Source organism: Lactuca virosa, chromosome 1 (genome assembly GCF_052849685.1).
Source record: "Lactuca virosa cultivar CGN04683 chromosome 1, Lactuca_virosa_CGN04683_v6, whole genome shotgun sequence".
Classification (NCBI taxonomy): domain Eukaryota; kingdom Viridiplantae; phylum Streptophyta; class Magnoliopsida; order Asterales; family Asteraceae; genus Lactuca; species Lactuca virosa.
Genome location: NC_136426.1, coordinates 174,571,051 through 174,715,229, shown reverse-complemented (window position 1 = coordinate 174,715,229; position 144,179 = coordinate 174,571,051). Strand labels below are relative to the sequence as shown.

The following is a 144,179-nucleotide window of genomic DNA, read 5'->3' as shown; positions in this document are numbered from 1 at the left end:
TTAAAGAAATATATTTTCATTATATAACAAAACTCGGGATGTCATGTTTCGATACAGACCAAAAACATAAACAAGACATTATAAGTCTTACAACAGTTATTTACAACTATTGGCCTATAATCCAAAAATCTCTCATCATCCTCCGACTATGCTCAGGGTCCACTACCTGTAACATAAAAAGCTGAGTGGGTCGGGCTTGGGAGCCTGGTGAGCATATAGGGTTTTCAACCCACAATAATAATAAACTTATTAAGTTCATCAATCAACAATAACCCTGATTACCCATTCCCGTTATCCTCACTTTACGTCCCTAAACACCTATCACAAGGGACCTAGCCTAAGGATTTTCATCGGGGCGACAACACTGCTTTGGGGGTTTCCCAGCAATTTATGTCAAATAAGGCAACCATGTGGGGGATGGAGTACAGCAAATGAACAACCAAGCTCATTAACACCTACAGGTTGCGAGCCTGCCAGCGTTCCACTGGACTGTCTAGAAAAGTCTGTGGTCGTCATCCATACTCCGCTAGATGACTGGATCACAATAACATCGAGGCCTCTCATCATTTTATTTCATCACACATCAACTATCTACCCATGTTTTACCCAACATATTTGTAGATAAAAATACATATACAGTTTAATTTATTTAAAAATCTGTATATATCATTCATTTATCATCCATCTCAAATAAATAAACAATATATATTCACATAGCATGTATTTTATATAAAATACTTCATATCTATGTGTAAGATGAAAGTGACTATACACTCACTTGATGATAATCGGGCAGCACTTCGTTTCCTAAAACGATCGTTTCTAATAAAACCGGGGGCTTTAATGAAAAATCGGGCCCTGTGAGGGTGGAGCTTCAAATCCGAAAAGATAAATTTTTCCGGGTCTTCGGGCACTTCGGGACGTGTTTCGGGTGTTGAAAATGATACCGGGGCTTCCGGGAAAGTCAAAATGATAAAAATATTGTTTAAGGGGTAAAAAGTGGCAATTTTCCAAATCTAGTCGGGAGATCTCGCAACCCCCCTATTTATAGGGTGCGAGACCGAAGTTTAGTGGCTAAGAAGACTCCATGCGGCAGCTGCGAGGCTCGGAGGTGGCTCGGATGCGAAGGCGTGTCGGAAGCTTGTAGGCGAGACGTGGCTCGCTTCGGACACCTCCACGGATGCGACACGCGCCTGATTTCGGTTGGACCTCCCTTCGGTCGTATCAGCAGCTGACACGAGGCGGACACGCGTCAGTCTTGGACTGGGCCACGCTTCGGACTCGTCATCAGCATCGGACACGGGTCAGCAGGCGAGGCGAGGGTGACGTGGCCGAACACCAGCCATGCGAAATTCCTCGGATTTCGGACTTTTCTTGATTTTTGTGCCTCGAACTTCTAAAGTCCATAACTTTTGCATACGGGCTCCGTTTTTGACGTTCTTTATATGCACGCGTAGGTAAAATTACGCTCTACAAGTTTCGTTTAGACTTCGTCGGCTAGTTTTGATTTTAATTTTTATATTATTATTTTTAACAGACCGGGACAGGAAATCCGTTAAAAATTCATAACTTCTTCATCCGACGTCCGTTTTCGTCTGTCTTTTTACCGTTGTACTACTATTTACGAGACCTTCGATTCTCGTTTAGGTTGTGTCGGCTAAGAATCACTCAATTTAAAATTCTAGTTTTTAGCTGTCTACTGCTAAGCTGAAACTTAGAAAAATCATAACTTCCTCATACGAAGTCAGATTTGGGCGTTCTTTTTATACACACTCTCGGTTTAATGAACACTACGACTTTCATTTATATTAATAAGACTAAAAAGTAGTTTATCAAAAACTCACTTTTCACGACATTCGGCACCGTGCCGGTTTTGTCGCGAAACTTCGACAGGTCATAACTTCTTCGTTATAACTCGGATTTCGGTATTCTTTATATATCCGTAATCCTTGTCACGCCCACTACAAGTTTTTTTTAATAGATATCGGCTTTATCTAATATTTATTTTCGACGCTCATTTTTATTCTTAATTAATTAAATCTTAGTAATTAAGCATAAAACACAAAATACACATAATATTCACATAATTCCTTTTCATTTCTTCAAAATGAGTTACAAAGGTTAACCTAGACTATTACATCAATATTAATGCCTAGCCTAGAAACACGGGCGTTACAATTCTCTCCCCCTTAGGATGATTCCGTCCCCGGAATTACACATCAGCAAACAAATGCGGGTAGCGACTCATCATGTCACTCTTCGTTTCCCAGGTGAGATTTGGCCCATTCGTATGTTTCCAACGCACAAGCACTAAATCGACCATCTTGCGTCACAACTTCTTAGTCTCACGGTCAACGATTGCCTCAGGTTCTTCAATCAACCTCTTGTTTTCATCCAACCTTAATTCAGAAATGGGAATTATGTCGGGCACATCTCCCGTGAACTTTCTCAAATAACACACATGAAAGGTATTATGAATACCCTCCAGTTCTTCCGGTAATTCTAGCTTGTAAGCTTGATTCCCGATCCTCTAAAGAACTTTAAATGGTCCAATAAACCTTGGACTCAACTTTCCCCTTTTACCAAATCTTATAAGTCCCTTCCACGACGAGACTTTAAGTAAAACCGAATCTCCAACTTCGAAGGATATCGGTTGTCTTTTCTTGTCAGCATAACTCTTTTGTCGATCTTGAGCTGCCAACATCCTTTCTCTAATCACTTTCAACTTTTCAGCAGTCTGATGGACTATTTCAGGTCCCACAAACTGCTTTTCCCCAGCTTCCAGCCAACATGACGGCGTTCGACACTTTTCTCCATACAAAGCGTGATAAGGTGCCATCTTGATGCTTGAGTGGAAACTATTATTATATGAAAATTCTACTAGAGGTAAGTGTTCATCCCAGTTACCTTGGAATTCTAGGGTACATGCTCTCAGCATATCCTCCAATGTTTGAATTGTTCGTTCGCTCTGACCATCGGTTTGCGGATGGTAAGCTGTACTCAAACACAACTTGGTACCCAATTCCTCTTGTAGACTTCTCCAAAATCTTGAGGTAAAACGGCTGTCACGATCGGATACAATCGTTAACGGAACACCGTGAAGCCTCACAATTTCCTTCACATAAGAATTCGCAAGTTTATCCATAGACCATTTCTCGTTGGCTGCTATGAAATGCACACTCTTAGTGAAGCGATCAACGACCACCCAAATCATGTCATGACCGTTCCTTGTTCTGGGCAGTTTAGTCACAAAATCCATAGTGATGTCTTCCCATTTACCCATGGGTACAGGTAAAGGTTCTAAACTCCCATACGGTTTCTGATGGTGTGCCTTAACCCTAGCACAAGTTACACACTCGGCCACATACTTAGCAACATCGAGCTTCATCGTCGACCACCAGTAATAGGGTTTTAGATCCCTATACATTTTTGTACTGCCGGGATGAATCGAGTACATGGTCTTGTGAGCTTATTCCATCAGAAGATCTCTTACTCCTCCCGTATTAGGTACCCAAATCCTATCTTTGAATACCTTCAGTCCTTGATCGTTTGTATCAAACACCAACGTTTTGCCCAAACGTTCTTCCTTTCGGTCATTTTTCCCTAAAGCTTCCTCTTGAGCTTTCTTTATACTTTCCACAATTGTCGAGAAAACTTCAATTCTCAACGCTCTTGGCCTTTTCTTTTCAAGATTCACCTTCCGACTGAGAGCATCAGCAACAACATTTGTTTTACCAGGGTGATAAAGTATCTCACAGTCGTAGTCCTTGAGTAATTCTAGCCAGCGTCGTTGCCTCATGTTCAATTCCTTCTGATTAAAGAGATATTGAAGACTCTTATGATCAGTGAAAAGTTTGCATTTAGTACCATAAAGATAGTGTCTCCATATCTTTAAAGCGAATACTACCACTGCCAACTCCAGATTATGAGTGGGGTAGTTCTTTTCATGCTCTTTCAATTGCCTCGATGCATACGCTATCACTTTATCCCTTTGGGTCAGAACACATCCTAACCCAACTCCAGAGGCATCACTATAGACTGCGAAGTCCTCAACTCCTTCAGGTGACGAAAGAATTGGTGCTTCACACAGTCTCTTCTTTAACTTTTCAAAGGCCTCCTTATGCTTTTCATTCCAAGAATAAGTAGCTCCTTTGTGGGTCAAAGCTGTTAATGGAGTAGCAATCGAAGAAAAGCCTTGGATAAATCGGCGATAATATCCAGCTAATCCTAAAAAGCTTCGGATCTCCGTAGGACATTTTGGTTGTTCCCACTTCATCACAGCTTCAATCTTTGCTGGGTCAACCATTATTCCTTCTTGGTTAACCACATGACCTAAAAATTGGACTTCTTGAATCCAAAATTCACATTTGGAGAACTTTGCATACAACTTCTCCTTTCTCAGAACTTCTAGCACTTCACGCAGATGCTTGTCATGCTCCTGCTTGCTTTTTGAATAAATCAAGATATCATCTATGAATACTATCACAGATTTATCAAGGTATGGTTTACAAACCATGTTCATCAAATCCATGAAAGCTGCTATGGCATTGGTTAGTCCGAACGACATAACCAAAAATTCATAGTGTCCATATCTTGTTCTGAATGCAGTCTTTTCGATATCCTGCTCTCTCACCTTTAGTTGATGGTATCCTGACCTAAGATCGATCTTCGAGAAATAGCTCGAACCTTGCAACTGATCGAACATGTCATCGATCCTCGGCAACGGGTACTTGTTCTTTATCGTTGCTTTATTCAGCTCCCTGTAATCGATTCACATTCTCATGCTCTCGTCTTTCTTCTTTACAAATAACACCGGGGCTCCCCAGGGTGATGAACTAGGTCGAATAAAACCTTTGTCCAATAACTCCTGAAGTTGTGTCATAAGTTCTTTCATCTCTGTGGGTGCTAATCGATACGGTGCTTTTGCTATCGGCGCCGTTCCTAGTAACAAGTCGATACGGAATTCTACTTGTCGATCAGGGGCAATCCGGGAAGATCTTCAGGAAAGACTTCCGGATAATCACACACCACCGGAATATTCTGCACCTCCTTCTTTTCCTTCTTAGCATCGATCACGAACGCTAGGTATGATGTACGTCCCTTGGCCAAACACTTTCTGGCTTTCATTAGGGAAATGATTCCAGAGTTTACTCTGCGTTTGTCTCCATACACCATAAACGACTCTTTCCCTGGCAGGTTTACTTTTACTATCTTCTTCCTACACAATATTTCGGCATCATTGGCGCTAAGCCAATCCATTCCTAAAACTATGTCGAAACCATTTAACTTGATAGGTAATAATTCCTCGTGGAACTTATTCCCATTCAAGTCAATGAGGATGTTTTTCATACGATAGCTAACAAGTACAAACTTGCCACTAGGAATCTCGACTAATAAAGCATTAACTAGTCTATCAACAGGCAAAGCTAGTTTTCTACCAAATTCATGCGAAATAAAGGAGTAGTTGGCTCCAGAATCAAACAAAATTTGTGCAGGCAATTCGTTTACGAGAAAGGTACCTGAAGCGACATCGGTTTCTTCTTTCGCAGCTTCAAGTGTCATTTGAAAGGCTCTCGCCTTCGGCTTTGGTGGAAGATTGGGCTTTGCTGCATCCTTCTTCTTCGGACAGTCTTTCAAAACGTGACCTTCTTCGTTACATCCAAAGCATACCCTCTTGTTGGATGGACACTCGTTGGCAAAATGCCCAGTCTTTCCATATTTGTAGCAAGTCACTCCCTCACTACATTTCCCAGAGTGCTTTTTCTTGCACTTCTCACACCATTTCACTTCGCCTCCTCCTCCTCCAAACTTCTTAGGCTTTGAAAATTTGCTTTTTTTGTTGGAACCTGAAGTTCCTTCAAACTTTCTCTTTTTGCCAACTTCTGCCCTCTCCAGACCCTTCTCTCTTATCTGAATCTCAACGTTCTTAGCAGCCCAGATGGCGGCTTTCAAAGTGGTTGCTTGCTTGACCATCGGACCAAAGTCCACTAGTAATCCGAGGGGAAACTTGTTGACCTTGGAGAGTTCAGTTGGAACTAGATAAGGAACAAGCTTCATCTTTTCCGTAAAACTAGCAGCGTATTCAGTAACGCTCATCTTTCCCTTCTTCAAATTCTGGAACTCGTTATTGATTTCCAGAATATCTTGCTCAGAGCAGTATTGCAATTTCAGTTGTACCACAAAGTCTTCCCAAGACATCTTGCTAGCTTCTCCCTTGGGTATCGAATCAGCTAGTAACTTCCACCAGCTCAATACACCAGATTTTAACAGAGGAATTACAAGTGTGGTCTTCTGTTTGTTGCTGCACTCACAACTTTCAAACATCGTCTCCATTTCGGAGATCCAATTCATGACTTCCACCGGTGTCGGACTTCCAGATAGACACGGTGGTTTAAATGCCATGAAGTCTTTGTAGTTGCATCCGCGTCCATCAACTCCTCCATCCTGGTTGTTTTGTCTAACTATCGGTGGGTTGGCTTGACCAAGAGTCCCACTGTAGTTCCCTCCTACTGATTGCCCTTCATTCAATTCGGGCTGTTCAACAGGTATCGTAGTTTCTTCCCTATTCTGTTTTAGTAATCGCCTTGTCTCCTCCATTTGGCGATCCAACATCATCTGTATCATTGCTTGTACCCCAGCCATCGTCATTGGCTCAGGTGCAGCTCCTACAACAGGTACTTGCTCAACTACTTGGGGTTGAGGTTGTTGATTCCTGTTTCCGTTTGTATTTGCAACTCCACTGCGAGTTCTTGCCATTATAATCTATATACAGAATAAGGCGAATTTAGGTCTTTATCCTCGATAGGTGTTTAAATTCCCTTATCACTCCGAAACGTTTACATGTTAGTTCTAATATCGTAATCGTACGCTTAGAATCCTACACACATAAGGTTTCCAGATCCGGTCGGCAACAGACCATAGATCCTAACAAATAATGGTATATATGTCAAACATATAACATTTAGCACATAAAAGCATTTTAGGCATTTTTCCTAAAATAAACTGGTGCTCGTGTCTAAAATATGGTAGACACTCATCTCACAATTATCACTTAACATTCTAAGTTGAAGTATAGAAATCCTACAATTTCTTAGTACGCTTAAACTAATGCTCTGATACCGACTGTGACATCCCCAAATTCACGGCCAGAAAAGACCGGTTTTAATTTATGCTTTTAAAATAATTTCAGAGTAATCCTTTGATTAAAAGAGTTGCGGAATTTGTTCCCAAAACGAAATATGATAAAATAAGATTTACCAAAGCATTTCTTAAAGAAATGTATTTTCATTATATAACAAAACTCGGGATGTCATGTTCCGATACAGACCAAAAGCATAAACAAGACATTATAAGTCTTACAACAGTTATTTACAACTACTGGCCTATAATCCAAAAATCTCTCATCATCCTCCGACTATGCTCGGGGTCCACTACCTGTAACATAAAAAGCTGAGTGGGTCGGGCTTGGGAGCCTGGTGAGCATATAGGGTTTTCAACCCACAATAATAATAAACTTATTAAGTTCATCAATCAACAATAACCCTGATTACCCATTCCCGTTATCCTCACTTTACGTCCCTAAACACCTATCACAAGGGACCTAGCCTAAGGATTTTCATCGGGGCGACAACACTGCTTTGGGGGTTTCCCAGCAATTTATGTCAAATAAGGCAACCATGTGGGGGATGGAGTACAGCAAATGAACAACCAAGCTCATTAACACCTACAGGTTGCGAGCCTGCCAGCGTTCCACTGGACTGTCTAGAAAAGTCTGTGGTCGTCATCCATACTCCGCTAGATGACTGGATCACAATAACATCGAGGCCTCTCATCATTTTATTTCATCACACATCAACTATCTACCCATGTTTTACCCAACATATTTGTAGATAAAAATACATATACAGTTTAATTTATTTAAAAATCTGTATATATCATTCATTCATCATCCATCTCAAATAAATAAACAATATATATTCACATAGCATGTATTTTATATAAAATACTTCATATCTATGTGTAAGATGAAAGTGACTATACACTCACTTGATGATAATCGGGCAACACTTCGTTTCCTAAAACGATCGTTTCTAATAAAACCGGGGGCTTTAATGAAAAACCGGGCCCTGTGAGGGTGGAGCTTCAAATCCAAAAGATAAATTTTTCCGGGTCTTCGGGGAAAGTCAAAATGATAAAAATATTGTTTAAGGGGTAAAAAGTGGCAATTTTCCAAATCTAGCCGGGAGATCTCGCAACCCCCTATTTATAGGGTGCGAAACCGAAGTTCAGTGGATAAGAAGACTCCACGCGGCAGCTGCGAGGCTCGGTGGTGGCTCGGATGCGAAGGCGCGTCAGAAGCTTGTAGGCGAGACGTGGCTCGCTTCGGACACCTCCACGGATGCGACACGCGCCTGATTTCGGTTGGACCTCCCTTCGGTCGTATCAGCAGCTGACACGAGGCGGACACGCGTCAGTCTCGGACTGGGCCACGCTTCAGACTCGTCATCAGCATCGGACACGGGTCAGCAGGCGAGGCGAGGGTGACGTGGCCGAACACCAGCCATGCGAAATTCCTCGGATTTCGGACTTTTCTTGATTTTTGTGCCCCGAACTTCTAAAGTCCATAACTTTTGCATACGGGCTCCGTTTTTGACGTTCTTTATATGCACGCGTAGGTAAAATTACGCTCTACAACTTTCGTTTAGACTTCGTCGGCTAGTTTTGACTTTAAGTTTTATATTATTATTTTTAACAGACCGGGACAGGAAATCCGTTAAAAATTCATAACTTCTTCATCCGCCGTCCGTTTTCGTCTGTCTTTTTACCGTTGTACTACTATTTACGAGACCTTCGATTCTCGTTTAGGTTGTGTCGGCTAAGAATCACTCAATTTAAAATTCGAGTTTTTAGCTGTCTACTGCTAAGCTGAAACTTAGAAAAATCATAACTTCCTCATACGAAGTCAGATTTGGGCGTTCTTTTTATACATACTCTCGGTTTAATGAACACTACGACTTTCGTTTATATTACTAAGGCTAAAAAGTAGTTTATCAAAAACTCACTTTTTACGACATTCGGCACGGTGGTGCCGGTTTTGTCGCGAAACTTCGACATGTCATAACTTCTTCGTTATAACTCGGATTTCGGTATTCTTTATATATCCGTAATCCTTGTCACGCCCACTACAAGTTTCTTAATAGATATCGGCTTTATCTAATATTTATTTTCGACGCTCATTTTTATTCTTAATTAATTAAATCCTACTAATTAAGCATAAAACACATAATACACATAATATTCACATAATTCCTTTTCATTTCTTCAAAATGAGTTACAAAGGTTAACCTAGACTATTACATCAATATTAATGTCTAGCCTAGAAACACAGGCGTTACAAGCTGGAAGCCTTGAAACCTAAGAACATGAGAGGCGAAGCCTGAAGGGGAATGGAAAAGAACTTGGAAATCAAGGGTGACAGAGTTCGTTATTTCATGAATCGAATCTGGACACCAAAGTTTGGTGGATTCATAGAAGTTGTCATGAACGAAGCATACAAGACTCGATACTTTGTTCATCCCGGTTCAGACAAGATGCATCTGGACCTTAAGAAATTGTATTGGTGGCCGAACATGAAAGCATAAATTGCTACCTATGTGGGCAAGTATCTAACTTGCGCCAAAGTAAAGGTAGAATACCAAAAGCCCTCAAGTTTATTACAACAACCAGAAATACCTGAGTGGAAGTGGGAGCGGATTACAATGGATTCCATAACCAAATTACCCAAGACAACGGGTGATCTTGACTCAATCTAGGTAATCATCGACCGGTTAACCAAGTCCGCACACTTCCTACCAATCAAAGAAACAGACAAGACGGAAAAACTGACCAGAACATACATTAGGGAAATAGTACGATTACATGGAGTACCAATATCTATTATCCCTGACAGAGATAGTCGATTTACCTCTCGATTCTGACAGTCACTTCAAAAATCCTTGGGAACTAGGTTGGACATGAGTACAGCCTACCACCCACAAACAGACGGGCAAAGTGATAGAACTATCGAGACACTAGAAGACATGCTGAGAGCTTGTGTGATCAACTTTGGTAAAGCATGGGATACCCATTTACCACTTGTCGAGTTCTCATATAACAACAACTATCACACCAACATCAAGACTGCTCCATTCGAAGCCCTCTATGGCCGCAAATGCAGATCACCTCTGTGTTGGGCGGAAGTGGGTGATACACAGTTAGCTAAAGGACAAGTTCCTGACAGCACTCTCACTGGTCCAGAGATCATCAGGGAAACGACCGAGAAGATTGTTCAAATTCGTAAACGTTTAAAAGCCTCTCAAGATCGAAAAAAGAGCTACGCAGACAAGAGACGAAAACCCTTGGAATTTCAGGTTGGCGACCGTGTTCTGTTAAAGGTCTCACCCTGGAAGGGCATGATACGCTTCGGAAAACGTGGAAAACTAAATCCAAGGTACATCGGACCATTTGAAATCCTCGCAAGAATTGGTCCTGTAGCTTATAAACTCCAACTACCCCGAGAACTTAATAACGTACACCCTATCTTCCACGTATCTAATCTAAATAAGTGCCTATCTGACGAGACTCTTGTGATTCCACTTGATGAAATCGAGTTGAACGAGAGCCTACATTTCATGGAAGAACCAGTAGAAATCATGGATAGGGAAGTTAAACGAACAAAACAAAGCCGTATACCAATATTGAAGGTTCGTTGAAATGCCAAGCGGGGACCTGAGTTCACTTGGGAACGGGAAGATCAGATGAAACAAAAGTATCCACACCTTTTTCCCTAGTCCATGAGTATCACTTTAGAAACAATTTCGGGACGAAATTCCCTCTAACGGGGGGATAATGTAACAACCCGATATTTCAAGTTAATGTAATAGTCTAGGTCAACCATTGTAACTAGTTTTAAAGTATTAAAGAGAAATTATTTGAATATTATGTGCATTTAATTATTTATAAAGATGTAATAAAAATGATCGTCAAAATAAAATGTTAGATAAACTCGATATCTATGACGAAACTTGTAGTGGTCGTGACAAGGATTCCGGAGATATAAAGAACGCTGAATACCGAGTTATAACGAAGAAGTTATGACCTATCGAAGTTTCGCGACGGAACCGGCACGACGCTGTGTGACGTAAAAAGTGAATTTACGATAAAATGCTTTTTAGCCTTAACAATCTAAATAAAAGTTGTAGTATACGATAAACCGAGAGTGTGCATAAAAAGAACATCAAATCTGACTTCGTATGAGGAAGTTATGATTTTTCTAAGAATCGGCATAGAAGTGTACAACCCGAAATTTGAATCCTAGATCGAGCGATTTCTAGCCGACACAACCTAAACGAGAATCGAAGATCTCGTCAATAGTAGTTCAACGGTAAAAAGACAGACGAAAACGGATGTCGAACGAAGAAGTTATGAATTTTTAACGAATTTTTCCTATCCCGACCCGTTAAAAATATAACTTTAAAAATAAATTCGAAATTAGCTAACGGAGTCTAAAAGAAAGTTGTAGAGCACAGTCTCACCTACGCATGGATATAAGGAACGTCAAAAACGGAGCTTGTATGCGAAAGTTACGAATTATTGAAGTTTGAAAAATAAATTCTCGAAGGAGTACGCCCTGCGTACTCGGACTAGCTTCGATGCGTGTTAGTAGCCTTGACACGTCTGAAGCCCGAAAACCGAATAGAAGTTACGTAGCCACTACGCCCGGCGTACTCGGACTAGCTTCGACGCGTATCAGTAGCCTTGCTACGTCCGGAGCTCAGAAACCGATCAGAGGCCACATATCTACGCGCAGCGTACGAAGGTCCTCTGTGCATACCGAAGTACGCCCAGCGTAATGCGAGGCCTCAGACTCCTATAAATAGCATGCGAAGCCTCTCGGATTAGTTTACTAATTCCGTTTCTCCTTTCACTTTAAACACCCCTTTAAGCCACTTTTAACCCCCCGAATCTTAGGGAAACCCCCCTAACACCCGAAGAAAGCCCGGAGCCCCGAAGTCCCCGAGAAAATAATCTTTTTCAGTCGAAACTCTGCCCACGTAAAGCCTGATTTTCATCAAAAACTAGCGGTTTCGTCAAGAAAAATCATTTCTAGTAACGAAGTGCTGCCCAAATCATCACTTATCAAGTGAGTTCATACCCCTACACTTTTTATAGCTTTTTCTATGTTTTAAAGGGGGGAATACAAGTAAAACACTAGGAAACTTGTGTTAAAATACAAACCATTGTTTATGTTTTCTTACAGTTTGTATAACTATTACATGAAAACATATGCATACAGAACATCTTATGATACAACAGTTATCAGTTCAAATGAAACATATATTGTAAACTATAATAAATATAGTTTGGGTTACATTCTCATTATTTTACCCCTTTCAGGGCAAAGAAACGAATATATAAAAATACAATTATTTTTATATTATAAACATGATGAATTGGGTAACAGTTTCATGCATGAATATTTTCAAATAACAAAACACGTATCTCGTTGGAATTTTGTGAGTCATACGTCTTCATTGTACCTACCCAATGTATACATGGAAGTCCTGTTTTATAACCAGAATCTCCACCAGGAGAGCGTGATACTTGTGTATAGATCTATACGGGATTGATGACCCCGCACCATGGCTGTTAGCTACAGCACGACCGACAGGTTATGGGTGACAAATATCAAATATAACGACGCTTGAAGAACGTCGCGACAGGCAATTCATTTGTTAGCACGGTTATGAAAACTCACATGATAAACGGAAATACGTTATTTTTACGTGAAATTAATATTATATTTATTTTACGTAATTACTCAGCGCATCAAATAGTTTTATTTTCGAATAAAACTACAAGTTACAAAACTAAGTTTGGCATATATACTTATACTTTTCAGTCTTGGAATATATAAGACTACAGTTCAGTTTTATGGAAAATATAGGATTTTCCAGGATAGATACGATTACTTACAAACAAGCAGCTTACAACTCAGTTTTATAGAAAATATCGGATTTTATGGAAACAAAAGTGATTTCATCTCATTGAATGGCATATATTTTCATATAAATGCTTATGAACTCAACATCTTAAATGTTGACACTTTTTCTCAAATAACTTGTATTCTCAGTAAACCGGTAAAACAGGTACATCCACGAGTTTTTGAGAAGACGGAGCATTATAGACTCATGTCTTTTAACTTTTGTTATACATTTTGGTGTCAATATACAATGTTTTGAACACATATGTAAAAACTTATACTTTATCAATGCATGGTTCTTGTACTTTGATTACTATTATGCAATTGTTGTGATACTGTACATGACGTCGTCGGCCCCCGAATGTTTCCGCCATTCAGGTTTGTGGGTGTGACATTCGAGATTTATATATTTATGGTTTTTATGTTTTATTTGTCTATCCTAATTCAGATGTTGTATTGGTTCAGTCAAGACTAAACATAGTTGATCAGGCTATGCTTAGGAATGACTCAACTTTTACACACCAAATTTCCTGGATATTTATCTTTATGTGTTGTGTTTCAGTATATGTTTATTTGTGATTGGCGGTTCATTATTTTTTTATACTTCTAGATTATGTATGGACCGGCCAGGTAGGAAAAGTTAGTGGGCATGACCAATTTGGCATATAGCTGTTCTGAAATCCAACAACCCAACGCGACCGTTCCAGCCTAGTCACCTCGATAATACATAATCTATTAGTAGGAAATCTTATGGTATAAAATTTTTAGTTATAGGTTTAAAGAAAAACCCAATCAGAGTATTTGACCTAAGCTATATCCGTAATTCCTAAAGAAATACGAAGTCACTATTCTTAAGGAAATACTAATTCGCTATAGCTAAACTTATGCTCTGATACCATCTCTATTACACTCCATGCCCGGCCTTTGACGGAAACACCGAGCAGTGTGATGGTATAAAGAGCGCCAATCCTATTAACCTGAGAATACATGAATTTTGAAAGTCAACATAATGTTGGTGAGTGCACGAGTTTTTATATTTTTGTAATTTTTGAATCCCTTTTTAAGAATGCTTTTCTTTAGTGAAAACCTTTCTTAATTATTTATCTAGTCTTTTATCTTTTAAGATATCTTTTATTGATCTTAAATGACTATCTTTTCAGGATATATCTAACGATCCTAACGTATTTTAATTAGGATTGTCTTTTGTTAATCCAAATTTACTATATTTCAAGGATTTCTAACGATCCTAACGTATTTTAATTACCATACCAGGCATCCCTAATGGTAATCTAAGCTCTAAGACAATTTTTAATATATTAACGTGAGCCCCTATAATCTACGCTGCGACCATAAATGTACCCCTAATCACGACGCTTCATCGGATGTCGAATAGTAACTTATATGGAAGGTATCCTACCGGGATTGTAGCTAGCAATCGCAGGTAGGGTTGTCATGGCCCCATATAGATATATACATAACTTTCTAGTTCTCGCAAGATTAACATTTATATATATTGGGGATATGGCGATTTTAATCAAGGTTTTTGGATGAATAACCAACTCACTAACCATAGACTTTTATCTTTTATCTTTTAATCTTTTATTTTTATCATAATTACCCCTACACACACACTCACACACACAAACACACACACACATATATATATATATATATATATATATATATATATATATATATATATATATATATTAATATATGTATATATATACATCACACTATCTTTGTATATACTTCTTTTGGGTATATATCATCAAATGATCTTTGTATATATAGTTAATATCATATATATATATATATATATATATATATATATATATTAATATATGTATATATACATCACACTATCTTTGTATATACTTCTTTTGGGTATATATCATCAAATGATCTTTGTATATACTTCTTTCGGGTATATATCATCAAATGATCTTTGTATATATGGTTAATATCATATATATATATATATATATATATATATATATATATATATATATATATGTATGTATGTATGTATTTGATAATTATATTTATGATCTCATAATTATCTGATATATATAAATTGTCATATATATACTCTAATTATGGTTATTTTAACAAGCTATTTTGGCAGCGTAACAACTAAATATAGTGCATATCCTAAATCTTGTCTAGCATAACTCCTAGGTACTTAAAGTTTCCTAGGGATTTGGCCATTATAACATCTAGGTAATACCTACTCCTAGATTATCGGGCATCATATCCTTTAGACAAAGAACATAACTTTAATCTAGGCATAGTATCTACAATTATACTATCCTAAGGCATTTTGCTTATAATAAAATGACTTTATATTTGTAAAGTAAATAATTTGATAAAATAGGGGTCGTAAACTCACTCTAATAGCGTATCGTGAAGCGCCCGGACTATTGCAACCGGAGGTTCTTGTCAACGAGAGAGTATTGAAGTGTATATATATATATATAGAGAGAGAGAGAGAGAAAGAGAGAGAGAGAGAGAGAAAGAGAGAGAGAGAGAGAGAGAGAGAGAGAGAGTTTGGAGGTTGGTTTTGAGATGAGAAACCACGAAGCAAGCACCTATATTTATAATGCTAGTTCGCGTCGGGCATTCTCCTGCGCGGTGTGCACAAGCTTCGTGGCCCATCCAAATCTTGGCACGTGACACCCTTCTGGTGGTCCACGTTTCCAAATCTCCGACGAATCTGTGGGTCAGATGTGCGTGACGGGCATGGCGCGCACATTGATGCGCATCCTTAAATTCTTTTTAAAAATTCATATTTTCTTCATATGAACTTTGTTTCTTACCCTCTTTATATATTTGTGTAGCTCTTTCCTAGAACTACAACTTTCCTTTTGGTTCCATCTTCTAATTTTAACTTTCATTTTTAACCTACATTTTTATACTTTATAAAAATCGTCTCTCCTTCATACGACTTCTATTTTTGCCCTTCTTTCTTCCCAAGTTCTTATCTCATGTTTTACTATAAATTTCCTTTTTGTAGTGTTAGCCAAAACTCAACCGTTTTCTTTTGCTATTTTTGACGCCAATAGCGTTTATTAACGTGGTTGGTTTCTATTCGTCGTAAATCATAACTCTTCCAATCATAGTTAGATTTTCTCGACGTTTATATTTTTGGAATCATTAGGTCGCGTATTTTCCAAATACACTAACCATTTTAACTTTTTGATTACTTTATTTTCGACTCAACTTTCCATATTATCCTTCAATATGGGAAGTTTTTGTTATTATGAGTCGAACCTAACTCTTAGTAACAATCAATGACGGAAAATTCTCAATTGTTACATCTTGTGTCAAATACATGTAAAACTAAAATAATAGTAAAATGGGGGGTTTTAATCTTTTGGTTGCTTTAAGAAATTAAAAATTAAACTAAGACTTAGAAATCACAATTCAACAAAATCAAAGGTTTGATGAAAACCAATGAGAGAAATATGGTTGACATGGGTTTCATCACTTGAACATTTGGTAAATAAATCATTAGAAGTCAAGGTGAAATACTTGTCATGAATCTCTAATTTGGCTATAGCAATCCAAGAAACTTGAGATTACCTAGTCTTTTCTTAGTTACTAAAGTAGCAAGAGAAGCTCATAACATATTTCCTTAGTTGTTGCGGCCAAAAAAATAAATACCCTAAATATTGCACACAAAGTAGTGTATAATGGTAAAAGGGATCTTATCCATAGAAATTGGTTCAATTTGTAGCCCTATGAAAAAATCTTTTGTACAAATACTTGTAAAACTAAAATAAAAGTAAAATGGGGGTTTTAATCTTTTGGTTGTTTTAAGAAATTAAAATTATACTAAGACTTAGAAATCATAATTCAACAAAAGTAAAGGTTTGATGAAAATTAATGAGAGAAATATGGTCGAAACGGGTTTCATCACTTGAACATTTGCTAAATAAATCATTACAAATCAAGGTAAAATACTTGTCACGAGTCTCTAATTTTGCTATAGCAATCCAAGAAGCTTGAGATTACCTAGACTTTTCTTAGTTAGCAAAATAGCTAGAGAAGCTCATAACATATTTCCTTAGTTCAAGTCACAATTTCCGTTAAACATGTAATTAATGAAAGTTAGCTAGCATTAAGAACCAAAAAGTCTCCAAATCCAAGAGGATTCAAATGCTTACACTACTATGTTGGAGAAAATGTTTTTATGATCCATTACATAATTTTAATATCCATTACATAATCAAGAAAATAGGCAACTAATCACTACATATACATCTGAACTCATGAATATAGACATATAAGTAGAAAGTAGATGTTAAAATAAAAACCATTTTCATAAAGATTCAAGAACAAGTTCATGAAGTTCTTCAAGATTAACCAAACATTCAAGGAATTCCACCAGAGGAAATCAAAAGAATTTTAACCTAGCATGGCTAAACTTACGAAAACACAACAAGAGTAAATTGTACCAAACATTCCAAGTGAAAATGAGAGAAAAATGATAATCTTCAACGTGTTCTTCGTGTTCTTCAAGAGCTTCAAAATGCAAAGAAAATACTTATCTTTCTGGGTCCAAACGTTGTCAAAAATAATCCACCAACTTTCCCAATATAGAATCCAAGTTTCAAATCCCTGATTTGCCCCTGCAAAATCGTGCAGACCATTTAGCATACTCTCGCGGACCACATGAGTGCTCATGTAATGAAAATCTGACCTGTTTAAATAGTCTTCAGCCTCCTCTCCTGTTTACCTCTAGGTCTATCCCACTTGTAAGCATTCTTAGCCTAATTGTTGTCTTCAAGACACTTCCAAGTTAGCCCATATCTCCTTTAGTCATCCATAGCCCAAAATCATCACATCGTCTTCCAATCTTCATTCAAGATCAAGCTTAATTTAATTCCAACTTCTTTTTGCTAGCAAGCCCAAATTGTATTCACCAAGTAATCCCAAAATACACCGCAAGCTTCATGTTTTAAGACTCCGCACTCTCGCAATTGCTCTTCATTGCATAGTCTTTCATAAATCTACAATTAAGCTCAAAAGACTAGAAAGTACCCAATAAAGATATAAAAGCCTAAAAGAGAAAATATGCATGAGGATTAACTAAAGTGAGATGAAATATGCTAAAATAAACTAGAAAAAGAAGTAAATAAAACGAAACCAACACATCTCTCTCTCTCTCTCTCTCTCTCCACCTACCTTCACCCTCATCTTCTCCTCTTTCTTTCTCTCTTAAAAATACACATGCACACACATAATCTAAAGAACACACACTTTATCAAGAACACCCATACACTTTCTGAAAAACACCTACACCCATATGAAATAACATACACTTCAATTTCTTCTTGCCACCACTCGCGACCTCTATCTCTGCCAAAAAACATTCCATGTCTCCCTCCGCCTCCACCGTCCACTACCACCACTGTCATATCTAATGTCGAAACCCTAAACCCTAAAAGAACCCATATCTTGTTTCACCACCATCTACCCCCGCCTCTGTCCACTGTCAACTTTCATCATCGCCTCCACACGCACTTTCACATTCTAGATTATAAACCCCCATCTTGCTAATGATACCTCACTTATCATATACTTTAAAAAAACTCCACATCGTACAAATGAAAAGCCTAATCACCATGATCGGATCACTTGGAATAGCGAGAAAGGGTGGTCAAAATCTTGTATTCTTTCAAATAACCAATGCCATTGTATCCTTGAAAATCGATCTTATTTCTAATGTTCCTCTTTAATTGATAGAGTATCATCATACCATAATCCTCTTTCTCAGTTTATGAACAAGAAACGTAACAAAAATTTGGTTGGATTGCAGTTATTTATCCGCCAGTGGTTTTACAGAAATGACGTCTTCCATATCTTTACTCCTTCCATAATCATTTTTGTTATATGATATACTGATAATAGTAAGTTTCACATCAGATTTTGCAAGAGGAGTTGCAAAATTCCAAGTTTCACATATGATATATATATATATATATATATATATATATATATACAAAAAAAATTGATTATAGAAAAAGGAGAGATATGGAAGGTGCCATTTCTGTAAAACCATATATATATATATATATATATATATATATATATATATATATATATGCACACACACACACAAATTGATTATAGAAGAAGGAGAGATATGGAAGGTGTCGTTTCGGTAAAACCACAGGCAGATATGTAACTACAACTCACCCAATTTCTTACGACTGTCTCTTCTCACCCCTCCAAGTGAGTCGATCATGGTGATTGGGCTTTTTAATGATATGTTGTGGAGGGATTTTTTGACAAGCATATGATAAGTGAGGGATCCATAACAAGATTAGGGGGTATCATCTATAATTTGAAAGATGGTGTAAAGGAGATGATATAGTGTCACACCCCCAAACCAGACGGCAGAAACGTCTGGGGGTGGAGGACTTCATTTGTAGTATCACAACACATGCATTATAGTAATCAAAGTACAAACAACCATTGTATTTAAAAAGTATAAATATTTACATCTGTTTCAACATTGTATACAGTAACTAAATAGTTGTACAAAAGAAGAAAACAAGACATAAATATCTCCATCTTCTCAAAAGCTCGGGGTGTACCTGTCTACTGGTTCCCTGAGAATACAAGTAATTTGAAAAGAGAGTATCAACATAAAGTTGAGTGAGTGCATAAGTATTTATGTTTTGAAAGAATGTTTTCTGTTTCTTGAATATGTAAGTTGTTTCCAGAAAATCCTATATTTTCTACTGTATGTGAAAAGTAGTTTTGGTTGCATTAAACTGTTCTATTTGTAAATCAATGTTCTGTATTCGTAATCCTTTTGTAAACGAGTATCTGAGAGTATATCTGAATTCATCAACTGTTATTGTAAACTGTGATGTAATATTGTAAACTGTATCTTGTGAACTAGTACTTTGGAATAGTACATAAGTTTAGTTAATTATACACTAACGTATTGTTAATATCTTTTAATGAGTTATTATAACCATACTGACTAGATGGCCTGACCCAGCGCTATGAGTGCACTGAAAAACATGTTGATAACAATTTGTCACTCACAGGCGTGTATGTCTGACTGTAGCTAGCAGTCCGAGTGCGGGGTTGTCAATCCCAATATAGATCTATACACACATTGTTTCGTTCCCCGGCTGGAGATTCTGGTTATAATGTCAGGACTTTACTATATTGTTTAAAATGAATTAAACAACCTGTACTACTTGACTCATAAAAGCATATAAATGTTACATGTATATTAGTTATAAAAACCCAATTATTCAGAAATAAATGATTGATAGTATGCTTTTGAATTAGTAATCTTAACATGTATCTGAAAGAATGTATATCCCTGAATAGTTTTGAATCAATCTTTGTTCTTGTAAATTAATGTAATCTAGTATACTTGAATCGTGAATTAATGTTCTTTGAATCATAAATTATACCTATTATAATTTATATGTACTTTCTGATTTGATAAGAAGTATTCATGAATGTAACCCTTTGCTCAACATGTTACAAAGGGTGATTGAAACTAAATGAATAAACTTTTATACTTGTATACATATATAAATATATAAGTAAAATTTAAATGATACTCGGATAAACAACTTATACTTGTAATCCCACATCCAAACAAGGAAAAGGAATTAAAGTGAGTTATTAGTCCTAAATCTTTTAAATTCTATTTATATAAATATATGCATACTAGTATGATTTTTGGGGAAAAATATAAGTTTATAAAACATTTAAAAGAAGTTTGATATTTTGAAATTCGTTTTGGTGACTTGATGTCATTTTGAAACAATCCTTGAAAACCATTTGATTTAATGATAACTGAAATCCATTTTTATAAGATATTTGAAATCACTTGTTTATAACACAAAAACTTTGTGTTAGACTTGTATTCCCCCCCTTAAAACAGTAAAAACTATGAAAATGCGGGGGTATGAACTCACCTGTAATAAGTTATTCAAATGTACGACTGGTGTAGGATGCTAAGTGTCAAGTAAACTCTTGAACACAAACGAATCCTAATAGCATATAATCACACATATATGAACATAATTAGTGTTTACACATCTAAATATGTTAAGAAACCATCTTAGGGACTAGGAATCACTAGAACTATGTTTTAGAATCACATGTAATTCATCTAAGGGGAGTGTATGGTCACAATGAGGAGTGTGCGGCCGCACACTCCTAGGAAAAATGGTCTAAAAGTGTTTTCCTTAGTTATATCTTGTATCCCCTAAGTGTCTTTGATCATGTGATAGCTTATAACTTGGGTTTGAGGTCCTTAATCACCAAAGAAAGGGGTGTACGGCCACATGAGTGTGTGTGGCCGCACACTCATGTTAACAAGTGTACAAATGTGTTTTCTAATGTTAGGGATGCTTGTAGGACAATTGCTCATCAAGTATTGAAGCTTGAAATGCATTTTGGAGGCCCTTTAGGGGTGTTTTGAAGGGTGTACGGCCACACATGAGTGTACGGCCGTACACTCCTTATGTTCTTGAGTTCTAGATGTTTTTAGTGTGTTAGTCTAGTGTTCTTATCAAGTATTAAGTCTATGGTAAGAGTACTTACGATCTGGAAGCTCAAAAAGTTCACAATCACTAAGAACTAGTGTATGTTCTTGGTGTTCTTGATGAAGGATGAAGATCTAATCAAAATAGAAGATTTCATGGATGAAAAAATAGATCCTCAGTTGATAAGGCCATGTATCAATACATAATTGAAAGGAATACTTACATCTATGAAGATTAAGGTGAAGAACTTGATGAATTTTGAGAGAAAATCGACTTTCCTTGAGGTGTATGTGTGTGAAATGAAAGAACATGAAGGAAAATCATAGATGTACGTTTGGGTTTGCTGCCACACTTGGGTGTACGGCCGTACACCCATGTGTACAGTTGTACACTCATGTGTACGGTTGTACACATGTGTACGGCCGTACACTCCCAAAGTTGGAGTGTTTGGCCCGAATCTTGTACGATGGCTTAAGTTACCTCATTCCTAAACTTATATCTTGAATGTACTTGACTTAGAACATTCAAATAGACCCCGAACAATGCCAAAAGTTAGCAAGAATGAGTCTAATTGTGATTGAATTTGAAAGACTGAACAAAGAAAAATTTTGAGTTGTCACATATAGGATGACGAAGGAGGGTGTAGATGTAGATAGTGGTAGAACAAGATCTATATTTTTTTAAAGGCTAGTATTTTGTCAGTAGATATGGTGGTGGTGGTAGAGGAGACTCGGAACGATTTTTGGAAATCATCTAGAATTTTAAAGATGGTGTGAAGGAGATGATATAGGATGAAGAAGGAGGGGGCAGATGTAAATGGCAGTGGAACAAGATCTACATTTTTTTAAAGGCTAGGATTTTATCAGTAGATATGGTGGTGATGGTAGAGGAGACTCGAAATGATTTTTGGAAAAAATAAAGATGGTATAAGATATTTGGGTAGAGATAAGTGTGGTTGAAGGTGGTGGTGGCAGATTGTGGGAACAAACAATGGTGGGGGCAGGCGAAGATGGATGTGTGTATTCATACATGTAGGTGTTATGAAGAAAATGTGTATATTCTTGAGAGAGTGTGCTTATGTATGTGTTTTGAATAGAAAAAGTAAGAGAAGAAGCTAAGAGCAATTGACACATACACACATGAAGAGAGAGAGAGAGAGAGAGAGAGAGAGAGAAGAGAGAATGAAAAAGATGCCTTGTTAACTATAAAGCATTAAAATAAAAGGAAAAAAAATAAATAAGAGTATAATGGTAATTTTACAATCACTTAACCCTTTTTAACTAAGGGTGTTAGTAAAAAATGTGTGCATTGCATAGTCTTTCATAAATCTGTAATTAAGTTCAAAAGACTAGAAAGTACCCGATAAAGATATAAATAACAAAAAAAGAAAATATGCATGACGATTAACTAAAATGAGAATATATATATGCTAAAAATAAACTAGAAAAAGAAATAAATAAAATGAAAATATCACATCTATCTATCTATCTATCTCTCTCTCTCTCTCTCTCTCTCCACCTACCTTCACCCTAATCTTGTCCTCTTTCTTTTTGTCTTCAAAACACACATACACATATAATCTAAGGAACACAAACTTTATCAAGAACGCCCACACACTTTCTGTAGAACACCTACAATCACATGAAATAACACATGCTTCAATTTCTTCATCCCACCACCCGCCACCTCTATCCTTGCCAAAAAAACCATTCCATATCACCTCCACCTCCACTGTCCCCTAGCACCACCATCTACTACTACTACTATCATATATATTTTCAAAACCCCAACCCCTATAAGAACCCATATCTTGGTTCACCATCATCTGCCCCCGCCTCCGAACACCGTTAACCTCCATCATCCCCTCCACACCCGCTTTCAAATTCTAAATTATAAAACCCCCATCTTGTTATGGATCCTTTACTTATCATATGCTTTTTCAAAAAACATCTCTCCACATCGTACCAAGGAAAAGACTAATCACCATGATCAGATCACCTGGAAGAGTGAGAAAGGGTTGTCAAAATCTTGTATTCATTCAAATAACGAATGCCATTGTATCCTTGCAAATCGATTTAAGTTTTGAAAATCCTTTTCACCACCTTGTTTCTAATGTTCCTCTTTAATTGATAGAGTATCATCTTACCATAACCCTCTTTCTCAGTTTAAAAACAAGAAAAATATCAACAATTTGGTTGGATTGCAGTTATTTATCCGCCAGTGGTTTTTACAGAAATGACGTCTTCCATATCTTTGCTCCTTCCATAATCATTTTTTTAATACGATATACCGATAATAGTAAGTTTGACATTAGGTTTTGCAAGAGGAGTTGCAAAATTCCAAGTTGAATGCCAATGAAGACGCTTATCTATATCTTATTACAAAAATTGATTATAGAAGGAGGAGAGATATGGAAGGTGTCGTTTTAGTAAAACCACTGGCGGATATGTAACTACAACTCACCCAATTTCTTGCTACTTTTCTTGTTCTTTAACTAAAAAAGAGGGTTTTAATATGATACTCCATTAATTGATGAGGAACACTGGAAACAAGGTGATGAAAATGATTTTGAAAACTTATATTAATTTGAAAGAATACAATCTCATTGGCTATTTGAAAAGATAAAGGCTTCCGACTACCTCTCCTCCAAGTGAGTCGGTTATGGTGATTGGGCTTTTTGATGATATGTTGTGGAGGGATTTTTTTGACAAACATATGATAAGTGAAGGATCCATAACAATATTGTGTGTGTGTTTGGGGGGGGGGGGTATCATCTAAATTTGAAAGATGGTGTGAAGGAGATGATATAGGATGACGAAGGAAGGGAACATATGTAGATGGTGGTGGAACAAGATCTACGTTTTTTTAAAGGCTAGGATTTTGTCAGTAGATATGTTGGTGGTGGTAGAGGAGACTCGGAACGATTTCTGACAAAAATAAAGATGGTATAAGAGATTTGGGCAGAGACGGAGGTGGTTGAAGGTGGTGGCGGCAGATTGTGGGAACAAACAGTGGTGGGGGCAGGAGAAGATGGATGTGTGTATGTGTTCATGCATGTAGGTGTTATGAAGAAAGTGTGTATATTCTTGAGAGAGTGTTTATGCATGTGTTTTGAATAGACAAAGTAAGACACTCACTTAGGGGTGTGAGAAGCCTACAAATGGGTAAAGAAAAGTGTTTTGGTTAAGTCTAAAAATATCAGAAAATAGATACTTTTAAAACCTTTTAGCTATAGAGGTGTGAGTAAATATATGATAGAATGACATCTATTAGATATAAAATAACAAGTTCTATAACTTTTTCTTTATTAAAAAACTATAATGGACCAAATTTCCAAATATGACATAAAAAAAGGTAAAATGAAAGATGTTTTGAAATATAAACATTAGTATGAACCTATGAAGAGTTCATACGTTGAAAGATACTAGACGTTCTTAAACAAAATAAAAATACATTTCTTGAAAATAATACACTGATACGAGTCAAATGTATGTATATTTGTTTAATTATTATGAGATTCAAAGAAATTTTCTAAAAATAAAGTAATTTAATAAAAATAAAGTAAGTTGATAAAATACGAATAGGAGAGGTAAATGATATATGGTATTTAACAAGCTACATGTATTGATTAGTTTATGTTATATAGTGAGACTAAACTACATGAAATGAAATTAATGAATTATTATTTCCTTTTAAGAAATTAGATTGCGTAAATGTCAAAAGTAGCCTTATGTGATGGTTAAAATATAATAAATGATTAGGTACGAAACAAGATTTGGATTGTAAGGAGAAGTGGAGTAGAGATTAGATGCTAAATGATTATGTTTATGAAACTCTTTTCAAGAGTAACTAGTATATTTACCATCTGTTTATAGAAGTTAAAGCATCCTAAATGTTTTATGTTTATGAAATCTTTTCAATAGTAGCCAATATGTTTTAAATAGTTTATGAAAGTTAAAACATGCAAAATGTTTATGTTTATTAACTAAAGAGTAACTATTATGTTTTAAATGGTTTATAGAAGATAAAGCATATTAATGTCTTTCAAGTTAGATATAATTTATAATTAAGAATACTTATATCATGACAATTGAATGTGAGTAACTCGTCAAAAATAAACCTTAAAATCCTTTTATTAATTATCCAAGTGTATTCTTTAAATCTCTTATCTCTATTCTAATAAATGAATAGATTTATTTTCCTATTGACAAGTGTCATTATATTAGACATCCTCATTAATACTATATGTTCCATATTATGTCACTTGCTAACATATTAACTATCCTTTCAATTTTTAAATTTTAAATTTCCCACCGTAATTAAATTAAATTTTTAAATTTTTCACTTTAATTATATTAAATTAATAACATTAGATTAAAAAATAAAATAAATTTTATACAGATTATAAAGTGATATTACTTCACGTATTTATTTAAATCAACGATTAATTTTATATAAAAAAATATCTTTTAAGTACTAATTTATTTAAAATAATTGATTAATAATTTTAATTTTTTAATATGAAAGTTTAATTAAATTTATAACCGTGGTTTTCACGGGTTATAAACTAGTTAACACTAATATAATACATTCACTATCAAATAAAGAACGGACATGCAAGAAAGTGGCGTGCATGATAGGACAATTCGGTATATAACTTTTTGAAAACCCAACAATCAAGTCAACATATGACTATTCTAAGCATCGTCCTCGAACAAGAATTACTAGTATTATTATTGGAGCTAAAATTAATTTAGGTTATGCAAATGAGAAATTTACAAGCGGTAATTAAGGGTCGAATCAAGGGAGCTTATCGGTAACAATTTACTTCTATATAACTGAGAGAATGAAATTAAATAGTAGTAATTGCTTTGTAAGAAATAATAAAATAAACAATATAAAAAAGCTTGAATTCAATAATTGAAAAAATGATCATTAGTGGTTTCAGCCCTAAATACAGTTAAGTAGAGTTTTGTTTAATTATAGGTTTTCTGTTTGTCCATGATACATAGAGATAACTGTATTAATTGTTCCTAAATCTAGATACGAATTAAGCATTCTGCAATCCTCGTCCTCCACACCGTTGTGGATGTTTTGGTAAGGTAGGGATGATTGCAAAAAAAAAAAAAAAAGTCTACTTAAACCTAAAAGACAACTAATTTAATAGAAACATGTAACAAAATAAATATCAAACTATTAATAAACACAACTTAATTACAAATAAATATAAAACAATTCATAAACAAAAACTAATACAAAAAAAGAGAACCTGTTCCTGGTCAATCGGTCATGATACACACGTTGCCTAGCCAACTATCGTTTTCGTTGATGAACGTTGAGGGATGAAAGGATGAATAGAAAATGGTGGATCAATGGAGTATTTATAGGTTGAACAGAGGTATTCGGTTTAGGTTTGTGGCAATGTGGGATGAAGTAATTAAGGTTTTGTAACTAATTAGGAATGTGTATGGTTTGTGTGGGGAACAAGCAAACGTTGTGATGATATGAATTAAGGTGAAAGCCGGTTATTTTTGTAGGTGCATAACAAATATGGTTTTGCATGGATTTATATTTATGAAAGTTGTTTTTTTGCTATATATGGTTTTAATGGTGAATGGTGGTGGGTTTTTAAGATAAATGCCGTGAAGTGGAAGAGTTAGGAAGCTTAGGCGTGGGGTCCAAGAAAAAATACATGGGTGAGGTGTGTGTTTGTGAGAGTTCAGTGGTCTTGAGAAATTAAATATTCTCAAAAGCTAATGTTTTGTGTATTAGCCGCATGGTCGGTCTTGAGAAATTAAATATTCTCAAAAGCTTAGGACGAACAAAAAAGGGTCCTTATCGTTATTATAATTTTTTATTTTTAATTAAATTATATATTGAAAAAAAATTGGATCATGTGCAGCTGCCCATTTTACCCCCCCCCCCCCCTTCTTCCCCACTCAACGCCCCCCATGGTGTTAGGCTATCAGGAGTGGGGGAAATAAAGGACACGTGATGCTGACTTGGATAGCCAAGTCACGCGTGAAGACCGTCTGGGTGTCTGATGGCTTGGCTGAGACGTGGCTGGTAAGACGCATGAAGACAACCAATCAAGAAGAAGAAGGGGCTGGCAATGGATTTTTGACTATTTTCTTTGTTTCTTTTTCTTTTTCTACTGTGGACCCAAAAAATAAAAATAAAAATTATTTCATTTTCAATTTAAATTACATATACTACAACTATAAATAATACTTATTTTACATACATTTTACACTACAAAAACACATAATCTCTTCCCATTTTCTTTATTTTTTTCAACCTGTAGATCCAAATCAAAATACCCTACCCACTACAAACACCCAAAACACTCCAAATGATCCATTTGCAAATATTAGTTACATGTAATTAAATCTCGACTCGAACAATTTAAGCACATTTTTAAAAATTCAACAACAAGTTCTCGAAAAATATTGCAATTAGATTCTATGTTTTTTTTTTGGAAAGGGAACTTCCCTAACGAGGGTTTCCGAGCCAGCTTTCGCGCACCGACTAATCCCCTGCTGCAAACATGAGGCTTTGTCTCATGCCCTGGAGTCATTACAGGCGAACCTCCATGGCCACAAGGGCTGAGTGGTGCCAGGATTTGAACATGAGTCAATATGTTATCCATCATATCTTCCACATGTCTTACCAAGTCACCACAACCCAAGTGGTTAGATTCTATGTTTTTAGGGTTTAGGGTTTATGTTTTTTTTAGTAATTTAGGTTTAATTTTCTATGTTTTTATGTTATTTTAATAAATTAGGTTTAATTTTCTATATTTTTTATGTTTTTTTAGTAAGTTAGCTTTAGATTTCTATTTTTTTAGTTTTAAGTTTCTATGTTTTTTAATTAATGTAATGTGGTTTCAATTAATGTAAAATATTTTATTATGTTTTAAACTATGTTTTATTTAATTTAATCATAAAAAAATAAGAAATAAAAAAAAATTGTTGAGTGGTAACCATTTCCAATGTCTAGTGGGTTGGTGTTGGGTTGGTGGTGAAGCTGACGTGGCGCAGAGGTGGCAACACTTTTTCGGTGGGTTGGTGGTGACCATTCCTTATAGCCTTAGAACTAGTCATGGAATATATTTATTTATCCAAGCCATGTGGGAATTTGAGGTTTTTGCATGGTTTTTAGGTATAGAGATTAGGAGAGTGTTTATGTTTAGATGTGGGATGAGTATTGGTGTTTCAAGTGGGTTAACGGTTTTTTTTTTCGTTTGTAGAAACATAAGACAATATTAAGTAGGTTGTCAAAATTGTATTACGAAAAACCAACCAACATGTTATCAACCGAACCAAAAAAGTTGGTAGGCAATATATTTGGTAACAAACATGTTTGGATGGTAGTGTCGTACCAATTGAGCAATCTTGGTATGGTAATGATACAAAAATTTTAATACCTTGGTAATACCGTACCAACCAATTCATTCATATATATATATATATATATATATATATATATATATATATATATATATATACATAAACGAAATCGTATAAGTCAGTTGTTAATTCTGTTTAGTGTTTACAGTGTTAAGAACATTATATAAGTTATTTGGTCTTATTAGTCAATAGTTTTACCATGTTAAATCATAAAATTAAAACGTTACTTTAGCGTTACTTCAATAGATTTTTTTTGAAAATTAAAAGAATTGTGTAACTAAGTTCTTTACTAAACATCAAAATTACCCAATTTATTTGCTTATTTTAAAATATTACAATAGAAAATTAAAGTAAGTCGGTATATACCATTATCAATTTGTATCAACCAAACTTTTTGGTAGCCAAATATATTATACGGTACCGTGGTACCGGTAGCAAATTTTTTGTACAAATTATAGTTGTTACCATATACTCCCTCCGTCCCAATATTATTGTCCACAGACAAAATGCTTAGTTGGTTAAGTAATAATGAGGGGTATTTTGGTAAAAATGTTATTTATTTTTAGAAGTTGACTATTATTTTGGGACAAACCAAAAAAGAAAGATGGACTATAATTTTGGGACAGGGGGAGTATAATTTAAGAAAAAACAAATTTGTACCTTACGAGTTTCACCTTTAATTTTAGGGAAAATGACTTATCAAGGTAATTAACTTTTCGGTATTTTCACATCTGGGTAACTATCTTTTTTTTGTACACATCTAGGTAACAAACTTGTTGGAAGTGTTCACATATGACCATTATGACCTGCTGTAGCAGGTTAAATCCTAGATGTGAACACTTTCAACAAGTTCGTTACCTAGATGTGTACAAAAAAAGTAGTTACCCAAATATGAACAAAACGAAAAGTAATAGTAAATTACACGAATGGTCCCTGTGGTTTGGGGGAATTTGTGTTTTTGGTCCCTAACTTATTTTTTTAACTCGGATGGTCCCTAATGTTTATTTTTGTTGCACGTTTGGTCCTTGTCTTACCTAACTTATTTTTTTAACTCGTAGGGTCTATTAATTTTTTTAAATATATAAAGAATAAATACATAAATAAGAAAATTAATTAAAAAAATTAATTAATAAGGGCACAATAGTCTTTTTAGGTAAGACAAAGACCAAACACATAACAAAAATAAACAGTAGGGATCATCCGAGTTAAAAAATAAATTAATTAAAAAATAAACAGTAGGGATCATCCGAGGAGATACAGATATATGAGGTCTATTAATTTTTTTAAATATATAAAAAATAAATACATAAATAAGAAAACTAATTAAAAAATAAATTAATAAGGGCAGAATAGTCTTTTTAGGTAAGATAGGGACCAAACGCACAATAAAAGTAAATAGTAGGGACCATCCGACTTAAAAAAATAAGTTACGGACCAAAAACACAAATCCCTCCAAACCACAGGGACCATTCGTGTAATTTACTCTTACTTTTCGTTTTGTTCATATTTGGGTAACTATTTTTTTTTGTACATATCTAGGTAACGAACTTATCAAAAGTGTTCACATCTAGGATGTAACCTGCTACAACAGGTCATAATGGTCATATGTGAACACTTCCAACAAGTTTGTTACCTGAATGTGTACAAAAAAAATATAGTTACCCAGATGTGAATATACCGAAAAGTTAATTACATTGATAAGTTATTTTCCCTTAATTTTACGGGTGGAACCACTAACTCTCTTTTTGAGATATTTTAGTTCAAAGTTAACTTTCAACCATTCAACCTATATATTTAATCTTTTTAAATCTTTAAATATCAAAATATTATTTTTCTTTCTTAATTATATTATTGTGTATAAACTTATTTATTAAAAACAAATATTCGAAATTTATAAATTATTTTTAATAAATTTTATCAACAAAATATCTATTAAATACTTATTTATGTTTTTTTTTATATAAATATTTATCGATCAAAATATTATTTTTCTATCATAATTAAATTATTATGTATTAACTTATCTATGGAAAAAAGCAGTGTTGTAAAACTCGCCGAGCTGGTCGATTACTCGTCCGAGTACTCCCTACCCGGCCCCTTACCCAGATGAGTTACAAAATCCGAGTACTCCCCGATCGACCCCTTACTGAAGCGAGCAGTGTTGTAAAACTCGGCCAACTCGATGATTAATATGTATAATATATTTAATGATTTGTTATTTAACACACACACACACATATGATTATTACTACATATATATCTTAAATCTTTAGTAATTATTCACGAAGTGAGACCATTGTGTGTTTTTCAGTTATTGTGTATTCACATGTATCTAATTTTGTTATATATTTCAATCAACTTATGATTTTAACTTATGATTTTGACATATATAATTTCCCTAAAAATATTTCGACATTAATTACCGAATCCGAGTACTCCCCGAGTACTCGCTACTCGGTAGTCGGCCGAACAGGTACCGAGTAGCGAGTTCTACAACCAAGGAAAAAAGTAAAAGTTTATATATCATTATTAATAATTTTTATCATTAAAATATCTATTAAATATATTAAATCAATGTCAATACAATAATGTTAGAGAAATTAAATTGTTTTTTATTTTTTATGCCTACAAATGTTCCTACCCAATAAAATTATGACAAGTGTCATTATTCTATATTTATATTAACTCATTAAGGCTATATTAGGAATATATCAAATAAAATTAAATTGAATGGTGATTTGTCATAACTTCAGTGGGTAGGAATAAAATGTAAGAGGTAATTTAATTTCTCATAATGTTATCATTGATTTTTTTTTTCGTAACCTAACACATATAGATTTTAGTTGGTTTGTTAAAGTTCATGTTTCTTTGCCACAAATATATAGTTAGACGAAAATTTTGAATTTAAAAGATTATTTCTTACGAGGACGTGTAGACACGAAATTTCAAGTTAAAATTATATTTTTAACCTTTTATAAATTAATTTGATTAATTTCTATTTTTAAGGACGATTTCAAAATATTTTTAAACTAGAAAACTACAAATTTACGATATGATATATTTATTCTAAATTCTGATGTTTGTTTAAACTTTAAATTTAATGTTTACCTCTTAATTTGTTTTTGTTTTTTTGCATGATGATGATTGTTTAAACTTTAAATTTAGAATTTCTTTTTTTTCGTTCTTAACCTTAAAAAATAAAAGCATTGGTTAATTGAAAACTGGTTAATTGATTTTTTTTTCTTTAGGTTTAGGTGCAAGAAATTATCGTATTGATAGTCACGCTTAACCTCTCCAAACACGATTTCAAATAAGTTAAGTATCCATAAACGCCTCCAATCATTGCTTTTAAATCAATTCGAATAACTGATATACAATAAGTTTCATATAACCGATACATATAAAGTTTCGAGTAACAACTTTTTACACTTTACTATAATTCAAATATAATATATTTGTAATTTCTTGATTGATCTTAATCTTCCAACCAATTTTCTATATATATGCATCAATGTACTATGAATACGAAAAGCTATAACGTCTCAAAAATACTAATTAATTTTTTCTTTAAGTCAATCCAAAACAACTATTCATTCATTCCAAATCTGAAATCAAACACATGAAAATGTATCAAATAGTTATCAGAGTACAAAACAAATAAATGAGATGCGGATCATTGGTGGATGCGATGCAATCATGTTGAGCTCTTCCCATTGGAACCAGATGTACCTGAAAACATAAACATAAAATCATAAGCACAAAGCTTAGTGAGTTCGCCCTAAAATATCATATATCAAACAAGAACGGGCCCAACCCAACATATATGCTTCGGGCCCAGCCGACACATTCGGGCCCAGCCGACGCATTTGGGCCCAGCCCTATCATTCGGGCCCAACCCATAACATACATAATCGGGCCCAACCCATATAAAACATACAAACACATGCAAGTGTTGGGTTTTTATTCAAAAACTAGTTTCAAAACATGATATTTAGCAACAGAAGACTTGATCATTTTTTAATAACATAAACAAGTTAAATCCACCAATGATCATCTTATAAAGTTTGGAAAGAAAAAAACAAACATCAACCAAAGAAGAAGATGAAGAAAAAAGACAACCTTTTTAGTTCTTTGGATCCTCTTGGGAGGTTTGGAAGTTAATGAAGAATGATAAACTTTAGAGACACCAACAAAATCCAACTTGATGTAGATGCTAGTCTAAAACTTTTAACTCTTAAGCTTGAAGTTCATAACCAAAGTATGAACTTCAAGAAAGTGTAAAATGCAAGTAAACTCTAAGTATTCTACCAAAACTATAGAGAGTAAGAGAGGTGGTGATGGATTTGGCCATTGTGCAAAAAAATTAGGGAATCCAAGATGAAAGTCTTTCCTTTAAAGCTTAATCTTTATCCAAGGGACTTAACACTTTAAGTCAATCATGCACCTAAGACGTAATTGTCCCCCTATGCTTTAAGCCATACCATACTTTTGATTAAACTAACCAAAAGCCCATGCCTTCTTTTGTCGTCTACATATTTCGAAAATAATGACAAAAAGGAAGACAAGATTATATATTTTATAAACTAGTTTATAAAATATAAACTTTCACTTTTTGGTAAAAGGAAAAAGAATTTATCTAGTCCAAAATGTTGTGCATGAATTATTAATTCATACCATATAAATTATGTAATATTACTTGCTAATGGAAATTATTATTTCCTAGAAATACATAATCTCCAATTTAATTATAAGAGTTTATTGAATATTTATTAAAATCAATTTCTAATAAAAATCAATTGTATCAAGTTGTTGTTAGTGTGACCCATTAGTATCATATGTTAATTAGCAATATCATTTTAATATGATTCTTGAGCATATAAGATCTTTCAATCTCCCATTTGCACAAGATTCATATTAGACGGATATAAACAGTGGTGGACGTTTAGCAACATTTCATTGTCCCTATCAACATACAACTTTGTGCCATTCTATCAATGCCCAATTCCCAAAAAGCTCCAAGCTACAATTGGTGTATAAGGTAAGTTTATCAGATATCCCTTTGTCACAGATATCATGTTAAACATGAGATACGGATCGCAATCAATCTCATTTGGTGTTCAACTTTTGGTAAGGTGCCTTAGATGTCTAACTCTCAATACATAAGAGGAACAAATCTAATCATGACTACATAAGCCTCTTCCATAGTTCATACCATACCTGAAATAGCTTTTATAATTGCCCGATTAAGGACCAGTGTTTGACCATATCTAAGCATAGTACTCCCTACACTTAAGTCCCACTATGCATCTCAGGTGTTAAGGATACAAATATAGTACCTTTGAATCAAGTATCATTCATGATAGTGGTCCATGAGATGATCTTGATGTGGGTCAGTTCAATACTAGTTCTATGACAAGTACCTATGAAACTTGGTTACAACACATTACCTACCTTCAGCTGGTGAAAGTCAACCAATCCAATTCATATTAGTCTTACTTTATAATTGCTCCCACAATTATAACCAACTATGAACCTTTAGAATAATAAGATTATTCATGGATTAAACATGTTAATATATAACACAACAAGTATTGATGTTATGATCATATCCCAATATATCAAAACACTATATATTAGTTGTTGTTACAATATTCTAATATCTAAATATTAATCAAAATACCATTTATAGAATAATAAAGTCTTATAGCTAAAATGTGAGCATTCATACTTAGCTTTAGAAGAAAGGCTTAATTAATGAGTTCGACTAAGATTAATTTGTGTGAATTCTGTGAATACTATCATCTCCATATTTGACTTTACTCTAGGCATAGTTAAATATATTGGAGTATATGATTGGTGTTCTTTTGTGACATAGAGTCTCTTAGCTCGATTAAGTATACTCTTGAAGTCACTAAGATTTATGTGTGATCCTTGAATGGCATAGATCAACATAGCTTTTCAATGAACTCATTCATCCAATCATATTAGATTTCAACTTCTAAAGTAGTGTATTCTTATTTTGTAGTATATTGTGTCATGTTGTTTTGCTTGGACCTCATTCCAACTAAACTTACTCTTCATCCTTCAATGAAGTCATAATCCAATTATAATTCATAATTATATATACATTTGTTTAGAATCAGAATGTTATGTAGCTCTTTACATAAAAAAATTTATTCTAAACTAATTGTCTCATATACATTCTCTTAGTTCTTCCAAAGTACTCTTAGAATGTTCTTATAGTAATCTAGTGACTAAGCCATGTATTCAATTGGTGTATTATGATATGCTCCTAGCATGATCATATACTAGGTCTTATGCATAATATGGCATAAATAATGGATCCATTTGCCAAGAAAATCGAATATAAATCATTTCATCTAGTTCAAACCTATGATCTAGGTCCTTTTGAGGCTGACTCAAACTTAATGTCATGCGACAATGCTAAGGTTCCTGCAAACGAATCTTCTATCTTGATCTCTTTCAAGATATCATCACTATATGCATAAGTATATAAAAATTTTAACATTTATTTTATCCATCCATATAGATTTTACATTCCAAGAATGTATCTTGTGTTGGATTAGGTGTATAAGCCCATAACTATAATTGGTATGTACTTGACCCGATACAGCATGGTCCATTTGGCTTGTAACACTCTGGAACAATTTGATAGGATGGATATTTGAGAAAGAGGTTATTGTGATTTATTAATATATTATAAATATAGTATATTAATTGAGAAATCATATTATTTAATTGGTATTGATCAAGAATTAATTTGGAATTAATTTAGTGATCAAAAGAGACTAATTAAATTAACGGGGACTGATTGTGTAAATCAGTGATACATATGGTTTGGGCTATTGATCCATGATGGACTAAGCTTATGTGAAAGTCCATGAAATATTAGTCCATATGAATTATGGATCATAAGCCTAAGTGTAAGAATTAGGGTTTGCTTATGACTCTTGGAATTCTACACTATATATGAATTCCCCAAAAGCCAAAATCGTGTACCTAAGTGTTCTTAGAAGCCATAAACTATTTTGTGTCTCCAAACCTCTCTCTCAAGTTCTTCCTCTTGTTCTTGGTTTGTCATAAGACATTTGAGGCATCACACTTGAGGTGTTAGGCTCTTGAAAGACCAATTCCTACAAGCTACAACAAAGAGGTAATCTTCTAACTTACTTTTATGATTCATATGTCAAATTGTATGCTAGTTGTAGGTTTCAAGCTTTGGAAATTTTGTTGCATGTATAACTAGAAAAAAACTTAGATCCAAAGCTATTAGGGTTGTATGTGCACCATAGAAGTGTTATAGTACACAAAACCCATCATCTTGGTCTTCCTATGTCTTTCATTTTAGAAACACATTCCAAGTCAAGGTGAAAAAGTTTGGCATGGTCAGAATGTAATTTCTTATAATTAAGTATGTCTCACTCATACAAGATTAGGAATGTCACTATGCTCCCACTAGTTCTTAGTAAACACACATGTTCTATTCATTTTGATATAAAAGCATACCTTGTAGTTTTATATTTAAATGATGATTGCAACATTGAGATGTTTGCTTTATATCCACAAGTGGATCTCAAGCGCTACACATTTTGTTAGGGTAACATGGATTAAGAAAATCTCCAAGCTAATCTATATAGATACCTTCTAGTATATGTCTATTAAGAAATTGGTATTTCTTAAAATCTATTTGCTATATCTCATATTGAGAATATGAATTTATAGTAAACAATATCCTTGTTGATCTTAATCATAGTTACTTGTGAATTTTTTTTTATCATAGTCAATTTCATGAGTATGATAAGGACCATAGTCAATTACATGAGTATAAGAAAAACTTTTATAACAAGTCTTGCTTTACATGTGTATGATTATCCATGTAATGTATTCTTTCTATAAGAATAACTTACTTCTTCTAGCCTTGCTATAGAGAAAAAGTTTAATCAAGACCACACTTGATTATCATACATGGATTATATCTCATGTTCATGACTCTAAGTCATTAATCAGATTCAAAATCTGACATAGCATCTTGGTATTTGATGGATTTGCTAGAAATCATCAATGAAAACTCATCAATGAGAGATTCCACATTTCTCATGTCATAGATGATTTATACCACTAAAGTGAACAATTTGTGTTTGTGAATAGCTATTATTCAAGTTTAACAGTTCTTGTTAAAACCAGTGCCAATTGTAACTACATCAGGTCATTGTTCTTGAACTGCTTCACGTTCCATGTACCTCCCAATCGATTTGTCATTAGAAGCTTTCCTTTCTACTAACTTCAAGTTCCATGTACCTCCCACTTAATTTGCCACATTTAGAGTATTATACAAATATGTATCTAGTAGATTTTTGGTTTAAAAGCTTTAGTCCAACATAGGCTTTAAAGCCACAAAAAATTTGCATAAGATAGGGATGTAGCCTTTCCATACAAAATCTTATGAATAAAATGTTATTACTACTAGTTAGTTGGTGTTTGTACTCAAGATACAATTGATAGTGTCCTAGGTGTTGTCCCAAGGAAATAAAAGGAGGACATTTTTACAAATTAGAAAGTAAATCATATCAAGTAAGATTTAATTCATCATTTATTATCATTAAGGCCTTAGATAGCTCTTACCGGTTTGTATCACAACTTTATATTTGAATACCTAAACAAAAGATTTTACAATTATTTTTAACATGTAAAATATAATTTACAACTACTATAGCTGTAAATAAAGTTGATTTGGTATCTTGTGCTAAATCTTGGACGTTCATTAGAAAGGAAGTCACCATAGTGTATAGTTCCTTAATAATTATTTTCTTTACTACTCAGTGAAAATATCATTAGGAATCTTTTATATATAAATAAGATTTACATATGTCAAATAAACTACATTATTTTCCTTCAAATATCCCTTTCTTGAAGTTGGAATATGTGAATTTCATTTATATAATAAAGATAACAATGTCAAAAATGAGTTTGATTTAAAACAAGTATAAGTCAAAAGTATTTTGCAGATAGAACTTGTTATTTATAAAACAATGATATTTACTTTATAATTCTCATTAAGATATCTAGTCTCATAAAAAGAATTCTAATCATTTCCGAATATGAAGGTGATCGTTATGAAAAAATGATTTAAGTAAATAGTCAATCATTCATAAATTAAATCCAGACACATATTTAAGCAAGCTAAATTAAAACATACATTGTTTTATATTACAAGTACATTATGTTCTTAGCATAATTAATAAACTAAAATCCAAGAGTGTAGTTCCAACTTGATTGTGGTCCACTGATTACTCTTCAGTAAATATCTGCAAGCCATTCACAAATATTAGATTAACATTTAAGTACCAAGTACCTAAGTGTTATATGAAAAGTATAAGTTCTATCTAGTAGATACCTGAAGTACTAGTCTCTTCCAGACTTTCTTTCCAGATAAAAGGAGAAAATCCTCTTCCAGCATCCAGTTTCTCCACAAAAGAAACAAGATCTATTTATGTGGGCCTGACCTTCAGACGACAATTGAAGAATTTGGGAGAATTGCTTCTTGTTTAATCTCTTATTCTTTTTTGATTCCATCTGGAATGTTATTGTAACACCCGGATTCGAATCGCTTCATTATTTCGGGGCTACGGCCCGATCATCAGTTATCATAAGGCTTGGGAGCTTGGGGAAGAAAGGTTTTGGCCCTTTCTGGAATGAGGTTGTTGAATTCTAAGTGATCCGAGTGGTCGATTGTGTTTCGGAGCCTAAGGGCCATAATTGTAATTTGTTACCTTGGTCCTTTATGAATTTTGGGCTTGGTTCGAGAAACTTCAAGGTTTTGATGGGTTACTAGAAGTGTAGGTCTTCTCGCCACCTTTCCGTGGATATAAAGTTCGTCGGAAACGAACTTAGAATGAAGAACTTATGGCCTTTGGAAGAATTTAGGGTTTTGGGAAAAACCCTGGTATGCAGGGAGTACATGGGTGGTACGCAGGGCGTACTCATGCGAGGGCATTTACGCGGTGCGTACTTTGGCGTACGCTTAGCGTAGTCAGCAGTCTTGGTCGCGAAGGTTCGGCCTCGTACGTCGAGCGTACGAGGAGTACGTTGGGCGTACGAGGGGTGTCTAAACCCTAATTTTTAATCATGTGTACCCTATTTAAACATCCTTATTTCTTAGGGTTGGCCTCCTTATTAGCCTCTAAAGCCCCAGAAACCCTAAAATCGAGTTTTAGCCTCCATTGTTGGGTGTTTGAACCTTGGGTGAGGATTTGGTGTTCATTGGTGAATTAAGAAGATGAAGGAGGAGCTTGAAGACTCATTGTTTGAAGGAAAGCTTTGAGACCCAACAATTTCACCTCCTTTTGGTAGCTTGGGAGGTATAAAGTCCCAACCTTTCCTTTTCATTTCATAGATCTCCTTCTTGGTTCATTTTTGGTCATTTTGACCCCTCTTGGTTGATGATTGGGAGTTTTAGTCGTTTGTGAAGCTTGTAATTGTAGATTTGGTTGTTTCAGGGGTCTCTTGGGCATAAAGGTGCAAACTTTATGGTGGTTATGAGTCTGTGCATGTTTTAAGTCAGTTATTAAGCTCTTTTGAGCTCTAGAGCCCCATTTAGCCATGCATGCACATAAAGTTGACAATTTTATGTAATTAACCACCTGTGGGAAATCAGATCTGTGTGTTGACCCAAGTCTTAACGGATTAAGTGCATATTTGGAGGTTGGATTTGGGCTGGTGAGTACGTTGGGCGTACAAGCATGTACACTGCGCGTCAAGCCTCCCAAGCAGTACGCTAAGCGTACAGTCTGAGTACGCCCCACGTACTCAGCAGACTTGGGCCTTTATGCATTTTGGGTTGGGCTGTGTTGGGCCATGTTGGGCCATTTGGAATTCATTGTTGGGCTGTTATATATTGTTGGGCCTTCTTGGGAAAAGGCCCATGAAAGGAATTAGGCCCAATTTGGAAAATTGGGCCATATTTGGGCCTTAGATGTTTATTTCGGATTTTTGGGCTTTTGGATCAAAGATTTGGACTTGGGTCTTGGCCCAAATCGGGAAAGGGTAAAATGGATATTTGTCCTAAGTATGGATCATTAGTCAAGGATGGTAATCCAATTGATTAATTACATGTTTGTTTTGTTGTGATAGTTTGGGATTCTTCGTGAGCCAGCAGTCGGAGGTTTTCAGTGTGGTTCGGCATTATGAGGAGAGTTCTACTCACTGTATTTTCGGGTCGAAGGCACCAATGTCGGCCCTTTGTATTGTTATCCTGGTTTATTGTATGATTGAGTACTATGGTATTCTGTTAGATCTGTATCCTGGTAGATAGGATGATGATATGCTTAGGGATATGTTAGATATGCCTGTTATATGTTCTGGCTATATGTTTACCAATCGCATGTGTTGATGTAGTGTGGTTGGGTTGAGATTGTACTGCTTTGGGCAGCCAGTCAAGAAACCCGGTGATATTCATATCGATATGTTATATGTATGCTTATCTGTTATGCATATGTCGACATGGTTTGTGTGTATGGTTGGGTTGAGGCGGTCCTGCTTAGTGCTGAAGGCCAACAGACCCAGGGCGGCCCGGATAGACTGAAGGCCTGTGAGGCGGACCAGTCAGTCCGAAGGCCCGGAGAACGGTCCAGACAGGCTGAAGGTCCGGTAAGGCGGTCCAGACATGCTGAAGGTTCTATGAGCGGTCCAAAGAGGCTGAAGGCCCAGTGAGGCGGTCCAAACATGTTGAAGGCTTTGTATGTATGTTGTTTGTTGTAAATGTTATCTGTGGTGTGTTGGTATGTGGGGGAAACTCACTAAGCTTTGTGCTTACAGTTTTGGTTTATGGTTTCAGGTGCTTCTGTGGATCGTGTCAAGGTGAAGGCGTGACCGTACACATCCTCACGTTTTGCACTTATGATTTCTGGGAAACTCTGATAATGTGAAAGTTTTGAGAACTATGTTGAAAGCGACTCTGATTTTTAAAGTAATGTTTTGGAAACAAGGGTTTTGTAAATACTTCTTTATAAAAAGGGTTGTTTTGAAAAAGTTTAAATTTTATGAAATTTTAGGGATGCTACAAGTTGGTATCAGAGCCTTGGTTTGAGTGAATTGGAGAGGAACACTCGTGTGAATCCAGTCTCAAACTATGGAAAAATATTTTCAAAATGATTTTCAATTGGTTTTCAAAATACTTAAAGAGGATGCGATGTGTACGATCAGCCGGAGCCAGTAAGTAGACCCCAAAATACCATACTGTTATTTGATATTGTGATATGTTAGAACAACATGCTAGTAATAAGCTAGGGATCTTCAGGAATTGCATGATAGAATTTCCTGATTATGTGATGCCTTAGTTCCTATAGAGTTTCCTTTTTTGGCGGTTGTGTGACTCTTTCGTGTGTGAATTGTCTATTGAGTGGATACGCTAAGTCACATGCTACATGGTTTAAAGGATCTTCGGCTGAGGGGTTTGGTACTGCTTCGCAGCTCTTGTCTGAGTCCAACCGTTGTGGGATTGAATCTTTTAGCCTAAGATTGTTTAAACTGTGGGGCATGTGACTATATTCATCCGATAGTCGTCTGGCACCAATGGAGAGTCGTGTGGCAATTAGTGGTATGGTGAGTCGTATGGGGGCAGTCGGCCAGTCGCGTTGTTGGATGAGGAGGCGATGGTTTCCTTAGAATGGGCTCAATTCTTAGCGGGTCAGCACGAGGAATGATCGGCCACTCTTGATAGAGTGGGGGTAGGGCGAAGATGCTCTCGAGAAGCTGGGGGTTTGAGATCAAGGATTTCATAGGAGGATCTATCAGATTTTATTGCATTTTAGTGTCAGTCGGCTACTCTGCATGAATGTTGCTTGCTTTGTGCTTTGTGGAACTCATGAGTGATGTGAGTTAGCCATTAATTGAATATGTCAAGTCACATGTGAAAAAGGTTGGATAATCTCAGAGTGATGGATTTGACCCTGCTGTGCAGCTCTTGTTTGAGTCCAACCGTTGTGGGGATGAGTCTGTTACTTGAAGGATTATCTGAGCTATTTTGCATGTGATTGTATTCATGGAATGACTAATTGACATTGTAAGGAGTTCTTCAATAACTGATGGCAGAGAAGTGTGGAACCCTAGGATAGCCTAAGGAGTCCTTTAGTGCAGTTGTTTCGCTGTTGAGCATGTTTCAGGAATATTTTATGACTAGGTCGTAGAGGACCCGAGATAATTCTTGAGGAAAGTATAGATAGGCGTGGATGGTAGTATTGGGCCCGTACTACTGAAAGCACAGGATCCATACTCTATTCAAGGAAGATTTCGGGGAATCTAAGGACTGGTTAGGGAAGATAGCATGGTTCGAGGCAGTGGTTTCGTATCTATCGATCTTTTGGCTTGGGCTGCTCAGGCGAGGATGGGTTTTGTGTTTGTTCAGGCCTTGTGGCGAAATTGATGTGGGTTGAGTGGTTCAGACCCAGATGAGTATGTTGGTTAAAAGTCTCGAGGGTTTTGTTAGAGGTCGTGCCTCGGGCCTCGAGACACGAGGAGGAAGCGGTTGATATGATTGGCTTGGAATCACATCTGGGATTTAAGTGGCGGATTGTCGCATTGGGTTGTCGTTATATGTGGAAAGGATGTTGCTCTTCTGTTTTTTTCGAGTTAGAAGGATTCGGCAGGCTTGTAACCTCCCGAGTTAGATTAGATTCTCAGCTTGTGGTTTTTTGGTCGCAGTAGTTGGCGACAGTGCGTCAGTGCCGGTGTGCGCAGATGGATTGACGTGGCATGAGTACATTAGCGATGCGAGCAAGGGACCGTATTCTTGGGGGATGGGGAAGCCATGTGTCGGATTGTAGTTGGATTGCAAGCAAGGAAGGTATGTATGGATCGTAAATCGGTAGTTGCTTATGCCTTGTGAGTGGTTATAATTGGGAAATTCAGAGGTCTTCATATGTAATTTAGGTTTTTATTGGGGTTCGTTTGATCCGTATTTGGAGGTCTATTCTACGTATGTCATTCATTCCATGCTCAAGTGTGGTTGTACCTGGTTGGTCCGGTTGGGTTATGTTTTGGGTTTCACCAGCAGTGAGCAGTGGTTCGAGTTCTAAGTGGGGGAGAACTGGGATTCTCAAGTTGAGTGTCAGTCATTGAGGGTTTTGTCAGTTCACTGTTCGGATTGCTGCTTTCATATTTGTTGGACAGAGGTTGATCAGCGAACCCCTTTCCAGAAGCGGGTATGTTCAGTTCCACATAGATCTTGATTCTCTGGTTTGAGTGTTAGTGTGTCCTTGACCACTGGCCATGGGATTCATCATTCAGCGGAGGTTCCCTGGAAAGTTTAGTTGTGTCAGCCGGGATTCAGTGATCGGACCAATTTTTCGTCAAGTTCAATATATTTTATGTTCCTCCGGTCTTTTTTGGTATGTTTACCCTCAATGGTAGAGTGGGAACTTAGTTCATAGCAGACTCTGGTTTTTGGTAACGTATAGGATCATCTTGGAGGTTTTCTCGAGCCAGTGGTGTAGTGATGGAATCCATTCAGTCTCAATCCTGTATGGGGTCTTATTTTGACCGATCATGAAGATGTTTTCTGTTTTGATTAAGGTGGCATTTCGATTATCTCTGGTGTTTCTTTTCTCTTTGGATGAGATTATGGGTTTCTTAAGTATGTGTACGGGGGTGTTCCATGTGAGCTGGGCAAGATGGCATTGGGGCTTTTGGTTCGAATTATGTGCATGGTTCTTTTGGGATTAACTTCCGGTTGGGACTAAGAGTGCAACCGTTATCCTATCCGCGGGTCGTGCACGACCTTGTTTTCGTAAGGTTTTGCTTTGGTAGCAGCTATGTTGTGCTTGTTTGGCGCTATGAGAGTGTCGACAAGGTCATTGTATTATCGGGAGCATTCCAGTCATAGGCTGTAGGCCTAGTGATCATGGTGGTTCACTTCTTCTGCTTGTAGTACTTTCGGTGTTGGCATGTTGATGGGGGTCGGGCAAGTCACAAATCTATTGGTTAGATAGGGGGGAGTAGAAAGGGTTGAGGGGAGTATCAGTTGGGTATCATCAAGAGCATTGATTTCTAGAAGTCTAGTTGATTTCTGGATACATGTCAAAGCTAGCGGGAGCATAAATGTTATGCAGATAGAAGCACAATTGTTATGCTAGTGGGAGCATAATTGTTATGCTTAGTATTGCAAGTTGGCAATACTATTTATAGGAAACAAAGTTTTCAATTTGCAAGTTGTAATGTTTGGGAATTGTTTCGCTATAGTAAGATTTAAATGAGAGGGGCACTCATACTTAGTTTCAAATCTAAAAGTTTAGATTAAAGGTTTTAATAGAACTTGGTATTGGACATATATGAATATCGTGTTGAAATGATTCAACATAGGAAATTCTATATATGGAAATATTGTAGCAAGAGACAGACGAGATGTCAGGTCTTTATGCAAGACATAATGAATCGATTCTCGTATGCTTCGGATATAGGATTGATTACATATGCTATAATATTCACTTATTATGATTTTTCCAAATGCCTTGGGTATTGAGAGGGAAAAGGACTAGAACTTTGTGTGACTAAAGTTCTGGAACAACTGTCAAGAATATTTTGAGGGTTACCGAAAGATTGGTTGCTTGTAGACAGTTGGAAGTATGGTATTGTTTGGAAGGACCATAGTGACATGTTTTGGATTGGGATGATTCTTGATCAAAATTGATGGTCATATGGGAATATGGAAATGTTTCCATAATGGGAGTTGATTACTGAAATTTGCATGTGAGTTAGGAACTTTAATGCAAGGAAGGTGTTCAAGGGGTGTATCTAGAATTTGAGACTTTGTTATCATGGAATTGTTTTAAGTAACAAAGTTTCAATGGAACATTTTGTAACATCGTTGGCAAAGTCTCTGTGACTTTGAGGCCTCGATCTCACAAAAGGAAATTGCATGTAAAGATGAAATTCTAACACTTTTAGAAGTAACTGAAGGGTTTTGAGCATTCTAACACTCCTATGGTGTACATGCAACCCTAGATACCTTGGATCTATGTTTTCTCTATTATACATGCAAACTTTCAATTTTCCAAGGCATCATCCTAACTAGCATACTATGGAGTATATACACTACAAAAATCTAGTTAGATGACTTACCTTTGTTGTAGCTTTGAAACCTTAAGCCTTTAAGAGCCTAGCACCCCAAGTGTGATGCCTCAAATGCTTCACACAACACCACCAACAATGGAGGACTTGAGAAAAGATTGTCTTGCACACACAAAATTCGGCTAGCCCTCTTGTATCTCACTTAAGTGCCGATTTTGGTAGCCATGAGGTTTCTTATATAGTGTGACACAACTAGGGTTACACCATGTAAACCCTAATGTGCATGACTTTCCACATTCCTTAGACTCCATGGGTTTTAACCTTCATGGAGTATCCATGGGTTACCACATGGGTTTAGCCCAACATAAAGAACTATGGATCATAAGCCCACTTTATAAGAATGAATGATTTACACAATCAATCCCCATATATTTAATTAGTCTCTTTTGATCATAAAATTAATTCCAAATTAATTCTTGATCAATACTAATTAAATAATATGATTTATGTTGGGTCAAAAATATGGTTTATACTTTGCTTTTATAAGCATTTATTATTTTTAGTCTTGGGCCGAAAATAATATTTAGTTTATTTGTAGCTTGGACCGAAAACCCATGTGTTTTCGGTCTAGCATTGGGTTTGGGCCTTGGGTTTGCGGTCCATATATATATAGAAGTAAGGGGTGAGGAGTGGGTGTAGGCCTTGAGAGGAGCAATCATTCATAATCATATTGTAGAGAGAGAAAGTTAGAGAGAAGAAGAGAGTGTGTGTGTGTGTGTGTGAATCTTGTGTTGGAGCATCAATCTTATCATCAATACATCATATATTCATATTATTATTATTCTTCTTCTTCTCCATTCTATCTTGCATCATCCACTTGATTGGGATTCCGCACCATCAAGTGGATCTGATTGATACTCAAGCTAATTTTTGGGACTAACGTTTGGTATCAGAGCTTGGATTGTATCAATCTTTTTGGCAAGATCTGGAGCGTTTTTGAACTTTTTCTTGAAGGATTTTGCGTTTTTGGATAGTTTTTGACAAAATATTGGGGGTTTGTTATTCGATTTTTTTCATAAAAACGACTTTTTGAACGAGTTTTGGGATTAAAAAGGTGAAAAACACTATTTTTGGTCGTAATCTGCGAAGAAGCGTTTACAGCCGACGAAGCGTTTACATCCGAACCGAAGAAGCGTTTACAGCCGAAGTGTTTACAGTCGCAAACGGTTTGCGGTCAGCAGTTCCAACACGTGTTCGGTCCGAGGTCTCGCAAGTTCACGGCCCAGCGACGTTTTCGGCTTCGTACATTGTCCTCGTGTTCGGTCCTATTGCGTGTAGTCCTCGCATTCTCGTTCAGCATCAACGAATATTCAAAAATTCGGGGCCGTGGAAGGATTCGAACCTGGGTCTCTCCCATGCACACAACCCACGCCTTACCAGTTGATCTAGCAAGCCAGATGTTTAACATCTCCCCCTTTTGAATCATATAGCTTCGCTATTTCGGTTTTATTTTCGGATTTTTGACAATTTTAGCCGAAAAATTAATTTTACAAATTTTAAAATTCCATTTTCTACCCAAAACTTGGACTTTTAATTTTTTACTTCCTAAATTGACTTTTGACCTTAAAATTTTGACTTTGACTTTCAAGTTTGACCTTTGACTTTAAATTTTGAATGTCTCGTTTAACCTTCAAATTTTGACTTTTAGCTTTTCGGTTTGAATTCTAAGTTTGACTTTTAAGTTTAACTTTTTAAGCTTGACTTTTAAGGTTGAATTTTGAGGTTTTAAGTCAAAGGGAATTTTTTTAAAAAAACAATGAGTTCCTCAAACATTCCGGTCAATGAAGTTTCATGTTCTAAATATTGTGAAGCTACAATTAAATTTCTTCGTGAACAAAATGATTTACTAAAAAGGGAAAATGAGGACCTTAAATATGAAGGATATACTCTTAGGAAGGCTCAAAAACCCTTAAAAGCTCAACTAGAGGCCAAAATGAAGGATTTTAGAACACTTCAAGAGGAATACAACAACAAATGTGAAAATTATACATATGTTAAAGAAAAGCTTGCTAACTTGACTACCGAACTTGATGAATTAAAAGCTTAATATAAAGATGCTGAATTCAACCTTAAGAAATTTGATGTGTCGAGTGAGGTAGCTGCATCGATGATAGAAAAACAACTAAAATTTAAAGATAATCAAAACAAGGGTCTAGGGTATCGTAGTGTTCCACCTCCTTTAAACGACAACTATACCACACCCCTTGAGACCAACGAGGAAGAAATACATGCTAAGTATGGCCAACCCCCTGTGCCAGCTTCAGTTAAGACTGAACAGTCTGGGCCAACTAAGGGTGTTGAGATGAAAGATTCTAATGATTCTTCTTCATGTGCAGGTAAAGCAGTGGAAGTTGAGAACAAGGAGAACATAATTAATTCTAGTTCTGTTGATTCTGTTAACTGTCAAACCAATGACTCCTTGAACTCTGAATCTATTGCTTCTAACTCAGTTACTACTAATCAACCTGCTGTTGGTAAATACAGGCCACCAATTCAAGCTAAACAGAGTGTCTGTTGCAAGTGTGCTTGTGGGAACAATCAGATACAAGGCAATGGCACGCCACAAGGGGTAGGAAGAAACAAAGCCTACGTGAAGAAACAGACATGTTTTCACAGTGGAACACCTGGATACATTGTCAGAAATTGTCCTAATCGCGCATACGTTCCCTACTATGCACAAGGATGGCAAAATGTGCCAAGTGGGAGATTCTCCAAAAGAAACCCTTCCAGGTCACACTCGCGCAATGGTGACTGGAACGCGAAGAAGGCCAAGAATCAAAATCCCAAGGACAAGAAGGGAATGTCGGCCAAGAAGCCAAGCTCAAGAGATGCTTCTGTGAAATCAAGACCGGTTAGGTCAAAGTCATCTCGGCGGCCGACTTCAAGTTCAAAAGCAAGTATTGAGGCACCCATCCAATCGAACAAAAATGGGTTAAACCCAACTACAGATGGGTACCAAAGGTCCACTCTCCCAAATCTTCTAATGACTCTAACATTTCTTCATTTATGTTTATGATAAGCAGGATATGTCATGGGAGAGAGTACCTTGCAAGGATGACAAAGGTCGACCCAGTTTCAAAATGGACTGGGTTCCAAAGACCAACTGATCCCGCTCTGTGTCGAAACAGCTATGAAGGCATATCATCAGACTTCGGTTTGTTGATAGTGGCTGTTCCAGGCACATGATAGGAGGCATCTCTCAACTGTATAACACTCAGAACTTTATGTGAGAGTATGTTTCCTTTTCGGGAAAGAAAGGAAGTAAGGAGAGGATCATACACGGGTGTTTGTGCTTAACGATGTGAAGAATTTTCGGATCTGTTCTGAGATTGAAATATGTATGCTGTTCTCAGACCTTCTGGATGCAAATTCAATTGATGACTTACGGTTTGAGTTTTCTTCTCGATACTCCTGAGTTTTTCTTACAATGATTCGTTTTGAAGATAACCTTTTATTTTCTTATAGTCTTTCGTTAGTAGGTATTGTTTGGGAAGTGATATGAAGTATAGTGCTAAAGGGCAATTTATGATGCGTGTAATGCACTAAAGCCGAATTGTCTAGACTCTGTGTTCAATGTGCTGGTAGGCACAAAGGATTTAAATGGACTAGACTAGGCATAGATGGATTGTGAAAAGACTTGACAATTATTGACTTAGATAGTTCCGTTTGGTCTGACAATACGACGCTCGGGTAGATTGAGCAGTGAGATAAACATGGGAACCTGCGAGATACACTAAAAGTTAATTATCTAGAACTGTGGCTCAACATTTCCTTGATAAACATGGGAACCTGCGAGATACACTAAAAGGTAAGCCTAACAGACGAAGAGAAGAGGACAACGGAGGCCCACTAACTTTGTATATTATTACAGGTTGTCGAGTATGCTACGGAGACGTTATAGCCCATTAAGCATATTATGAAGGTTTAGGGTTTTATTAGCAATGCAAATGGACCATTAAGGCCCAATAACATGATAAAGCTGATAAAGGCCCATTGGGTATGTAATTGGGTCACCGGAAGCCCAATAGCATGTGTGAATATATTAGGCCCAAAAATCATGATATTGGGCCACAAAGGCCCAATAGCACGAGTAGAAGATATTTGAGCCCAACCATTGAATTACGTATAATTTATTGATCTTACCTACTAGTATGCAACTTGGAGTGATTTTTGGATGTAACCTTCTTGAAATGCTAGTAAGTCTCGAAACTTTTTGATGAAAGAGGAAGGATGTTCTTGAATGTTATACTTAGAGAGAGTTTGAAATGGTTTGTGTGTGTGTTCTTTCCTTCGGCAGAGAATAAGAGAGGAGGGAAAGAGAAGATGTGATGGTTACCTAGGTGCATGAGATTTGGGATTACATAGTGGTTAAGTTGCATGGAAGTCCATCATGTAATGGTGATGTGTCTCCTGTTGGATAATGCTTTATTTTTCATTTTTTTTTATTTTGGCTGAGAATGGGCCTAGGAAAGAAGAAGTGAATTTATTTGGGTCCATTCTTGGTCATGCTCGAATACATGTAGTCCATTAGGGAGGTTTTTGGCCCATTGGGCTTCTTTGGATGGTTCACGACCCATTTAACATAATAGAATAGGTTTGTGGCCCATTAGGGCTAATTAGATTAGTCATGGCCCAATAAGGCTTATTGGAGTAGTTTATTCCATTTTAGGCCCAATATGGCCCAAAATGTTAAATCTCATGAAGGTGGGTTGAATTAGAGCCCAATTAAGAGTTCTAAGCCCAAACTAGTCAAATTGGAGACTTATTGGTCCATTAGGCCCAATAAGAAAATCCTAGTCCATATTGGACGTAAACCGGGATTTTCAGGGTTTCCAATCCTTTGTTGACTATTTGAAGTGTTTGTATAGAGTGTTTGATGGAATTTTGTTGTCATTGAATAAAAATCATGCATACTTTCAAGTTTTTGTTACAAATGTTATCATTTTTAATGTTTACAAAAGCATAGAATTCCTAGTTGTGACATCATCCCCCCGTTAGAGGGAATTTCGTCTCGAAATTCTTTTTGAAGCTAGATTTGGGAATGCGAGAATAGGTGAGGTTACTTTTGCTTCATCTGGTCTTCGCGTTCCCATGTGAATTCCGTTCCACACTTTGCGTTCCATCGAACTTTCACAATCGGAATGCGACTTTGCTTAGTACGCTTCACTTCCCTGTCCATGATTTCAACTGGTTCCTCGATGAACAGGATATTCTCGTTGATTTCGATTTCTTCCAATGGGATGACAAGAGTTTCGTCGCATAAGCACTTCTTCAAATTGGAAACATGGAACATAGGGTGTACACTGCTGAGCTCAACAGGTAGCTGCAGCCTATAGGCCACTGGACCGATTCGGGCAAGAATCTTGAATGACCCAATGTATCGTGGGTTTAGTTTTTCCCATTTCCCGAAACGAATCACCATTTTCCAGGGAGAGATCTTTAACAACACCCGATCCCCGACTTGTAATTCCAAGGGTTTTCGTCGTTTATCAGCATAGCTCTTCTGTCAGTCTCGTGATGCTTGAAGTCAAGCTCTGATTTGAACTATCTTATATGTCGTCTCACGTATGATTTCTGGCCCTGTTAATGCATTGTTAGGTGTTTGTCCTCTTGCTAGCTGAGTGTCACCTACCTCAGCCCAACACAACGGTGATCTACATTTACGCCCATATAATGCTTCAAAAGGAGCAACTTTGATGCTTGTGTGATAACTGTTATTGTACAAAACTCAAATAAAGGCAAGTGGATATCCCACGACCTTACAAAGTCTATCACACATGCTCGAAGCATATCTTCAAGCGTTTGAATGGTTCGCTCACTTTGACCATCCGTTTGTGGGTGGTAAGCAGTGCTCATGTCGAGTTGTGTTCCCATAGCTTTCTGAAGTGATTGCGAAAAGCGTGAAGTGAATCTACTATCCCGATCTGAGATTATAGATATTGGCACTCCATGGAGTCTCACAATTTCCTTGATGTAGAGTCTTGTCAATCGCTCCATCTTGTACGTCTCCTTTATTGGCAGGAAATGGGCGGATTTCGTCAACCTATCGACTATTACCCATATGGCATCCAATGCATCAGTTGTCTTGGGTAATTTGGTCACAAAGTCCATGGTAATCCTTTCCCATTTCCACTCGGGTATTACCGGTTGTTGTAATAGTCCCGAGGGCTTTTGATATTCTACTTTCACTTTAGTGCAAGTGAGGCACTTGCCCACATAAGTGGCAATTTCTGCCTTCATGTTAGGCCACCAATAATGTTGCTTGATATCCAGGTACATTTTATCTGAACCCGGATGGATGGAGTATCGTGTCTTATGGGCCTCATTCATGACTACCTCTCTGAATCCCCCAAGTTTAGGGACCCAAATTCGGTTCATGAAATAATATGTTTCATCCTCCTTGATCTCGAAGTTCTTTTCCATTCCCCGTAATGCTTCGCTTGTTCTGTTTTCTGTCTTCATGGCATCAAACTGGGCTTCTTTGATTTGCGAGAACAGATGGGCTTGAATGGTTATTGAAAGAGTTTTCACACGACGATTTGAGTATTCTTTTCGACTCAAGGCATCAGCTACCACGTTAGCCTTGCCTGGGTGGTACTTGATTTCACACTCATAATCGTTTAGCAGCTCAACCCATCTTCGCTGCCTCATGTTTAACTCCTTTTGATTTAAAATGTGTTGGAGGATCTTGTGGTCAGTGAAAATGGTGCACTTTGTACCATAAAGGTAGTGCCTCCAAATCTTCAAAGCAAAGACCACAGCTCCCAATTCGAGATCATGGGTGGTATAATTCGCCTCATGTGTCTTTAGTTGTCGGGATGCATAAGCTATCACCTTCCCACGCTGCATGAGTACACAGCCTAATCCCTGATTCGAAGCATCGCAGTAAACTATGAAGTCCTCAGTTCCCTCTGGTAATTATAGTACTGGAGCACTACAAAGAGCTCGTTTCAGAGTTCGGAAGGCAACCTCCTGCTTTTCTGTCCATTCAAATGGTACGCCCTTTTGTGTAAGCATGGTAAGTGGCTTGGCTGTTCTGGAGAAGTTCTGGATGAATCTTCTGTAATAGCCTGCGAGACCCAGAAATTGACGAATTTCTGTGGGTGTCGTTGGGACTGCCCATCCTTCAATAGCTTTGATCTTAGAAGGGTCCACATGTATTCCTTCTTGGCTGACAACATGACCTAAAAAGTTTACGCTACGGAGCCAGGACTCACACTTAGAGAGTTTTGCATATAGCTTTTCGGCTCGCAGGGTTTCCAAGATTTGTCGGAGATATCGACCATGTTCCTGTTCGCTTCGAGAATAGACCAGGATATCGTCGATGAAAACGATGACAAAGTTGTCAAGGAATGGTCAGCAAACTCGATTCATCAGGTCCATAAATGCAGCAGGGGCGTTCGTTAGACCGAAGGGTATTACAACAAATTCATAATGTCCATAGCGAGTTCCGAAAGCGGTCTTGGGGATATCCTCTTCCCGGACCTTGAGTTGATGGTAGCCGGATCGCAGATCTATTTTAGAGAAGTAATTTGCTCCTTGAAGCTGGTCGAATAGATCGTCGATTCGTGGAAGTGGGTAGCGATTCTTGATAGTGAGCTTATTCAACTCTCTATAATCGATGCACATCCTAAAGGATCCGTCCTTCTTCTTAACAAAAAGGACCGGAGCTCCCCAAGGTGAGAAGCTGGGTCGGATGAATCCTTTGTTCAAGAGTTCTCTGAGTTGGCTTGACAATTATTGCATCTCCGCAGGAGCCAACCTATAGGGCGATTTGGCGATGGGTGTAGCTTCTGGCGCAAGGTCGATTCGGAACTCGACTTGTCTTTCTGGGGGTATCCCCGGAAGATCTTCAGGAAAGATGTCAGGGAAAACGCAAGCCACTGGGATGTCTCGAATACTAACCTCTTCCTTGGATTTATCCACGATGTGAGCCAGAAACGCGAAGTCCTTCTTTTGTAGACACTTCTGTGCCTTAATACATGAGATAAGACGAAGGCTCGTACTGGGTTTGTCTCCGTATATGATTAGGGTTTCGTGGTTAGGGAGATGAAGGCGAACGACCTTCTCGCGACACATAATTTCGGCATGATGGGGGCTCAACCAATCCATGCCGATAATCACATCAAAACTCCTAATAGTTACAGGCATCAAGTTTATTTGAAATGCGTGGTGATTTAAGGTTAGGGTACATCCTACGTTGATTTCCCCAGTTGATTCTATTTTCCCATTAGCCATTTCCACCGTAAAGGTTTCATTAAGCTTCTGGGGTTGTTGTTTTAGCAAATGTTTGAATTTATTACTCACAAAACTCCGCTCTGCCCCGGTATCAAACAGGATGCATGCATATGTGTTGTTAAGGAGAAACGTACCAGTGACAACAATAGGATCCTGAACCGCTTCTCCTTGACCCATGGTTAGCAGTCTCCCTGCTCCTCCATTCCCTTGGTTGTTGACATTGGGGCACTTTTGACGGAAATGCCCAGTCCTTCCACATCCATAACAGGTGTGGCTAGCCCCAACGTTGTTGTCGTTGTTGTTGTTGGTGTTGTTGTTGTTGGGGTTTTTGTTGTTGTTGTTGTTGTTGTTGTTGTTGTTGTTGTTGTTGTTGTTGCTGAGGTTGTTGTTGTTGTTTCCTTGTTGCTGGTACTGGGGAGGATAGGTCCTACAATATTTTGCCGTGTGGCCCTTTCGATTGCAACTGGTACAATGCATCTCCCTGCATTCACCATTGTGATGGAGATTGCACTTGTTGCACTTCGGGAGATTTCCGGAATACTGTTTAGGGGCACTTGGGGTGGATGAGGCTGGAGCATGTGGTGTGGAGGGAACTTGGGTGGTTGCAGCATGACGACTCTATGAGTAGTGTAATCACTTAAACATGGAGTCGGTAGTACATAATATGGTAAGCATAAGAGAACATAGCACTAGTAGGGGGGTCTACTGATTCTAAACACACAAGGAGGCGCCCAACGGTGGTAGCGAAATCATATTACGAAATGTTGTGCCAACATCTGGGCCATCTCTGTCATCTCCCCGATGACCTCATCCCTTTCCAGTTCAGCCTGCACTGCTCGTGCCTCCATGGAAAATAGTTGTTGCCGTAGTGCAGCAGCCTCTGCTTCCAGAGAACGATCCTCTCCCACGGGATTTCCTGGTGGGGCAGGGTGGTCCTATGTGTCTCGTCGATAGGTGGTTTGACGGGGGCTTCGTCTGTGTCTCTTTCCTCCTCCATGTCGTCATCGGTCCCCTCAAACTCGTAGTCCGTATCAGTGTACTCGTCGGGCCCAATGTCGTGTGCTGCCCCTTGTCCTTCCTCGAGGTCGTCTTCAATCATTTCGTGGGCCACCAAGGCCTGGTGAAACTGAATGCCTTAATGCTCCTCTTCCATGGTGACTGTGATGAGGAACACGTAAGGAGGGTATATAAATAAACTATTATTATCCCTAAGATATTTTAGTTGTTATTGAAATTGGTTTGATGTTCTCTTCTTGGTTAACAAAAGGGGTATGCCTCAGGTTTACTGACCATTGTGATCGCCCCAGGGCATGTGATAGTTGTATTCTGAAGGAAATGTAGTTGATCAGGCTACATTCATCCCTAATACAACTGTGAACAGTCCTGTCTTAACCGAGATGTCAGGATTTTTCAATCATCTTATTTGAATTGTTATTATGTTTATTTTTCTAAGTCGCACAAGTAAGAGTGTTTATTGTTATATTTTATTTGTTTTGTTCAGAGTTATTTAGTCCCTCTTTGGGTTTATAGTTGCATATCAATGTGTCGTTAGATATGCCAGTTCACTATAAACAGAGCTCTGATACCAACCTGTCACACCCCCGAACCAGACGGCGGAAACGTCCGAGGGCTCGTGTGACTTAAATTGAAATATCATCACAATGAATATACATGAAACATAACATAAACATCACCATGCATTAATATATTACAACCGTCATTGTTCACATCAAGTACATTGTTTACATTACATAATCCAAAAGATAAATTGTTTATCGTTCACACAAAAGACGTTCAGAAACACACTTGATAATTCTTCATTCTAACGGTTACCTGAGAACACAAGTTATTTTGAAAACGGTCAACATATATAATGTTGGTGAGTTCATAAGCAGGTTTGATGTGTAAATGTTTTGTATTGTTTATAAAACCCAGAAAATCCGATATTTTCTGTAACAGAAATTGTTTACGAAAAAGGTGTGATGATCCATAAGTATACGTATGAATGATTTCAAAACATGTAAAAGTGAAATGCCTTTCATAATAGTTTATTGTATTATAGTTGTTGTAAGTAAAAGGGAATAATGTTGTTCCCCCGGAAAACCCGACGTTTTCCGATATAAATAGTATGATAGTTTTGTTTTATTATATCGTCACAGCGTATGAATATGATTTCCCATGATTACTTAGGTGGTAATGGATCTCTATGTGAGTTGTTATAACCATGCATAATAATAATGACTAATTCACCTGTCTTGGCATTTTATCGAATGCTGGTGTTGAATTAAGATTTTGTCACCCTAGACTGGCCGAGTCTAACTGTAGCGAACAACTTAGGTGTGGGGGAGTTACCCCTGTATAGATCTATACACAAACTCTCGCTCTCCCTCCATGAGACTTTGATTATAACTACAGACTACGACCGACACTTATTGGTGTCACCCGTTATTTCTCACTAATCCAATTGAAATTGAATAACATTGTTTTACAACCCGATTTATGTTTACTTGAATAAAAGGTAAGCCTAACAGACGAAGAGAAGAGGACAACGGAGGCCCACTAACTTTGTATGTTATTACAGGCTGTCGAGTATGCTACGGACACGTTATAGCCCATTAAGCATATTATGAAGGTTTAGGGTTTTATTAGCAATGCAAATGGACCATTAAGGCCCAATAACATGATAAAGCTGATAAAGGCCCATTGGGTATGTAATTGGGTCACCGGAAGCCCAATAACATGTGTGAATATATTGGGCCCAAAAATCATGATATTGGGCCTTTGTGGCCCAATAGCACGAGTAGAAGATATTTGAGCCCAACCATTGAATTTCGTATAATTTATTGATCTTAAGTTCGTAATGTAGGTATTTGTTGTAAACTAAATGTTTATTCGAAGTGTTAAAATACTTTGACATTTAATTTATAACGAAGCTTTGGTCATATATATATATATATATATATATATATATATATATATATATATATATATATATATATATATGTATATATATATATATATATATATATATATATATATATATATATATAAACTATGCGTTATAAACTTGATATTTTTAACCCAATAATTTAATATTTGCCAATTTGGCCCAAAACATTTAGTTTGACCATTGCAGCCCCTTTATCTATAAAAATGGCACTTTTAGTCCCTTTTTATGAAAATTGACATTTTTGGTCCTTAAACCATTTTTCTTGACATTTTCGACCCAAACTTTATTTAAATAATAATTTCAGCCCAAAACTATTGTATTTGTCATTTCCAGCCTTTATTTGTAAAAAGTTTATATTTTTGGCTCAAATTCCATAAATTTTACAATTTTGACCCCAAAATCAAAAACTTTGCATTTTTAGTCCAATTTTGCATCAAGTCATTTTCAGCCCCTAAAAATAGTTTATTCACGTTTTAGACTCATAGTTTGTTAAGTTTTCCATTTCAGTCCCTCTACACTTTATTTTTTTCGCAACTTTGGGCCCAAAAACTCGTGAGGCCCAAATTAAAGCCCAATAAGCTAAAATTTATGTTTTTGACCCCTAGAAAAGTGTTATTTTCATAAAAGTCAGATTTTTATGTGAATAATACCATTTTATCCTTATAGAACCGAAAATGTTATGTTTTACCCAAATCTTTGTTATTTCTACAGAAATGACACATATAAGGATTTTGACTTTGTTTTCACTTCTTGAGCCTAAAGACCCTTAGATCTTTGAAGTAAGTTGTTTATTATGTTATTTGTTTATGTATTCTTCACACTTTGCCATAGATTTCAAGATTTAGCAAATAATATCATATTTTCACAACATAAACCAAAGAAATCACATATAACAAGCATACACACATAGATCAACACATAGTACTTGTATTCTCCCCCAAAAACAAGCAAAAACCAAAAACAAGGGGGTATGAACTCACATTGCTTAGTTGTTCTCGGTTTTGAAGTAGAAATGGAAGAAGTTGATGTGTTTTTGGCTCTAGCAAACTCCTTGAGAGGATTTTCGAACTTAAAGAGGTTCTAAGAAGTATAATCACGAAAATAAGGAGTGAGAGAAGTGAATAAGTTTCAAAAGAAAGTAGGTTGCTTAGATTTTGTGAGATCTTACCTACTAGTATGCAACTTGGAGTGATTTTTGGATGTAACCTTCTTGAAATGCTAGTAAGTCTCCAAACTTTTTGATGAAAGAGGAGGGATGTTCTTGAATGTTATACTTAGAGAGAGTTTGAAATGGTTTGTGTGTGTGTTCTTTCCTTCGGCCGAGAATAAGAGAGGAGAGAAAGAGAAGATGTGATGGTTACCTAGGTGCATGAGATTTGGGATTACATAGTGGAAGTCCATCATGTAATGGTGATGTGTCTCTTGTTGGATAATGCTTCATTTTTCATTTTTATATTTTGGCCGAGAATGGGCATAGGAAAGAAGAAGTGAATTTATTTGGGTCCATTCTTGGTCATGCTCGAAGACATGTAGTCCATTAGGGAGGTTTTTGGCCCATTGGGCTTCTTTGGATGGTTCACGGCCTATTTAGCATAATAGAATAGGTTTGTGGCCCATTAGGGCTAATTAGATAAGTCATGGCCCAATAAGGCTTATTGGAGTAGTTTATTCCATTTTAGGCCCAATATGGCCCAAAATGTTAAATCTCATGAAGGTGGGTTGAATTAGAGCCCAATTAAGAGTTCTAAGCCCAAACTAGTCAAATTGGAGACTTATTGGTCCATTAGGCCCAATAAGAAAATCCTAGTCCATATTGGACGTAAACCGGGATTTTCAGGGTTTCCAATCCTTTGTTGACTATTTGAAGTGTTTGTATAGAGTGTTTGATGGAATTTTGTTGTCATTGAATAAACATCATGCATACTTTCAAGTTTTTGTTACAAATGTTATCATTGTTAATGTTTACAAAAGCATAGAATTCCTAGTTGTGACACCCCTCGATGATTTGACGTTGACATCTAAAGTGCTTGGCCAAGCCTGGACTGAATTGATGTGTTCAATTGGTAGTCTGTTTACAGTCTGTTTACAGTCGTCATAATCGATGTCTCAGGTCTGTATGATATCTTGTAGAGCGGAGGAATATTTGATCACTTATCTTAGGACACGTAACTGACTGGGTCAGAGTTTGACAACAATTTTTGGAAGCTACAATTTGCTAGTCAATTTGGAAGTTATACTGGCAATTATAGTTATTAGGCTTATTAAAGTGGGAGACTGTTGGATTAGATGTCTAAGCCCATAACTATAGTTGTATATACTTGAATTGATTGTAGCACAGTCCTTTTGGGTTGCCCTCAAACCTAACAATTGAATATGATAGCTTTTAGAGAGAGAGAGACTGATTTATTAATTTATTACTTGGTTAATAAATTAATTAGAAATCAAATGAATGATTTGTTAATATATTATGAGAATAATATATTAATTAGAAATAGTAATATTTAATTTAGAATTAATCAGAAATTAATTGGAATTAATTTTGGGATTAATTGGATTAATTAAAAGTACAGGGGTTAAAGTGTAACTGTTCAATAGTTGAGCAAGAGGCATTCTAGAACTTTCAAAAAGTACTTGGACGTTTTTATGTGGTTCTAGATGTTCTAGAATATCTATAATTATCCTTGGAGGATAATTAGGAAACCATATAAATACCAAAAGTAAGATAATGTTATTTTATTGTTTTGGGACTTATCTAGGGTTTCTTGGTACACTAGATAAAGACCCCTACGCCTCATATTTTCGTTCAAGAATTCTTAGAGAATCTAGGGCTGAAATTCTACCTCTCTCATCTCTCTCTTCAAGCTCCTTGGTCGTTAGGGTTTGGGTGTGAACCATTAGAGGCGCGACACTTGTGGCGCTTGCTTCCAAGAGTCTTTCAAGAAGGTTTTGATTAGTTATTTACTATAATAACTAAAAGGTATGTAAATCCTACTTTTATATTGTGATTTTCGAAATTAGTCTAGGGTTTCATGTTTTGTTGTTTAATAGATTATTACTTCAATAGAATTATGACATAGATCCTTAGGTTGCATGTACCCTTAAGTTGTTAAGGATTTATCCGTGTTACTACATGTAAAACCCATCAGTTACAAGTTTGTATAAGATCCTTGGTTTGAGGGAACTGGAGGAACACTCGTGTAAATCCAGTCTCAAACTAAGGAAAAAGATTTTTAAAATATTTTCAAATGGTTTTCAAAATAATTGAGGAGGATGCAAGGTGTACGATCAGCCGGAGCCAATAAGTAGACCCCAAATTACCACACAATTATTTTATATTATGCTTTGATATGTTAGAACATCATGCTAGTATAAGGATAGGGATCTTCAGGAACTGTATGATAAATCTGCCTGATTTATGATGCCTTATCTTTTATAGAATCCTTGATTGATTGTTGTATGACTCTTTCGCGTGCGAACTGGCTATTGAGTGAATATGCTAAGTAACATGCTACATGGGTTTAGTGATCTTAGGATAAGGGATTTGGTCCTGCTGCACAACTCTTGTCTGAGTCCAACCGTTGTAGGATTGAATCTTTTAGCCTAAGATTGTTTAAACTATATTCTTGCGATAGGTATCTGGCACCAATGGAGGGTCGTGTGGCAGTTAATGGTAGGATGAGTTATGTGGGGTTAGCCGACCAGTCTGGAGATGTAGCTATCCTTTAGGGTGTGAGGATTTCGTTTGTGCGTATGCTAGTATGTCTTGTTAGGTTTGTTGTGATGATCCTTGAGACAAATACGGGTAGGTGTGGAAGGTAGTATGGGCCAGTACTACTGAAAGCACATGACCCGTACGCGTAACAAGGAAGTCACAACCCCTAGGGCTTTGTTGGGAATTGGTTCCCCTGTTGATATGTGTGTTATCTGATATCTCCCTGGTATATTTTCAGTATGGTGACAACGAGATGATCTGAGGATGGATCCGGGTCAGGATCGGGAGCTGGCAGTCAGGGTGGGCGAGCAGTGTCAGAGGACCGTATCAGAGAGATTATCCATGAGGAGGTTGTGTCGATTGTCCGGGGCAGATACCAGAGCTTTTTGGGTCTATCAAGACCGCGATGATGGAGTTCTTTGATGACATATATGTTGCTCTGTCTGAGGTGGCTGCTACTGCATCCACCGCAGCCGTCGCGGCTGTTGGGATTAGTGTTGGGCATTTTTTTCAGTATAGGGACTTCGACAATACGAAGCCCCCGACTTTTGATGGAGTTCAGGACCCGATCATAGCCATGAGGTGGTTATATGATGTTGAAGGATGCTTTTTCACCTTCTCTTGCCCAGCTGACCAGAAGGTTAGGTGTGCTCTGAACCTCCTGAGGTCCATAGCGAAGGATTGGTGGAGACTTGTTATGGGATCGTATTCTTGAAGAGAAATTGGTGTTGTTTTGCTCATTCTTGAAGAAACTAGAAGAATATGGAAGTTCATAGCTTGGTTGGGAAACTTGAGATCCAGGGTCATTCATCAGTTTGCAAGCTTCTAAAGGTATCAAGTTCGAATCTTGACTTGTTAATGCTTAGATCTCTTTATGGGTTGATTTTTCACACTTTTGGTCCCTTTTGAGTTGATTGATGGATTGGGACGTTTGAAGGGATCATTTCTCTAGAACTGAGATTGTTAGAGGCTTCCTAAGCATAAAGGTGCCAACTTTATGGGGTATTGGTTCTCATGCATGCATTAAGCCACTTATTAAGTTATTTCTAAGCTTAAGAGCTTCATTTAGCCATGTATTAACGTATAGTTAACGACTTTACGTGTTATTCCAGCTCAAGGGAATCAGATCTACATTTTGGAGCTTTATCTTAATGGATTGAGGGCTTAATGTGAAGAGTGGCTGAACAGGAGGAGTACGCTTGGCGTACAAGCCAGTACGCACAACGTATAAGCCTCAATGCGAGTACGCTTAATATACAGCTGAGTACGCCCCGTGTACTCAGTCTGTTGGGCTTAGCGGTTTTGGGCTTCAAGTTTGGGCCATCTTTTGGGCCCAGATGCTTGGGACCTTATTGGGCCAACTAAGTACATGTATTTTGGGCTAAGTGGAAGGGTGGGCCTTAGGATAAGGCCCAAGTAGGAGTTTGAGCCCAATTTGGTAAATTGGGCCAAATATGGGCCTTGAGTGATTATTTGGTTTAGGCTTGGGCCTTGACCCAAACTAGGAAAAGGGTAGAGTGGCCTTTTACCATAACGTTTGGACTAATAGCTAAGGAATGGAATCCAATTATTAATTAGATGATTATTTTGTTTGTGATAGCGCATGGATTTAGTGGGCCAGCAACCGGAGACTTTCAGTGTGATTCAGCAGTGTAAGGTGAGTTTTCCTCACTGTACTTACGGGTCGAAGGCACCAAGGCCGGCCCTTTGGATTGTTATCCTAGTTTGTCGTATGATTGAGTACTATGGTGATCTGTTAGATCTATATCCTGGTTGATAGGATAATGCTATGCTTAGTGATCTGTAAGATCTGTCTGTTTGTTATTGGCTGATTATTAGTATGCTTGTCCGTTATATATATATATATATATATATATATATATATATATATATATATATATGTGTGTGTGTGTGTGTGTGTGTGTGTCGACACAGTGTATGTGTGGTTGGGTTGAGGCGATCCTGCTTTGTGCTGAAGGCCAATAGACCCAGGGCGACCCGGATAGACAGAAGGCCAGTGGGGCGTACCAGTCAGGCCGAAGCCCGAAGAACGGTCCAAATAGGCTGAAGGCCCGGTGTGGCGTACCAGTCATACTGGAGGTTCTGTGAGCGTACCAGGTAGATTGTAGACCGGTGGGGGCGTTCCAGTCAGACTGAAGGCTCTATATGCATGTTGTTTGCTGTTATTATTATGGTTATGTAATATGTTGGTATTTTGGGGCAACTCACTAAGATTCGGGCTTACAGTTTTGGGTTATGTTTTAGGTACCTTAGATGATCGCGGGAAGGCAAAGGCGTGATCGTGCACCTCCTCGTGTTTTGTTTTATGATTTTGGGAAAACTTTGATATTAAACATGTTTTGAAAACTAATTTTGTAAACAATGATGATTTGTAGTTTGGTTTTAAAAGTTTAAAATTTTCATGAATTTTATGGATGTTACATTGTGTTTGTTGGATACCACAATCCTAGAGTCGGAGTTCGATTTAGACATCGAAAAATATTCTTAACGGCTGTGAGATGTGGTTCTTATAGATTCGTTTGGTACTTGTCATAATTACAAACCAAAAACATAATATCAGGTCGACTTGTAGTAAAATACAATAACGAACCGATCATGCGTTGATATGTCTTTTAATCAACATCTGTCTTATCTAACAAAGGAATTAAGCGAGTGTCGACTGCCATGGGAACCTTCGCGTCCGAACAATTGGTCATTCCAAAATGGTCAAGTAAGTTTTGCGTATAACTTTCTTTATTAATAAAGATTCCTTATCTTCGTTGGCGAATGTTTAGTCCCAAGAAGTGATTGATCTTCCCTATCATACTCCTTTCAAATTGACTCTTCATTAAGTCTTCAAATTCCTTTGACAACGAAGGGCCATCTGAAAAAAAAATGATATCATCGACATAAATTTGAACAAGCATAAACCTTAAAGGCATGAATTCTATGTTATCTCTATGTTACTTTCTTTCTAGGGAAAACTGCAAAAAAAAGTCCTTACATATTGGCATCATAATCGATTTAGTCCTTATATATTCTTTATTCAATTTAAATCCCAAAAACCGGTAATCGTATTCTATTTGACCATTTTACCCAGTCAACAGGTCATTCAACCCTCTAAAATTACACTTCTGGCCAAGATTTCAATTTTTTTTTACAAATTTGGTCCAAAATTTATACTTTTGGTCCAGATTTTAAATTTTATTATAAATTTGGTCCAAAATTTACCCTTTTGGCCCAAATTTCAGAATTTTGCTATGAATTCATCATAACTTTAGTTTTTTTTACAACATTGTTTCTCAAAAAAAAAAAAAAATTTGAATATATTTTTTCTTTATAAAATCATATTTCTATATAAATTTTTTTTAAAAAACTTTTCTGTATACGAAATACCTATTTATAAAATTATGTATTTATTAAGTCCATAAGTATATACAAATCCATTTTTATAAAAAAAAAATATATACAAACACGTATTTTACAAGAAAAAATGTATACAAACATCTATTTTATTATAAACACATTTTGTAAAAACATATTTATATGCACCTAAATAAGTGTTTGTATACATTTCTTTTGTAAAAACATATTTAAATATTTTTATAAACACCTATTTTATAATAAACACATTTGTATTCAAACACGTTTATATATAAAATGTATACAAACACGTATTTTATAAATATATTCAAACATGTTTTTATAAACAAATGTATACAAACATGTTTCTACAAAAAAATATATATACAAACATGTTTTTGATAAAAAAACATCATTTGAGAAGTAAATTATCGACAATTAATTTATCATTTTAAATGAATACTCTAAATAATAGTTATATTAGAATTAATACTATAAAAACGAATTTGTATATATTTATGTACTTAATATATACCTATTTTTAAAAATAGATATTTCGTATACGAAAAAAGTATAAAAAAAAGTTTTTATATAGAAAATATAAGATTTTTTATGTGAGAATATGTTTTTTTTGTATAAATATGATTTTTTTAAAGAAAAAAACATATTCGAATTTTTTGTTTTTTTTGAGAAAAAACGTTGTAAAAAAACTAAAGTTAGGATGAATTCATAACAAAATTCTAAAATCTAGGCCAAAAGGGTAAATTTTTTTTATCAAATTGTTAATAAAACTTAAAATCTGGGCCAAAAGTGTAAATTTTGGATCAAATTTGTAATAAAATTTGAAATCTGGGCCAAAAGTGTAATTTTTGAAAGTTGAATTACTTGTTGACCGTGTAAAAAGGTTAATTTGAATACGATTATCGGTTTTTAGGACTTAATTTAATAAAAAAATATAAAATCCAAAATCGATTATGAGGCCAATATGTAAGAACTTTTTTGCATTTTTCCCTTCTTTCTATATGTGTTAAGTGTTTATCAGGATTTCATTTTCATGTAATTTGTGACCTTTCAATGGTGTTCTTGACTTGTTAATTTTATTGGTACCACATAGAATACGATTATTTAAAGATGACAGTTTTATATTGTTGATTAAATGTCTAACTAAGCAACTGATTTCGAGTGATTTAGTTTTGTGGAAATGGATTTTTCCAATATTTTTAACCCTTTATCATAAAGGATTTTGGTTCTCACTTTCGGTGAGATTTTGCATTTCTTCATCAAATTGTTCTTTTTATGGATGTCTCTCATTTATTCAACAATGCTTTAATACTATATAATTATCACTTGATGAGCTTTTGAAACACGAGGTTTTAGGTGGCATATAGTAACAAGCTGGTTGCATAGTGGTTAACAGTCGTGACTATCGATAGTTTGAGGTCGGAGGAGAGTCACTGAAATATGTTATGGCAGGAGTCGCTGGTATTGTGTGGATGAGAAAGAGACAGAGAAAGAAAGGTTGGGTAAGTGTGGAAAATTTCTTTATTTATGAATAACTAAACCGTCATCACTCCCTTTCACATACTTAGGGTAACCGGTGGGAGCTAACATGTCCCTTACTAAAAATTGGAAGTCGGTACTTGAGTGGTTACAATCGAGGTTATCCGTTTGGAAAGGAAAAACGTTTTTGTTTGGTGGTCGAATTAACCTTATAAACGCGGTTCTAAGTAGCCTACCTCTTTACTTCTTCTCAATATTTAAAGCTCCACTAAAAGTAATTGGGGATCTTAAAGGAATGAGACAAAACTTTCTTTGGTGTTGAAAAAGGCTGTCAAGTTGGAAGTATCTATGAGGGTAAGTCGAACTGGAAGTGGTGCTGGAAAAGGCAGTCAAGCTAAGTCGAATGAACTTTCCATGGTGTATGGCAGCTTTAAAGAGGCTTGTGCTTCCATATGATGGGGTATAAATGAGTTTGAACCGCCTATACCTCTGGTTCCTTTTCATTGAGTTCTGCGCAAGCTTTGGGAGTCAAAAGTCTTTGCTCACGTCCCCTACAAGCACTTTTGGAGTAATTGGAACCTATCAAAATCATTATTTTTCAGGTGGAGGGCGGGTCAAAACCGGATACTTTCCAAGTTGGAACCCTCTAAAAGAGGGGTAGTTGTGGATTTTAGTATTTTTAATTCTTGTAATCTTGTACATGGATCTACAAAGAACCTGTTGGTGACTTGTGTTTGGGCTCGAGAGGTTGGAAAGCTTATTGGATCTTGGTGTGATATAAATTTGTCCCTCGTCATAGATTTGGAACACTTTCTCTCGACTATGCACCGAAGCTCTCAACCACCATTGCAACGCAAATTGGCCCATGGTGTGTTGGTGGCTTCTCTTTAGTTCATATAGAAAACTAGGAAAGACAATGTATTCAATAATGTTTCCTTGTGGCCCTCCATACGGGGGAAGAAATCAATGCCATATCCTTTTTTAATGGATTAAGAATAGAAGTGGAAAGTGATTTCTTTGTCAATATCTTTCAATCGACATATTTGGTGTAATTTTCCTTTTGCATTTTGTTAACTTTTTCAATAAAATATTACACGGTTCAAACAAAAAAACATAAAGAACAAAAAATATATTCCTACATTTTATATTTAACAAATTAACAATATTATTAATCATACTTTTAGTTTGTTTTATGTTAGGAGTCCAGATGTAATTTTTGGATTTACTAGTTTGTAAAAAGGATCATCTTCTGTTCATTCTTGTCGTCATTAGCTTTTGATATTGCACATGGCCATGGATGCCTGAGCCTCCTCTTCTCTCATTTGTTTAAAACCCACTGCAAAATCCTGCCACCCTCCGCTGTCGAAGCCGGCCTCGCAATTCGACACCTGCCCCAAATGTCGATGTCACTTTGAGATTCGTTTCCCACCCTTCGCTCTCTTCCCTAGATAATAACAAATCTCTCTTCCACATCCACACTCCATCTCTCTCCCATTTTGCCATGGTGTCCTCGATTCTCTCATTTTCATGGCGTCTCTTACACCTGGGGTTCTATCCAAGCTCCTCCAAAACCTAGACAACCCCACCGCCAAAGTCGCCGGAGACCACCGCTCTCCTCTCCTCCAAGTCATCGGGATTGTTCCTAAGGATGACGTTTTCGATTTCGATAGGAAAAACAAAGGGTTTTATCTGAGAGTCTCGGATTCCATTCACTCAGCTTACGTTTCTGTAGCGGAAGCTGATGTTGATTTGATTCTGGGAGATAAGATCCAACTAGGTCAGTTCATACATGTCACTCGCCTCGATTTTGGCTCCCCTGTTCCGGTTCTTCGCGGCCTTAAACCGGTTCCTAAACGACGGCCATGCGTCGGCGACCCGAAGGACCTGATCTCGAGTGATTCGTTAGTGATTCGGAGTAACAGTCGGGTTGATTTCTCTAAGAAGAAGAAAGAGGGTAAAGTGAAGGAGAGTAATACTAATACATCCAGAAGGCTTTCATTGGTAAATGTGAAGACTCGTGATGAGCCGGAAACCAGAAGGTTGAGTTTGGATTACTCGTCGAGGAAGTCTTGGGACCGGAGTCCGGCGCCGGCGAGTAAACACCGCCGGTCTGGTTCAGATTCAAATGGCGGGTTGGGTACAAAATTCACAGAGCCTTTGTCTCCACTCTGTTCTACTCCGGTATATCTCAACTTTCTTTCACCATTATCATTACACTCAAATCCTGCATTAAATACTTGTACATTGTATAGGAAACTGCTTTGCAACTTGTACATTTCATGATGCCTTCGGATTAATGACTATATCATTAGCCTATTAAATGACCATTGCAATAAAGTTTTGAACAGTGAACCTTAATTTCTTGAAATAGCCATTAATGTCGACTTTTCTTGGTTTACTTTATTTGCCCTTTGATGTTGAGATTCATGTGGTTTTCTTATCTATTTTTAGATGCTTTTCAGCAACATTAAATTTTGTAACTTATGTTGTTTGATTTTTAGATATGTGTAAAGCAATACGAAAAGAAAGAGAACATCACATGAAAGCATGAAAAGGAAATTTGTTTAATCTTACAAATTTGCAATATACATTAGCAAAATGACATTGTATAAATTTACAAATGATAATCAAGTAAAGAACTTGCGTTTTCGGTTATGTTTTTATTTATTTGGTTTTTATATTTGGGGTTTTCTGTGAAATCCTACGTAGTTACAATATAACCCATTTTTGTTTATTTAACTTTTAGTGACAAATATTTTTCAAAAAACAATTATGATTTTAATTAAATTAGATTTTTATTTTCTAAATATGACTCGATAATCTTTCTATCTTATTTTAGTTCAAATGAGTTTTTATTATATTTAACCTTTTATTTTTATAAAAAATAGAATTTAAAGACCATACATTGTACTGTTGTAAGGTTAATCTTATTAAAAAAAAACTTATATTTCCTATTTTTTCCGGATTAAAACCTTTAACTTTATTTTTTTCCCTTGGAAGTATTTTTCAAAATTTCCAAAAAAAAACCCATCAACTTTATCTTTTTTATTTTTTTCGAAAAAAGCCCTCAACCTTCTAACTGTTTTTGAAGAAACCGTCAACTTTTTTACTTTCTTCCAAAAAAAACCCTCACTTTACAATTTTTTTCGGAAAAAAATGACTAAAAGGGCCGGAAAAACCCTCACATTTTACAATTTTTTTCGAAAAAAAAAAACGATTAAAAAGGCCGGATCGAAAAAATGAAAAAATACAGGGTCTTTTTTAGAAAAAATAAAATTGAAGTTTAATCCGAAAAAACATTCAAAATATAAGGTCTTTTATATATTGTTTGTTACATACCAACTTTAAAATTACTTAATTTGATTCAAAATTCATTTTATATATTCAACGGGTTCTTACATACCAACTTTAAAATTACTTAATTTGATTCAAAATTCAAAATGCACACATCATTTTTTAAAACATATATTAAAAATGGATTAATTAATTTTTGAGCTACAATATATTTTTTTTCAGGTACGTTCGGGTAAGAAAGCTTCTTCGGTGAAGGATTTACCTCTAAAACCACCAAATTTAAATCTCCCACCTCTTAGAAACAAAAACATAATAGTCTCCGAAAAATTAATAAACAAACCAATTAAAAAAGACTTGAAAACATCATTCGATTCCATTCCAACACCAATCCATCTCACCAAAATCCCAATCAATGCTAAAACGGCGTCGGATTCAAAAATTTCATGGGATTCCGTTTCTCCTACAATCCGTGAACTCGGAAAGGTGTTTAATTACTTAATTTTTTATTATTGATTTTTTTTTCTAGCTTTTTCGTGATTTTGATGTGCTAATATTTATTTGAAACGTGACATTTCTTAGGATCTTATTGGACGTAGGAATTTGGGATTTTCGTATGCGGTAAATGCGTTAGAAGAAGCTTCGGTCATAGAGAACATCCTTCAATGCATGAGGTACAAGTTTCGCAAATATAAAATTTTGATATGATTAATTATTTTTTTTATTGTATAAAATAAACAAAATTATAATTTAACTAAAATGATAAGATTTTTTTTTTAATATGTCGTGGATATAAGAATTTGACATAAATAAACATAAGGTTGTATTGCAATTTTATATTACATTCAACGAAGGAATGAAAAAAAAAACACTAGGAATGAACATTCCTTTAATTCGTTACCTAACAATTAATTTGTTATTTATTTATTTTTATTTTATTCAGTGAATTTGCAGAAATATGTGAACTTGCTGAGACCTCTACAAATCCCCTCGAACAATTCTTAAACTTCTATCAGAAGCTTCAAACATCAACCGCCATAGTCAACGCCTTAATTGACTCAAAGTCAACACTCCACAAACCAAAAAGTCAAGCAACATTGTGGGTACAAGCTGCTTTACAAACCAACCTTGCAAAGTTTACTTTGTTCACAATGGAAGAAAATCAAAAGATTCCACAAACCGAGCGAAATTACCATCTTGTCCTTGACACTGAGAAAATTCAAGTGGAGAACCGGTTACCCGAAAACAAGAAAAGCCCGAAAACAAATGGACTGGTTGCTTCTAGAACACGGTGTGTTGGCCCTACCGTGAAAAAAGAAAGGGTAGAATGGTCAAATGGAAGTAGTGGCTTAAAGGAAACGGCTAACTTAGGTGAAAAACTACTTTTGGCATCGAGGAAATGGTTTTTGAATTACTTGGAAGTTTCTTTAAACAAGGGGTTTAAATTGACGAAAGGAGAAGAGTCGGGGGTTGCGATTTGTCTTTTGGGACAACTCAAGAGGGTTAATCAATGGCTAGATGATTCGGTTATTGGGGACGAAAAGGTGGAAAATTTGAGGAAGAAATTATATACTTTTTTGCTTGAGCATGTTCGGAAGTAGATACTGTCAGTATCATGAGAGATGTAAATCAGATCATGAGAGATGTAAATCAGATGTCTATCTGGTAGTTTAGGTCAAATACAAATGACTAATGACTAAAGATGTGAAAAAGTATATAATTTCTTCCTCAAATTTTCCTCAAATCAGATGTCTAACTAAAACTAATGGAAGGTGGAGAAAGATATGTAGGAGAAATTAATTAAGGTAGCTTTTAATTTTATTTTGAGCAAAATGTATGACATAACTTGCTACTACTTTAATTTGACCACTAGAATGGTGAAGAAAATGATGCATTTAGTTTGGTTTAGAGGTTTTTGGTGTTTATGTATGATTCAAGCTTTTGGTTGAATACCCGTTATTTGGTGGCGATTTCTTTGTGGAAAGTTCAAATGGTCAATTCTATAGGGTTGGATTGAAGAAATAGCAATGTACTTTTGTTGAGGTATTTATTGTAACAATGTACTTTGAAAATCCTTTCTAATTATAGTAATGTATTATATTTGCAAAACAGTCGTCACAGTTTTAATAGGGTGGATATTATAATCTGCCAGGAAAAAAGAAAAATATTTAATGTAACCTTGTATTTGATATATTTTTAAAAGCAGAAGACCTTAATTTTTCTTATAAGGATATTCATTTTGGACCAATTTATCAATAACTTATATTTTTTGTTGAATCGGTGTAGCTAATTATATTTTACAAACCAAAATATTGTCATAAAATTTTCCAATTAGTTGTTGACCCTTCTTGGCTTCCTGATACGCTTTTTTAAAATTTGATGGATGGAATGGAACCAATCCATCTACACCTGCAAATTTGCGGTCTCGGATCGGTCTTGGGTCGCTCTCGAAACGGTCCGGTCTTTTTTTCGGACCGGTCTCTTTTGATCCGATCTTTTTTGGTCCGGTCTCGCAATCTTTCCGTGCAGCTTTTTCGGTTCGGTTTTTTGGTTTTTCGGGTTTTTTCAGCCCGGTTTTAGTATTTGTTGTTTTTTTTTTTTAGTTTCGGTTTCAAGTTTTTCCCTTATCAAATATGTGATTAACAACAAAGTGATAGATTAAATTTTATTTAAAATGATAAATTTTAATAAAAGAAAAAAAGAAATGAAGTTAGATAGTGTATGATTAAAAATTATGTAATTAAGACAAAAATGATACATTTATAAATTTTGGCTTCCGGTCTTTTTTCGAGATCGATTTCAGATCGGTCTCCGGTCAGTATCGGACTGGTTTTGTGGCAATCTCGGAACGATACGATCTTTTTCGGCACTGGTCTCAAAACAGTTCGAGTCGGACCGGTCTTGGATGGTCTCGAGCTAGTCTTTTTCGGTCCAACCTTTTTTATGACCGGTCTTTTTCAGTCCGGTCTCGGTCTTTTTTCGGGTTCGATCCGAGATCCGGTCCTTTTGTACATGTCCTACTTCCATCACACTTACATCATAATCAACTTTTCTCTTCTTTCTCTTCTATCTTTTTTTGAACAATACATGAAAATTGTATTTTTTCCAACCCATTTATTTGTCATATCATTATTTTTAATTTACATAAATTTAAAAATGTAAAATAAAATAAAACATAACATTTTTTTAAATAAAAAAAACTAGACAAAATTGCAAAAATGGTCCATGTGGTTGTCAAAAATCTGTGACTTTGGTCTAAAAAAGTTTGGTGGTGCATTAGTTGTCCAATTTTGGATATCTCGTGTGATTTTGGACACTATGATTGTCATTTTTTTTGTGGTTTTAGTCCATACCCTACTTTAAATGACGAAAATACCCTTAAATATATATATTTTTAAATTTCTTTTAATTAGTTTATTATTATTTAATTAAAAAACCAAAAAAAACCACTTACTCACCCCACCCCTCCTAATTTCTTTTTAATATTTGGAACCACCATCCGGTCACCACCACCGTCGGACCGCCAACCTCTTCACTGGAACACCACCATTCTCCTTTTACACCTACTATATCACCTTCACTGGAACCTCTATAAACTGCCCTTATACCGCCACTAACAGCCACCGACATCACACCAAGATCCAAAAATCAAAAATGGTTCTATAAATCAAATTATCCATCGAAATTGGAGGAATGAAGAAGTAGGGAGGGACTGGAGGTGGGTTAATCGGTGTTTGGATGAACATGATTGCTTCCGGTGGTAGGTTTATTTTGAAAGGAGAACCAGATGAGTAGTGGTGGTTTTTCATAGCAATGGTGGCGGTGGTGGTTGATGAGATTCGTCGCCCCTCTGGGCCACCGACGTTCGTCTCCCTAGCTTTGTTTATGCATAAAAATCCAACCCCCACTCCCTTATTGAGTTACCGTCTTCCCCACATCACCTTAACCCTAAAACCTACAATTACACCACCATCATCAACCTTGCTCCACCATCTCATCAGTCGAGATCCAACACCAATGTGACTGTCCACCATCTTCACACTTCATTATCATCATCTCCTTCAGATAACAACACAACTGGTTATGAAGGGTAGATCGATTTCCTCATAAACCGGAACCTAAGGTGTGACATCCCCAAAATCACGGCCAGAAAAGACCGATTTGTTTATGCTTTGTTTTATAAATCAGAGTAATCTTTTAAAGAAAACGGTTGCGGAATTTGTTCCCAAACAAGATATGATAAAACTTTATCAAAACATTTCTCAAAGAGAATGTACTTTTCATTAAATAATAAAATCCCGGGATGTTATGTTCCCATACAGACCAAAAGCATAAACAGATCAAAATAGACCTTACAACAGTTATTTACAACTACTGGTCTATAATCCAGAATCTCTCGTCAAGTCAACCAACTTATGCTCTTGTGCCTTTACCTATAATGCAAAGAAAACTGAGTGGGTCAGACTTGGGAGCCTGGTGAGCATATAGGGTTTTCAACCCACAATAATATAATTTTTATATTTAATCATCAAACAAACAATCCAATTACCCATCCCCATTATCTTCTTTATTTCTTAAGTTCTTACCTTAAGAATCCACTATCATTCATTCATTCGTTCCTAAGGATTGACCTAAGGAATTGGCACAAAGTCCATTGTTGCGTAAGGCGCATCTGCCAACTTTATCCTTTAAGTGCCTCTGCCAGGATTACGACATTCAATATTAGGCGCATCTGCCAACATTATCCTTTAAGCGCATCTGCCAGGATTACGACATTCACTATTTGGTGCATCTACCAATTTTATTCTTAGGCGCATCTGCTAGTATTTTGAGATTCTCTATTTGGTGCATCTGCCAATATTATTCTTAATTATCTTTCATACCTCATCATTTATCTACCCATGTTTTACCCAACATATTCGTAGATATAAAATGCATATACAGTTTAACTTATTTAAAACCTGTACCAAACATTGCATTCAACACCATCTCAGATAAACAAACAATTTATTAACACATAGTACGTATTTCATAGCAAATACTTCATATTTATGTGTTAGAAGAAAGTGACTATACACTTACTTGATAAGACAATGATCGGACAGCACCTCGTCTCTTAAAATAAACTTTTCCGATAGAACCGGGATGTTTTTCCTTGAAAACCGGGCCTTTCGTGGGCAGAGTTTCGGGTCGAAAACTTTACTTCTCGGGATCCTCGGGGCTTTGGGACTTGCTTCGGGGCTCGGGAATGATACCGGGGTTTCGGGATAGTTCTTGCACGCAAAACGAGGATAATATGGGAGAGAAAGAAGATTTTGAGCAAGAAAGATCGGCAGCCCACGACATCTATTTATAGGGGCTGAAACCCCGATTTACGCTGGGCATAAATCCTAGTTACGCTGGGCGTAATGCCTCTACAAGCAGTACGCTGGGCGTACATAGAGTACGTTGGGCGTACATAGAGTACGTTGGGCGTACTCTTCGGATAAGCTTTGGTATGCGTGCCACGATCTTCAAAAATTCATAACTTTCGCATACGAGCTCCGTTTTCGACGTTCTTTATATCCACGCGTAGGTGAGATTATGCTCTACAACTTTCATTTAGACTCTGTCGGCTAATTTTGACTTTATTTTTATTGTATTATTTTTAGTAGGCCGGGACAGGAAAACTTCGTTATAAAATCATAACTTCTTCATCCGACGTCCATTTTCGTCTGTCTTTTTACCGTTGGAATACTAACGATGAGATCTTCAATTCTCGTTTAGATTGTTTCGGCTAAATATCGCTCGATCTCATATTCGAACTTCGGGTTGTACACTGCTAAGCCGAAATTTCGAAAAATCATAACTTCCTCATACGAAGTCAGATTTAGACGTTCTTTTTATGCACGCTCTCAGTTTAACGTATTCTACGACTTTCGTTTAGATCACTAAGGCCAAATATCGCTCTAACGTAAATTTACTATTTACGTCGCGCTGTGTCGTGTCGGTTCTGTCGCGAAACTTCGACAGGTCATAACTTCTCCGTTATAACTCGGATTTCGGCATTATTTATATTTTCGGAAACCTTGTGACATATAACTCAACTTGGTCAAGATTATTCATTCTAAATAAACTTCCATCAAAAAGTCATTTTTGATGCTTATCGTCCCAAAATTGACTAGCCCGGATCTACGAGCATTACATAAGGGTTATGCGGAAGAGTACTCGAAAATGGAGGACTGAAATTGGAGTTTGGAGGCGCCGATGATGGTCACAAGGTACTCTAATGTCACACCCCAAAACCGGAATGGCGGAAACGTTCTGGGGTGGAGGACGTCATGTATAGTATCATAACAATGCATAATAGTAAAAACAAGCAACAACATCCATTGCATTAATACAATAGTTAAATACATGTGTGTTCTTTTGTAAGTTTAAACGACACCAAAAATGTACGATCAAAATAAGACGAGTCTTGGTTCCACTCCGTCCTTCAAAAGTTGCATGGGTGTACCTGTCTTACTGGTTCCCTGAGAATACAAGTTATTTTGAAAGAGAGTATCAGCATAAAATGCTGGTGAGTTCATAAGTATTTAGTGTCATTTAGTAGTTAAAAGCCACAATATGTTTGTATTAAAACCCTGAAAAATTTGTAAAGTTTTCCCAGAAAATCCTATATTTCCTGCTTATAAATAATGTAGCCTTCTACCCGAGGCCCGACTGTTTTACATGTTTGTTCTTGTATAAAAACGTAATGTTTGTATATGTATTTGTAATAGTGGGAAAAATATAGTAGTACTTTGTTACTATGCAAAAGTATGTTTTCTCCCAATCATTTCTATTCTCTACTAGGAAAATAGTATATTCTACATCAGCAGTGACACTACTGACTATTAAATGATAAAAATGAAGACTCAAGGTCGTATTAAATGTACCATACTCCTTAATGAGTCCTATTGCCTTTTATTGTTAATTAAAGGTTTAGATGTGAATTAGTTTGTAACCATGCTGATCGACGGCAGAATACTTGACGACCTTCTGGCGTCATAAAATAGTGAGGTGACATTTTGTCACCTCTTGGCCTTACCGGCTGGGACTGTAGCTAGCAGTCGGGGTGTGGGAGTGTCTGTCCCATATAGATCTATACACATGATGCCCGCTCTCCCTCCAGGAGACTCTGGTTACAAAGTGATGCAACAATGTATTGTTGTATCATGAAGTAGTATTTCACATTTAAATTATCATATATCAGTGTTTGTATAGTAAGTCATAGCGTAGTAATGTTCTCTCTGTACTAGTGTATAGTATATTCTCTTGTATAATGTATAGTGTGTATTGTTTCTCATAATAGTAGGTTTGTATCGACTCATAAATGAACTGACCCTTGTATGTTTCATTGTACTAATCATAGTGAGTAGAAATCTCTTAAACTATACCTATTATAGTTTACTAGTAATGTTGTTTGTATGCCTTTGCTACCCAAAGGTATTGAACTGAAGTAAGCTTTTATATCTAAACACATATATATGATATATAACTAAGATTTCAACGACATTCGGACAAATAACAGGGTACTCTAAGTCCACAACCAAACAAGGAACAAGAAATAGAGTGAGCTATCAGTCCTAAGTCCTTCAAATCTTACTTATATAAATATATATGTATAGACATGAGTTTGACAATAATATAAGTTTAAAGGAGTTTGATAAATGATTTATCATTTAAAAGAGCTTGATAAAATGTTTTGAAGTATTTGAAATCCATAAGTTTGATAACAATTTGAAAGTAATAGAAAATCTTTCTGTTTGTTCTAGTTATTAATCACATGTGATTAATATAATAACTAGAATGTTTCAACTTGTATTCCCCCCATAAAAGCATTTAAAATCATTTCAAAGGTTGTTTAAGGGGTATGAACTCACCTGTAGTGAGTGGTTTGGATGTACGAGTGGTATAGGATGCTAAGTGCCAAGTGAAGACTTGAGCACACACACACACACATATCCTATTTATCATATAATGATACATATAAGTATATAATTAGTGTTTATACAACTAATCATGAAAGGAAACACCCTAGGACATAGGATACACTTAGATTTAAGTGCTACAATCACATAGGATTGCATACCAAGGGTGTATGGCCACCATATAGAGTTCACGGTCCAAGTGTTCACGGTCCTTGGAGTTTACGGTTCTTGGGTTCACGGTCCATTGAGTTCACGGTTCAAATGGGTTTACGGTCCCATGTGTTTACGGTCCTATGACCTTACGGTCATAAGGTTTACGGTCTAATGACCTTACGGTCATGGAGTTCACGGTCTAAGGAGATTCAACCGCAACTCATCAAACCTTGAACAAATGATGGTTTTCAAGGGCTTCGTTCAAAGGCATCAGATTCTAGGGATCATACTTAGCCTTAGGAAGGGTAAAGGCTATAAGAACACCCTTTATAAGGGTTTACGGTCTATGAAGATTCATAGACCATAAACTCTTTTGTTCAAGTAAAGAGTGATGATCTTAAGTCCAAAATGAAGGATTGTAACTAGATTCATGAAAGGGAAGATGATACTTACAGTTTTGAAGATTCATAGACCATAAACTCTTTTTTTAGAGAGAATCGGTTCTAAGGCTTGAGAGAGGGAAAAGAATGGCTGAAGTGATCACCCTCCATATATATAGGGATGGGTTTACGGACACCATGACCGTAAACTCATTGGTCTTGACCGTAAACTCCCTTTTTGAGGAGGTTTACGGTTGCAGGAAGTTAAGAACTTAAGCTGCTATTCCCAATCTCTTATTCCTTTGATGTACTACGGTTAGAACACTCAAAACAGGTTCCAAACAGTGATAACTGGAAGCCAAATGAGTCTAACACTGATAGGTTTAATTAATTAAACAAGCTTGGAAATTTCGGGTTGTCACATCTAACTTGACCACCAGTTCTGTGGTTTAGGGTTTGCAGACCCTAGCTCCCGTCGACAACAAAATATATGACAGATGTAATGAGGGTGAACCGCATGATAGATAGAATAGGGTGAAAGATCAGATAGCGATGATATCAGTGGTTTCCGGTGAGATATGTAGCTGCCGGCGGTTGTTCTAGACAGAGGGTTCGCCGGAGGGTGGAGATTGATGAAAGGCTTCTCTGTTCCTGATAAAAATGGAAACAGGAGGGGGGGAGGGGGTTTATTGGTTATTTATTTATTTTCTTTTTTTGTTTCAAGTTAATAAAAAAAGGAAAAAGTTAATTATAGGGGCAAAAATGTCTTTCTAAGTGTACAGGGACCAAAATTACTAAAAAGATCCAGAATTGGACCACTTACACATCACCAAACCTTTATGGATCAAAACCACATTTTTTTGACAACCACATGGACAATTTTTCCAATTTTGTCCAAAAAACTAATATAAATAAAAAAGATCAAACTGCAAAAATGGTCCCTGTGGTTTGCTGAAAATTGTCATTTTGGTCCAAAAATATTTGGACTAACACCACCGCTCCAAAAATTTCATTTTGTTGCGAAATTCGTCCAAATTTATTTTGATTTTTTTTAAATGACAAATTTTCTCTTTATATTTTCATTTTCTACTTTTTTTTATATTACAATAACTAAAAAAGGAAAAAAGAAAAACGTATATGTATTATCACCCCCACCCCTTCTCTTTCTCTTTCCCATTCATAAAAAAAGAAACACCGCCACCATCTGATTCCGGTCATTATTCCGGTGACCAAGGCTTCCAACAATGAGAGGATTTCCATCAACGAAGATGTTTTCTGACAGCAAACCAAAAGGGTTTGACAACCAGAAGGTTTTATGTAAGATCATGTTTTATGTCATTTCATATTTTAGGGCCGTGGGCCGGAAGTCGACTGTATAAAGACTTTGGGTGTTAAGGAGGTAATGTTTAGACCTTTTGGAAGGAGGAAATGATGGTTGCGAGATCTTAACCTTTGAATTGTGTTTTGGGCCGAATGGTAGAAAGGGGAAAGTCATAGGCCAATTTCTTGCATGAAATATGGATTTTTGTTCGAGAAGTTTTTAGTCCAAGATATCTAAATAATATTGTGGGGCTCTTCAATACCTTTCTGCGGATATAGAGATCGTCGAAAACGGAGTTGGAATGAAGAAGTTATGACCGTTAGAAGTTAGGAATGTTTTAGGTTTAGTCTAGTATGCTGGGCGTACAGGGTGTACGCTGGCTGTACTAGGCATGGATGATCACAAAGATTTAACCTGGTACACTGGGTGTACCAGGAGTATGCTGGGCGTATGCGATCAGAACTTAAACCCTAATTTCGGGGTTTTGATCCCTACTTCAACTCCTTAACTTCCCCAAACCCTTTCCATTATCAACCTCTACCTCTCCAACATCTTCCCTTGAAACCCTAACCCTAGTTTGATCCTTGTGAGCAAAAGAAGGTGTTTTGAGTGCTTTGGAGTGTTCATGGTGCATATTGGAGAAGAAGGAGCTCATTTGAGAAGTGTTGGTTGCACTGGAGCTTGTATATCCAGACCTTGTTCACTTTGAACTTTCCTCTGGAGGTATAAAGCTTGAATCTTGATGATGCATTTGTTAGATCTAGCTAGTTTTGAGTATTATGAGCTTTTGGCCAATTTAGTGCATAAAGTTTAGATCTTGAAAGTTTGTGACCTTGTTATGGATAAAGTTGGAAACTTTATCCATCTAATCATCATATTGATTCGGATATGAAGGTTGGAGACTTGGACTTAATGGATTAAGTTGAGAAAGATGCACTTTTGGTCCCTTTGAGATTTAAAGACAAAATATTGATTGTTTGGACCATCCTAATGCATAAAGTTGGAAACTTTATCCATCATGGAGCTATTAGGAACCATAAAAATGTGATATTGGTCCTTCTATCCCTTCCATGCAAGAGTTATGATGTCTTAATGGATTAATAAGCTAAGGTTTTAGCTTTTGGACATTTTTTAGCCATGGAAAGTCATAAAAGTGGAAACTTTATGACATAAGTCGATGTTTTGAGTCTAGATCTGAGCTCTGGACAAAAGGCCTTAATGGATAAAGTGCATAATGGAGGAGTGAGAACAGGCCGTGTACGTTGGGCCTGGGTCTTCCAGCCCGATGGCTGGTTGGACCCGTTACATGTTGATATTCCAGTCCGAGGATTGATTGGGCCTAGGCATTCCAATCCGATGATTATGGGCCGTTATGCATGATTGTATGTTTTTCGTATGGGGTATTTTGGAGGAACTTACTAAGCTTTGTACTTACCCAGTTGTTTATGTTTTTCAGGTTTGATCGGTGACCGTGGGAAGGCAAAGGCGGCAATGTACACACTCATCAACAACATTGAGGATTCCACGTTTCTTATATTACTGTGACTTTTAATAAATGTATTTTGGAATAAACAATTTTCTTAATAATGGATTTATAATTACGAAGTTTTACTTTAATAAATTAAAAATTTTTGGTTGTGAAAATGCGACATTACATTTTAAGGATATGGGGAATGGTTTTCGAAGACGAAGATCGACGGAGGTTTACAAAGGCAACATTCCAATGACTTAGGTTTCTAACAACAAGGAACCAATCACCGGAGCAAATAGATTTAGATCTGTCCATATTGTTCGTCTTGTTCTGGTAGTGGTGGTTAGATCGGTGGTAGTGGTGACCCAGAAATCGAAACAAGGGTTTTTAGAAGTAGCGATGACACTGGAGGTTTTATACAAACGGTGGTGTCGTCTTGCTTCACCCCTTCATTGTCATTCTCGCTTCACCACAGACAGAGGTGGAATAAACTCGAGCCACAGACGGAGGAAACTTAGAACTGGTGACGAACGACCCTAGCCAACTCTTCTCGCTGGTATGAACAGATATTGTGACAAAAATTGAGGGGGAAGGAGATCGTCTGAGTAGGAGAAGAAGGAGATCATATGAGCAAGAGAAGAAGGATATCATCGTCGTTCTCACTTTCTTCAGAAACGGAGATCACCGTCGTTCTCCGAGAAGACCAACGACCTAGGGTTTTGACGTCAAGATCTGTAAATGCTGGTGGTGTTTGTCAGAGGCACTGGAGATGTTTCCGGCGACTGATTGTGACAACCCGAAATTTCTATTCTGTACAACCAGTCACTCCAATAGAAGTCAGAACTGTTTCTGCTAACTTTCCAGCTTTTTGGAGTCAGTTTAAACGTTTTAAAGTTAGTACTTCAAGAGATGTATTTATTATGTAGCAATAAGGTCCCAAAACTCCAAAAGTTTGGAGTTTTTGGACCAAATGGTATTAGGGTCGTAAACCCTAATGACTATATAAGTGACACTTAGTTTATTTTTAGCTTTTTTTCACACTTCCAAGTCTAGAATCAATTCTCTCTCAAGTATCATCCAAAGTTCTTCAAAAATCTTCAAGAAAGTAAGTGTTTTCTTCCTTGTTTAGTTGATATCTACCTTAATCTAGTGATCTTACATGATTTCATCCATGAAATCATTCCAAATGTGTAGATCTTCAAGTTTCACCAAGAACACCAAGAACACACACTAGTGTTCTTGGACTTTTAGCACGTTTTCAAGCTTCTACATAGTAAGTACTCTTACCCTAGTGTGTTATAAGACTTGTTACACTTCTACATCATCTAGAAATCACAAGGAAACTCAAGATCAAAGGTGTTTATGGTCCAAGATGTTCTTGGACCGTAAACCCTAAAGAAGGGGGCCAAAGTGTGCCCTAGTCCCTTACCAAGCCTTGGAAACTAGTCTAGATACCATCCTTGATGTGCTTAGGACTTGAAACATCAAAAAGACCATAAACCATTTGGGTTTACGGCCGTAAACCCAAGGAGAAGTGGTCCAAGGACCGTAAACTCCACAAAGGAGTGAAATGGTGCCCTAATCTCTTCCAAAGGCTTAGACTTGAAGTAGGAATGCTTCTTATGACTTGTAGAGCTTCAAAACACAAAATGGTAGAAGTACCATGAGTTTACGGCCGTAAACGCATGGGTTTACGACCGTAAACTCCAAGGGTGATGGTCACAAAACCGTAAACTCCAAGGGAGTTTACCCTTGAACCCCAAACTCAATAGCCAAGTCCTACAACCCTTAGATGCAATCCTTAGGACTTATAGCACTTAAATCAAGTGTTTTACATGTCTTAGGATGTCTTAACTTGGTTAATTAGTTGTTTTATGACTAATTGAATACATATATGTGTTATTATATGTTAATTAGGATCCTTGTGTGTGTTCAAGTCTTCACTTGACACTTAGCATCCTATACATTCCGTTCATCAAAACCACTCACTACAGGTGAGTTCATACCCCTTAATTAACCTTTTAAATGTTTTTAAATGCTTTTATGGGGGGGGGGGGGGATACAAGTTAAATTCTTATAGTCATTATATCAATCACATGTGATTAATGACTACCAAACAAGTGGATTTCTTACTTCTCAAACTGTTTTACAAACCCTTTTGCATATCAAATACTTTTATCAAACTCTTTTACATGTCAATTCCTTTTAGTAAATCCTTCTTCATATCAATTACTTTTACTCAAACTCTTTTACACTTATATTATGTTAAATGTATATCTTTATAGATATAGTTATATAAGTAGGATTGAAAGGACTTAGGACTGATAACTCACTTTACCTCCTGTTCCTTGTTTGGTTGTGGACTTAGGGTATCGGTTATTTGTCCGAAGGTCGTTTGAATCCTAGTTATATATCATGTATATGTATATAGATATAAAAGTCCTTCTTTCTATTTCAATACCCTTGGGTAGCAAGGGTATACAATCATGTTCATACGTACAAGTCATATTACTAGTAAACTACAATAGGTGTAGTTTAGGAAGTTAATAATACTATTACTAGAAAAATGAATCATACAATGAGTCAGTTCATACATGAGTCAATACATGCTAGATAGAGAGTGAACACACAATACAGCTAGTACATACAATACATTACAATACATGCTAGACAGAGAGAGAGAGAGAGAACACACAATACAACTAGTACATACAATACATTACAATACATGCTAGACAGAGAGAGAGAACACACAATACAGCTAGTATATACAATACATTACAATACATGCTAGACAGAGAGAGAGAACACACAATACAGCTAGTACATACAATACATTACAATACATGCTAGACACAGAGAGAGAACACACAATACAGCTAGTACATATAATACATTACAATACATGCTAGACAGAGAGAGAACACACAATACAGCTAGCACATACAGTACATATACATTTCTTCAGTTATGTGAGCCACGTAACGGGGCATGGCATCACCTGTCATGGCCCGTTTTGTATCCAGAATCTCCTTAAATGGATAGCGTATGAGTTTGTGTATAGATCTATACTGGATTGACTATCCTACACCTTGCTGCTCGCTACAGTGGGACTTGCAAGTCTACGGGTGCCAAACGTCATTTCTTACGACGTCTTACATCGTCGTTTTTCTAGAGTCGGTAGCAGGATACAGGCTGATCACATAAGTACTTTAAATTACAATTGGTTTAAGGTAGTTAATACAGCAGTAGTTACAATACTACAGTACTATTTCATTTTCCCATTGCATTCACTTTGTGATCTTCACAATATACCGTAATGCAAAAGCTATATTTTTGGTTAATGATAGTCAAATTTGGGAAAATACACACTCTTACAAGAGACACACACACGACCACTAGATGCCTTGGTAGAAGGCTACTTTAGTAGGAAACATAGGGTTTTCTAGGAGTATACAATACATGTTACAAAACATCTTACAAAACATCTTTCAAACACTTTCATACAAATTCAGACACTAATATACTTATGATCTCACCAGCTATAAAGCTGATACTCGCTTTCAAAATAACTTGTATTCTCAGGTCACTAGTAGACAGGTACCGGAGCCAGGTTTTGAGAAGATGGAGCTCGTTCAAGACTCATCTTTCATTTTGATTTATATTTTGGTGTCTATTAAATTTGACAAGACATACTTGTATTAAAATTATATTATTAATGCAATGGATGATGTTGTTGCTTGTTTACTACTATTCATTGTTGTGATACTGTACATGACGTCCTCCGCCCCCGAACGTTTCCGCCGTTCTTGGTTTTGGGGTGTGACAGATTGGTATCAGAGCATTGTTTATAGTGAATTGAGTATATCAACCCATAAAAGATATACAGACTATAAATACAATAGGGATTAAAATACTCTGATAAAGAGTTTATAATTTTAAATAATAAAATATTTAATTAAGTATACATGTCTGCATTCATACTAAAATCAGTGTCACTAGGACATAACAAAAGTATTACGATTGTTGGGCAGCACAAGTAGACTTAGAGACATATAGTCAAAACTGGGAAGATATAGCCTGATCAACTATATTATCCGAGGGTTGACTAGCATGTGCCTAAGTGTGGTTGTGAGGTTGCAACAGGTCTAAAAACTTACCCACAATACCACAATGAGAACAATAGAACATAAACCTAAAATACTATAGGGGTATTTTGTGTTACTATAAACTACTTATGTGCTAGATTCTTATATCCCTTTTCTCGCAGAGATAACATGGCTGGATTCCATCCCCACGACAACATGTACTTCCCTAACCAAGGTAATGAAGGAGGGTTTGAAGCTGATCCAGAAAATGACCACCTAATCCCTGTGGATGGTCACCAGGCTGAAGGCTTCGCAGATGGCTCTGACTCCGAGCCTGAAGTTGAGAACCTACCCCCGATGGCTCTTGTTCCAAATCCTAACCCTCGTCCGACTTTTCAAGGCCCGACGCCTCCGTGGGTGGAAAGCTTGGAAACATGGAGCCAAGGGCAGGATCAGCCTATGCCATTCAATGGAGACCGAAGCTTTTATGACCTGAGCGAGGGGGGCTCAGCAGACAGAGTCTTGCCAATCCTGGTCCGCAGAGTGGCCCGAAATGAGATTCAAGGCAGGACAGCCCTCCATCGAATCACGGAAGTGGACACCAATGCGAGAATGCATACAATCCGTACCATTCGTCTGGAAGATGCTCGTGAGAGATCTAGGGGAGACCACGAGGCCCTACTGCAAGCACTAGCTGAAACTCGAGCCGAAGTCATAGAGCTCCGAGTACGCCAAAGGGTGTACGAAAGGTACTTACTTGATATGGAGCGCCAGCTGGCTGAACTGAGGGTTCACCCAAGGGATAACCGTCCCCAGTAGGAGATATTCTACCTTTCTTTCCCTGGTTGAAAGAATAGTCTTCCTATCTATGCTCTAAGTAGCACTTTTCTATGTAACTAACTCTGTACTGTAAGTACTTTCTAGTTAGGCCAGTACGCCGTCAAAACTTATCTACTACAGATATGATGTAAGACCTACTCCAAGGTCATTTTTCCCAAGCGCATTACATCTTAATTATCAGTGATATTGAAATTCAGCAAATTTCTATGCCAATCCTTGTCCAAACACTTTCGTTTTGCTATCATTAGAATCCTATCGAAACACCCACTTCGTTAAATTTTTGAGCTATGGTGAAATAGCTCAAGGATTTCTTCCAATTCATGTCTAAGGTTGGATCCTGTCATCCACCAACCAATGATAGTCTAGTGCAAAATAGAAATGGTCTAGTAACCATTCTATGAACTTACTTCTACTCCTTACTAGGACTGCATCATAGGGATGTAGGTTAGACCCCCGAGAACTTACTCCTACTCTTTGTATGAATGGTCGAAATACATCTGGGTTCAACCATAATCACTCACGAACTCAGTTTCTTTGTATAACAGAATCATGTCGTCATCCAGAAATAGTCAGCCGAGCAACAAAACCCCTATCTTTCATATCGACGCCGCTACATTCCAAGCCGCGGTAACAGCTGCGGTGGCGGCTGTCCTTGCAAATCTCAGCGCTAACAGCACGAGCAAGACTGGCAAGGGAGTTGACAATTCCGATTGTTGTGTCGATCCAGGAAACCAACAAATGATAACAGTCACAGACTTGCAAGCCGTAAAACCGAAAATAGGAAACGAAAGCGTCAAGCCCAGAAGGAGCGCAAGCGATCCCAAGGACTTGCCATACAACAGCAACAAGTGGCAACCCCTGCCATCACCGCCCCGGAACGTTTCCGCCGTTCTTGGTTTTGGGGCGTGACACTGATGATCTGGAGATAGGGGATGGAGAGAGAGAGTGAGCTGTTGGTTCAGTTAGGGTCTGAACTTTTTTTAGATCGGAGGGTTTTTTTGTCAATGCCGGAAAATCAAGGGTATTTGGTGGTGTTGACATGCCATGGTGGGAGTTTACAAATCTGATACTTGAGTTTGAATTTCATATTTGAAAATTTTTGTTTGAGTTTATCTGGTGGTGGTGGCGGTGGTAACCAGTGGTGCTGATGCTTGTGGTGACGAAGTTGACCAGTGGCCGCGGTGTTGACCGGTGGTGATGGTGTTCACCGAAGGGTAAGAAGGTGAAGAATAGGGAAAACTGCTATAGTAGCAGGAACTAAAAGGGGGAGGAGTTGGGATGGGGTTTATTTTTCCTTTTGCTTTTATTTTTTTAATTGTTTTACTAAAAGAAAATAAAAAACAAAATTATAAGGGCAAAAACGTTAATTTAAATATTTTCAAAAAATTGGACCAAAACCGCATTAAAAGAAAGTTTTTGACCAATGGTGCTAGTCCAAACTTTTTTGGACCAAAGTGACAATTTTCAACTAACCATATGGACTATTTTTACAGTTTTGTCATAAAAAAACACTAAACTGTCAAAATGGTCCATGTGTTTAGCTCAAAATTGCCATATTGGTCCAAAAAGTTTTAGACTAGCACCACCCGTCCCAAATAAGAATTGTATTATGGTTTTGGGACAAAAGTTTTAATATTTTTTTTATAAAATGATTGATTTACCCCTGTTTAATTTTTTTTTTCGTTTTCCTGTTATTACAATAGTTAAAAAGAAAAAAAAATACTACTCTACCCCCTCCTATTTCTCTTTAACACACACCAATCCATCTCTCTCCCCTCTATTGTCAGTAAGAATGCATTGCCAACCACCATGCCAATATCTCTAGAAACACAGTCGGCAAACATATCATTCTTGTCGAAAACACCGACGATGGACACAAAGAAACATATAAAAAAAGAATAAACACCGCTGACCATCCTTTCGTCCCTATACATCACACTCCATCTCTTGCTGCCTCCCTTCTCATTTCCTGAAACACTAACATCGTCCCCCTTCTCATTTCTTGAAACCCTAACGCCGCCTCCCTTCTCATCCGAATTAGGGTTTTCGTTTCAAGATCTAGATTAGGTTTTTCGTTTGGTTTCAAGATTTGTAAAAACAAGTCTGGATTAGGGTTTTTGTTTGGCTTCAAGATTTAAACCCTAGTGCCACTAGTCTCATGGTGCAGATTTATGAAACCCTAGCAATGGCGTAAGCGATGGTAAAGGTGTATACGATGATGTATCTTGTACTATGCAAAAACGAACCTTCGATATTCTGATATTTTTGTATTGTGCATATGACGATCCTTAGAGATTTGAATGTTGTTATCAGCCTGAAGAGATTTTTCTAATCACCTCACCATTATCAGATTTGTAAGAGATATAAAGAGAGAAAGGTGGTGTTCCACCTCAGATATGTAAGAGAGAGAGAGAGATAAAGAGATAGAAGAAAAAATAACGTTACTATCGGATCTATGATAGCATCATTGTTTATAGATGAAGGTGTTGACCAATGGTGCCATTCACCGGTTGTAGTTGTTGCGTTAGGCGGTGGTGATTGTTGTTTTGTTGACAGGTGGTTGTGGCGTTGATGAGGGAAGTCTTATGATATAAAAGATAGATAAAGAGGGTGTGAGAGCTTTTTAGTGGTGGTGGTTGTTGTGTTAGATGTATAATGCTAGGGTTCCAACATCAGAGGTGGTGCTCTGGCTGGCGGTGGTAGTTCTCTTTGAAGGAATGAAGAGAGAGATATGGTGTTTGTGTGTGATACAAAAGGTATGTGGGTAGGGCAGGGTTATATATTTTTACTTTTTATTTAATTTTTAATTAGAATATATAAAATTAATAAAAAAATAGAAAAAGAAAATACCAAGGGCAATTCCTTAATTTTAGATATTTTCAAAATATTTTGGACCAAACTCGCAACAAAATCAAAGTTTTGGATCGGTGGTGCTAGTCCAAAACTTATTGAACCATAGTGATAATTTTCAACAAACCACATGGACCATTTTTGTAGTTTTGTCTAAAAAAGTATATTACACGAATGGTCCCTCTGGTTTGGGGTAATTTGCGTGGTTGATCCCTAACTTTTTTTTTAAAACTCGGACCATCTTTGCAGTTTGGTTTTATTTTATGTTAAGTCCCTATTAAGATGGAATGACTATACTTCCAAAGGTTGTTTTTTATTTAATTACAAATTTATTATTTATAATTAATTCAAATAAAACTGAGCCAACATTATTCATTATTTGTTTTAGAGTTTTATGAGATTAGTCCATACCACCATCTCCAGTATCAGTATCATCGATCACCGCCTTCGACCAAAATCGCTGATTTTCGTCACCCACCAATATTACCACCCACAATATCCAAATCCATGTGTTTATTTCTTGCATTGGATTTAATAAACTTACACAAACCCTACTATTCTTTAAAGATTCGATAAGTGGCACCACTTTCTGTCGACGATACCTTTAACCTCCGGAAACCAGCACTCACGGTCACACCCCTGTTTGTCGGCAACCCCCTGTCCACCTCCGATAGCCACCACCACTAACCAGTGATACCCTTTTCCACCTCCAACAACCACCACCACTAACCACTAATATCAAATCCAAATGATAATCATATCTAAAATAACTCAACCAAAATGAAACCTGAAAATCAAATTTAAAATCAAACCTTCAAATCAAATCTAAAATCAACTTAGAATCAAAACTTAAACTTAAATCTGAAAATAAAAGTTGATATGTCCTAAATTATACGTATTTTAAGGATACTTGATTAAAATTGGACAAAAGATACTTAATTGCTTTAGATATATTTTGTAGGTAAAAATTCCATGTTGATGAAATGGAACGAAAACGGGCTAAAATGGAGCTAAATTGATGAGTTGGAGCAAAATAGAAAAAGACTTGCTAAAATATAAATTGGCTAATGGATCCCTTTGCAGTGTTTTAGCCATATCTTTCAACTTGTAACTCTAATTATCGAGACTAAATATGTTATGGAAAATAGACAAAATTTTCTATAACTCATGTGTGAGGGCCTTTTTAATAATCCAACTTTTATCTTGTTCAAAATAAGCCTTGAAGTTAGACCAATAAAGCTGGAGTTAAGCATAGAAAAGATTATGAAGATTATAGAGATTCTGAAGATATTTTTCGTATTTATTAAATCTTGCCACGAAATAAGCCAGTCTTAGAAAACTACATATAGAAACCTAATTTCATCCAAAGATGATAATTAATCGGCAGGGCAATTTCCAGATACCATAAAGGGTTGAAAACGACCTGGAAAAGCCGTTTTGAGAGTCTAAAAGGCTATATCAGCCGATAGACTGATATAGATGCAAAAATCTGAAGATCAAGAAAACAAATTATTATTTTATCAGTTTGTTTACTTTTCTATCTATAATTAGTCAACTTTTTGATCTCCTATATGTTCTTTTCAGGATCTGGGATTAAACTCTTTATAATTATTTGTTATTTGTCAAACCCTTGTTTTAATGATTAATATATATTTGGTATTGAGAGTTATTCAATTTATTATGTTTTCTAAATTATAGATCCATATATATTGATATTGATTTTTTATGATTATGTAACTGAATACATGATTTATGTTTAGGTTCAGATTATGTGAGTTGCAAGGGGAACAGTTCAAGATCATGCAAAAAGAAAGTAACATTCAGTTTCACTAAAAGCAAGTATGCAACATGCATTGCCCAGTAAATTGCATCATGATACTTTATAGAATGATTGATTTAATCTCATACAAATAAGAAAAAACATAACTCTTGGTCTAACCTAAACTATAATTGGTATTAGCCTAACCCCAATAACTAACATCCTTCCTTTAGTTTGATCTAGAGGAGTCTATTAAACTGGAAAAATAAGCAAAAGAAAAACACAAAAACATAGATGAAGATAGCAAAATCGATGATGGTAGAGCTCTGACGATGACGGCTAAGAATGGTTGCTCTTCTTCCGTCATAGAAGAAGAGAGGAACAATGGCCAGATGCGGTTCTGTTTTAGAAGACATTGACGACTATCATTGAGCCAGATCAGTTCGGGGAAAGGCAAATAGAAAGAAAGAGGGCTCGAGTTGTGGCGAATGGAGCTAATTCTAGCGAGAACGATGGCTTTAGTGTTGATATATAAAGAATAGAGGTGACTACAGATCAATGGTTGGCCGATAGAGAAAGTACCATCAGAAGGATACATTAACCACATCTAAAGAGGATGGATCGAAAATGTGACAACCCGAAATTTCTATTCTATACAACCACTCGCTTCAATAGAAGTCAGAACAGTTTCTGCTAACTTTCAAGCTTTTTGGATTAAGTTTTAGTGTTTTAAAGTTAGTACTTCGGGAGATATCAGGAGAGGGGATGCCCTAGGGTTTATTGTGAAACAATAAAGTCCCAAAACTCCAAGAGTTTGGAGTTTACGGCCGTAAACCCTAAGAGGGGGTATAAATATGACACTTAGTCATTATTTACCACTTTTTCACATTTTCAAGATCCAAACTCAAATCCTCTCAAGTATCATCCGACTTTTCTTCTTGATCTTCAACTTTGTAAGTGTTTCTAGCCCTAATAAGTTGATATCTTACTTAATCTAGTGATCTTACATGATTCCATCCGTGAAATCATTCCAAATGTGTAGATCTTCAAGTTTCACCAAGAACACCAAGAACACACACTAGTGTTCTTGGACTTTTAGCACCTTTTCAAGCTTCTACATAGTAAGTACTCTTACCCTAGTGTATTATAAGACTTGTTACACTTCTAATCATCAAGAAAACACCCAAGAAACACAAGATCAAAACAATAAAGTCCCAAAACTCCAAGAGTTTGGAGTTTACGGCCGTAAACCCTAAGAGGGGGTATAAATATGACACTTAGTCATTATTTACCACTTTTTCACATTTTCAAGATCCAAACTCAAATCCTCTCAAGTATCATCCGACTTTTCTTCTTGATCTTCAACTTTGTAAGTGTTTCTAGCCCTAATAAGTTGATATCTTACTTAATCTAGTGATCTTACATGATTCCATCCGTGAAATCATTCCAAATGTGTAGATCTTCAAGTTTCACCAAGAACACCAAGAACACACACTAGTGTTCTTGGAATTTTAGCACCTTTTCAAGCTTCTAGATAGTAAGTACTCTTACCCTAGTGTATTATAGGACTTGTTATACTTCTAATCATCAAGAAAACACCCAAGAAACACAAGATCAAAGGTGTTTACGGTCCAAGATGTTCTTGGACCGTAAACCCTAACAAAGGGGCCAAAGTGTGCCCTTGTCCCTTACCAAGCCTTGGAAACTAGTCTAGATCCTTTCCTTGTTGTGCTTAGGACTTAAAACATCAAAAAGACCATAAACCATTTGGGTTTACGGCCGTAAACCCAAAGAGAAGTGGTCCAAGGACCGTAAACTCCACAAAGGAGTGAAATGGTGCCCTAATCTCTTCCTAAGGCTAAGACATGAAGTATGAATGCTTCTATTGACTTGTAAAGCTTCAAAACACAACATGGTCAAAGTACCATGAGTTTACGGCCGTAAACTCATGGGTTTACGACCATAAACTCAAGGGGTGATGGTCACAAAACCGTAAACTCCAAAGGAGTTTACCCTTGAACCCTAAACTCAAATGCAAGGTCCTACCACCCTTAGATGCAATCCTTAGGACTTATAGCACTTAAATAAAGTGTTTTACATGTCTTAGGATGTCTTAAACTTGGTTAATTAGTTGTTTAATGACTAAATGAATACATATATGTGTTATTATATGTTAACTAGGATCCTTGTGTGTGTTCAAGTCTTCACTTGACACTTAGCATCCTATACATTCCGTTCATCCAAACCACTCACTACAGGTGAGTTCATACCCCCTCAATTAACCTTTTAAATGATTTTAAATGCTTTTATGGGGGGGGGGGGGGAATACAAGTTGAACTATTATAGTTATTATATCAATCACATGTGATTAATAACTACCAAACAAGTGGATTTCTTACTTTTCAAACTGTGTTACCAAACTGTTTTACTTCAAACTGTCTTACAAACTCTTTTGCATACCAAATGCTTTTATCAAACTCTTTTAAACTTATATTCTGTTAAATGTGTATCTATATAGATATAGTTATATAAGTAGGATTTAAAGGACTTAGGACTGATAGCTCACCTTACTTCCTGTTCCTTGTTTGGTTGTGGACTTAGGGTATTCAGGTTATTTGTCCGAAGGTCGTTTGAATCCTAGTTATATATCATGTATATGTATATAGATATAAAGGTTCCTTCTTTCATTCAGATCAATACCTTTGGGTAGCAAGGGTATACAAACATGTTCATACATTCAAACAACATTTCTAGTAAGCTATAATAGGTATAGTTTAGGGAGATACTAATACTATCACTAGAACAATGAAACATACAATGAGTCAGTTCATTCATGAGTAATACATAGTGATGAGAAACAAACATAATACAGAGTGATGAGAAACAAACATAATACATAGTGATGAGAAACAAACATAATACATAGTGATGAGAAACAAACATAATATAGAGTGATGAGAAACAAACATAATACATAGTGATGAGAAACAAACATAATACAGAGTGATGAGAAACAAACATAATACATAGTGATGAGAAACAAACATAAAACATAGTGATGAGAAACAAACATAATACATAGTGATGAGAAACAAACATAATACAGAGTGATGAGAAACAAACATACAGGCTAGACAGAGAAAGAACACACAATACAGCTAGCACATACATTACATATACATAATACATTTATGTGAGCCACGTAACGGGACATGACACTACCTGTCATGACCGTTTTGTATCCAGAATCTCCTTAAGTGGGGAGCGTATGAGTTTGTGTATAGATCTATACTGGATTGACTATCCTACACCTTGCTGCTTGCTATAGTGGGACTTGCAAGTCTACGGGTGCCAAACGTCATTTCTTACGACGTCTTACATCGTCGTTTTTCTAGAGTCGGTAACAGGATACAGGCCGATCACATGGTACTTTAAATAACAATTGGTTTAAAGTAGTTAGTATAGCAGTAGTTACTTAATACAACACTACAGTACTATTTCATTTTCCCTTTACATTTACTTTGTGATATTCACACAATAAACAATAATGTAGAAACTATATTTTTGGTTAATGATAGTCAGATTTGGGAAAATACATACTCTTACAAGAGACACACACACAGACACTAGATGCCTTGGTAGAAGGCTACTTTTAGTAGGAAACATAGGGTTTTCTAGGAGAGTTCAAACAATTACAAACTTTTACAAACTTATACATTACATCTTACAAACACTTTCATACAAACACAGACACTAATATACTTATGATCTCACCAGCTTTAAAGCTGATAAACTCTTTCAAAATAACTTGTATTCTCAGGTCGCCAGTAGACAGGTACCGGTGCCAGGTTTTGAGAAGACGGAGCTCGTTCAAGACTCATCTTTTATTTTGATTCATATTTTTGGTGTCTATATAACTTGAAAGAACACACTTGTATGAAATTATATTATTAATGCAATGGATGATGTTGTTGCTTGTTTACTACTTTGCATTGTTGTGATACTGAACATGACGTCCTCCACCCCCGAACGTTTCCGCCGTTCCGGTTTTGGGGTGTGACAGAAAAAGAGATCGGAAGAAGAAGAGGCTAGCCGAGGAAAGCGGCCATCTGAGGAGAAGGCAGAAACATACGAGGCAGTAGAAGAAGCTGAGGAAGGAGCTCTAGTTTGGTGCCGACAACTATATTATTATTTACGAGGAGAAAGAAGAATGGGAAAAATATTGATCATAATGAAGGCATCTCCGACGACTATTAGAGAAGGTCGTCGTAGGTGGAGGGCGACGGTTGTGAGTTGTGGTAAGCAGTAGGGTTTTAACCTAGAGCTCCGATGCCATGTTATATTTTAGAATGCTTTGATATTGCTCCGTCATTATAAGGATTTAACCTCATGTCTATAGAAATATAAAATGGGTTCTGGATGTAACCTAAACCCTAATGAGTATTAGCCTAACCCTAATCACTAACATATCCTAATGCCCCATCACCCCTATATCTATCGCACCAAATGCATAGTTAAGCCAAATGCTCTCGTGATTATTGTAGGCATCATTTTCTTTCGTGTTCACCTCCATCATATTCTTTAAATTATATTTCCCACTTCCAATTAACTCATTGTTTATGTAAATTTCAATTTCCCTTGTTTTGTTCCATAGATCTTTCACCTGTGCCTTGCCCCCATCTTCTGACATACTTCCTTGAAATGGGCTGCATGGTGTAACTTCAAGTTTTACGACATGACCAGGGGTTGTAACAACCACTCCAACACCTGTAAAATCACCATGAACGATGTAATTGATAAACTCTTAATAATATACAATCATATACTTTATGATTAATCGACTTTAGGAAAAGGGTTCCAAAATCCAAACCCCAAAGATTTATACGCCTCCACCCCTGTATTTCTATCCTACCACAAACACATGTATCGAGACTAAATACCCTTTTTTGTTCCTAATCCCCATTTTAGTCTTCCTTAACGCCATCACATCCTCTCATTTGGATTTTGTGGGGTGCCAGACATGATTAACCCCACCATAATATTAGCCTCACCATTTTCATGCTACTGTCTTCATCATTTCGCTCGATCAACATCGTCGGACAGCCACTATTTCATCAACTTCATGCTGCCATATCAGATCCAACAATACCACCATCTATTGATTGCAAGAGGGAAGAGGGAAAACCGATCTGCCACTTTATGTTACTTACACTCCTTCTCACTAGTTTTATGTTAAGAATACCGAACATGAAGAACTTAGAGAGATACACATGACTTAGGAAAAAACACGTGCAAATGGAAGGGCAAAAGGTACTTTTAAATTGGAGTTAACCATAAACATTAACGGTGTTAGAGAAAATGACCGGTGGTGAAACATTTCAAAATCTTAAGGGTGATCCATATTCAACTCCTCAATAAGACTACCGATGATATTTTTTGCGAACCACAAGGACCATTTATGTAATTTATCTAATTACAATAAATATGAGATTACATGGTGTAAAGAGGATACAAAAGTGGGCCAAATATGACCCAATACATACAATACAGTAATTGGGACGAGATACTTGGTTCGCTCGATCAACATTGTTCGTCTAATTTGTTTAAGTTGTTTACATAATACCATTATCTCTGAAATCGAGATACTTGGTTCAATCGGACACAAGAACATTGTTTTTTTCTTAGGGCGGGGTTCGAAGCAGACGATTAAACTTCTGTTTTACGATTATTATCCTAATGGAAGCTTCAACTCACTTCTCCATGGTGCATGGACTAGGAAACGAGGAGTAAAGTAGGAGACTATGTACGAGGTTATACTAGGCATGGCTCATGCTCTCGCGTATCTACGTCATGACTGTGTGCTCATAGAGATGTGAAAGCCATGAATGTGTTATTGGGTCCGAATCTACAACCATACCATGGTGATTTTAGGCTGGTTAGACTTGTTACGAAAGACCAAAACTAGAAACCACAGTCGGCTCCCACTCTCCCACTTATTAAACCTCGTACCTAGTCTCCCACTATGATCCTCGTTTCCCAGTCCCAAAACAATGAAGGAGTGAGCTCAAGCTTCCATTAGGATAATAATCATAAAGCAAAAGTTTAATCGTTTGGTTCGAACCCCACCCTAAGAAACAAATGATGTTCTTGTGTCAAATGGAACCAAGTGTCTCGATTTCAAAAACAATGGTATTATATGAATAGCTTTAACAATTTGGATGGTCGAATGTGAACAACCAAAGAAATTGCCTAGATGTGAAAAAAACCAATAGTTCATTACCCTCATGGGTAATTATCATTGCCACATACATGCCGTAAGTTGTAACTTGTTACAACCGGTCATAATGGTTATATGTGAACACTTCCAACAAGTTCATTATCTAGATGTATACAGAAAAAAAAAGTTACTCAATTGTGAACAAAACAAAAAAGTAATTATCTTGATAAATCAATTTCCAAACAAAAAAATATGTCTTAAAAAAATTGAAAGGAGAATGTTGTAATAAAAGTAAATAAGATTGAGATGCTATAATAAACAAATTATTAATGAAAGTACATTGATATTGTTCACATTTAGTAAAAATTATACACATGCATTGATCTTACATAAGTGTAGTTAATTCTAAAAAGTATCTAAATCCAAAAATACCGACCAAAGTATTTAGTTATTTGTCAAGTAAAAGGTGTTGTGCGATGCTGGATGTGGTGATGATATCTTCGGCTTAGGTCTTGCGCTGGTAGACTTTGCCAATGCCTTCATTCCTCTGCAGTATTTCATGTGGCTGTGAAGCTTCTCTGGATTGAACTGCCTGCCGCACTGCCTGCATTGATGACATCAAATGTACAAAATTTCAAGTATAGTACAGAAGTCTAGTGCAGTCTCATGGTTATGGAAATTGGTACTATTCAGAAGATTAAATACTTCTTATGTTAAAAGGTACTTCGTGGGGTGAACAATGACTATACATACACTTCTTGTATAACTTTGACTACTTAAAGTCAAATATATATACTAATTTTCAGTTTTATACACATATGGTCTATATACCTACGAAATTCAACACCAAGTTCATATCCCTCCCCTTTTTGCAATGAAATCACATGGGTTTTAAGGGTTTCTCAAAATATCTTCACAATTAATTCCATGTTAACTTTAAGACATAAAGGTAGTGTTTAATTTGGCCACATAAATCAATCCACAATATACAAACAAAGTGAACTTACGAGCAATTCGGGCCATTAATAGGCTTATGATTAGCAGCTCCCGAGGTTTTGATGTTGTTGGACTCCTCCTTCTTACTCTTCTTTGATCCGTTTATCCCATCAAAACTTTTCTCGTAACCCTTATACTTCTGTTCTTTACTTATTTGCCCCAAGTTATTCTCAGAAACCGAAGTTACTGTAGAAGTCCTACCACTTTTCCTTTTGTTGATCGCCACCACAGCCTTTTCGTCCGTGTTAGCAGTCCCACAAGTGATCCAGTTCCGCAACATATGTGATGCTCGTGAGCCTGAAAAACGACCTGATTTTCCAAACAAATAGGTTGGTAATGCAGAAGCTTTCAAACAACTGTTTACACTTTTATTCCCACCTTTCTTGTGTTTATCGTTATTACTGTTGTTGCTGTCATCTGTATTCTTGTTGAAGAACATCTTGTTCAGAGAATTATTCTCATTTTTGTCTTTTGGGCTTTGTATTACTTCTTGGTCTTCAGATGTATCTTGGTTCTTTGTTGTGTCTTCGGTTGTGACGTTTGAGACAAAGGAAGATTCTTCTATTTCAAAGGACGTATCTATTGAGAAAACTAGAGGATCTTCTTTCTCTGTTGAAGGGTATTTTGGAGATTTGACATTTACTTCAAAAGTTGGCGAGTTTTTCAGGTTAAAGACTTCTTTCTCGTTGTATGGATTAATATCTGTGAATTAACCAGACACCGAAAATGAGAAGAAAAGAAGCAGCTTCGTTCATAACTCATTAATACTAGTATTTCGTGTTTCATTCTATGGATCATATATATTTATTTTTTTCTTGAACCAAAAGAGTATGTGTTTTTCTGTAGTTAAGTGCAAATGGTATTTTTGAGATTGGAAATATTATGTAAGTTATTAAAAGTAAGATAAAATTTACCATTATTTAATGTTGTTGAGGAGATTTCTGATCCTTTCAGAACATATTGATTGTCACAAATAGGGGTAATGAGATCGTCATCCAGTAGGTCTTGCCAAACGTATCCCCCTTTGTACATTCTGCGTTGTTTAAATAAAAACAAATTGAATAATAAATGAATGATTGTTTTAGTTTGATAATTATTATTTTTCCTTTAAACAATTATTAATATATTTTTATTTTTTTTAGACGGCATTAATATTTTTATATAACTTCAAATTAGTATATGTCATTTTCGAAACCTTAATGAAGAGAATCCAAAACATTATTACAACAAACCAAGCTTTTTTTATTTTGACGTACTAGCTAAAGTAACTGATAATGGAACCGATAGTTGTTAGCCGAAACGTTAGTTTCTATCTAATAAACTAACTGGTAAAAAATAACGTTTGTTAAAACCTAGCTGATAAGGCAGCTTAAAAATATAAAATGACATAAAACGACATTTAGAAAAATATGTTTTTATAATTAGTTAAGGGTATGTTTGGAAATTTTTAAAAAAGATTGTAAAGGGCCAAAAATGACAACTTAAGCAATTTTTTGGTTTTTCAAACGTTACAACTTAAAAAAACTCGAAAAATAAGCTAGATATGATGAGCCAAACTCAACACATTTAACAGTTATATAATTATTTGTTTTGGAAGTAAGAACATGCACATACTTTTTTTATTGCTCCTACGATGTCAATTACATGTGAAAAATAAATATAATAACATTACATAAAAAAAATAATATTATATTTGAAAAACCTCTAATTATAGAACTTGCTAATTAACATGTTTGTTGAAAAAGCTTTGTTTTGAAAAAAAGAATCTTCAATAGATCTAGCTTTTACAAAATTTAAGTCTTGAGAAAAACTCCACAAAAACCCATATGGTTATGACAGTGTACTAATTAATTAATCACACGTGTTTATTACATACAACGGTTACTTAATAAATAAATAACCAAATCGATGTCCGCTTTGGCCTCTTTGTTTGAAATGATTCACTAATTTGTATAGAAATAAGAACGAACCTCTTATATGACCAAGCAAAACGCTCTGGCATGTCTTCTCCTCTGAGTTCTGATAACCAACTTTTAACATCTACAGAATTATAGTAACTTTTCAATAATCATTAAATTATAAGTTAAGACATTACGAATATTCCATCATCCATTTTTATATATTCTTTTGTAATAGCACGCCTTAAAGAATTTTGAGTAATAAATTGGAAGAAAGTGCACAGCTACACAACGTAGTATATATTATGCATTATGCAACCGATGCATCTTAAAATACAATGTTTTGTTTATGAATTACTGACCTCTTAAGTAAACTCCATGATATGAGACTTGGTGGATGCGCATGAGATGGGGTTGTTCGATACCACCATTACGGCTAAGATAATATACAATATGAACTCTCCTTACTTGACCACCACCACCACCACCACCACCACCGGTGAGTTGTGCCACCATCAATTTTCTGCAATGGGGAGGGCCAAGGCAAGACAACAACAAGAATCCACACTTCCCTATTAGAAAAAAGTTAATAAAAATAACAAGAAAAGCTAGAAGCCATATAGTATGGAAAGGATAATGTCGTTTGCCGGCCAAAAAAAGACAGAATTATGAAGTCTTAGGTAGGCAAACATAGATTTAAGAAGGATCTTCTCTTCATACGAGATAAATTCTTTTCACACTAAAAGACGTATGTGACAAGACGAAGAAAGCACCAAGCTCATTGCCCAATCGTTATCTTTTTTATAAATAATAATCTTTGCCCCAAGTTTAATACGTCATACAAGAAAGGTTGATCTAAATTAGCGGCACCCTCTAATGGCCTCTATACGAGTCAAAAGCATTCTAGAGAGTTTAATATTTCTCAAAATATTATTTAATTAGTAGTATGGTATAAGATATTCGAAAAAAAAGCTCGTAACTTTCTTGAGTATCTACTGTTTTTCCATTTTTTGTAATTTTTTATCCACTTTTACTCCAAGTAAGTTTATAATTAACCCCAAAAATATTTATTATTAACCTTTCTTTGAAGTTTTCAATCTTTTAGCAACAGACTTGATAGTTGATACAGTTAAAAAAAACCATCCACCATTAACTTTGTTAATATTTGATTTAATTATTGCTGATACCTTAAAGATTATAGATTTAATGCCATATTCAATTCCGTTTGTAGAAAGCCAATGGTATACAGTCTGTAACTCTAGTTAAAAAAAGAAAAAAAAATAAGTTAATCTAGTGTTGATCGCATGTTATGAAACATTTCAAAATGAATTTGATGTTTTAACGAGGTGGCTTGCTCAGCTCTCCAAAAAAAAATGAAAAATGAAAAATAAATAAAAATCATATTTGACCTTTTGAAGCTACGTTTATTTGCAAAGGTCAGTTCTGCCATGGTCAGCTTCACTGGTTACCAGATTAACCTTCTCTTTTTTTTTTTTCTTTTTTTCTTCCTGCATATGGTTACAACTAATTTTCAATCCAACAAAAATATATACAGAGGGGTTGTTTCACAATTAAACTTATTTTACTTATGATCCAAGTTCAATAATTGAAAGTAAATACAAATACCTACACATCAAACATTAAACATTCATCAAGAATGAAACAAAGGAAGAAGGAAATATACCAATGATATTTGAACGAATGGACGACAAAAGTCTTACCTTCTCAATCCCCAGCCTCTAAACAATCACAATCACTATTACACGATCAACTCTAATATTGAACGGAAAATTTATGTTTGGAAGAAGCTTAATTAAGTATGCTTATATATATGCACAGATAAGAACATAGAATTAGTTGTGGGGTTTGATCAAGACAAAAGAGGGTTGTCAAGATGGTGAAATCCACGCAGTTTGTAGAAAAGTCTGCGTGCCGTTTCAGCCCAGATGATTGTTTATAAGCTGGGTTTCGTTTTGAAGGCAATTGAAAACCAAAAAAAGAACATGTAACCCATGAGTCATATTTACTATGTAATTTATATATTTTATTATTGTTGGATCTTTGATCCGTAACTATTATATTGACAAGTTTTAAGCATCTGACGTCCTCCGTGCCAAGATTTTGAGGTTAAAAATATGAATTCATTTCTATTTGTCAATTTTAAAATTATATAAACTCTAGTTGCTAAGATTTTTCTTAAGATAATGTAGATTACATAATATCTTCATTGAATTAATATGGGTAAACTATTATATTAATATACAATATTAAAAAAAACCGTACCATCTAAACGACCCACGTAGAACCCCGACGGCCCATCACATGGGTGATCAATCGTAGAGCATTAGCAGGAAATCCGGTGTGGAATTCTAGATATCATCTGCCCGCTAGACACCCGTCACATATAGGAATTAATATGTAGTTTCATTGACTTATATCAATATTGATGTACATGAATTCATATAGATACTGTTTTTCTGAATTCTAAATTACATGATTAACGTCCAAAACTTTTTTTATATCTCTTATTCTATTTTAATAAAAGAATATGTTTATTTTTTTTTGTCATATGTTAATCCTATTAGGCCTCATATTTAATGTTATGCCACTTGTTAACCTATTGATTTTCTATTTCATGTATTTATTTAAATCAACGATTATAATTTCACTATAAGAATATCACCCTTTAACGGCGACACTATTACCGGCGACGTGTAATTTTAGCGGCGACAAATGCTAGAGTCGCCGCTAAAAGTATACGTCGCCGGTAATAGTGTCGCCACTAAAGGGTTATCACCCGAATCCGTGTTTTCCCCCTCTGTTACATCTAAGCCGTTCGATCAAATATCCAATCCAACGGTTGGGGTACCCTTATCCGCACTAACCTAATACCGGCGACATATGTGTCGCCACTAAAAGGTAAAAATGTCGCCGCTAATAGTTAGCTGAAAAATGACGCGGTACCCTTCCCTCCAGTTTGTCGCCGCTATTGACCATTGTCGCCGGTAAAACTCTTATTGTCGCCGCTAAATGTGTCGCCGCTAAAGGCTCTCGCAGATTAAAAAAAACGCACGCAGTTTCTTCATTTCTCCATTCTGCTTTCTGTTTGCCTTCATTTCTTCCCAGTCGCTCTTTCAGCTACATCCCGAGTTTGTCTTCAATTAGGTTGTTCCAACTACATAACTCCCCACATTGTGTGAGATTAAGGATCAAGGGGTGGTTAGGGCTTTTGGGACCGATTTCTAGCTTCATTTCTTGAAGAAAGGTTAGTTGATTTTGTTGTTTCCTTTTTAATTTGTGTGTTAATTTCGATTTGTAGCTGCATTTGATGATTAAATGACAATAAATTGTTCAATTTCTTGTTTTTGGTGATGTTGTCTTTGGATTAGAAAAAAAAAATGAATTTGATTGTTGTATTGCTTCCACTGCTTGTAGTTTAGCCTTTAGGGACATTTGGTGATTATTAAGAGCTGAATTTGATGATTAAATAGCAATAAATTGTTCAATTTCAGTGTTTTTGGTAGTGTTGTCTTTGGGTTTACCGATGAGGGTATTTTCGGGTGAAGACCAATTTTTCGGGCTACATATCCGTTGATTTCCGCCACTACAAGTTCTATTATTTTATTTTTTTTTGTGAATTTGGTATTTGTATGTGAAAATTGCAATATGTGAAAATTAGATTGTATATTTGGTATTTGTATGAATATATGTGAATTTGGTGTATATATGCCAATGTATGTATGTTTGATGTATATGTGGTATATGAGTATTTGGTAGAAGTATATATATGATGTTATTATCTATATATATATATGTGAAATTATATGTATTTGTTATAAGTAGGATGTTATTGTGTGTATGTGAATGTATGTATGTTTGTTGTAAATGTGATATATAATTGTGAAATTTTTGTATTTGGTATAAATAAGATGTTATTATCTATATATGTGAAAGTATGTTTATTTGGTTTAAGTAGGATGTTATTTTGTGTGTATGTGAATGTATTTGTATTTGTTGTATATGTGGTATATGTATGTGAAAGTATGTGAATTTTCATGCTCTTGTGTATTATGTGAAAAAGTATGTGGTTTTGGTATAAGTATGATGCTATAATTGAAAAAAAAAAATTATTGTTATAATTGGAAAAAAAACACAAAAAAATGTTATAAAATTGTTTAAAAACTTATATACGAATACTAGAAAGTTTTTAGTTTATTCCCAAACTAACCCCAAGTTAACCAATAAGTTCTATAGTTAACTAATAATCTTCAACTTAACTTATAATCTTGCAACATATTTATACAATGTTATAAATAAAAAAATATATATTTTTTAATATCGACGGTAAAAATGAACAACACAACAACATAATATAATTGTTTAAAGTACAATGCTATAATTGAAAAAAAAATGTTATAAATAAAAAAAATATAAAAAGATACAATAGTGAGAAATGTTTTTTTTATGGATATACCAAATTATTAATTTTTCTTTATTTAATATTTTATTCATTAAAAACTAATTGCTAAACATATAAAAATAAATCATTGTTATAGTTTTAAAAAAACACAAAAAATGTTATAAAATTTTTTAAAACCTTATATATGAATACTAGAAAGTTTTTAGTTTGTTCCCAAACTAACCTCAAGTTAACCAATAAGTTCTATACTTAACTTATAATCTTCAACTTAACTTATAATCTTGCAACATATTTATACAATGTTGTAAATAAAAAAAATATTTTTTAATCTTGATGGTAAAAATGAACAACACAACAACATAATATAATTGTTTAAAGTACAATGCTATAATTGAAAAAAATGTTATAAATAAAAAAATATAAAAAGATACAATAGTAAAAAATGTTTTTTTATGGATATACTAATTGCTACATTTTTTAATTTAATTTTTAAAATTTTTAAATTTTTAAATTTTTTTTACTCTTTTAATTGTAAAAAAAAATGTGGATTGGAAAAAAAACAATGCTAATTCTATATACTAAACTCTAAACCCAAAATTATGTTTCAGCAACATCATGTCTATTGATAAAAGCTGGACTACTAATCCATATCGAAACCATCCCGAGTTCCAAGCAGGACTCAAAGCTTTTATCGAGAAGTCCAAGTCACACTTTGATAGTAATGGTAAAATCAGATGTGCGTGTGAAAAATGTGATAACCGTTACTTCAAGTACCCGCCAACTGGTAAAATCAGAAGTCCTAGAGTCATTGTTGATGTAGAAAGTGCAACTGAAGTTCCTCCGCCAACTGGTATAGTCAATGATGTTTCTGATTGCGAGACTGATTACGATGAGACCGATTCTAACAATGTACTTTGTTTTTTCATCTTAGTTTAAAAATAGCAATCTACTTTATCATCGTAAAATGCATGTTGATTTGGTAATTTTGGTTTTGTGGTGATTATTTGCTAAAAAGTTTGGTAATTAGGTTTTTGTCCCAAGTGCAAAAAATAACAACGTACTTTGGTTTTTTGTCTTAGTTTAAAAATAACTATGTATTTTGATAGTTTTTGTTTATTTTTGATAATTTAACTTATAAGTTTATATATGTTTTTGTTAATTATGTAGTTGGAAAATCTCTGTGCGATGCTGAATGACCCGGCATGTAGGGATGAGCTGTATTCGTTTTTTCAATCCCAAAATAATCGAGGAAACGATGGGAATGAAGATGATGGTATATAGGCCAGGATGAGTTTTATTTGCATATGTTATCTCGCTTTGCTACTTGGTAGATTGTAAATCTTTGGTTGTTTTTTGTAATTGCTGGCAACACTAATACCGAGCGACATTATTACTTTTTATATTTAATCGGATATTATGACTTTTGATATTTAATTAATTATAATCGGATGTTTGTTTTGTAATTAGCATCGACACTATTATTTTTGATATTTAATCGAATGTTGTTATGTAATTACCGAGTACATTATTACCGGCAACCAAAATCGTTAATTACAAAAAAAAATTAAAAAAAATGAAAATCGTAATTACCGGCGACACTATTACCGGCGACATGGTCATTACAGGCGACACATATCATTAGCGGCGACACGTTCATTAGCGGCGACATCTATCATTAGCGGCGTCAAGTTTATCAATAGCGACGAAGTAGTAGCGGCGACTTATTACCGGCGACGCGTCGCCGCTATTACTATTACCGACGACAACTTGACTTATTACCGGCGACTTTTGTCGCCGCTAATGATCGTTTTCCTTGTAGTGTTTTATAAAACTAAAATATATCTCTTAATAAATAATTTATTTAAAATAACTGATTAATAATTTTAAGTTTTTACTACGAAAATTTAATTAATTTTGTAACCGTGGTTCCTACGAGTTATATATATATATATATATATATATATATATATATATATATATACCTACCTCCTCTTATAAACAAAACCCATTTTTGCCACGTGTCCCTCTTCTACATTGCCACTTTGCCACGTGTCATCTTCTACAAAAGCCCTATACTTTCGGTTTAAATAAAATAATTCAACAATTAATCATAATTATTCGACAATTAGATAGTAGATTATATAGTAGATATTATCGAAATTCCCGATTTTATATGAAGTTATTATTGAAGGGTAAATAGCACAAAAGACACTACGTTATACGAAAATTCTAATTTGACACCGTGTTATTTTTTGTCTCAAATTTGACATTGTGTTTTCTAATTTGTTATAATTCTGACCATTTGACCGATCAACCTGATTACTTGTTGACGTGACATGATGACTTGTCAGTTTTGATGACATGACATGCTGACGTGTCAAAATTGAATTTTTTTTCTCACAAAAGACACTTAGTTTTTAATTTTTTTCGATTTTGACACTAAGTTTTTTTTTTTCAATTTTGACACTTTATTTTTTTTCCAAATCGAACATTATTTTTTCAATGCTAACCATTTTCCATTTGAAACCGTATAAATATTTTTTTATTACATTTTAAAACATATAAATATATTTTTTTTTCATTTAAAAACCATATTTTTTTTACATTCAAAGCATATGTTTTATAAATATTTTTAGTTATATATTGAGAGCCGAACTAACCATAAACTTCGAATGCGAATAACAAAATTTTATCAATTATTACTTATGAAATATTATTTATTTTATTTTTTGTTGTAGATTTTACACATATTTTATTTACGATTAAATAATTATAAGGTTTCAAATAAAAAGTGATTGGCATTGAAAAAACTGGAAAAAATGATTTTCGATTTGGAACAAAAAAATAGAGTGTCAAAATTAAAAAAAAAAACTTAATGTCAAAATCGATAAAAAAAAATGAAAACTTAGTGTCTTTTGTGAAAAATAAATTCAATTTTGACACGTCAACATGTCATGTCAGCATCCCACATCATCAAAACTGACACGTCATCATGCTACGTCAGCAAGTAACCGGGTTGAACGGTCAAGTGGTCAGAATTGTAACAAATTAGAAAACACAGCGTCAAATTTGAGACAAAAAATAACACAGTGTCAAATTAGAATTTTCGTGTAAACGTAGTGTCTTTTGTGCTATTTACCCATTATTGAATGGTTCAAAGTTTCAAATTCAAATTCCATGTTTTTTTTGGAAACAAAATCAATTGACGCTGTAAATCTTTGGTTACATATCCTAATTATTTTTTGAATCATTTTAAAGATTTGAAAGAATCCTAAAAAATCAACATTTTCAATTCAAATTTTAATAGATACATATCGAATACTCCAATAATAAGTCTTCAACTTTCGTTCCAATTCCAATTGTCGACTTTCATTGTGCTTTCTTCTTCAACATTACGTTTTCTACAGAAGATACATCATAAGAAATCCGGTTAGTTCATCTTCATATCTTCATAAACCAATAATTCTAACCTTTTTCTGAAAATACTTTAATACCATTCTACTTTCAGTTCTTATTTCTTTGTTCAGATGCATCCTACTTCACTCATCTATTTCTGGTTCGATTTCTCCATATATGTTTTTAACATAAAGGAAACTGCCCCTTTATGTCAAGATATATGTTCTGTTTGTATACATCTTGAGAAATAATTTGAAAAATTAGATAAAGATGTATGTTTTGATTTACTGATTTCATATAGATTTTGATTTGTTTATTTTGTTTTCTTATTTTTTTATGTATTATGCAGAATTCATATAAATCTGGAAAAAAAAATCAAAGAGTAGTTGTTATGATATCCCATAGCAATCACCTAAACAATTTAATAAATACTAAATCTGGAATCTATTCATACAATTATTAGTGCATCTTCTGCAAAGAACAAAAAATTTTGATTTTACCTTTATTCCTATTCTTCAAACGTGTTTCAGCAACGAGACCATTATTTCTTCAAAACCCATTTTCCAGATTTTGACCTCCATCCAGGTGTCTTTCTTATCTACTCTCTATTCTTTCCTTATTCAAAAATAAAGTCACACCAGGTTGAAAAAAGAGAAAAAAATCGCAAGGTTAGAATAGTTTAGGGTATTAGGTTATGAAAATCATTTTATCTCAACAAGCTGTAAGTTGTTTTAAAACGTAAATCCTTAATATTATTTAAAATAGAACTTCACCACAATATCATATTACATGCGGCGAAACTCCGGCGAGTTGATTTGGCGACGTTGGTAGACTTCTCTTCCTTCCTTTTTAGACGACTGTGAATTACTCTATTCATCTGTTCATTGCCACATAACGTTGTTTTATTAGAGTGAGTTACAAGTATAGTCCCTACACTATATTAACATAAAATTTTGGGCCATTGGCTTTCACTTAGACAATACATTTTTAAATGTAATTAAGAAATATGATATTATTTCCAAAAAAAACATATACATACATATATATATATATATATATATATATATATATATATATATATATATATATATATATATATATCAATTTTCAAATATATAATCCAATGTAATTTTTATTCGAATGTGATCATTTAACTCTCGATATATTCTTATAACATCTTTACAAATATATATCATCTTTCTTAAAATTTAAATACTATTTTTTTTCAGATTCAAAGAACAATAAGGACTACAGTCATGTTAAAGAAAAGAAAAAACTTAGAAAATTATATTTGGATAAAAAAAATCCAAAAATAATTCTTCTACGTCAATATCTCAGAATTCATCAACCGTACATGTTTTTAACATGAAAGAGAATGGTGATAGTATCAATTTTTTTTATCCAACTTTTACTATTTTCACGATTAATTTACGAACGAATTAGAGGATGATATCTTAATTTATAAATCTTTTTAAGTTTCTCAATACATTTTGAATATTTCATTATATTTTGAATACATTTTATTGTAATATTTTTATTGTTTAAAAACTTTTGTTTTACGGAATGAATGGACATTTATTATAATAAAGTTGTACTTATTTACCATCCACAATCAAATGCTGTTTTATAGTTATTAATTTTTTTGGTGTACAATTTTTTTGTAACTTATCTCCCGTGGTTTCCACGGGTTATAACCTATATATATATATATATATATATATATATATATATATATATATATATATATATATATATATATATATATATATATATATATAGTTACGTTTATGTGAGACGGCCTAATTTTGTGATACCGTAAGACCACTTTTTTCTAGTAAAATATTCTAATATTCGTGTGTTCATAAAAATTAAATATGTGTAATATTCTAATATTCTAAAACAATAATTTTAACCTATTTTATATTGAAATATTGTAAAACATATAATCTTAGAATATATATTGCATATTCTATTTTTACAAACAATAGAATATTAAAATATTTCAATAAAAATATTTAATGTCACGGTCTCACAAAATTATGTTCGTCTCAAATGAACTCTTATATATATATATATATATATATATATATATATATATATATATATATATATATATAGTGGTCTCACAGTCTCACAAATTAGGCCGTCTAACATGAACCTAGCTATATACATACATATATATATATATATACATATATATATATATATATATATATATATATATATATATATATATATATATATATATATATATATCCTCCTTAATAAATTAAGGTTTTTTTGCCACATGTCAATCTCTCATGAGTTTTGACACTTGTCATTTTATGGTATTTTTGAAATAAATATTATCCATTTGTAAATTTTTGGTCTGTTTCAATTTTTAAAGTAAAGATATATACTTATATATGTAAAGTATTAAATATCATATATATGATATTAAATTGCAATAAATACATTTCTTCCTTTCTTATTTTAAAGTTGTACATTAAAAAATATTTTCTGTTTACACTTTAATGTTTAATTTTTTTTAAATCAACCCGTGTAATACACGGGTCTCACACCTAGTGTGTGTGTGTGTGTGTGTATATATATATATATATATATATATATATATATATATATATATATACTAGACTGTCCTAGTCTCGTTCTGGGATCCCTTCCCGGACGAAGACTGACGTTAGTTCTTTCATTGCGGTGTTCCTCAGGCTTAACCCAGACGAAACCACAACACACGACGTTAAGCTCAAAGCAGATATCACAACAACAAACAAACTCTCACTCACCAAAAGTGAGAATCCTACGAATCCTAATGCCCTGCCAAGGAAGCTGGAGATGTTCTCAAACAATTCTCAAAGCTAGCACAAACCTTTGGAGAAGAACAACAGTAAACATTATCACAAAGGCCAACACTAACCTTTATGAAGAATTCGAACCCAGAATAGCCAACATAAACTACCTGGGACTAGAAGCAAAGAAGCTTTAATACAACAACAACCATAACATAATTACAATCAATAAAAAAAAATATAATCCACCGGATAGACCTCAGGCTCAAGCAAAAAGGTCGTGCACGGCCAAGCAAGAAATTTAGAAATATTTATAGACATCGTTCTACGAACATTAAACAAATTCAAATGTCATCTTACACACCCAATAGCCAAAGATGAGGAAAAAGATCACTTACCAGCAGGGTTGGAGGAGAGCCCGGTCTCGGAGGAATCACCTTTGAGATGGTCCCCTTCAGCATCGGGATCACAACACAATTGGCGAAGGCCTTCCATGTCTAGCTCAACAAGGCAAAGATAGGAGGAAAAGTCCATCTCCATAAAACATTTTACAGAAACATGTATTGTCTGCGTATGCTCCACAACGACGCTCGGTTCCCTGAAGACAAACTTCCTATCGAGAACCTGCTCACGGACTACTTGCTTGCCCCCTCCACGCCGAAATCCATGCACGCCATGTTCATTTGCCTAACACCAAGGGAGAAAGAAGCACTCTTCACCATCTTATTCACCACCCGGACAACACCCTTTTGAAGGAACCACATCACATCCTCCTCTGCAGCCTTCCTCCTCATAACCTCCACCTCCAGCTGCCCACGTTGTTCCTCCAATCGGATATCTAACACCTTCTTCTCCTCCACCAAGGTTTCAATCTGTTGGGAAAAGAGCTACACCGACCCATCCAACTTTGCCACCTGCTCGTACACGGACGCCTCTACCCGACCAAGAGGTCATAACGCTCCTCGAATGATATTCGATTGTGGCCGGAGGGAAAGCATGCCGGGAGGAAAGCATGACGGACGGAGGGAAAACATGACGACCCTACTCGTACGCAACATGATGTTGCGTAAGAAAGGACTCTCGAGTGATCCCCCACTCAGGTATGTAAACTCTAGGGGCTGCCAGGGGCGAAGAAGAAGAACCTACAATAATATTATCCTTCGCAAGAGGCGAAGAAAAATCAGAGGTAGGTTGAAACTCAACCTCAAGCTCCTTACTTGTTGCGCCTTCACCGGGGCCGATAGCATCTATTGGCTCTTCCTTTGATTCACGAGGCAGTTTAGTCCCCTCCTTATTTATTCCTTCTAACAGGTTTGCAGCGTCATCATTGGGAATGTCCACTACAACGTCGGACTCCCCTAACAGAAAGTCCACATTAGAAGACGCCTTCCAACAATGTTGATGCTAGAGCCTTCAGTAAATGGGGAGTCCAGCTAGGCTATTCACCGCTTGGTATCTAGTCGACTCCCTCTAGTTGCCACCTCCTTCGCCGAATCATCCTTGAAATCAGGAGGCGGAGGATCACCGCGAGAAACCCCCTCTACAGTGGTGTTAAACAACGTCTGGTCAGGTTGAGGACCGGATCCTGACACCATAGCAATGGTAGAACTAGCAAATGCCAGTGCACAATCAGCTTTGACCAGTGGAGGAAGCGTCTCCAACACATGAACTTCCCAGTACTGGCAACTGCCCTGGAACCTACCTCGCAGGACTATCTCAAAAGGAATGATCCTCTCGCAACCTGCAACAAAAAGCAAATCATATACATAAGGGGATCAACAAAGCCCCAAATTCACCCCGTCGAGATTTATGTACAAAGGGGGGGGGGGAGGAAAGAGATGCACACTCACTATTCTCTCCACGAAGAACTGAGACATCATCCCACATGCTCTCCAGGAAGCGTTCATTCCAACTGCAGGCGTCATATAAATCTCCCCATTGAAAGAAATGATTTTCAACGCGTTCGCCACGGTCTCGCTAGCACCCCAGAGTCGAGGCATCCGATTGGAGAAAGTTTTTCGGCGATGATAGCCAAAATCAACCAAGTTGCGGTTCACCCTTAGCCATTTGTCCTGCCAATTCTTCTTGAGGGTATTCTGGTTTACGATGAACGCATGGACACCCCGCCTCTAAGAGAACGTATGAATGCTGGACTAGGTAGAGGAGTTGAAGTAGTACTTCAAGGCCCAAAATTGAGGAAGCATGCCCAAAGCTCGACAGGCCATCTTGAAACCAACTATTTTGTTGACAAAATTAGGAGTTAGATTTTCAATAGAGAAGCCATATTGGTTCATGACCTCATCGAAAAAGTCGGTCGTTGGCAGCCGGAGACTCGCCTCAAATATTGGGACTGGGACTCCGACCTTGCCTTCTGGCGGCCGAGAAATAAATGCCCCATTTTGAGGATACTGCACACCATGCTTAGGAAGAAAACCAAATCGAGCCCGCGAGCCTTCAAACTCGGGAGGCATCAAATCGATTCTAATAGCTGGTGCCGTCACGGATGTCAATAAACAAGAAAGAAGGAATAAACAGAGTGAAGACGAGAAAAAAATGAACAAGCAGTAGAGCGAAGAAAAGGAAATCATCCTTGATAAGGGAAGTCTTAAATAAAATTCGGGACGTTCAAACAATTACAATGATGAAACCGTCAACGCAGACGCCTCTGTCACATCAGCGAACGTCTGAGTCATCCCGACCGACACTACAAGATTAAAGACCTATAGGGACGAAAAAAGTCTTCGCCATAGGCTGCAAAGTCATCACTATAAATCCTGGAGACAACATGTCATCACCTCAAGCCTCGTCGCCATAGGTCTGCCGCTTTAAATCCTATTGTCGTCGCCATAGCCAACCCTATAGCGACGACTTGTTATCGCCGTAGGTAAACCTATTGTGACGACTTCTTGTTGCTATACATCTCCCAATAGAGACGATAAGTCGTCCCTACAGGTTCTGCACAAATTTTACAGATTTTAGCCATGCCCCTGTGATTTGTTTAATTTCCCAGGATTTTTATTTACAATAAAAGTTTTATATACAATAAAACAAAAAAAAGAAAATTAAAATATAAAACATTTCAAATATATATACAATCCAAAGCTTTAAAATATATTACACGATCGGTTTACTAAAAACAAACAACGTGATTTGAAAATTTTTAGTTGTTCATACAAAACAAACTATAGTTGATAATCGAAACAATATCTAATGAAAAGTTTAGTGGGTTTCCATATTCTTCCTCGAACAAAACCAGTAGGTTTTCTATTGGTTTAAGGAAAGATCGGGGTACTTGTACCTGTCAAACATAAACCCAATGTCACAAATCACAATTGCTAACTATAAAAAAATATAATCAAACAGTCAAACATAAACCCGATGTCACAAATCAAAATTGCTAGCTATAAAAATCACAAGTCACTGATAAATGCAGGTTCTATGAAGGACGTGAAGGAGAGCCTGTAGGGGTCTTAAATGAGACCCAATATCTTCCAATACTTTAGCCATTGATCCACACTTCACTTTTCCCCATTGAAACAAGGTTTAGTGCAATCGACTCGTTTCCACTAGGCGATTCAAATATCATATGTGAAGTACAAATCAACAACACAATTAATAAAAGAATATGTAACATATTTTTTATTTAATGGAAATAGGATTAAGGGTAACCCCATTAAGGTTAGAGTACGAAGATACGAGTACTAGCTAAATGATACATGACATTACCTTTGTGTAAATTGATAGCTTCTCCCCAAGCAATCCAAACTTGGTCAATTAATGTAACCTCATTTAGAGATATACACAACAATAACGGCAAATAAGTAATTTCATATAAAAATTAAGAATGCTTGATGAAAAATATACCTCTGTGTAAACTGATATCTTTTCCAATGTGAAGTTGTAACTTTACGGGTTCCATGAGCAGCACCTACAAATTTAAAGATAATACATATGATCAGGTATCATTTCAATACATTTAAAGTTCTAAAAAATATATATATCAACACAAAGCCAATACAAACAAGATCTTCATTGCAATATGTATGTACCAATGATAACCTGATGAGTCTTTCATCATACATTCCTTCAACCATTCCATTTCATCATACAAAACAATCGATTTTCGTTCTAATGGAATTAACCATTCCATTTGTAACACATGTTCCCTGTTTTTGAGGTCATTTATAATTTATAAGGGTTTTGTGCATGGACTCGGCGAGTCGGAAGGCTCGACTCGGCGAGTCTGAGCTGTTTAATGAAAACCCTAATTTTGAAGTTTGCTCCCTATATAAACATCATTATAAACCCTTGTGGCCTCCCTTAACACCATAAAAGACCGTTTACGGCCGCAAACTCGCTGGAGTGTGAAGTGGGAGTATTTGGGAGCTTATCCTTGGGATTTTAGGGAGATTTCCAAGCCTTAGGAGGAAGTAACGAGGGAGAAGCACTAGATTGAGCATCTATTTCGTGTTGGGGAACAGATTGAGGTACTAATCTGTTACTTTCAGCCTTAGAACCTTAGAGTTCTTGAGGAAGATTATGGCCATTCTCGAGGGGCATGTAAGCAAGCTTAGATCTGGACCAATCACAAGGATAAGGTTCCAGATCTGGACCTTCTTAGGTCCCAAATATCATAAAGTTGCACCTTTTATTAATATTATTCCCTTTTTATGCATGGAAACCTTATTTGAGGGTTAGTTTTGGTAATTAGGGCCATGTGAGGCCTTGCATGCACGTAAAGTTTGCAACATTACGTGTTATCTACACTAGTAGAGGTTAGATCTGAAGTTTGGGACCTTGAGTCCCACTGGAAAAGGGCCATAAACATGATGAACTAAGGGAACTCGACGAGTCGTGCAAGTGACTTGGCGAGTCGAGAGGGTTTTCTCATTCACGGTTAAGTGTTCGTGACCAAGGGTTCACGGTCATGGGTTTTCTGTTGGGTGTTTACGGCCATGAGCATCAAGTAACTCGACGAGTTACTCAAGTGGCTCGACGAGTTGGCAAGATAAGCAAGGAACTCGACGAGTGGCTGGTTGTACTCGACGAGTTGAGGTCAACATGGACTGTTGACCTTGATTGTGGACCTTGAATCAGACTAGGGTCGACCAGGGTTGATCTGGAGGGCGGTTGTGGTATTTCAAGGTCGTGACAGGTTAAGCACCTGATGATTGCAGGCAGTTGAGTTGGAGTAGTATGTCAGAACTTACTGGGTCTTACCATGTTAGTCCAACAGCTGGAGTTTCGACTACGGGATTTCTTCAGTGCGAGGTGAGTCTCCTCACCATACCAATGGGTCTAAGGCACCAAGGCCGTCCCATTTTATGTTATGTGATACGCTAGCTGATTATGTGTTTTGTTAGTGTGATGTTTGCATGGAAGACCTCAGGGGGTTCCCGAGGCAGTAGACTAAGACCATGTGGGGGTTCCCATGGCAATTAGTTATATGTGTTATGTGGTATGCTAGCTATTATGTGATATGTAGTATGCTAGATATTCTGTGATATGTTGTGTGCTAGTTGACTATGTGTTGCTTGCATGGAAAACCTCGGGGGGTTCTCGTGGCAGTACGATATAAGACCATGTGGGGGTTCCCATGGCGTTCCAGGCTATGACCATGTGGGGGTTCCCATGGCAGTTGGATATAAGACCATGTGGGGGTTCCCATGGCTTTGCTAGTTAAGACCATGTCGAGGTTCCCATGGCAGTGGGCTAAGACCACGCAGGGGTTCCTGTGGCACCCGGTGTTAGACCTTGGAGGGTTTCCATGGCTTCCCTATATGTTTATATGTATGGTTTGTGTAGTTGATATGATTTACGTGAGTCTGTGAATAAGACCTTGGAGGGTTTCGATGGCATCTTCATATGTGTATATGCATGCTTATGCGATTGTTATGGTTTATGTAACTGTTATGGCTGATATAGATTATGTGGTTATGTGGATTGTGTGGGGTATGCTCTGGGAAACTCACTAAGCTTCGTGCTTACGATTTACAGTTTTGGTTTCAGGTATCATTGATTTGGAAAGGAAGGGCTCGGATTGATCGCAATGTACACACCTATGATTTCCGCAATGAATGATTTTGGGATGAACTCTGATAAATGTTTTACTAATGATGATTTGAAATGTTTGAACCAAATGGTATAAATGTTTTAGCATTATTAACAATTAAATTTTTACCCTTGATTTTTGGGTCGTTACAAGTTGGTATCAGAGCCTTGGTTTGCGGGATTCAGACATACTTTCGGGTGAGTCTGAACTCAAACTGAGGATCTGTAAAGTTTTCAAAAGAAAAATGTTTGTAAGTAAAGAATTTCTAAGACAAGAAAGAGTGTGGTGCATGCAATCAACCGAGCTTAAGTAAGTTTCCCCAAAATACCCACATTTGTTATCTATTATGATTGATTATGAATCTGTGAATCGCATGCTAGTTAGGGTAGGGGAGATGCATGTATATGTTGTATGAACTGGTAGACTTGCATGCTAGAGTTGAGTAGTCAGCAATAGATTGGCCTGATATGTGGCGCTTGTAGCCTTGGGAATATTTGATGCCATGCTAGAATGATAATGATTATTGGTATTAGTAACTGCTATGTGTATGCTTTCAAATTGTATACGGTTAAGATCTTATAGCCTTAGAATAATTGATTTGGCCTTATTCCTGTTGCTTGTTTGGTTGTGGTCCTAGGGTGAGGGTCTATTATTCGACAGTCTATTAGATCCTGTTCTGTGTATAATTTGCATGCATAAGGCAGCCGACAGTGAGGATGGATGGATGTGGATAGCGCAAGTTGCGATATGTGGGCTGAATGTTTTATGGCAGTTCTTTGGGTCGGAGTGCAACTGCACGAATGCTGCTTGCTTTGTGCTTTGTGGAACTCTTAAGTGATGGAGTCAGCTACTAAGTGGATGTGACGATATCCAGGAGGTAGATGATTGACATCATGGGGAGTTCTTCAGCAGCTGATGGCAGGGTGAGATTGGGAACCTAGGAAAGCCTAGGATATGCCCCAGTGAGTTAGTGGGGCCGTTCCGTGAAGTTGGGAACCTAGGGGGAGCCTAAGAGTCGTTTTGGTGGGTATTGTGTTGCTGTTTAGCGGATATTGGGTGCACCAGTGGAGTAGGTGACTTGGAGGATTCGAGAGGATTGCTGAGGAAAGTATGGATAGGTGTGGAAGGTAGTATAGGCCCGTACTACTAAAAGCACAAGATCCATACTCAAATCGGTGAGAGTCTTGGAGAATCTAAGAAGCTTATGGGAAGGAGAATTCTTCGTTATGCTCTGATAGTGGGGATAGCTGCTTTTCCAGATAAGGATGAGCACGAACGAGGGAGGACCAGGGTTTGGTCCCGGCTCCGGTGGTGAGCCAGTTAGCGGAAGGACTGCCAGGATTTTGAATTCGCCTTGGATCTCCTGTACCAGGCCACAAGGATTGATTGTGAGATATATTTCACTTTTAGGATTGGAGACTATGTCTTGGGAGTAGTTAGTAGCCTGGTTTAGAGTAGAGGTTGCTCCAACTATTGTAGTTCAGCCGTTGACGATTGAGTGGGTGAGTGTGCCAGGGTGTGAGACCCTGAGTGATATGATTTCTACAGCTCGAGAGCAGGGATTGATTTGGAGCACGTTGGGGAGAGGGGATCCGATCAGTAACATACATTGGAGGGTCCCGGGAAGGGACCCAAGAGTTCGAGTCAGCTTTTGAGAGGCCAGCAGGGCCGAATTCAGTGTCGTTCTTGCGGGAAACTGCACGAGAGAGTTTTTCATTTCAAGGGTTTTAGTAAGTGTATCTCTGGGTTTGTTTCCCTTCTTGTGATGGGATTATACCTTCAAACATGGTCATATGCCATTTGCATATCGGGAGTTACGGGGTGGTTAGTGAAAGGTTGTTTCCCTCTTTGTTGGTTTGGAGCGTTCAATGTTACCTAGGTCTATGGTCGAGATTGGTTCAGAGACGTGATACGGAAGGTCTACAGACAAGATTGGTGACTCAGCCATTATGCTCAGGTCGGCTTTTGGAAGCGCCAGGGGAAGTGGTTTACTGTTGAGGCTTTGGTCTGGACATCAGTTATTTGGATTTCAAGATATAGGTGGGACATCGTTTCAAGGCGTCTGAGATTATTAGTATCGCTGGGATTCGGGAAGTGTTTGTCTGATCTTTAGGAGTTGCTTGGTCCTTGGGGACTTGGGTCGTAATAGAGCACTCGCACGAACAAGAAACAGGTTGTCAGCAGTTGATTATTAAAGAGTAAGAAGGATCGGGAATCCTTCAAATCTGATGTATTGCGAAGACTTAGACGAATCTGAATAGGGGAGAATCATGCAGGTATTCAGGACAGGGACAGGCATGAGACCGGGATGAGTTTCTCATCCCCATCTGTAACGCTCGTAGATCCGGGCTAGTCAATTTAGAGATAATAGGGTCGAAAACGAATTTTCGACAAAAAGATTATTTAGAATAAATAATCTTAACCAAGTTTTAGAATATGTCTCAAGGTTTCCTTACATATAAAGAACGCCGAAATCCGAGTTATAACGAAGAAGTTATGACCCGTCGAAGTTTTACGGCAAAACCTGCATGGCACCAGGAGACGTAAATAGTGAATTTACGATAGAGCGACTTTTAGCCTTAGCAATCTAAACGAAAGTCATAGAAAACGTTAAACCGAGAGCATCCATAAAAAGAACGCCCAAATCTGACTTCGTATGAGGAAGTTATGATTTTTCGAAGTTTCGACTTAGCAGTGTACAGCCCGAAATTCGAATATTAGATCGAGCGGCTTTTAGCCGACGCAACCCAAATGAGAATTGAAGATCTCGTTAATAGTAGCGTATCGATAAAAAGACAGACGAAAACGGACGTCGGATGAAGAAGTTATGAATTTTTAATGGATCAATCCTGTCCCGACCTCTTAAAAATATAACCTTTAAAATAAATTTGAAATTACCCGACGGAGTCTAAACGAAAGTTGTAGATCATGTTTCCGCCTACGCGTGGATATAAAGAACGTCAAAAATGGAGCTCGTATGCGAAAGTTACGGATTTTAGAAGATAATGTTTTTGGAGTAATATCCGAGTGACACGTGACACAATCTGGGCCACACCTTCTTCCCCACGACTTTGCATGAGATCGCGACACTTGGCACATTAAGCCCAACGTAACTTTGAGTACACTTAGCGTAACCCTTAAAACCCCATTACGCTCAGCGTAACTTTTGAGTACGCTCAGCGTACTCGGTGCTGGCAGGCTATAAATAGAGGCGTTTTTCCTCATTTTTCTTCACACCTTATCTCAACTTCTCTCCCAAACACCCCCAAAGCCTCAAGGCTTTTCTATAGCCTTTCTTAGCAGTTAGTAGTGAGTCCCGAAGCGCCAGAAGGCCCCGACAAGAAGAGCTTTCGACTCAGAAGTTCTGCCCGCGCAGAGCCCGGTTATTCGCTAAACCCCAATATAAGTTTTGTCCGAGGGAAATTGTTTTAACAGTAACGAAGTGTTGTCCGAGTGCCGAGTCATCACCTTATCAGGTTAGTGCATAGTTACTTTCATCTTACACATAGATATGAAGTATTTAATATAAATTACGTGCTATGTGTGAATATTATCTGTATACTTGCTATCTATGTTGAGTGAACAATTTTGTACATGTTTTAAATGATTTAAACTGTATATGTATTTTATATCTACATAATATGTGGGGTAAAACATGGGTAGATGAAATATGAGTTGGATGATGAGTTAAGAGGTGATATAGACCATGAGGTGAGGGTGAGAGGTGGACGATGTGAGAAGCCTTTTACTCAAATGCTGGCCCCGTCATCTAGCAAAGTTGGGATGACAACCACAGACTATTCTAGACAGTCCAGTGGAACACTAGCAGGCTCGCAACCTGTAGGTGTTGTGAACGATGTGTTCACCGGTGTACTCTAAAAACCCATTGACATGTATTGCAAGTGGACTCTCGAAAACGATACTGTCAATAAACGAGATAACCCTCGGCGACTATGGAGTTAGCGCCTGTTGAGTAAACCCCGACGACTATGGAGTTAGCGCCTGTTGAGCAAACCTTGGTAACTATGGATTTAGTGCCCGTTGAGAAAACCCTGGCAACGATGGATTTCGTGCCGATTCCTTAGGATAATCCTTAGGAATAAATGAACGAGGAATAGCTGATTTTTAGGGTAGATCCTTAAGAGTAAAGAAGATAATGGAGATGGGTAATTGGGTTGATTGTTTGATGTTTAAACATAATAACTAATTTATTATGGGTTGAAAACCCTATGTACTCACCAGGTTTCCCAACCTGACCCACTCAAGCTTATTTGTATCACAGGTGTCGATATGAAGCTACTTTACACTGAGGGATTTAAAAGAGATATAGATCACTAGTGTAAATGAATCTAAGTTCTGTTTATGCTTATGTTTCTGTATTGACGATGACATCCCAAATGTTTTGAAAATGAATAGAAATACATTTCTTTAGAAATGCTTTGATAATGTATTTATCATGTTTTTCTGGGAATGAATTCCGCAACATTTTTATTAAAAGAGGTACTCTGATTTTTATAAAGCATAAACAAAATCGGTCTTTTCTGGCCGTGAAAATGGGGATGTCACAGTTGGTATCAGAGCATTAGTTTAAGCGAACTAGGAATTTGTAGGATTTCTAGATTTAAACTTAGAATGCTAAGAAATGATTGTGAGGAGTGTGTCTAATAAAATTTAGGTAATACACCTAAATAGACACAAGCACTAGCTTATTTAGGAAAAATACCTAACATGCTTTTATGTGCTAAATGATTTATGATATGCATTATATGATCGGATCCATGGTCTGTTGCCGACCGGATTTGGAAACTTTATGTGTTCAGATTTTTAAACGTTTAAATACGGTATTAGAACTGGCATGTAACTTTTCGGAGTAATAAGGAGGATTATGCGTCTAAATCTACTCTATCTATATTATCGTCTCGATGCGCTGAATGCATGCTCCATGAACAAAGCATCATGGTGAAGGCTCGTAGAGAATTGAGTAAATGGAGGAAATTAAATGGCTTATGATAGTGAATGTGTCACACCCCCAAACCGGAATGGCGGAAACGTTCGGGGGCGGAGGACTTTAGGTAAGTATCACAACACATGCAATATAGTAATCAAAGTACAAACAACCATTGCATTAATAAGTATAAGTTTTACATAATTATTTAAACATTACATATTCAAACACTAAAGTATGTACAGTAGAAGACAAGAGTCGCGGTACGGTACTAGGTAGTCTTCTCAAAAGCTTCGGGACTGTACCTATCTACTGGATTCCTGAGAATACAAGTTATTTGGAAAGAGTAGATCAACATTTAAGCTGGTGAGTTCATAAGTATTTTAGTTCTGTTAAGTATACCCTAAGTTCTTTGGATAAGTTCACTGGTTTCTCCAGGACATCCTATATTTCCCGAGGTGATTAACTAATAACCTCAATAGTTTCCCTCTGTAATTACTTAGTTTATACTTATTATATATAACCCAATATCGAATGGAAAATTAAATGGGTGTGTCTGCCCTAAGCCCACAACCAAACAAGGAACAGGAAGTAAGGCGGAAGTCACACATTTCACTATCAATCAGACATTACTTATGTATAACTATGATGTAGCAACTAAGGAATTATAGAATTAACCACTAAAGGTCCTTTATGTTATACTAGTTTACCGAAAGTAAATGACTAGGTTCCCATTTGTAAAAGTGGTTTAATCCCATAAACCGTTCTGTTTGTATTAATGTTTTGTATTTGTATTCCTTTATGAAAACTTGTAACTGAGAGTGTGCCTGGCTCCACCAGCTGTTATTGAAAACTGTATTGAACCATTGTATTTTGTATTCTGTAAAATGGGACTTTGAGGGTGTACTTTCGTTTAGTTGTTTATACACTAACGTATTGTTAATATCTTTTTAATGAGTTATTATAACCATACTATGACGGATGGCCTGAAACAAACGCTTTGTGGGCGTTTAAACTGTTGATAACAATTGCTACTCATCGGCGTGTATGCCTGACTGTAGCTAGCAGCCTGAGTGCGGGGTTATTAATCCCGATATAGATCTACACACAACTTGTTTCGATCCCCGGCTGGAGATTCTGGTTATAATGTCAGGACTTTTCCTATGTTGTCTAAAATGAATTAAACAACCTGAATTGAATGTCTCATAAAAAGCATATAAACGTTACATGTATATTAGTTATGAAAACCCAATCATTCTGAAATAAGTGATTGACAGTATGTTCTTGACTTAGTATTCCGAACACGTATGTTCTTGAATCAAAACCCAATCATTCTGAAATAAATGATTGACAGTATGTTCTTGAATTAGTTTTCCGAACATGTGTTTGATAAGTGTAAACCCTTGATTTGTTCTGAATTAAAACCCTGGTTTCTTGTATGATAGTATATTCTAGTATACTTGAATCATGAATTATTGTTCTATGTATAAATTATACCTATTATAATTTATATGTACTTTCTGAATCTGTATTTAACTATGTTTGCATGTAATCCCTTGCTCAACATGTTACAAAGGTAGTTAAACTGATGAAATAACTTTTATATTTATATACATATACAATTTTATATATAAGTAAAATTTAAACGACACTCGGACAAATAACCGGTACTATAAGCCCACATCCAAACAAGGAAAAGGACCCAGAATGAGTTATCAGTCCTAAGTCTTTTAAATCTCATTTATATACATATATATATATATATATATATATATATATATATATATATATATATATATATACACATACATACAAATATGAATTTTGGGGAAAAATATAAGTTTATAAAAGAGTTTAATGTTTTGAGTATTTTTGATGATTTAATGTTGTTTTATCATGATTTTATAACACAAACTTCTTGTGTTATGCTTGTATTCCCCCCCCCCCCCCTTAAAACAATAGAAATTATGAAAATACGGGGGTATGAACTCACTTGTTAGATGTTGATTTGGGCAGCGTTTCGTTTCACGAAAAGGAGTTTGCTTGACGAGAAACCGGCTCAAATCGGGGGAATCTTGGACAATGGGCGAAAGCCCGATCCAGCAAAACTGGAATTGGCACAATATCGCGAAGTGGCCGCCCTTGCTCAATTTGGGTCAGACTTGGATGCTGCGACTCAGGCGCAGAGTTTCGACTGGAGAGAGGATAACGTCTCAAGAATTCTGGGGCTCCAGGGCTTGCTTCGGGCTTTAGACACGATACCGGGGCCTTGGGGGTCGTGAGAAAGTCTAGGGGGTGAAAAGGTGAAAGATGGTGAAATTTGGGGTGAAAATCCCTTCCATCCGAGATGGCTCGCACCCCTTATATAGGGGTGCGAGGGTGCGGTCCGAAGGCGAGTCAGCAGCCACCTGGCGAGGCGAAGAGGTGAGTTAGCAGGACACGCGGCAGCTCCTGCGAAGGCGGTGCGGATTCGGACCCGGTGCGAGGCACGTGCTTCGGACAGGTGGGGGCTTCTAAGTGGACCGAACTTCGGTCAAATGGGGAAGGAAGATGACGACTTCGGACCAATTAGCGGGTGCCACACGAGGCTGCGGTCCAATCAGAAGACGCCACGTGGAGGCTGCATGCGAAGGGTGACGTGTCCGAAGCCAGCTGTGCGAATTTGCTCGGTTTTCAAGATTTTCTTGTTTTCGTGCCAAAAACTTGCGAAAATCATAACTTTGGCATACGAGCTTCGTTTTTGGCGTTCTTTATATGCACGCGTAGGTAAAATTATACTCTACGACTTTCGTTTAGACTTCGTCGGCTGGTTTAGACTTTATTTCTAATATTATTATTTTTAACAGATCGGGACAGGAATCCGTTAAAAATTCATAACTTCTTCATCCGACGTCCGTTTTCGTCTGTCTTTTTACCGTTGTGCTACTTTTCACGAGACCTTCAATTCTCGTTTAAGTTGCGTCGGCTAAATATCGATCGATTTATATTTCGAATTTTTAGCTGTCTACTGCTAAACCGAAACTTCGAAAAATCATAACTTTCTCATACGAAGTCAGATTTTTACGTTCTTTTTATGAACGTTCTCGGTTTAACATATTCTACAACTTTCATATAGATTGTTAAGGCTAAAAAGCCTTTTATCGAAAATTCGCTTTTTACACTGAAAAGTGTTTTGCCGGTTTTGTCGCGGATTTTTGATTGGTCATAACTTCTTCGTTATAACTCGGATTTCAGTGTTCTTTATATTTTTGGAAACCTTGTTACAAACTCTACCACTTGGTTTATACCAATTACGATTATTGATCCATTTATTTTTGACCAAAATTTGACTGGTGTCACATTATCCCCCCGTTAGAGGGAATTTCGTCCCGAAATTAAGTCTAAAGTGATACTCACGGACTAGGTCTAATCTTCCTTTCCCAAGTGCATTCAGGTCCCCGGTTTGTAATCCAGCGAACCTTCACTAACGGGATAAGACTTTGATTGGTTCTTTAGATTTCCCTATCCATAGTTTTTATTGGTTCTTCTACAGAGTGTAGACTTTTATTTAACTTGATTTCATCGAGTGAAATAACAAGTGTTTTATCGGATAGACACCTCTTTAGATTAGATATGTGAAAGATGGGATGAATGTTATTAAGTTTTTGTGGTAGTTTAAGTTTATAAGTACAAGACCGATTCTGGTGAGAATCTCAAATGGTCCTATGTACTTTGAATTTAGTATTCCACGCTTTCTCAAGCGTATCTTGTCCTTCCAGGGTGAGACCTTCATATGACAAGGTCATCAATCCTGGAATTCCAAGGGTTTTCTTTTACCGAAGCCGTAGCTTCTCTGATTAACTCTGGAAGCTTTATGTCACTTCCTGATTCGTATTTCGTTTTTGGAAGTTTCTCGGATGAATTCCAAATTAGCAAAGGTGCCGTGTGGAAATTGGATCTCTAGCTAGTTTCATATTACCTACTTTAGTCCAGTGCAGATAGAATATGCACTTGTGACCACAGAAGGTTTTGAATGGAGCAACTTGATTGCTAGCGTGATAAAGGACTCGACTAATTGGTAAAGGGGTATCCCATTCTTTACCATAGTCGATCACATGGGATCATGATTACTCTAGTTCTTAGAGGTTTTTGAGTGACTGCTTGGACTGGGAGATGATTCTATTATCTCAACGGAGATAACGGATATTGGAATACCGTGCACTTACATGTTCTAGTCATCTTCTCTACTTGCCACATTTTCAGGTTTCAAGGCTTCCTGTTGAGCCTCCTTACTTTGTGTGGAGAGATTTGAACGGGTTATCATAGTCAATGATTGGCTCTACGACCTGGATACTCTTTCTGACTTAGGGTGTTAGCTACTATATTGGCTTTATCGAGATGATAACGAATTTCGAATTCGTAGTCATTTAGTAGCTCGACCCACTGTCGTGGTCCCATGTTGAATTCCACCTGGTAGAATACATGATGCTGGCTTTTGCTCCGAAGTTCACGATCAGACTCATACTTGGCTCATCCACCATTACCTCGTGTATACAAGTCGTATATAATTTAGATTTCACAAAACGTTCGGATGGGTGACTCTGCCCCAGGTCCATAACCAAACAAGGAACAGGAGATAGGGCGGAATCACACATCCTTAATCTTGTTAAGTCTAACTTATATACCACTCTCGTGTATACACTTATCAGCGATAGATTAACTTAATGAGTTCTTAGTCTCTATTCTTGAACTTGACTTGCGGTACAATGATTTTCCTATGAGATCTATTGGGGATACTTCGGTAGTTACTGACTTCTAAGACTACTTCGATGCTTTTTGTTTGAAGTTTCCTGTCTACTGAGTAGGCTAGAATGGCGTGGTACCCTTTGTATGGGTACTTCTGAAGTTTTGAAATGAGAGACAACCTAAGGGTTTTGTGTTATGGATTGGAAGAATTTCATCTTACAGCTGATTAAGGAAAAGTTCTCTTATACAACATAAGAATTTTCAGATGGTAAGGGCCAGGCCAAACCATGTCGAATGAGGATGTCGAAATTTTCTCGATGAAATAGATATTAAGTCGTTCTGAGATGAATGATTACTAGGATGATATCCTATGTACCTAAGTTTTCAGCGCTTCTGGTTTTATTCTGTTATTATCGCTACGAACCCCTTTTTGATTCGAAATTGGCGGGTACTACCAATACGAGTGTTCTGATAATTTGAAATTATGAACTTTCATGAAACTATCCTTACTAGGTCTCTCTATAATCGCTTGGTGTATACAAGTCATGTATAATTAAGATTGGTAAGACCTTTGACTGAGCAACCCTGCCCTAAATCCACAACCAAACAATGAACAGGAAATGAGGCGGAATTACGCACTCTAAGTCTATAAATCTTAATTATAAATGACCCTTATGTATACACTAAGTCATCATAGCTTACCTGTTAGGGTTTCAAATTTTATATAACTGTTGTGATTTAATTTGAACCAAAGAGTAATCATAATTATAGATAGTTATCGGGGTTTGGAAGCGTACCAAAATATAGCAGGGTTCTTTGATGCTTTCCCATGTATTGGGATCAAACTCCTCCTGCTCCCCCGTCATTCTTCTCTCTTGGACAGTCCCTCTTATAATGTCTTATTTCACCACAAAGGTGACATATGGGAATGGTTCCAACATTGGTAGTTGAAGTGATGAACTCAACTGGAGTTCTACAGATGTGGGTGATATTCCCCTTCAAGTTGCATCTATTGCAATGCAGCTCTCGGCAAACTCCATGATGATGGTAGTTGCACTTGCTGCAGTGTGGGAAGTTTCCTAAGTACGACTTAGTCGGTGCTAGAATAACAGGGCTGATGGGGGTATTGACTGCCCCAGTTCGTTGCCCTCTGTTAGGTTCTGGAGTTTAACAACTCCCTTTCTTGTTCTCGAACTTTCGTTTCAGGATATTAGGCTTAAGGTTCAAGGTGTTCTTACAAGTAGGTGCTCGTTGATGTACTTGGCCATCACCACGATCGGGGTTACCGATAGCATTACTAACATTTGTATTGTTAGCATTAAGATAGGCCATGACAGCTGCTACAGCTGCTGTGACTACAGCTTGAAACGTAGCCGGATCTATTTGAAGGATTGGTGTTTCGCTGGTGGGTTGGTTACGTTCCTTCGGAGGCATGATTCTGTTTCATGATAAGAAAATGAGCTCATGAGCGACGATAGTTGTCTCTAGATGTATTCTAACCATTTGTATCTATGTATAAATCTTTCGTTTTGTTATATTGTTCTTAATGATTCGACCTGCATCCCTATGATGCAGTCCTGGTAAGGAACATAAATAAGTTTCTAGAATGGTTATGAACCGAGTATCATCCGAACTAAGTTACCTTCGTTTGGTGGATATTGTTTCCCAACTTTCGAAAACATTCGAAAACAATTCATAACAGTGTCTACATAAAATAGACTTATGAATTGGAGAAGTAATCACTATCAATTAAGATTTCGTGATCTGATTTATTGTTATAGGAAAAGAGGATAAGCTCCAAAACCTAATGTGAGTAATGAAATCACTAACTCACTAGGTTGAATCGATTTACTAGTTATTATTTAGATGAAAAGGTGCTCAAACACTTCACATGAATCATGTGTGGTTTTCCTTTGTTCTCTGTTCTTTTCTGGGTGGTAATGATTTGTTTCCTCCTGGTATCTATAGGGTGTCCTTCTCCTCTGTAGGTATATTGAATTCCTGAGCTGTCTTACTTCCGATTCTGACACTGATCCCCATTACTTCGTAATGAAGATTTTGAATCTCGGAAGTTCATGCGAATCTCTCATTGGCGTCCTTAATAGGGTAAGGGCACAAAATGATTTCTATAGTTTATTTACTTCTCATATGTTTCTTTCTTGGTATTCTCCTAATGAAATTCTGTTGGATCCTCCTTGACTCTTATATTGATTGCTGGAGTAACTATGTTTATCTAACGAGTTTATACGAGAATGGGAATGTCTAAAGAATCTATGAGAAAATTTAAATTTTTACGAAGGTGATCCTTCCTGGTCCTCCTATAATCACATGGTGTGTACCGATTATATATAATCCAGATCAAATAGACCTTTGAATAAGTAATCCTACTTTAAAAATACATCCAAACAAGGAAAAGGAAGTAGAGTGAAAATCACATATTCTAAGTCTATAAAATCTCGGCTATATATAACCTTAACGTATCCACTTAGTAACTATAGACCTATCAGAAAAGATCTTTTTAACATTTCCCCAAAGGTATGTAAAATACCTCCATGTTATTTTAGTTATGAGTTTGATTCTTGGACTTCTAGATATAAGAATTTGACAAGTTTTCAGTTTTCTTGTTATAGCATCGTAAAATACTCCCATAGTATTTTAATCCTTATGTTTGGTTCTAGAATTCTTATGGTACTTAGGTAAGTTTTAGACCTGTTGCAACACTACAATCACTCCCCAAACACATGTTGGTCATATCTCGGATTAATATAGTTGATCAGGCTATATTGATCCCAGATATGATTATGTCACTGTCTAGGTTTAACTGCAATGTCCAACATCCAAATACTTTAGTTTTGTTCTTCTTGTGATACTCATTCTGGTATATATACTCTACATGTACTTATACTTTTATAAAATATTGTTATATTTTTAAAGTATAACTCTTGGTCAGAGTGTTTTTATCCCAATGGGTTTATAGTTGTATATCTTTTATGACTGATGTACTGAGTTCACTATAAACATTGCTCTGATACCAATTTGTCACACCCCCAAACCGGAACGGCGAAAACGTTCGGGGGCGGAGGACTTTAGGTAAGTATCACAACACATGCAATATAATAATCAAAGTACAAACAACCATTGCATTAATAAGTATAAGTTTTACATAATTATTTAAACATTACATATTCAAACACTAAAGTATGTACAGTAGAAGACAAGAGTCGCGGTACGGTACTAGGTAGTCTTCTCAAAAGCTTCGGGACTGTACCTATCTACTGGATTCCTGAGAATACAAGTTATTTGGAAAGAGTAGATCAACATTTAAGCTGGTGAGTTCATAAGTATTTTAGTTCTGTTAAGTATACCCTAAGTTCTTTGGATAAGTTCACTGGTTTCCCCAGGACATCCTATATTTCCCGAGGTGATTAACTAATAACCTCAATAGTTTCCCTCTGTAATTACTTAGTTTATACTTATTATATATAACCCAATATCGAATGGAAAATTAAATGGGTGTGTCTGCCCTAAGCCCACAACCAAACAAGGAACAGGAAGTAAGGCGGAAGTCACACATTTCACTATCAATCAGACATTACTTATGTATAACTATGATGTAGCAACTAAGGAATTATAGAATTAACCACTAAAGGTCCTTTATGTTATACTAGTTTACCGAAAGTAAATGACTAGGTTCCCATTTGTAAAAGTGGTTTAATCCCATAAACCGTTCTGTTTATACTGATTATATATAACCCAATATCGAATGGACAGTTAAATGGGTGTATCTACCCTAAGCCCACAACCAAACAAGGAACATGAAGTAAGGCGGAAGTCACACATTTCACTGTCAGTCGGACATTACTTATGTATAACTATGATGTAGCAACTAAGGAATTATAGAATTAACCACTAAAGGTCTTTTATGTTATACTAGTTTACCGAAAGTAAATGACTAGGTTCCCATTTGTAAAAATGGTTTAATCCCATAAACCGTTCTCTTTGTATTAATGTTTTGTATTTGTATTCCTTTATGAAAACTTGTAACTGAGAGTGTGCCTGGCTCCACCAGCTGTTATTGAAAACTCTATTGAACCATTGTATTTTGTATTCTGTAAAAGGGTACTTTGAAGGTGTACTTTCGTTTAGTTGTTTATACACTAACGTATTGTTAATATCTTTTTAATGGGTTATTATAACCATACTATGATGGATGGCCTGAAACAAACGCTTTGTGGGCGTTTAAACTGTTGATAACAATTGCCACTCATCGACGTGTATGCCTGACTGTAGCTAGCAGCCTGAGTGTAGGGTTGTCAATCCCGATATAGATCTACACACAACTTGTTTCGATCCCCGGCTGGAGATTCTGGTTATAATGTCAGGACTTTTCCTATGTTGTCTAAAATGAATTAAACAACCTGAATTGAATGTCTCATAAAAAGCATATAAACGTTACATGTATATTAGTTATGAAAACCCAATCATTCTGAAATAAGTGATTGACATTATGTTCTTGACTTAGTATTCCGAACACGTATGTTCTTGAATCAAAACCCAATTATTCTGAAATAAATGATTGACAATATGTTCTTGAATTAGTTTTCCGAACATGTGTTTGATAAGTGTAAACCCTTGATTTGTTCTGAATTAAAACCCTGGTTTCTTGTATGATAGTGTATTCTAGTATACTTGAATCATGAATTATTGTTCTATGTATAAATTATACCTATTATAATTTATATGTACTTTCTGAATCTGTATTTAACTATGTTTGCATGTAATCCCTTGCTCAGCATGTTACAAAGGTAGTTAAACTGATGAAATAACTTTTATATTTATATACATATACAATTTTATATATAAGTAAAATTTAAACGACACTCGGACAAATAACCGGTACTATAAGCCCACATCCAAACAAGGAAAAGGACCCAGAATGAGTTATCAGTACTAAGTCGTTTAAATCTCATTTATATATATATATATATATATATATATATATATATGTATATATATATATATATATATATATATATATATATATATATATATATATATATACAAATATGAATTTTGGGGAAAAATATAAGTTTATAAAAGAGTTTAATGTTTTGAGTATTATTGATGATTTAATGTTGTTTTATCATGATTTGAAATCATGATTTTATAACACAAAATTCTTGTGTTATGCTTGTATCCCCCCCCCCCCTTAAAACAGTAGAAATTATGAAAATGCGGGGGTATGAACTCACTTGTTAGATGGTGATTTGGGCAGCGTTTCGTTTCACGAAAAGGAGTTTGCTTGATGAGAAACCGGCTCAAATCGGGCAGAATTTCGTTTGGAGAGAGGCTAACTTCTCGAGAATTCCAGGGCTTCGGGGCTTGCTTCGGGCTTTAGACACGATACTGGGGCCTTGGGGGGTCGTGAGAAAGTCTAGGGGGGTGAAAAGGTGAAATTTGGGGTGAAAAATCCCTTCCATCCGAGAAGGATCGCACCCTTTATATAAGGGTGCGAGGGTGCGTTTCGAAGGCGAGTCAGCAGCCACCTGGCGAGGCGAAGAGGTGAGTCAGCAGGACACGCGGCAGCTCCTGCGAACGCGGTGCAGATTCGGACCCGGTGCGAGGCACGTGCTTCAGACAGGTGGGGGCTTCTAAGTGGACCGAACTTCGGTCCAATGGGGAAGGAAGATGACGACTTCGGACCAATCAGCGGGTGCCACACGAGGCTGCGGTCCAATCAGAAGACGCCACGTGGAGGCTGCATGCGAAGGGTGACGTGTCCGAAGCCAGCTGTGCGAATTTGCCTGGTTTTCAAGATTTTCTTGATTTTCGTGCCAAAAACTTGCGAAAATCATAACTTTCGCAAGCTCCGTTTTTGGCTTTCTTTATATGCACGCGTAGGTAAAATTATACTCTACGACTTTCGTTTAGACTTCGTTGGCTGGTTTTGAATTTATTTTTAATATTATTATTTTTAACAGACCGGGACAAGAATCCGTTAAAAATTCATAACTTCTTAATCCGACGTCCGTTTTCGTCTGTCTTTTTACCGTTGTGCTACTTTTCACGAGACCTTCAATTCTCGTTTAAGTTACGTCGGCTAAATATCGATCTATTTATATTTCGAATTTTTAGCTGTCTACTGCTAAACCGAAACTTCAAAAAATCATAACTTCCTCATACGAAGTCAGATTTTTTACGTTCTTTTTATGAACGTTCTCGGTTTAACATATTCTAAAACTTTCATTTAGACTATTAAGGGTAAAAAGCCTTTTATCAAAAATTCGCTTTTTACACTGAAAAGTGTTTTGCCGGTTTTGTCGCGGATTTTCGATTGGTCATAACTTCTTCGTTATAACTCGGATTTCAGTGTTCTTTATATTTTTGGAAACCTTGTTACAAACTCTACCACTTGGTTTATACCAATTACGATTATTGATCAATTTATTTTTGACCAAAATTTGATTGGTGTCACAGAATGACACCGATCAGGAGGTATCGTAAGAGTGGCATCTTGCCTTTAGAATGTGTCTGATAAAATAACCGTACATTTAGAGGAGTACGGTACGTCTAAAGTACACCTTCAATTGGTGGGATGATGGAACGATTGGTGTAATTTATGAAGTTCTCCCATCGTATGGCGTTTCTACCACCAACCGAGTTGAAACAGAATTGATGAGTGAAGATACGCATGGAAGAAGTCCTAGTAGAGTCTAGGGAAAATTTTATGATTATTTGGGCACATTTGTATGTGTTAAAATTGTTTTTGTGATAGTAACTTGGAAAAGCTGCGAGACAATACTTGGGACGTGTATGAGTAGGTGTGAAAGGTAGTAGAGGCCTATACTACCGGAAGCACAGGACTCGCACTTGGATCAGGGAAAGTCACAAGGTTACCAAGAAGCTAGTAATTGATTTTGTTTTATTCAAGTATGTCGTTACCATTGTTTCGGTAATGACTAAGAAGATGATTTTCTTTGTTTCGACCCTAGTGGTCATATCAAATCGAGTCCGACTAGGATGAGTATGTTACGTGGTTCAAAGAACCAAGTTCGATGTAGCATCTGACTTAAGTCAGAAGTGAAAGATAGTCGAAGCGATCAATAGAAGTATCGCAACCGTTGTTAAGATTAGAAGCTTGTACCTAGAAGTGCTACATGATAGAATGTGATTATATCACATTAGAACATGAAGGAAGGTATATTCCGTTCTGGAATTTGACTCTAAAAGACCTGAGTCTAAGCGTTGCATCGTACGATGAGAGGTCATTAGAACACGACACATCAGTCCATTGTAGTAATAAAAGAACTTATCTTCAGTTTGCTAAGAAGAAGAAGGAGTCTCCAGAGAGATTGTGACTTGAATGTCATAATTTGGAGTCTAACGAGCAGGTACAAAGATCGAGTACCGCTTGCAGTCAAGGAGTCCAAGACTTATATACTCGTTCGAAGAAAACATCAAAGTTACGGTTATTACATAGGATGAAGAGATAACGTATGGAGTCATCATGTGAGCCCTGTTTCGTTGATGATTCCGGGACGTAATCATCCTAAGAGGGAGATAATTGTAACGCCCGTAGATCCAGGCTAGTCAATTTAGAGATAATAGGGTCGAAAACGACTTTTCGACAAAAAGATTATTTAGAACAAATAATCTTAACCAAATTGTATAATATGTCTCAAGGTTTCCTTACATATAAATAACGCCGAAATCCGAGTTATAACGAAGAAGTTATGACCCGTCGAAGTTATACGGCAAAACCGGCACGACACCGGGAGACGTAAATAGTGAATTTACGATAGACCGACTTTTAGCCTTAGCAATCTAAACCAAAGTCGTAGAAAACATTAAACCGAGAGTGTCCATAAAAAGAACGCCCAAATCTGACTTCGTATGAGGAAGTTATGATTTTTCGAAGTTTTCGTCTTAGCAGTGTACAGCCCGAAGTTCGAATATTAGATCGAGCGGTTTTTAGCCAATGCAACCTAAACGAGAATCTAAGATCTTGTTAATAGTAGCGTATCGATAAAAAGACAGACGAAAACGGACGTCGGATGAAGAAGTTATGAATTTTTAACGGATCAATCCTGTCCCGACCTGTTAAAAATATAACCTTTAAAATAAAGTCGAAATTAGCCGACGGAGACTAAACGAAAGTTGTAGATCATGTTTTCGCCTGCGCGTGGATATAAAGAACGTCAAAAATGGAGCTCGTATGCAAAAGTTACGGATTTTAGAAGATAATTAGTTTTTGGAGTAATCTGCGAGTGACACGTGGCACAATCTGGGCCACACCTTCTTCCCCACGACTTTGCATGAGATCGCGACACATGGCACATCACGCCCAACGTAACTTTGAGTACGCTTAGCGTAACCCTTAAAACCCCATTACGCTCAGCGTAACTTTTGAGTACGCTCAGGGTACTCGGTGCTGGCAGGCTATAAATAGAGGCGTTTTTCCTCAATTTTCTTCACACCTTTTCTCAACTTCTCTCCCAAACACCCCCAAAGCCTCAAGGATTTTCTCTAGCCTTTCTTAGGAGTTAGTAGTGAGTCCCGAAGCGCCAGAAGGCCCCGACAAGAAGAGCTTTCGGCCCAAAAGTTCTGCCCGCGCAGAGCCCGGTTATTCGCTAAACCCCACTATAAGTTTTGTCCGAGGGAAATTGTTTTAACAGTAACGAAGTGCTGTCCGAGTGCCGAGTCATCACCTTATCAGGTGAGTGCATAGTTACTTTCATCTTACACATAGATATGAAGTATTTAATATAAATTACGTGCTATGTGTGAATATTATCTGTATACTTGCTATCTATGTTGGATGAACAATTTTATACATGTTTTAAATGATTTAAACTGTATATGTATTTTATATCTACATAATATGTGGGGTAAAACATGAGTAGATGAAATATGAATTGGATGATGAGTTGAGAGGTGATATAGACCATGAGGTGAGGGTGAGAGGTGGACGATGTGAGAAGCCTTTTACCCAAATGCTGGCCCCGTCATCTAGCAGAGTATGGATGACAACCACAGACTATTCTAGACAGTCCAATGGAACACTAGCAGGCTCGCAACCTGTAGGTGTTGTGAACGATGTGTTCACCGGTGTACTCTAAAAACCCCTTGACATGTATTGCGAGTGGACTCTCGAAAACGATACTGTCAATAAACGAGATAACCCTCGGCGACTATGGAGTTAGCGCCTGTTGAGTAAACCCCGACGACTATGGAGTTAGCTCCTGTTAAGCAAACCTTGGTAACTATGGATTTCGTGCCCATTGAGAAAATCCTGGCAACGAGTGGACTCTCAAAAACGATACTGTCAATAAACGAGATAACCCTCGGCGACTATGGAGTTAGCGCCTGTTGAGTAAACCCCGACGACTATGGAGTTAGCGCCTGTTGAGCAAACCTTGGTAACTATGGATTTAGTGTCCGTTGAGAAAACCCTGGCTACGATGGATTTCGTGTCGATTCCTTAGGATAATCCTTAGGAATAAATGAACGAGGAATAGCTGATTCTTAGGGTAGATCCTTAAGAGTAAAGAAGATAATGGGGATGGGTAATTGGGTTGATTGTTTGATGTTTAAACATAATAACTAATTTATTGTGGGTTGAAAACCCTATGTAGTCACCAGGTTTCCCAACCTGACCCACTCAAACTTATTTGTATCACAGGTGTCGATATGAAGCTACTTTACACTGAGGGATTTAAAAGAGATATAGATCACTAGTGTAAATGAATCTAAGTTCTGTTTATGCTTATGTTTCTGTATTGACGATGACATCCCAAATGTTTTGAAAATGAATAGAAATACATTTCTTCAGAAATGCTTTGATAATGTATTTATCATGTTTTTCTAGGAACGAATTCCGCAACATTTTTATTAAAAGTGGTACTCTGATTTCTATAAAGCATAAACAAAATCGGTCTTTTCTGGCCGTGAAAATGGGGATGTCACACCATCGAGGCAAATGGAGGCCCAAGTGGCTATTTGGTTTGAGGGCTGTGTGAGTTTGAAGTTCAGGAAAACTCCCCAGCATATGAATCGCACCTCATTGATGCTTGATAGCAAAATCTGGGGAATCAAGTTGGGGTTCCAGTTATGGATTGAGTTCAGTTTGGGTGTGTTGGTGTTATGGCGAAACTGTTGTAAGACTACGGGGGTTCTGTAACATTCACTAGCAAGCAGATAGTGCGGGAAGTGTTATAAGACTACGAGGGTTCCGTAGCACTCACTAGCAGCCAGATGGTGCAGGAAGTGTTGTAAGACTACGGGGGTTCCGTAGCATTCACTAGCAGCCATATGGTGCGGGAAGTGTTGTAAGACTACGGGGGTTTCGTAGCATTCATAAGCGGTCAATGTCACACCCCCAAACCAAGGATGGCGGAAACGTCTGGGGGTGGAGGACTTCATGTATAGTATCATAACAATAATTGCAATAGTGATCAAAGTAAACACAACCAACATAAATATAATTGAAAAAGTTACACCATCGTATGAGTTTACATGTTTCCAAATCAATTACATTATGTTAACAAAAATGAAATGTTGACGCCTTAACGTCCCATCCTCAAAAGCACTCGTTCACCTATTTATTGATTTCTTGAGAATACAAGTAGTTTTGAAAAGTGTCAACAATTAAGTTGGTGAGTTCATAAGCTTTTGAATGTAGTGATGAAAACCTTTCCTTTTTAAAAGTATGTTTGTTCCAGAAAAATCCAATATTTTCCTTAAAATGTGAATCACAGCCTTATATCCCAAAGACCAAAATGTACAAGTAATTTCCATACTTATAGTAAAACAATGCATGTTTAACTTGCCATAAACTCATTTGATTTAATGAAATCCCCGTAAATCCTATGAGTTGTTAATACTTTATGTGAGCTATTATAACCATACAGTGACCTAGTTGGCCTGAAACGACGTTCTTCAGGCGTCGGAAACGTTATGACATTTGTCACCCGTAGACCTCGAGGTTCCACTGTAGCTAACAGCAAGGTGTGGGGTGTCAATCCCAATATAGATCTATATACAACTATCACGCTCTCCCTACAAGAGACTCTGGTTACAATACAGGACTTAAAGTGTATTACTTGTTAAGTAACATGAAGCGAATGTCACACGGTTTAGTTATTAACAGATTTACGTGTAGTGAATGAAAACCCTTTTTGTGTAAATGAAACCTTTGGTAATGAACTTGTTGTGTAAGTGCATCATAAACTATACCTATTATAGTTTATCAAATAATGGTAGTAGTGAACATAAACTATACTTACATTAGTTTATCAAAATGTTTGTATGCAATGGATATAAACTTTGTTTATTATAATTAATTACCATACTTGTGGAGGTAAAAATCTATTTGTTTTCTGATGTACGTCTATTTACCAAGACAAAATGACGTATGATATAACACATATATGCACATGATGATACACACCTTGCTCAACGAGTTACAAGGTGTAAATGAAACTGATAACATTGTTCTAGTGTTAACATTTCTATTCCTGTTCTCAGAAGAATTATAGAAAAATCATCAAAGGTCGAAATCAAAATCTGTAAATTCTAAGAGTTTGGAAAATGTGTCTAGTTTGTTCATAAATTTTATTATGATTTTTAGTGACCTCTCACTTGCGTGAAAAAGTCCATATTCACAGACTGGTCCGGATTTGTTCTTGTAATGATAGGCAGTTTTGTAAAAATCACCATAATTTGTAGAAAAATCGTATGGAGATGTGGAAGTAGTCATTTTAAAGGTATGAACCTGAACTATTTGCATCTAATACAGTTTTGAAAACTAAAATTTTTAAGTTGACCAAAACAGTCCGTGAATGGAGTTAAACGTTTCTGATGAAAGCTGTTGTTTGAGTTTAGTTAAGTTCTTGGTGTTTTGACTTGTATTCCCCCCCCCCCCCCCTCTTAAAACTTGAGAAAAACATGAAAAGATAGGGGTCTGAACTCACCTTGTGTGATTTCAGTGGGTGAATGTTGAAGAAAGGTAGTGTTCAACTCAAGAACACTTAGAAGATTGCTTGAAGATTCGAAGAACTAACACAAATATGATGAAGTTTGTGTAAGCAACCTATGATTTGAGTAGAAAGAGGTGGAATAATCATATGAATGATAATATTACTTACCAAAAGTAGATGAAGAACTTGAAAATCAACATTGAAATCTCGAAATTTAGAGAGAGAATGGAGTTTGTGCTTCTTTGTGAAGTGTGAGTGAATGGGAGGAGAGATATGGGTTTTTCTACCCTTGAGTCAAAGTACTTGGGTGGAAAGAGTGGGAAAAGGACCATGAAATGACCAGGTATGGTGGAAGGACAATGGCTGGTCATTGAGTGGGCATGGGGTGGTTGCTTGTGTCATACACTAAGGCAAAGTCAACACTCCACCACAAGTATCTCACCCACTATATTTTTAGTCTTAGATAATGATTAGGGAAATCTCCAGAAAAATCCTAAAATTTTACCCTAATTTACGAAAAAGTCCCAAACTAAATTTTGTTTACGAAAAAGCATCAATTACCGGTAAAAATTACGATTTGACCCATTTTTTCCGGTTTACCGGTTTTATTACTGACATGTTTCATTAAAGTCTCATTATTTAACCCTAATTTGCGAATAAGTCCCAAAATAAAATTTACTGATGATTTGGCCCTTTTCTCTATGTAACATACATTTTACCGGTTTCATTGCTGACCTGGACGCCTAGTCATTAAATGAGATGATGAGATGGATATGTTGAGTTATATAATGCTATGTTTAGCATAAAACTTGATATCCTGATGTATTGTATATCTTTTTCGGACATAAAACGCATCCAACGAAGACTACAATAATTACGTAAACTAACAACAACTGCGTTATTTATTACGTTTATAAGAAATATCAAATTGTCTATCTAATATTATGTAACCCAATATATCCATCTCATCAGACATCAACTCATTTTCTGCCCTTTTTCTTGGAAACACACATTTTATTGGTTTCATTGCTGACGTAGATACATAGTCATAAATGAGCCGATGAGATAAGTATCAAATTTTACAGTAAATGTGACATTATATAACTCATCGTATTCATCTTATCAGCTAATTTAATGACTAGATGTCTAAGTCAGCAATGAAACTGATAAAATGTATGTTACATGAAGAAAGTGGCCAAATCATCAGTAAATTTTATTTTGGGGCTTATTCGAAAATTAGGGTAAAATAATGGGACTTTAGTGAAACATGTAAGTAATAAAACCGGTAAACCGGAAAAAAGGGGTCAAATTGCCATTTTTACCGGTAATTCATGCTTTTTCGTAAACAAATTTTAGTTTGGGACTTTTTCGTAAATTATGGTAAAATTTTAGGACTTTTCTGGAGATTTCCCTAATGATTACCCTCAAAATGTGATTAGATTATGGAAATATGAGGCTTTATATGTCAAAATATAAGTTTGGGTGAAAATCCCGGGTTAAAATCACGAAAAAGGGCTCAAAACGCTAAAAATATTGAAAACCGGGTAAAAATTGTCAATTTCCGAAATTCAGGGCCGGAGGTTCGGTCCTAGCCCTTAGAACCGAAAGTAGATGGGGAAACCGAGAGTAGGGTTCGGCTCTCAGCTACGCATCTCGGACCGAAGGTGGAGACTCGGACCGAAGGTGGAGTCTCTCGGACCGAAGGTGGCTTCTCGGACCGAAGGTGGCCTCTCGGTTTCATAGCAGGTTCGGTTCTCAGGAGGTTTCGGTTCCTTAAGGGAGGTTCGGTTCCTAAGAAGGTTCGGCACCTTAAGAGGTTTCGGCACCTTAAGAGGTTTCGGTTCCTTAAGAGGGTTCAGCTCCTTAAGAGGTTTCGGTTCCTTAAGAGAGGTTCGGTTCCTAAGAAGGTTCGGCTCCTTAAGAGGTTTCGGCTCCTTAAGAGGTTTCGGTTCCTTAAGAGTGTTCGGCTCCTTAAGAGGTTTCGGTTCCTTAAGAGAGGTTCGGTTCCTAAGAAGGTTCGGCTCCTTAAGAGGGTTCGGCTCCTTAAGGCTGTTTTTTCGAGTAAACTTCCGTTTTCGAGCGGTTTTCGATTAAATTAAGGGTCGGGATGCCCCGAGTGATTATAAGAAGTTGAGAGAGATTTGAGAGAGATTTCACATACTTGGAGAGATTTCTCATTCAGAGAGAGATTTGGGAGAGATTTCACATACTTGGAGAGATTTCTCATTCAGAGAGAGATTTGGGAGAGATTTCACATACTTGGAGAGATTTCTCATTCAGAGAGAGATTTGGGAGAGATTTCACATACTTGGAGAGATTTCTCATTCAGAGAGAGATTTGGGAGAGATTTCACATACTTAGAGAGATTTCTCATTCAGAGAGAGATTTGGGAGAGATTTCACATACTTGGAGAGATTTCCCATTCAGAGAGAGATTTGGGAGAGATTTCACATACTTGGAGAGATTTCCCATTCAGAGAGAGATTTGGGAGAGATTTCACATACTTGGAGAGATTTAGGAGAGATTTTACATACTTGGAGAGATTTCTCATTCAGAGAGAGATTTGGGAGAGATTTCACATACTTGGAGAGATTTCTCATTCAGAGAGAGATTTGGGAGAGATTTCACATACTTGGAGAGATTTCTCATTTAAAGAGAGATTTGGGAGAGATTTCACATACTTGGAGAGATTTTCCATTCAGAGAGAGATTTGGGAGAGATTTCACATACTTGGAGAGATTTCCCATTCAGAGAGAGATTTGAGAGAGATTTCACATACTTGGAGAGATTTCACATACTTGGAGAGATTTCTCATTCAGAGAGAGATTTGGGAGAGATTTCACATACTTGGAGAGATTTCTCATTCAGAGGGAGATTTGGGAGAGATTTCACATACTTGGAGAGATTTCTCATTCAGAGAGAGATTTGGGAGAGATTTCACATACTTGGAGAGATTTCCCATTCAGAGAGAGATTTGGGAGAGATTTCACATACTTGGAGAGATTTCCCATTCAGAGAGAGATTTGGGAGAGATTTCACATACTTGGAGAGATTTCACATACCTAGAGAGACTTGGGAGAGATTTCACATACTTAGAGAGATTTGGGAGAGATTTGAGGCAGAGAGAGATAGAGTGAAAGAGATTGGGAGAGACTTCTTTTGTGAGCTTTTAGAGTGTTTGGCTTTGTAACGCAAGGTCCGTAAACCCCGTTAAGCGATGTTTAAGGTTCTTACACTCCCCCGAAGGGTATGCAATAATGTTTTATCGTTTTGCTACCTCACTTACCCCGATTTGGGTTCAAGAAATCTAAAAATACGAACTTTCCAAGTGATGATTTCTTATTAAAATAGTGAGTTGTACAGTAATTACATAAAGTAAACCCTAGAATACAAGGGTTGGTTGGGTTGACCAGTTTGACTTGTTGACTTTATTTGACTTTGGCTTGACTAGAATTTGACGGTTGTCACAGTCAGATACTGTGGAAAGTGTTGTAAGTCTGCGGGTGTAGCCGTAGTATTCACGGATTCGTTCAGATGACTCAGACCATGGTGGGCCAGTTCGTAAGGTCATGAGTAGGTCGTAACAAAATTGGAATTAGGAGTCGGTAGGTTTAGCTTTTGTGATTGGATAGCAATGGGGCGCTTGTGTTGACCGACGCAGAATCTGTGCGGGTCATGCATATTGGTGGAAATGGATCGGAGATCCATAAGGTGTAAGAGGTGGAAGAACATCGTCAAGCCCAAGTGCGGGAGAAACAAGTGGCTGTTTAGGCCTCGGTTGTGTGGTGAGAGTACAGGAAACTCCCAATCGCCGGTTGGCATCGCCTTGACGATGCATAGTGAGTAGTGGGAATCCATAGGTGTGACCTAAACTCCTGATGGGATATAGGATTCGGCTTGATGAGTGCGACGATGTGATAGTGAAGTATGGTAAGACCATGGGTGGTAAGCATGGCTGGATGGAATTAGTGCTAGGCTGTGATAAGTTCGTAGCATTCATTGGTCCGAATTAGACTATTTATGTGATGGTCACAGGCACGAAAGGGAGATCAGCTCGTGCTTTGGGCACGACCGGCCAGGGTCGTCAGGGAATTATTCTCTGTTTTGGGATTGAGGATCTTCGGTGTCCGTGGGCGTGCTTGGGTGATTATGGAAATTCAGGTTGGAACTGGTAGAGACTGTTGAGTCAAGGGCCGAATCTTGAGATACAGGATCATGCGAATGAGTAGTGCATGTCACAGTAGGGCTACAGCTGAGTAGCCCTGATATTGGATCTTATAGGAACCTAGTAGCTGGACCGGGTGCGAGACTGGTCGTCTCAGGGAATCGGCTAAGGGTATTCATTAATCGGTCGAGTAAAGGATGACGGGAAGTCATGGTGCATTATGAAAATGCCAATTCGAGGATCTCTTTATAGGAGCGGAGTATCAATTCGGTTTTGGATAGGAACTCGAATAGAAATTCGTGCATGTTTGCTGCAGGATTTTTTTTCAGTGAGATGAGATGTGGGGCATCTATATGCCAACGACATTGAGGGCAGAATTCCAGGGTGGTGAACGGGTTGGTATTGATGGTAGTCTAAGCCATTGTGATGTGTCTCGGGTAGTTCTATCCGTAATAGAGCCACGACATGTCGGAATCAGGAAACGGCAGGTCGAAGGAGACCGGGTATGATGTAAGACTACAACTATTCTAGTAGTATTCACCATTTTGCGTCGGATTCAGTGGCGACAGGTTGTCAGCCTATCTCGAGCAGATGGATCAAATGGATTGAAGGAGATAGGGTAGTTATGGTTAGACGAGGTATCCTTCGGAGGTCATAGGGGACTGCTGAGTGTGTGTTTGGCTCAACAATCGGATAGGTGTACGGTGTTCCGGACAGTTGGTAGACAGGTTGGGGCCAGGGAGGTCCCCAGTTGTTCTTCTGGAAAACACCCGTGTGGCAGCAAGAGGAGTAGGAGCGACTTCATTGATTTGGAGTCTGTGTGTAGAATTGTTTGTTATTCGGTAGTCGCAGTAGATCGATGATTTAGTTCGTTAGGAATCCTCAAGGCATTGCAAGTGGGAAGCATTCTATTTAGACTGGTGTTCTGGTGGAACCAGTACGTTGATAATTCAATGTGGGCAGTCTGTCAGGGAGACAGACCGCCTCGAGGCTTCAGCTTTTAGATGAAGCAGATGTAACCAGGTTGCAAGTAATTCGTTTATTCTTGGATTTCATGTTGCTGAAGGTGTCGCCCTGAGAAAGGTATTATTAGGTTTCGGAAGAGAGGCAAGATGGGGCCTCGGTTTTCAAGCCGTTCGGAATCTCAGCCCGAGTGGGCAATGTGGCATATCGCTTGGATCTGCCAGAGGAGCTTAGTCAGACTCACAACACCTTCCACATGTCTTAGCTTCGGAAGGGTGTCATGCTTGAGTCCGCAGTCGTTTCATTGGATGACATTCAGTTGGATGAGAGTTCGAACTATATCGAGAAGCAGGTTGTGATTCTTGATAGGAAGACCAAAGGTATTCAGAATAGGGGGAAACAAGATTGGTAAAGGTGCAATGGCAGCACCGAAGGCGCTCCGAATGGACTTAGGAGCCGGAAGAAGAGATGCGAGAGCTTTACCCAGTTTTGTTTGGGTCAGCAGACTTCGAGGACGAAGTCTAGTTCAAGTGGGGGAGACTTGTAACACCTGTTCCTGGTTTTTGAGGTCATTTATAATTTATAAGGGTTTTGTGCATGGAATCGGCGAGTTGGGAGTCCAAATCGTCGAGTAGGGTTGTGTATCTTGGACGCGGGTCGGAAGTGACTCGGCGAGTCAGAAGGCTCGACTCGACGAGTCTGAGCTGTTTAATGAAAACGCTAATTTTGAAGTTTGCTCCCTATATAAACATCATTATAAACCCTTGTGGCCTCCCTTAACACCATAAAAGACCGTTTACGGCCGCAAACTCGCTGGAGTGTGAAGTGGGAGTATTTGGGAGCTTATCCTTGGGATTTTGGGGAGATTTCGAAGCCTTAGGAGGAAGTAACGAGGGAGAAGCACTAGATTGAGCATCTATTTCGTGTTGGGCAGCAGATTGAGGTACTAATCTGTTAATTTCTGCCTTAGATCCTTAGAGTTCTTGAGGAAGATTATGGCCATTCTTGAGGGAAATGTAAGCAAGCTTAGATCTGGACCTATCACAAGGATAAGGTTCCAGATCTAGACCTTCTTAGGTCCCAAATATCATAAAGTTGCACCTTTTATTAATATTATTCCCTTTTATGCATGGAAACCTTATTTGAGGGTTAGTTTTGGTAATTAGGGCCATGTGAGGCCTTGCATGCACGTAAAGTTTGCAACTTTACGTGTTATCTACTCTAATAGAGGTTAGATCTGAAGTTTGGGATCTTGAGTCCCAATGGAAAGGGCCGTAAACATGATGTACTAATGGTACTCGACGAGTCGTGCAAGTGACTCGGCGAGTCGAGAGGGTTTTCTCATTTACGGTTAAATGTTCACGGCCAAGGGTTCACGGTCATGGGTTTTCGGTTGGGAGTTTACGGCCGTGAACATTAAGTAACTCGACGAGTCACTCAAGTGACTCGGCGAGTTGACGAGATAAGCAAGGAACTCGACGAGTGGCTGGTTATACTCGACGAGTTGAGGTCAACATGGACTATTTACCTTGATTGTGGACCTTGAATCAGACTCGGGTCGACCAGGGTTGATCCGGAGGGCGGTTGTGGTATTTCAAGGTCGTGACAGGTTAAGCACCTGATGATTGTAGGCAGTTGAGTTGGAGTAGTATGTCGGGACTTAATGGGTCTTACCCTGTTAGTCCAGCAGCTGGAGTTTCGACTGTGGGATTTCTTCAGTGCGAGGTGAGTCTCCTCGCCATACCAATGGGTCTAAGGCACCAAGGCCGGCCCATTTTATGATATGTGATATGGTAGCTGATTATGTGTTTTGACAGTGTGACGTTTGCATGGAAGACCTCGGAGGGTTCCCGAGGCAGTAGACTAAGACCATGTGGGGGTTCCCATGGAAATTAGTTATATGTGTTATGTGGTATGCTAGCTATTATGTGATATGTGGTATGCTAGATATTTTGTGATATGCAGTGTGCTAGTTGACTATGTGTTGCTTGCATGGAAGACCTCAGGGGGTTCTCGAGGCAGTAGGATATAAGACCATGTGGGGCTTCCCATGGCGTTCCAGGCTATGACCATGTGGGGGTTCCCATGGCGTTCCAGGCTATGACCATGTGGGGGTTCCCATGACAGTTGAATATAAGACCATGTGGGGGTTCCCATGGCTTTCCTAGTTAAGACCATGTAGGGGTTCCCATGGCATTGGGCTAAGACCACGCGGGGGTTCCCGTGACACCCGGTGTAAGACATTGGAGGGTTTCCATGGCTTCCCTATATGTTTATATGTATGGTTTGTGTAGTTGATATGATTTACGTGAGTATGTGAATAAGACCTTGGAGGGTTTCCATGGCATCTTCATATGTGTATATGCATGGTTATGCGATTGTTATGGTTTATGTAGCTGTTATGGCTGATATAGATTATGTGGTTATGTGGATTGTGTGGGGTATGCTCTGTGGAACTCACTAAGCTTCGTGCTTACGGTTTACAGTTTTCGTTTCAGGTATCATTGATTTGGAAAGGAAGGGCTCGGATTGATCGCAGTGTACAACCTATGATTTCCGCAATGAATGATTTTGGGATGAACTCTGATAAATGTTTTACTAATGATGATTTGAAATGTTTGAATTAAATGGTATCAATGTTTTAGCTATATTAAAAATGAAAT

At 36.7% G+C, this 144,179-nt stretch overlaps 2 protein-coding genes across 8 annotated transcripts; one reads left to right on the top strand and one right to left on the bottom strand.

Moving 5' to 3' along the window:
* The first annotated feature begins 66,110 nt into the window (after positions 1-66,110).
* Positions 66,111-70,180, top strand: LOC145161513 (elongation factor 1-delta, putative (DUF936)). The gene is made up of 4 exons (XM_079081057.1): positions 66,111-67,048; positions 68,384-68,644; positions 68,741-68,832; positions 69,102-70,180. Exons 1-4 carry the CDS (start codon positions 66,395-66,397, stop codon positions 69,757-69,759), a joined length of 1,665 nt encoding a protein of 554 aa, XP_078937183.1. The 5' UTR covers positions 66,111-66,394; the 3' UTR covers positions 69,760-70,180.
* A 25,295-nt stretch (positions 70,181-95,475) lies between these two features.
* LOC145161472 (protein SOSEKI 1-like) lies at positions 95,476-100,051 on the bottom strand. 7 transcript variants are annotated; one of them, XM_079081039.1, is made up of 8 exons: positions 99,805-100,045; positions 99,493-99,591; positions 98,446-98,606; positions 98,156-98,225; positions 97,100-97,218; positions 96,564-96,887; positions 96,197-96,494; positions 95,476-95,793 (listed from the first exon to the last, which is right to left on the bottom strand). In XM_079081039.1, exons 2-8 carry the CDS (start codon positions 99,531-99,533, stop codon positions 95,634-95,636), a joined length of 1,173 nt encoding a protein of 390 aa, XP_078937165.1. In that variant the 5' UTR covers positions 99,534-99,591; positions 99,805-100,045; the 3' UTR covers positions 95,476-95,633. The 7 variants fall into 7 exon arrangements, with proteins under 7 accessions (XP_078937165.1, XP_078937136.1, XP_078937127.1 ...); XM_079081010.1 differs by having other exon boundaries at positions 96,197-96,887; positions 99,768-100,047; XM_079081001.1 differs by having other exon boundaries at positions 96,197-96,887; positions 99,805-100,047.
* Between the last annotated feature and the right edge of the window lie 44,128 nt (positions 100,052-144,179).

Excerpts from the sequence above, each read along its gene's own strand:
- LOC145161472 (XM_079081010.1), bottom strand. The coding sequence starts at position 99,533 with ATGGCAGAACTGACCTTTGCAAATAAACGTAGCTTCAAAAG. Across the intron at positions 96,888-97,099 it reads CTCAACAACATTAAATAATG|ATATTAATCCATACAACGAG; the intron begins GTAAATTTTATC and ends GTTAATTCACAG. Across the intron at positions 95,794-96,196 it reads ATTAATGGCCCGAATTGCTC|GCAGTGCGGCAGGCAGTTCA; the intron begins GTAAGTTCACTT and ends TCATCAATGCAG.
- LOC145161513 (XM_079081057.1), top strand. The coding sequence starts at position 66,395 with ATGGCGTCTCTTACACCTGGGGTTCTATCCAAGCTCCTCCAAAACCTA. Across the intron at positions 68,645-68,740 it reads CAATCCGTGAACTCGGAAAG|GATCTTATTGGACGTAGGAA; the intron begins GTGTTTAATTAC and ends GACATTTCTTAG. Across the intron at positions 68,833-69,101 it reads AACATCCTTCAATGCATGAG|TGAATTTGCAGAAATATGTG; the intron begins GTACAAGTTTCG and ends TATTTTATTCAG.